Source organism: Polypterus senegalus, chromosome 4, assembly GCF_016835505.1.
Source record: "Polypterus senegalus isolate Bchr_013 chromosome 4, ASM1683550v1, whole genome shotgun sequence".
Classification (NCBI taxonomy): Eukaryota; Metazoa; Chordata; class Cladistia; order Polypteriformes; family Polypteridae; genus Polypterus; species Polypterus senegalus.
The window spans coordinates 223211214-223355392 of record NC_053157.1 but is presented as its reverse complement, the minus strand read 5'-3'; the positions used below and the strand labels follow the sequence as shown (position 1 = coordinate 223355392).

At 39.5% G+C, this 144179-nt stretch overlaps 4 protein-coding genes across 6 annotated transcripts in view; 2 read left to right on the top strand and 2 right to left on the bottom strand.

Moving 5' to 3' along the window:
• The window catches only part of LOC120528050 (gastrula zinc finger protein XlCGF57.1-like), a 9792-nt gene extending 2967 nt beyond the window's left edge, over positions 1–6825 (top strand). The window contains exon 3 of the mRNA XM_039752027.1: positions 5382–6825. Within this exon, the coding sequence (XP_039607961.1) occupies positions 5382–6763 (1382 nt within the window). The 3' untranslated portion in view covers positions 6764–6825. The remainder of the gene's footprint in view (positions 1–5381) is intronic.
• Positions 6826–35605: 28780 nt separating this feature from the next.
• On the bottom strand, positions 35606–78115 carry LOC120528857 (zinc finger protein 420-like). Its single transcript, XM_039752935.1, has 8 exons — positions 77823–78115; positions 74876–75367; positions 69150–70194; positions 63375–63400; positions 58429–58463; positions 41885–41938; positions 41325–41808; positions 35606–37411 (listed from the first exon to the last, which is right to left on the bottom strand). The coding sequence occupies exons 2-8, from the start codon at positions 75318–75320 to the stop codon at positions 36501–36503; spliced, it is 3000 nt and encodes a 999-aa protein (XP_039608869.1). The 5' UTR covers positions 75321–75367; positions 77823–78115; the 3' UTR covers positions 35606–36500.
• An 11753-nt stretch (positions 78116–89868) lies between these two features.
• On the bottom strand, positions 89869–102493 carry LOC120528051 (gastrula zinc finger protein XlCGF57.1-like). 3 transcript variants are annotated; one of them, XM_039752030.1, is made up of 4 exons: positions 102200–102493; positions 97147–97638; positions 92116–92306; positions 89869–91983 (listed from the first exon to the last, which is right to left on the bottom strand). In XM_039752030.1, the coding sequence occupies exons 2-4, from the start codon at positions 97589–97591 to the stop codon at positions 91009–91011; spliced, it is 1611 nt and encodes a 536-aa protein (XP_039607964.1). In that variant the 5' UTR covers positions 97592–97638; positions 102200–102493; the 3' UTR covers positions 89869–91008. The 3 variants fall into 3 exon arrangements, with proteins under 3 accessions (XP_039607964.1, XP_039607962.1, XP_039607963.1); XM_039752028.1 differs by having other exon boundaries at positions 89869–92306; XM_039752029.1 differs by lacking the exon at positions 102200–102493 and adding an exon at positions 101697–102193 and having other exon boundaries at positions 89869–92306.
• A 27307-nt stretch (positions 102494–129800) lies between these two features.
• Positions 129801–135024, top strand: LOC120528060. The gene is made up of 3 exons (XM_039752050.1): positions 129801–129849; positions 130357–130412; positions 133849–135024. Exon 3 carries the CDS (start codon positions 133862–133864, stop codon positions 134504–134506), a length of 645 nt encoding a protein of 214 aa, XP_039607984.1. The 5' UTR covers positions 129801–129849; positions 130357–130412; positions 133849–133861; the 3' UTR covers positions 134507–135024.
• Positions 135025–144179: the final 9155 nt, after the last annotated feature.

The window sequence follows — 144179 nt, the reverse complement described above, 5'->3', positions numbered from 1 at the left end:
TACATTCAAATACAGCATTAGAAACAAAAACATATGAGATTTGACAAATTAGAGAAGACCATTCAATAGCTATGTTATCCCAATATCTCATGCAGATTTTTCTCAAAGGTTGTCAAGGTTTCTGCTTCTCCTCCATGTCTCAGTAGTTTGTTCCAGAGTCCCACAACTGCTTGCGTAAAGATTTCGCCTTAATTTCCACTGATGTCCTCGTGTACATGATTTAACCATTAAGCTTAATGAATGTTACTGGAAGTCCAGTTTTAAATGTTTAGTACCATTCTCACTAGTGGACACACTTTTATATTGTCCGATAAAGACGCAACATTACCAGTTTTTTCCATTATAAAAAACCAAACCCAGTGATAGCCATTAAAATATGCAGCTAACAGCTATGTTACTGGTTCAATCCTAATCTTTAAAGTCCAGTACAATTCCAACCAGGGGCCACAGATTACCTTTCCAAAGTAAAGGCAGATGTCTTTTTATTTAAATTGTGATATATACGAGGGAAGTTCAAAAAGTTTCTGCAGTTTTTTTTTTTTTAAACTCTTTATTTATTAAGAATTTAAAAAACAAACGACATCACTTCTCTACATAGCTTAGTTTGTGATGCAGTTTTCCCAGTGTCGCACCAACTTTTTATGCCCAATTACTACTACTACCACCTTCACTGTTTCCAATGAAAATCTAAAAGTGTGGTTACTTTTTGAACTTCCCTCGTAGATCATCTAATTCTCCCTACCTATGAAAAATAATGGAAAACTATAAATCTGTATTATATACAGTGACTTTATATACTGTAAGAAATATTTTCCCCCTTTGGAGGTTTTCACAGTACTTGTGTGTTTATAACTCCGCCACTCAACCCAGATAGCACTTCTCAATTCACTCATGCACAGAACCACGATGACCCTTTCAATGTTATACTTAAAGACATTAGAAACTTCAGTATAGAAGTAATATTTCAAAAGTAATTAAAAATCAAATGTTACGTATTCTTGTTTTTCTTTTGTAAATTAATGTAAAAAACGATAAGTTTTTCTCTTGCCTGTGCCTGTGGCAGGGCTGTAACACACGAGTACCACTTTCATTTTTTTTAATACTATACAATGTTCAAACATGAGTAGAATTAATTTGGCTTTTTTGACACTGCTCAACGGAAAAAAGACTCTTTTTAATGTGAAAGTGAAAAAAGATCAGTGGTCTGAATCGGTTACAAAACATAGTGTAACTGATTGCATAAATATTCACCTCTCTTCAAGTCAGTATTTGACCTGTGTGCACAGGTCTCTCTATCGGTGCTGCCATTTCTCCCCATTCTTGTTTGTACAACTGCTAAAGCTCTGTCAGGTGCCATGTTGGTTGTGAGTGAACAGCGTTTTTCTGGTCAAACCACAAATTCTCCAATGGATTGACATCCAGACACCCTGACTCAGCCACATTCACAATGTTGTTTTGAAGCATCTTCTTTGTGTAGGTTAGCCCACTAATACTGACATACCGCACATTGGCTCCTCCACATACAGCTGCATTTGTATAACACTCCTTTGGAACCCCTGCCAGGTGATCTCCATTGAACTAATTCTGCGATTTCTAAAACAAACTGGCTGCCTCACTGATGATACAGGAGTGAATACTTAGTCCATCATCTATTTTGACTATTCTGCCTTCACCTTGACATTAAAGAGTCTTTTTCTGTTGCCAGAAAAGCAAAATTCAATCCACTGTGTTTCAAAGTTTCATAACCATAAAACTCCGATGCTCTGAGTACTTTTTATAAGCCTTATAAGAATCCCTTTTAGTATAGATTTAATGTTTTTCAACCATAGTTTAAAAATACTACATTGTATAGCAATTGATATAAATCACAGTTTGTTTAACACTTATGCAAAACTTGCTGATTGTCATAAAATTTACCATGTATGTTGGCTGTTGGTCCAACTTAGAATATAGTCCCTGTGGTGTATCACAGGAAAGGGGAGGCAATCCAAAATTAGCACTGATGCAGGGACTAGAGGATAGGACAAGACTGAAGCTGATGGGTTGACACCACTGTGTACAAACCAAAGCAGAATCTTACCTAAGACCCACCGGTTCAGTGTTTTCTTCTCAACTAATTTGGGTAATAGTTGTATTGCCCCAGTCAACTACAGCTTTTGTCTAAGAGTAGGTCGTTATGTTTCATCGTGGGTTGTGTTCAGCCATGATGAATTTTCAGAAGACCGTTTTTGCCTGTTTATTTTTATCTAAACTATTTTCTAAAAAAAATGTACAGGTAAAAGAGGCATGTATTGTGTTGCTAGACCCTCAAGGAGCAATGTTCAATGTTCTTTCATCCCCCCAAAAGCTGTTCAAACTCCAAAACACACTTTTTAGTTTGTTTATTGATTGCAAAATATCAGTTTTGCAAAACTGTATTTGAAAGTAAACTCTGCTGTTTTGCCGACCACTGCCTAATATTTTATAAGATTGTAAATAACCAACAAACTGAGATTGGTGTCACCAGAAATGGACAGTGGTAGCCTGGTGCGTGGTGGTCAAGCATGCAGATAGGAATTTCATTGCACTGTGTACACTTGTCATTAAGTCTGAAATGAGCTGATGACACTAAATTATCCATCACAACAAAGCCTTACATCTTTTAAACAGCCAGCACTATTGCACACCTACATATTGTTGCAAAATGTGACAGGGGTAAGCTATGATGAAATAGGCAGTGTTGTTCAGAATTTGGTAGAAAGAGGACAACTAAGGGCAAGATTAGTTAATTATACTATATTCAACCCCATTTTATTATAAATCTTCTAATTTTAGACTTTGATGCCAATGCAGCACCTTCATTTATAGTAATTTTAAATCAATGTTAAGTAAATCAACTTTCTTTACAACATACCGAATACTATCACTGGTGCTATCTCTTGTAATATGGAGACCTGCAGTGATATCTGTGAAACCCAATCCTCCCTAGATCCCCCTAGCATACAGTGATACCTCCTTGATCGCGGGGGTTGCACTCCAGAACCCCCCACGAAAGGTGAAAATCCGCGAAGTAAAAACCATACGTTTATATATTTTTTTTTTATATTGTCATGCTTGGGTCACAGATTTGCACAGAAACCCAGAAGGTTGTAGAGACAGGGACTTTAAAACACTGCAAAAAAAATTTGTCTCTTTTTCAAAAGTTTAAACTGTGCTCCATGACAAGACAGAGATGACAGTTCCGTCTCACAATTAAAAGAATGCAAACATATCTTCCTCTTCAAAGGAGGAAAGAATGTCAGAGAGAGAAAAGCAAACAATCAAAAGTCAATAGGGCTGTTTGGGCTTTTAAGTATGCGAAGCACCGCCCGACAAAGCTGCCGCTAGAAAGGGAGCAATGTGAAGGTAGTCTTTCAGCATTTTTTAGAGGAGCATCCGTATCCTCAAGGCCAGTGTGTGAACAGCCCCTCTGCACACACCCCCTCATTCAGGAGCAGAGAATGTCAGAGAGAGAGAGAGAGAGAGAGAGAGAGACAGAGAAAAGCAAACAATCAAAAATCAATTGGTGCGGTTAGAGCTTTTAAGTATGTGAATCATTGTGTGGGAAGCATATCGTATATCATTGAGGAGTTTTATTTAATACGTAATACATGCTCTGATTGGGTAGCTTCTCAGCCATCCGCCATTAGCGTCCCTTGTATGAAACCAACTGGGCAAACCAACTGAGGAAGCATGTACCATAAATTAAAAGACCCATTGTCCGCAGAAATCCGCGAACCAGCGAAAAATCCGTGATATATATTTAGATATGCTTACAAATAAAATCCGCGATAGAGTGAAGTCAAAGTGCGATATAGCGAGGGATCACTGTATATCCTTTTTGTGGTCTGGGAATTCAGCTATTCATGAAGCCATCCAGTACTTTAATGTGGGATTAAACATCTAAAATACAGTAAACCATGAATTATAAAGAAATAATGTTCATTGTCCCAATCAAGGAGTGACCACAATTGTGGAATTCAATCATACAAAGAAAGAACAAATTCTCAACTCATATGAGAGCAGAGACATGATGTTGAGGTAGTGTAGATGATGGATGGAACACTTACTTGCATTCTAGCCTGCAATGATAAAATGGTGAACATTTAAAAATGCATGAATATTTGGTTTCTTACCTTATCCTATTACAGAAATATTCCAGAGCAATGTTGGGTACTTCTGCTAGTAAAATAATTTTATTTACTGTACCTCTCTAATGTAAAAACTTGGATGTGCTAGGAACATCGTGTTTATCTACTAAGGAGTCTCTGGCCTGTGAGACAGTAACGTAATTTAATTTTTTGACATAGAAAAGCCATCTATTAGCCTATGTCAGTGTTTATGAGTCCCATTATAAACACTCTTTGAGGGAAAGAGATATTGAATTTTGCTTAAAAGAGCACTAAGACACTTTACTGCTTGCTTCCATAATGTTTTGTATCTAAATCTTGGTCCAAGAGGGTGTCCTTAATAATCTTTTAAAGAATTTGAAAAAATCCCTAGTTTAACAAGTAAAAGGAAAAATAAAAAGTTGCATTTTAAATTTATTTTTAAAAATCTGTTTAGTCTTTGCTGCCCTTAGATCCACTGGATAACATATCCAAATTTTGGTCCATAAAATCACTAAATGTTATAGGTGTTTGCACTGGTTACCATCAGATTATTTCAGAGTTCTGTATTGAGTATAAGTAAGATGTTCTGATATTCAGTTATTTGCATACAATTAAAATTAGTTCTAAAATATACAGGCAGTCGATGAAGTTGTTCGAAAACAATAATCATATGTGCTCTTCTTTTTTGTCCTCATTATTTGATAAGCAGCAGAGTTGTAAACACATTACGGATGGTTTGACATTGATGGCTTTATTAAACTGGAAGGAGGAGTGTTACAGTAGTGTAACCTGCTTGTAGTAAACTGGCTTGACATTTCCTTGGATCAAAAGGGGTGCATTTTTGCAACATTTTCAAGATGATAAAGTGCTAATATGGTGACAGTGTAAATGTGTGACTTCAAATTCAAGGCAGTGCCAATAATGACCCTGAGATTCCTTGATTGCTTTTAAAAGTCCCTGAGCCTAAATGCTGTATTAGTTATAATATATGAACCAAATATTGGTATCTTTATTTTAACTGTAGAAATATCCACAGCTTAATATTGAGAATACAATTTATCAAGGGCACTAAGAGAATACCTGCATATCTTTCTAATTACATGTCCTAGGGAGAGCATATATAGATTTTAAAGAACAAGACCCAGTATAGATCCTTGGGGAACACCACAGGTGATGTCATATTTCTTGCATGAATTTGTGCCGATTTGAACACATGATGAAAAAGTGATAAGACTTTTTGTCTTAAAACAGATTTTCAGGAAAGAGACGGATGCTTTTCTTCTTCATTTGCTCCAGTATCTCCTCAGCATAGAACTGAGAAGGATGATGAAATAAATATGAAGAGTCTGCAGTGTGGCTCACTTACTGTGGAAGAGCTGACAAGTGACAACATGGGAACCCATAACGAAATCCAAGATACAACTTCAGTGCCTTCATATTCCTGCCAAGTGTGTGGAAAATGTTTTAAAAACAAATCTCATTGCAAGGGACATGAGAGAATTCACACTGGGGAGAAGCCCCATTACTGCTGTGAATGTGGCAAATGGTTTTCAAGAAAAGACATTCTTCAGAGGCATACAAGAGTTCATAGTGGAGAGAAGCCATATGGCTGTACTGAATGTGGAAAGCGATTTTCACACAAGGGCAGTCTAAACATGCACATGAGAATTCACACTGGTGAGAAACCATATGACTGCTGTGAATGTGGGAAGCATTTCTCACAAATGAGCCACCTTCATACACATTTGCGTGGTCACTATCAAGAAAAAGCACATTGCTGTTCTGAATGTGGCAAACGATTCTCAAACAAAGGCAGCCTTCAGACACACATGCGAATTCACACTGGAGAGAAACCCCATTACTGCTGTGAATGTGGCAAAAGGTTTTCAAGAAAAGACAGTCTTCAGAGGCATACAAGAGTTCATAGTGGAGAGAAGCCATATGGCTGTACTGAATGTGGAAAGCGATTTTCACACAAGGGCAGTCTAAACATGCACATGAGAATTCACACTGGTGAGAAACCATATGACTGCTGTGAATGTGGAAAGCATTTCTCACAAATAAGCCACCTTCATACACATTTGCGTGGTCACTATCAAGAAAAAGCACATTGCTGTTCCGAGTGTGGCAAACGATTCTCAAACAAAGGCAACCTTCAGATACACATGCGAATTCACACTGGAGAGAAGCCGTACAGCTGTTCCGATTGTGGCAAATGCTTCTCACAGATAAGTACTCTTAAGATGCACACCAAAATCCACACTGGGGAAAAACCACATTGTTGCTCAGAATGTGGCAAACCATTTACAGACATGTGCAGCCTTTTGAGACACTTGAGAATTCATACTGGGGAGAGGCCACACTGCTGTCTTGTGTGTGGCAAGTGTTTTGTTGACCGAGGTAATCTACTAAGGCACACGAGAACTCACACTGGAGAAAAACCACATTGCTGTTCTGAATGTGGGAAACAATTCTCCCGAATAAGTAGTCTCCGGAGTCATTCAAAAGTCCACTCTGGAGCAAAGCCAAATTGCTATTCTGAATGTGGTAAAATATATGTACAAAGAAGGAATCCTGAGAGCCATAAGGCAAATCACTCTTACCAAGAAAATATGAAAACAAACCCCTGTTAAGTTGAATGTGTAAAAAGAAGATGCATCATACTAATATAAATATACAGTTTATGTGCACTGTGTGTGTATGTGTGTGTGTGTAAAATATATATATTTTAGTTATCTTATATATATATATATATATATATATATATAAAGATAACTAAAATAAATACACCCACACACACAAAAGACACAGTGCCCTCCATAATGTTTGGGACAAAAACATTTTTCTCGATTTACCCCTCTGCTCCATGGTTTTAAATTGCAAATCATACTATCCAGACATTGTTAAAGTGCACATTGCTCATTTTCAGTTAAGAGGATTTGCATACATTTCAGTCACACTGTGTAGATGTGACAACACTTTTTCTACATATACCCCCATTTCAGGGTACCTTAATATTTGGGACATAGCAATGACAGATATATTAAAGCAGTCATATTTAGTGGAGTATCCAATGCATCAAATGGCTTGAAGCCTGCAGTTCATAGACCTCATCAGCTGCTGAGGATCTTTTCTGGTGACGTTCCACAAAACCTCTAATGCAGACATCATCAGCTACTACATTGGTTACCTTTGTCATTTAGAATTGACTTTAAAATACTGCTTATGGTTTACAAAGCCTTAAATAATCTTACTCCATCCTATATTTCGGAATGTCTTTCACCTTACACTCCAGATCTACCTTAGATCTTCAAATGAGTGTCTGCTTAGAATTCCAAGCAACACAGGAGCGCTGCAAGGGACTGTACTTTCTCTGGTCCTGTTCAGCCTATATACATCAGACTTCCAATACGATTCAGAGTCCTGCCACGTGCAAACATTCGCTGATGACACTGCTATTGTGGGCTGCATCAGGAGTGGGCAGGAGGAGGAGTATAGAAAACTAATCAAGGGCTTTGTTAAATGGTGCGACTCAAACCACTTACACCTGAACACCAGCAAAACCAAGGAACTGGTGGTGGATTTTAGGAGGCCCAGGCCCCTCATGGACCCTGTGATCATCAGAGGAGACTGTGTGCAGAGGGTAAAGACCTATAAATAGCTGGGAGTGCAGCTGGATGACAAATTGGACTGTCAATCATGGAGAATCCACTGCATCCACTGAACAGTGTCACGTCCAGGCAGAGGAGCAGCTTCAGTGACAGACTGAGGAGATCGTTGCTCCCCCACACTATGCGTCTCTTCAATTCCACTGGGGGAGTATATGCTAACATTATTCAAAGTTATTGTCTGCTTTTACATGCATTTTTATTACTCTTTAATATTGTTTTTTATCAGTATAGTGCTGCTGGATTAAGTGAATTTCCCCTTGGGATTAATAAAGTATCTATCTATCTATCTATCTATCTATCTATCTATCTATCTATCTATCTATCTATCTATCTATCTATCTATCTATCTATCTATCTATCTATCTATCTATCTAAACTTAAAAGAAGTGGTGAGGTGGCCTTTTTCTGTTATGCCCCTAAAATCTGGAATAGCTTACCGATAGAAATTTCCCAGGCTAATACAATGGAGTACTTTAAAAAAACTGCTAAAAACACATTATTTTAGCATGGCTTTCTCATAGCTTCATGTTAGCTTAATCCTGATATTCTGTATATGTATTTAATTATCATCATTCATGATGGCTCCGAAATCCATACTAATCCCTAATTTCTCTGCTGGTCTCTTTCTGGTTTTCTGTGCCACCATCACCTAATCAGGGCACCATGCAGTCCGTACATTGATGGATTAAAGGCCAAAAGTCCACATGACCATCATCATCAAGTTCTTCCATGTGAACCCTGAATACAATGAGGACTGATTGAGGTCATTTATGTTAGGTAGAATGCCTAGAGGGAGCTGAGTGGTCTCGTGACCTTGGAACCCCTGCATATTTTATTTTTTTCTCCAGCCATCTGGAGTTTTATTTTATTTATTTTTTTGTTTTGTTTTTTGACCTTACTTTTATTTTGTGTTAATTAGTATTGCCTAATTTTGTTTTTTATATATTTTGTCTTTTTTCTCTTCTTTATCCTGTAAAGCACTTTGAGCTACATCATTTGTACGAAAATGTGCTATAGACATAAATGTTTTTTGTTGTTCTGCTTGTTTCGGGGGCTTATGTCCACATGTTATCTCTTCAGCATATGGAAGGCCAGCTCATTTGGATTTAAACCAGGCGACTGGTTTGGTCATCCAAGCGATTTTTCCATATTTTAGCTTTGACAATCTTCTGTGTTGCCTTTGCAGTGTGTTTGAAATCATTGTCTTCTTGTAGCATGAAGCACTTTCCAATGAATTTGGAGGTATTTACTGGAACTTGAGTAGATTAGATGTTTCTATATGGCCACTGCCATCAGCAGTTCCATCATCAATGAAGAGAAATATATGAGTACCTGTGACAGCCATGCATGCCCAAGCCATAACACCCTAACCACCATGTGTAACAGTTGAGGTGGTATGCTTTGGATCTGAGGAAGTTCCTTTTTGTCTCCACAGTTTTCTCTTGCCATCAATCATATGCATGTTCATCTTTGTCTCATCAGTCCACAAGACCTTTCCCCAGAATTCTGCAGGTTGAAGTCCTTTTTCCTAAACTGCAATCTGGCAATCCTGTTTTTGTGGCTAACTAGTAGTTTGCATCTTGCAGTGTTGCCTCTGTGTTTCTGTTCATGAAGTCTTCTGCTGATAGTCGTCTCTGACACTTCTATATCTGCCTCCTGAAGACTGTTTCTGATCTGTAAGACAGGCCTTTGGCATTTTCTCTTTATCATAATGAGGTTTCTTCTGTGATCGGCAGTGGAGGTCTTCCTTGGCCTACCAGTCCCTTTGCGATTACTGAGCTCACCAGTGTTCTCTTTCTTGTTGATGATATTCCAATTAGTTGATTTAGGTGATCCTAAAGTTTTATTAATGTCTCTAATGGTTTTATTCTTGTTTTTCAGCTCATAATGGCTGCTTTGACTTTCATTGGCACAGCTCTTGTCTTCATGTCGAACAATGGCAACCACGTACTCCAAAGGGTAGTCTATAGGTAGAAGGAAGCCTAGGTATCTTAAGCATGCACTAATGAAGAAGTGAAACACACCTGAGTAATCACAAACTCCTGTGACTACAATTGTCCCAAACATTATGGAGGGCGCTGTAATATATCCTTTATTATTGCGCCCAATGGGGGCAGTGCCTCTAACTGTGGTTATCAGGTTTGAGGCAGTCACCTGAGGCTCCATTTAAGAAGCTGCTGCAGCTTCAGTGCTTTGAGGTGTTGGCAGACACATATCTCACATTGTGGTGTTTTTCCTCTAAAAGTTAAGGTTTCATTTGGCCTTTTGCATTTGACAAGTCTTAGCCTTGAAACTTTCATTCTTTTAGGGGTTTGTTAGGAATGCCTGTAATAGTAGAGTTTGTTTTGTGTTTTAGCTTAAAGTTACTAGAAACGTGTTCATGTCCTTGTTAACCTTCTTTTGTTTGTCTACCTCAGGGGTCCTCAATCACGGTCCTGGAGGGCCGCAGTGGCTGCAGGTTTTTGTTCCAACGCAGTTGCTTAATAAGAAGCTCTTATTGCTCAAGTAACATTTCTGCTTCACTTTAGTTGCCTCGCTCGTTAAGATTATGAACCCTTATTGCTTATTTTAGTCTTAAACAGCTGTATTCTTGGTTTTTAATCACCCCTTATTAGCAATAAGAAGCAAATGACAAATGAGACCGCATTTCTCCATTTAGCTTTTTACCATTTATTCCTGTGTGTATTTATCATCCTCTATTGGGTTTAATTAAATACTTGGAAGGAAAGTGAAGAGAAAAACGGGAAGGACTGAGAATTACTCCTCCATTTTAGCCTTCAAATCATTTGGATGATATCCTTAGAAAGGGGAAGAAAATCTAGGATATGAGAATTACCTGACATAGCAGAGTTAAAGCACTAACAAGTGAAGAAATTAAATTATTGGCAAGAATTGCTTTCTAATTAAGCAACTGGGTTAGATCAAAAATCTGCAGCCACTGCGGCTCTCCAGGGGCCTCATGTATAAACGGTGCGTATGCACAGAAACGTTGCATAAGAACTCTTCCACGTTCAAATCGCGATATATAAAACCTACGCTTGGCGTAAATCCACGCACTTTTCCACGGTACCTCATACCTTGTCGTGCAAAGTTCTCTGCTCGGTTTTGCTGACTGGCGGCACCCAGCGTCAAAGCAGTGCTACTGTTCCTGTGTGGTTACACCTTATTTTCCTGACGCGGCTTTATAAATACACCGAAACTAACCGCATATTGTTTATTAGTGTAATGCATCTGATTGTAATTAACTTGTAACAATATAATGGTAGAGGGAACAGCCATAGTATTCCAAATACCATAACTGCTTTAGCGTTGTTACTCTCACTTCTTCTTCTTCTTCTTTTAGCTCCTCTTGTTAGGAGTTAACACAGCGGATCATCTTTTTCAATATTTCTCTCACTGCACCACTCAGAGTATTTATATCACTGTATCTGAGTGTGAATCACAGCAGCAACTGATCGGAAAGGGAATTATCGGTATACAGCTTCAAGGACACGCTGTCTCAGCCACTGCAAAATGTTTTAAAGCCTTTCCTGTACGGACCTCGCGGTTCAGAAACAGAAACGATATCATTTATAAAGTGAAATTCAGCAAAATATGTTTATTAAATTATACAGATAAAACTTTAACTTCATTTAAATAATCTATATTCTTCACTGGGAGTGTCATGTTAAGGATAGAATAATTAAACATGTACTACGAAGATATTTCAATGTTCTTTAAATGTTTTGAAGAATCGGCGCTAAGCTTACAGATGGCTTAACGTCTATTACAGAGCTGATTGTATGGCGATCGGTTACTTGGGGAAAGAAAAGCACTGACTGCAGTGACGGCTACGCCAATATATATTGAATATAAAACAGAAAGAGAAAATAACAACACAGCTAAAAACACAGCGACAAATTTCGGCAAAAGTTAAATGCTTGTGTCATGCTATGCAGCCATCCACCACGCATAAGCTACCTTACTGACGGGCGGGCGAAGGAGCCACCGATTCTTCCTCTGCCCAGTACCACCACAAGCCTAGAGCCGCCCCTGATTGTACTGCTGCAATAAATTATTTCATCGAAGTGAAACACAGGTTTAATAACGTGCTTTAACTCCTATCATCATGAAAATGATATCATGTATACTTCTCAGTATTTTAGTTATTCAGAGAACTGTAATATTACGAATGTAATTGATTCTGTGTCCAGTTGGAGGAAGAGAGCCGGTTTAAAAAGCAAGTAGTGATTCACACACATAGAGCACATAGAAGATCAAATACAAAACAAAGCATTTAATGTGCTACTTTAATTACGATGTGATTTGAGAAACTGGTTAATTAAACGATTTTAAGATGAAGTTTATGATGTTCTACTTTAATGACAAAATAAACTACGTGATTAAAGTGGAAATGTCGAGACTGAAGTTGACATTTCGTGCTTTTTCCTCACTGTGTGCCTTTTTTCTCTGTACCCTAATAAGCTTTCATATGACACTCAGACAGTGGGCTTACAACTTCGGCTTTTCACGGCGACTTTGATATGTGACTTCTTTTTATTTCCGGCACTGTGCGATTTGTGAATGTGAGCTTTCAAGTTTCTCCAACACGCTATGTCACTCGATCAACTTCCTTTTGTTGATTATACCACGGTTTATTTGAACAAATAGTATGTTTTCATTTGCCTCCACTTGGTATTAAGCTGAAATTCTTATATTTTCCCCCGTGCTTTTCCCATTGTCTTTTCACAGAAGGATGCGCTTAAGGGCGATTTATATTGATTTGCATATTCAAATAGGCATAATTCTAGGAGGATTTGGGGCATTGCATAATGCGCGTGCACGAGCGTTAGTTTTTACGCTGATCGGGATTTATGTAGCGGAAGAACGTGGAAGTTGGAGTACGCACAGATTCCTGCATCTGGATTTTTCTGTGCGTAAACACATTTCGGCTTTTGTGCTTACGCCACATTATAGTGCGAGTTCTACGCACGGCGTTATACATGAGGCCCCAGGACTGTGATTAAGGACCCCAGGTCTACCTCTATCAATATGTATTCCTTTGGGGTTAATTTCTGTTTATTTATCTCTCATTTCGTTGCCTTTGTGTTTCCTGTTTTTCTTTGTTCTGTTTTAATAGTATTCTATACCTTGTAAATTAAATTTTGATATTCCAAATATTATTTTATTATTGTAATTTTATTACTTAGTCTTGGTTAATTTTAATACTCTTTTCTACCTACTCTTCACTGTTATTTCTGTTATTAGTAATGTTCATTTTGAATTTTTAAACTTTTTAATAAAATTTCTTTAAATTATGTATCAGTTGATTAAATTAACATTTAATAAACTGGTTATTAATTTAGTTTTTGTGACACATTTAAAGAAATTACTTAAAAAATAATGGTTTAAAAGAACTACCATATATTTTATTAAGCAAGTTGGAAGGCAATGTCACTTTAAAAGAGAGCAGACATTCGTTGTTGTCTCTGAAATGGACGACGTGGTGGGTGAATTCTTTCAATGGATCCCTGAGACACGTGCCCACTGCTTGTTGGCGTCATATCTGTTCTTTTTATTGTGACCATGGGGGTTTTGTAGTGTAGTGCTGCTGAATGTTGGCTTGACAGTGATGGCAAACTCGAAACAGTGATTCGAAAGCCTTTGCGGTACTTTGATTTCAAAACACTGCTCTAAGGCCCATATCAAAAGGAAGAAGTCATGTGACTATGCTAAAAAGGGGCTTTGTTACAAAACTACTCATGTCAAAATGTTGCTGGACTACTTCTGATAGCAGCCCAGATAGCTTGGATCTTGTAGAGGTGCCTTGTTTTTGCTAGTTTTATTTCCCATTAAAGTGAAAATGGGTTTTAAGGCAGCTAGTCACTAATGTCATCAAGTCTTTAATAAACAATTTTGTTTGTGGTGTCATCCTTGAGGTTCATTTTGTCTCTGTAGCCAGTTGGATAGGTATGGACACCAAATCAAAAGGTTAACACATGCATCACCAGAAATTCTGGTCATGGCCAGTTCAGAGCTAAGACCTAAATGCCATCATTGACTTTGTCACACATGTGCGCATGGGAGGCAGCTAAACGGACCAATCAAATGTAATTCCATGCCAGGCCAGGGTGCAGTGGGGTGCACTAATCTTTCCTATGAAATTTCTGAAGATCAAAGACGGGAAATTGTCTGAGTCTGGCCCTGAAGTCGTCACTTCCTGTTCCAGCCCCAATATTGCACTTCCGGGTCCGGTCCCAAGATGACGTCACTTTCGCCAACCTACTATAAAAGCCAGACTACCTCCATGTGTGCTCAGTTCTGTTTTGGACTCAAAACTGTTCACATCTCTGCTTCTGTTTGCCCTTTTGCAGCCAGAGATTAAGTATACGGGTGGCTGCCCCTAACCTTTTTTCTTTGTGTTAAAGCTGATTATTTCACAACTCGCACTACCTTTCACTTGACACCCTGTCCTCCTCATTATTTGTCCACTGATGAAGATACCTGATAGATGTCAAAAGTTCAGGAATAAAAACTACTTTGATATATGCATCTCTTTTACAGTATCTACAATCGATGCAGACATATACATACAGATATAGATGTAGACAAATATTGGAACACAAATAGCACATCATTGCACATCAGATCAAGAAGATGATGTATCTAGCAGGGGGTGCTAGCTCCCATGTTGGAATAAGTTGTTTTTGTAATTGCGGCTTGTTACATGACCCGAAACTTTATAGATATGATATTAAAAGGCGATACCTCTCCCTTAGTGATACAGTGTTAAGAAATCACACAGGAGAAATAACTTATCTTTCTTTAATGGCGGCTTACGCTGCATAACAGATGAAGGAAGCCATGACAAGAACCCAGTTCGGGAGTGGGAGACCGATGTATAGAATCTGCCATTTTCCTCACTGCATTGGAAAGATTTTCTGGATAGGATGACGTTATCTCCCATCTGTCCATAGGCTTCAAAGGTGTGCCAATCAATGTTCCAAGGCTTTATACTCTTTTTTCCACGTGCAGGCCCCCACTTAGGTGAATAATGCAATTCCAAACAAGGCAAAGAGGATACAATTTCATGCTGAGTTTGACACTCAGAAATAGTTCATGTTGCCCATTTCACAGTTGTCCTTAACTTGTCTTAAAATTCTTTGCCTAGCAGTTCTAAATGTTGGGCCCCTGTACTAAATCTGGCTCAGCTGTGCATGTGAGTAGAAATAAAAGAAAAGCAGATCTAAAATATTTGCACAGAGCACAGTGACATATTAAATTTATATTCTGATTACAGATGGGTTGCCTTCAAAGTAATGTTTACTACTTTTTGCCTCTAGATGTCACTGTGAGGTAATGTTTTGAATGTCAGAAAATTGAATCTTTTTTTTTTAATCAATCATTTCAGTTGATTGGATCTTTCTAATATTCCATTTCTGGCTTTACTAGTGACTGGCCAATAAAAGGCGCCTACAGTAATTCAATTGGATTGGACTACAGACACTTACCGCCGCAGGGACGCTGTCACATGTGATGCACGTGTGATTCACGTAGATGAGGTCTAGATTGAGAGAGAACGGCATTAGACTCTGGTCAGATGATGTTTTGCCCTGGGATAAAAGCCAATCTATTTGCTAAAACAGGGAGCAGTTAAGTTTAGACTAAGAGGAGATCAGATCAGTCAGTTCAGGTGTATTGGAAGACCAGGGTGACGTCCATCAGTTAAACTGATAGTTCTCTTTTGTCAGGGCAAGCCAGCTTTCCCTCTTGAGTTTTAGAAAGAAGAGGAGAGGGTGAGAAGGATTTTTTTTCAGATTATAAGGACTGACTATGTACAGCCCTTCAAAAGTAGATATTTTGTTCTTGATATTTTGAATTGGTGTATGTAGCACTGATTTAATTTGCTGATGACATTGTGATCTGTAGCAATAGTAGGGAGCAGGTTGAGGAGACCCTGGAGAGGTGTAGATATGCTCTAGAGAGGAGCAAGACAGAATACATGTGTGTAAATGAGAGGGAGGTCAGTGGAATGGTGAGAATGTATAGAGTAGAGTTGGCGAAGGTGGTTGAGTTTAAATACTTGGGATCAACAGTACAGAGTAATGGGGATTGTGGAAGGGAGGTGAAGAAGAGAGTACAGGCAGGGTGGAATGGGTGGAGAATAGTGTTGGGAGTAATTTGTAACAGACCGGTATCAGCAAGAGTGAAAGGGAAAGTCTACAGGATGGTAGTGAGACCAGCTATGTTATATGTGTTGGAGACGGTGGCACTGGCCAGAAAGCAGGTGGCAGAGTTAAAGATTCTAAGATTTGCATTGGATGGATAGGATTAGAAATGAGAACATTAGAGGGTCAGTTCAAGTTGGACGGTTGGGAGATAAAGTCAGAGAGGCGAGATTGCGTTGGTTTGGACATGTGCAGAGGAGAGATACTGGGTATATTGGGAGAAGGATACTAAGGATAGAGCTGCCAGGGAAGAGGAAAAGAGGAAGGCCTAAGAGAAGCTTTATGGATGTGGTGAGAGAGGACATGCAGGTGATGGGGGTGACAGAGCCAGATGACGAGGACAAGAAGATATGGAAGAAGATGATCCACTGTGGCAACTCCTAATGAGAGCAGCCGAAAGAGGAAGAAGTATGTAATACTGATTTTGGAATTTTGTTTTAAGCTTTTAATGAACATTTGATTAATCAGTTTTATCACATATTTATTATATTAGCCTATTAAAATGCACTTTTTGGTATTATTTTTAAATGAATATCAACATTGGCATGATAAACGCACATATTTGCTTAATGCACCTGCTGTGTTTGCCTTCCTTATTACTCCACTTGACTCTTAGTCCCAATACTCCAAATGTCCCCAAGATACTTGACCTCGAGCTAAGACACTCATGTTGATCAGAGTTAACGTGCTGGTTGGCTCTTTGTGATTAAAGCTTATTGTTTGTGAGGCACAATCACAACAGCAGAAAGAAACACGATTTCACCAAGTGAAAGTCTACACAGGGTTCAGACCACACTCAATATGATTGATAAATTATACAGAAATCCAAAGTGAAAACTCTAAATTCTGACGTGAACAACAACAACAACATTTATTTATATAGCACATTTTCATACAAACAGTAGCTCGAAGTGCTTTACATAATAAAGAATAGAAAAATAAAAGACACAATAAGAAAACAAAATAAGTCAACATTAATTAACATCGAATAAGAGAAAGGTCCAATGGCCGGGGGGGACAGAAAAAACAAAAAAAAAACTCCAGACGGCTGGAGAAAAAATAAAATCTGTAGGGATTCCAGACCCGGAGACCGCCCAGTCCCCTCTGGGCATTCTACCTAACATAAATGAAACAGTCCTCTTTGGATTTAGGATTCTCACGGAAGGGCTTGATGATGATGATGGTCAAGTAGACTTCTGCCTTTTAATCCATCCATCATTGTTGGAGCATCATGAAGCTTTGAGTAGGTGAAGGTGGCGCAGGCCACCACCACAAAGAAACCGGAAAAAGAAACAGAAGAGAGAGTAGGGGTCAGTACGGATTTTAGAGTCACCATGAATAGTTATTATGATGAATTGAACATACAGAGTATCAGGATTAAGTTAAATTAAGTTAAATTAAGTTAAAGTGAAGTTATAAAAAGGCCATGTTAAAGTAATGTGTTTTCAGCAGTGTTTTAAAGTGCTCTACTGTATCAGCCTGGCGAATTCCTATTGGCAGGCTATTCCAGATTTTAGGTGCATAGCAGCAGAAGGCCGCCTCACCACTTCTTTTAAGTTTTGTTCTTGGAATTCTAAGGAGACACTCATTTGAGGATCTAAGGTTACAATTTGGAATATAAGGTGTCAGACATTCCGATATATAAGATGGAGCGAGATTATTTAAGGCTTTATAAACCATAAGCAGAATTTTAAAGTCAATCCTGAATGACACAGGTAACCAGTGTAGTGACATTAAAACTGGAGAAATGTGCTCGGATTTTCTTTTCCTAGTTAGGATTCTAGCAGCTGCATTCTGCACTAGTTGCAAACGATTTATGTCTTTCTTGGGTAGTCCAGAGAAGAGTGCGTTACAGTAATCTAGTCGACTGAAAACAAATGCGTGAACTAATTTCTCAGCATCTTTCAGTGGTATAAGAGGTCTAACTTTACTTATGTTTCTTAGGTGAAAAAATGCTGTCCTAGTGATCTGATTAATATGCGATTTAAAATTCAGATTACAGTCAACAATTACCTCTAAGCTTTTTACCTCCGTCTTGACTTTTAATCCTAATGTATCCAGTTTATTTCTAATAGCCTCATTGTATCCATTATTGCTAATCACTAAGATTTCAGTTTTCTCTTTATTTAACTTGAGAAAGTTACTATTCATCCCTTCTGAGATACAAGTCAGACATTGTGTTAGTGAATCAAGAGAATTGGGGTCATCAGGTGCTATTGATAAGTACAGCTGTGTGTCATCAGCATAGCTATGGTAGCTCACGTTGTGCCCTGAGATAATCTGACCTAACGGAAGCATGTAGATTGAGAAGAGCAGCGGACCCAGGATAGAGCCTTGTGGAACACCATATCGGATATCATGTGTCTTTGAGTTGTTATTGCCACAACTAACAAAGAATTTTCTCCCTGTCAGGTAGGATTCAAACCAATTTAAGACACTGCCAGAGAGGCCCACCCATTGACTAAGGCGATTTCTAAGAATATTATGATCAATGGTGTCAAATGCAGCACTCAGATCTAAGAGGATGAGAACAGATAAATGGCCTCTGTCTGCATTTACCGCAAGTCATTTACTACTTTAACGAGTGCAGTTTCTGTGCTGTGATTTGTTCTAAAACCCGACTGAAATTTATCAAGAATAGCATGTTTATTGAGGTGGTCATTTAACTGCATAATGACTGCCTTCTCCAGAACTTTACTTAAGAAAGGCAGGTTAGATTATAATTAAAGGCAGAAGGTGGGCCCTCACTAGTGACATCATGGAGTTCCACCCACAAAAAGAGTATAACAATGAAGCACGTGACTACAGAATAATAGAAGAAACAGACACAATACAAATACATAATAGCAACACATTAAACATAATGATTCAAAATTAGTAGAAATGAAAAGAAATCTTGATTATGTTCATCTCTTTTGCAAGTCACTTTGGACAAAAGCCACTGCTTAGCAAATAAATTTAAATGCAAATGGAATGATGATATACCTCAGCTAGAAAGCAGAGCCTGGTGGAAACATAACAGTTAGACATGGCACTTTATTGTTTCTCTTTTAGGATATGAGACATTTGAAAAGCAAGAGTGGGCCATTTAGCTCATCAAGTTCATTAAGGAAATCATTAGCCATGTTTCATTTATTTTAAGGGTGGAAGGCTCCATGACTGCTGGTGAAGTAAGGGGGCAGGTTATTTCTTTTTTTTTTTTTTATTCATTTTATTACAATCCATACAAAGCAATCAAGTTTTTACAAAAAGAAGAATTATGTTAAGAACAGATCGATCCCCACCCTGAGAGAGAGAGCAAGCCAAACGGTGTAAAATTTAAGGCTTGTAAACATACCTAAATTAATAAATTCTCTGTGCTTTATTAACTTATTTTAAAATATTACTGATTAGATCCTGCCATGTTTTGAAAAAAGTCTGCACAGATCCTCTAACTGAGTATTTGATTTTTTCCAATTTCAAATAATATAACACATCAGTTTCCCACTGACTTAAAAGAGGAGAGTTTGGGTTCTTCCAGTTTATCAGAATAAGTCTGCGTGCCAACAGTGTAGTGAATGCAATCACAATTTGTTTGTCTTTCTCCACTTTAAGACCCTCTGGAAGAACCCCAAACACAGCTGTTAATGGGTTAGGAGGGATTGTGAGTCCAAGGCTGTCTGAGAGGTAATTAAAAATTTTTGTCCAGAATAATGTTAATTTGGTGCAGGCCCAGAACATGTGACCCAGTGAGGCTGGGGCTTGGTTGCAACGTTCGCAGGTTGGATCATGCCCTGGAAACATTTTCGAGAGTTTTAGTCGAGACAGATGTGTTCGATATATAATTTTGAGTTGTATAATTGTATGCTTTGCATATGGAGCTTGAGTGAATTCTCTGCATTGCTACTTTCCACTCCTTTTCTGATATATTAATTGAGAGGTCTTTTCCCAGTGTCCTCTTGGATCTTTGAAAGGAAGGGATTGTAAAATGATTTTATATATTGTAGAGATGGAGTCTAATCCTTGAAATTGAGCAATATTTTTCCAGCGTGGATGAGGGTGCAAGATGAGGAAAATCTGGAAGGTTCTGTTTAACAAAGTTCCTGATTTGAAGATAGTGAAAGAAATGTGTAGCTGGAATGTTAAATTTGGAATGTAATTGTTCATAGGATGCAAAGACGTTGTCTATATAAAGATCTCTAAGCAAGTTAATTCCAAATTTTTCCAGATATTAAAACTGCATATGTTTGTGAAGGTTGAAAGAGGTGGTTCTCTTGCAGGGTGCCACAGAAAGAAGCTTCTCCGTCTTAAAATGCTTTCTACATTGGTTCCAGATTCTAAGTGAGTGGAGCACAATTGGGTTATTAGTGTATTGCCGATAACGTGTGTTTATTGGAGCACAGAGCAAGGAATACAAAGAAGTACTGCAGGATTTTACTTCTATTGTCCAAGCCTGTGTATGTTCTTCTATTTGTGTCCAGGTTCTTATCGCCTGTATATTTGCCCAGCCCAGTAATAAAACTGGAAGTTAGGTAGAGCCCTGCCACCTTCTGCCTTTTGTCTTTGTAGGGTCGCTCTTTTGATGCGTGGATGTTTTGAATTCCAAATAAATGAGGTTATTGTTGAATCTAATTGCTTAAAGAATGATTTATTAATGTATATTGGTATGTTTTGAAATAAAAAGGAGCTTAGGAAGAATATTCATCTTAACAGTGTTAATTCTTCCAGCTAGTGTGAGATGAAGGGTTGACCATCTATGCAAGTCTTGTTTAATTTTTTCCATGCAGAGATTTTGTGGATTAAGAGCTTTATGTTTACTTGTGATGTTTACCCCGAGGTATTTAAACTGTTCTGCAATGATAAAAGGTAGGGTGTCTAATCTAATATTATATGCTTGAGAATTCACTGGAAAGAGTACACTTTTATTCAGATTAATTCTGAGACCAGAGATCTTTTGAAATTCTGTGAGTGCTGCTAAGACTGCAGGCACAGAATTTTCTGGGTCCGATATATACAGTACCATGTCATCTGCATATAATGAGATTTTCTGTTCCAGTCCTTCTCTGCTAATCCCCTTTATCTGATCAGTATTTCGACAATGTATTGCCAGTGGTTCAATGGCAATTGCAAACAGCAGTGGTGACAAAGGGCATCCTTGTCTTGTGCCACGCTCTAGTTTAAAGTAGTCTGAGCAAATGTTATTGATGCAAACTGAAGCTTCTGGGTTAGTATACAGTAATTTAATCCATGCACAAATGTTGGGCCAAACCCAAACTTCTCCAATATAGTAAAAGGTATTTCCATTCAATCATGTCGAATGCTTTTCTGCATCCAATGATAATAATATTTCTGGGGTGTTTGATTTAGTTGGTGAGTATATTACATTAAACAGGCGTCGAAGATTTGAAGATAAGTGCGGCCCCTAATAAATCCAGTTTGGTCTTGTGATATTACGAGGGAGCACTTTCTCCATCCTTCTAGCTATGATTTTAGAGAGTATTTTAACGTCGTTATTCAGAAGTGAAATTGGTCTGTATGATGCACATTGTAATAAGTCCTTATTTTGTTTTGGAAAGACAGTGATTAGTGCTTGGCGAAAGGTTTGTGGAAGAGATTGGTTATCTCTGGCTTCTGTAAATGTTGCTAATAGGAGGGAGCTAGCTGAGCGGAGAATTTCTTGTAAAACTCTGCAGGGTAGCCATCAGGGCCTGCTGCTTTTCCACCTTGGAGTGACTTTATAGCATCTAGTAATTCTGATAATGCAGAGGTTTATCAAGTTCCTCCACACTAAAAGCGTCAATTTGTGGTATCTGTAATGTATCCAGAAATGCATTAGATTGTATATTGTCTTCTTTAAACTCAGTAGTATATAGGGATTTATAGTAGTCTCTGGAAGTGTGCATTATATTTTTGTGTTCGATGATTTTATCTCCGTTAGTGTTAGTGATTACGAGATTGCGTTGCACTTCTTGCTTGTGAATTTGTTGAGCTAAAAGCTTATTAGCTTTCTCTCCATGTTCATAATAATGATGTCTGGATTTGTAAATTAGTTGTTCAGTTTCTTTAGTTGTCAAGAGGTTTAATTCTGAATGTAGAGCCTGCCTCCTCTATGTAGAGTCTCGCTTGGTAGTCTGGCATGTTCTTCATCTATTTTAGTAATTTCGCTTTTATCTCTGCTACTTTCTTCTTGGATTTATTTCTGTGGGAAAGATATGAGATAATCTGTCCTCTTAAGAAGGCCTTAAGAGTTTCCCAGAGTATTCCTGCAGAGATCTCGGGGATGTATTTGTCTCTAGAAAGAATTTGATTTGTTTGGATATAAATTCAGTACAATTCTCGTCAGCTAATAGAAGCGGTTGAGGCCATCTGCGGGTGAGTGTATGGGGCTTAGTAATTTCAGCTCCAAGATCATAGGTGCATGGTCTGAAATAACAATAGCATCGTATTTACAAGATTTAATCTTAGGCAAGAATTTATTATCTATAAAGAAGTGATCAATCCTTGAGTAGCAATGATGTACTGGTGAGTAGAAAGAATATGTTCTTGAATTTGGGTTTAAAACCTCCAGGGATCTGATAAGTTGTGATCAGTTATAAACTTTGTAATTATCTTTGCGTGTTAGTTGCCTTCCCCTGTGGAGGAAGTCCTATCTAAAAGTGGATTTAAAACACAATTAAAGTCCCCAGCCATTATAAGTTTATGAGTGTTCAGATTGGGAATGGATGCAAATAAATTTTGTATAAATTCCTTATCATCAACATTAGGTGCATAAACATTTATCAAAATCATTTTACAGTTAGATAAGTCTCCCATGACCATTACATATCTCCCTTAAGGATCCAATACTACATCTGATGCTACAAATGAGACTGTTCTATGTATGAAAATTCCCACACCTCTAGTTTTCTTCGTAAAACTAGAATGGAACATTTGGCCAGTCCAGTCTTTTTGCAGCCGGAACTGATCCTTTCTTAGTAAGTGGGTTTCCTGTAAAAATACTATTTTAGCATTTAGACCTGTTAGGTGAGAAAGTACTTTCTTTCTCTTTAATTCGTGATTCAGGCCTTTAACATTCCAGCTTACGAAGTTAACTGTCCCATCATGGAGACACTGATTCTGAGTATTTGATGTCATTTTATAGTCTTAACTGGAAGTGAAATAGTTTAGGTCTTAATTTCCTATTTCCCCAAGAGTTGTTGCCATGCAGCTTATTATTACGTTGATAGTTATAATTATAAAGAAGGGGCAGGTTATTTCTATTGCAAGGTCTCTGCTACACTTGGTACCACAGGACAAAAGAAAAGGATGGCCACTTGTAACAAACCAGAGAATGCAAGTGAAGCTTCCAGATACAGTGCATCCGGAAAGTATTCACAGCGCATCACTTTTTCCACATTTTGTTTTTACAGCCTTATTCCAAAATGGATTAAATTCGTTTTTTTCCTCAGAATTCTGCACACAACACCCCATAATGACAACGTGAAAAAAGTTTACTTGAGGTTTTTGCAAATTTAGAAATCGCATGTACATAAGTATTCACAGCCTTTGCTCAATACTTTGTTGATGCACCTTTGGCAGCAATTACAGCCTCAAGTCTTTTTGAATATGATGCCACAAGCTTGGCACACCTATCCTTGGCCAGTTTTGCCCATTCCTCTTTGCAGCACCTCTCAAGCTCCATCAGGTTGGATGGGAAGCATCGGTGCACAGCCATTTTAAGATCTCTCCATAGATGTTCAATCGGATTCAAGTCTGGGCCACTCAAGGACATTCACAGAATTGTCCTGAAGCCACCCCTTTGATATCTTGGCTGTGTGCTTAGGGTCGTTGTCCTGCTGAAAGATGAACTGTCGCCCCAGTCTGAGGTCAAGAGCGCTCTGGAGCAGGTTTTCATCCAGGATGTCTCTGTACATTGCTGCAGTCATCTTTCCCTTTATCCTGACTAGTCTCCCAGTTCCTGCCGCTGAAAAACATCCCCACAGCATGATGTTGCCACCACCATGCTTCACTGTAGGGATGGTATTGGCCTGGTGATGAGCGGTGCCTGGTTTTCTCCAAATGTGATGCCTGGCATTCACACCAAAGACTTCAATCTTTGTCTCATCAGACCAGAGAATTTTGTTTCTCATGGTCTAAGAGTCCTTCAGGTGCCTTTTGGCAAACTCCAGGCGGGCTGCCATGTGCCTTTTACTAAGGAGTGGCTTCCGTCTGGCCACTCTACCATACAGGCCTGATTGGTGGATTGCTGCAGAGATGGTTGTCCTTTTGGAAGGTTCTCCTCTCTCCACAGAGGACCTCTGGAGCTCTGACAGAGTGACCATCGGGTTCTTGGTCACCTCCCTAACTAAGGCCCTTCTACCCCGATCGCTCAGTTTAGATGGCCAGCCAGCTCTAGGAAGAGTCCTGGTGGTTTTGAACTTCTTCCACTTACGGATGATGGAGGCCACGGTGCTCATTGGGAATTGGGACCTTCAAATCAGCAGAGATTTTTCTGTAACCTTCCCCAGATTTGTGCCTGGAGACAATCCTGTCTCAGAGGTCTACAGACAATTCCTTTGACTTCATGCTTGGTTTGTGCTCTGACATGAACTGTCAACTGTGGGACCTTCTATAGACAGGTGTGTGCCTTTCCAAATCATGTCCAATCAACTGAATTTACCACAGGTGGACTCCAATGAAGCTGCAGAAACATCTCAAGGATGATCAGAGGAAACGGGATGCACCTGACCTCAATTTTGAGGTTCATGGCTAAGGCTGTGAATACTTATGTACATGTGCTTTCTCCATTTTTTTATTTTTAATAAATTTACAAAAATCTCAAGTAAACTTTTTCCACGTTGTCATTATGGGGTGTTGTGTGTAGAATTCTGAGGAAAAAAATGAAATTAATCCATTTTGGAATAAGGCTGTAACATAACAAAATGTGGAAAAAGTGATGCGCTGTGAATACTTTCCGGATGCACTGTATGTTGTCTGTTAGGCAATTTTTCTCTGAATTCACTGTCGTAATCTTCATTTATTTATTTGGTTTGTACAATGCTATATACTGTATACCCTGCCGTTCTTTCTTATATAGTGCCATGAGCATGGGAAAGGTGCTTTATAAATAAAATGTATTATTATTGTTATTTATTATTACTTTGTGTTGCAGGTTTGACAGGGTGAGTGGCAGGAAGAAAGCCATTCCTTAAAGACAAAACTGGGCCTTGAAATACCAGCTGTGGACGACTGCAGATTGGATGAAAGTCTTATAGACTGATGATTCAAAATTTGAAACCATTAATTTATCATGCAGGGTGTTTGTACGTCGTCAGGTTGGTGATGGTTCCTCAGTGTGTGACACCAACTGTCAAACATGGAGTAGGAAGTGTGACAGTCTGGGGGTCTTTTACTGGACGTAGAATTGGTGACTTGAACAGAGGGATTGGCATTCTGAATCAAAAGGGTTACCACAGTTTGGCTGTTATAGCAGCAAAAGGGGGCTAACTTTGATGAATCAAAAAGTTGAATAAATGTTTGCACACTTAATGATTCCTTAACTTATTGTGTAAGGTTTCTAAACTCAACGGGACAACACTCTGAAGAGTGTCCCAAAGTGTGATCGCCGCGTCTATGGAAGATAGCCTATCGGTTGCCGATGTATTGTATGTTGTTATATTGTATGTATTTTTCATATTTTTGATTCTTGTTTTCTTTTTTTCACATCTTTGCGCCCTCCCTTTTTGTTACTTCGTGCCACCCTAGGGGGGCCCACCCCATAGGTTGAGAACCACTGCGCTACAATAATAATAGATAACCGTGTTGTTCTCGTTCAACCTGAGTAAAGCTGGCTTTGCTAAAGTACTGAGACTCATCCTCGTGTTTTGGGGTGTAAGACAGGGACTCACACGTCACAATTGTTTTATTTGCATTTGTTTATTTGTTTTATGCCTTGATTTCCTGAAACATTAAGATGTTAACCTGCGTGCATTTCCATAAGGACAAAAAAGTAAGGTGTTAAACACTTCTGAGCGGTAGCGTGTAAGGACATTAATATCAATTTCAGATTCGGCTCCTACTTTATCATAACCTAACGTAGACATGATGTTGCAACTGCATTCTTTTTACCTGCACTCTTCAAAATAAAAAGGACAAAGTAGTTCTAAAGAGCAATGCCATAGAGGAACCACTTTGGTTCCAAAAATGCCTATGCATGTGAAGGTTCTGGAAAGATCCTTCATTCACTTAGATCCATTGCAGATTGCACAAATAACCATGCATAGATAACAGATTTTAGGCACACAATTTTAAAAGAGTTCTTAGTTGCACCCAGCCTCACATCCTAATCTCCAGTTTTCTTGTTCTGCTACTACACATGAATTATTTTTGTTCTGTCTTCATATTGTGAACCTTTTCAAAGCCCAAAGAACCAGTTTCATAGGCAAAGAACTCTTCACACAACGAATTACAGAGCCATTATTTTTAAGATGGCTGGCACTGGCCTCATACTTGAACTCAAGTTCTTAAACATTTTGTTTTTTGTCTGGCTGTCCTGACTGACACACCTCCTCAACATCACATGGAGGTCAGGGACAGTGTCTCTGGATTGGCAAACTGTGAGAATGGCCCCTGTCTTCAATAAAGTGGATCATGGGTGTGTTCCAGCTTTCAGTGTATTAGACTCTTCAGTTTCCCTGGGAAAGCCCATGCTAGGGTTCTGCAAATGATGGACCCGGCTGTCGATTCAAATTCAGATTCAGGAGGAACAATGCAGATTTCATCTTGGTTGTGGAACACTAGACCAGCTTTTCTGGAGGGTTCAAGGGAAGTATGCTCAACCAGTCTGGATGTTTTGTGGACTTGGAAGAGGCATACAATGGCATCCCTCGGGGTGTCCTGTTGGTCGTTCTTCAGGAGTGGGGGGTACTGGGCAGGCTGTTGTAAGCGATATAGTCCCTGTACAACTGGAGTGAAAGCTTGGTTCGCAATCAGATTTGTTCCTAGTAGGGGAGGAACTCTGCAAAGGCTGCCCTCTCTCACAGATTCTTGTCATAATTTTCATGGACAAAATTCCTAGGCCCAGCCAAGGAGTGGAGTAGTGGATGTCCAGTTTGGTGACCTGTATCACTGCTTTTTGCAAACGATGAGGTCCTGCTGGCTTTAGCAGGCTACACCCACAGAGGTGCACACTGGGATAGTTTGCAGCAGAGTGTGAAGCTGTCAGGATGAGGATCATCACCTCAAGGTCTGAGGTCATGGTTCTCAGACAGAAAAGGGCGGAGTGTCCTCTCCAGATTTGGGATGAGGTGTTGCCTTAAGTGGAGGAGTTTAAGTATCTCAGGATCTTGTTCATGAGTGAGGAAAGAAGGGAGCAGACTGGTACAGCATTCACAGTCAGGCACATGCTGTACCAGTCAGTCAGGTTCATGTGCAATGGAAAAACCTAGCAACTGCCATTTGTTTTCAAAATTGAGTTTTATTTGTTTGTGGAGTTACTAGGTCTGTCTTGATGTTATGAGGTAGTGCTGATGGCCAAATATATGTTCATTCTAGTCATAGCACGATGGAAGAAGCTAGTATGTACATAAAGTATTCTACATACTGTGAGACAGGAGTGTCCAACGCCGGTTCTGGTGGGCCGCATTGGCTGCTGCTTTTCATTCTAACCCTTTTCCTAATCACTGATCAGTTTTTACTGCTAATTAACTCCTTCACCCTTCATTTTAATAGCCCTCTTTTTAAGGATTCAGTTCTCTGAATTGATTTGTTTCTTCATTAAATGGCAGCCAAACAGAAATGAGATGTGAAACAAGCCAACAGATGACCAGCTAAACTGGGGCTACAAATTCCAACCAGTTTTTTAAAGACAAGCCAATTCTTGCTGTTAATTAAAGCCGTTATTGAATATCAGGACTTGTTGCTTCTCTCATTCTTCCACAACAGACTTGACTTTCAGTTTTTTCTAAGGCCACTGTCAAGATGTTTTGGTGACCTGAGCAGACTAATATGACCAAGACCTTGACGAAATGAGACATGAAACAAGCCAACAGATAAATCACTTTCTTAATGAGAAGCCGATTCTTGCTGTTAATTAAACCCGTTATTTAATTCCAAGGCTTATTGCTGCTCACATTCTGACACAGCAGACATCTCCAAAACTGTTGATTTTCTGTTTATTCTAAGAACACCATCAAAACGTTTTGGTGACATGAGAGATCAACCTTCCTGAGACCTTCACTTTTCTTTATTTTCAGATATTGTGTGATGGACACAGGTGAGCTGGTCTTGTGGTGGTTTGTTTTATGTCTCATTATTATTTGGTTGCTAATTAAGGAAAAAGAAACAACTAAGGGGGCTGACTCAAGTTAATTAAACCTCATGTGAAAGAAGTTAATTAGCAGCAAAAACTTGTCACTAATTAAGAAGATGCCTATAATGAAAACCTGCAGCCCCCACAGACCTCTAGGACCAGAGTTGGACACCCGTGCTATAATAAAAACCCTAAAAACTCCACTGACCAATGAGGAAAGACCGCCTACCAATGTAAACCTTGGATTACAGTCACGTGATTTAAATGCTGTGACTGTGTGATTTAAACGTCAGGTGTTGTCGATTTGTGAAAAAAAAAAAGTATTGTGTATGTGATGCTCAGGAAAAATTAAATCTAGGGATCGTTAATTATAGGGGTGACTTAATTTTCTCAATTTTCAGAAAAACTGAAAGATGTGACATAATAGGTTTTTCCATAGTTGGTGAGCACGGAGTTACTTCAGGTGTGCCTCTGTCCTGGGACCTCTCCTTTTCATCATTTACCTCCTTCCCCTCAGCAATATCTTTCGTAAATCTAACATTAACTTCCACTGTTACGCTGATGACACTCAGATCTATCTCATTAGCAAACCTACTTTTTCCTTCCCACCCTCCTCGCTTGTTGACTGTATAGCAGAAACTAAATCCTGGTTTTCTTCAAATTTTTTTAAACTGTGACAAAACTGAGGTTCTCGTCATTGGTACAAAATCAACATTATCCAAAACTGATATTTTTCCTTTGTTATTGATAATTCCTCTGTCTCCTCTTCCCCACAGGTGTCATCCTTGACAGTACTTTATCCTTTCAGCCCCACATCAATAACATCTCCTGGTCTGCATATTTCCACTTGCATAACATTAATCGTATTCGCCCCTCTGTCTCTCACTCCCCACACTACTGCTATCCTTGTTCACAGCCTTGTCACTTCTCGTCTGGATAACTGTAATTCCATTTTCTTTGGTCTTTCTCGCAAATCTCTTTATAAGCTTCAACTGGTCCAGAATTCAGCTGCCCGCATCATACTATTCGCCATATCACTTCTGTCTTGCAGCAGCTTCATTGGCTTCCGTCAAGTGCTACATTGACTTCAAAATTCTCCTGTTAACATTTAAGGCTCTCCACAACCTTGCCCATCGATATCTGTCTGACCTCCCTCCATGCTGTCATTCCCTCCCACACCCTTAGATCCTCTTCTTCCATCCACTTGTCTGTCCCCTTAGTCCATCTTACCACCACCTGCTCTGGAACTCACTACCATCCGAGCTTAGAAATATTGATTCATTCTTACTTTTCAAATCTAAACTTAAAACTCATCTGTTTAAGACTGCTTTTTCTCTTTGAGTACCATCGTTATTTCTGATTTTAATATTTGTATTTTTAGTTTTGTTTATAATGTGTGTTTTATCTATTGTTTGGTGTCCTTGAGTGTTTAGAAAGGCGTCTACCAATAAATAAAATGTATTATTATTATTGTGAAGAGAGAGCTGGGCCAAAAGGCAAAGATCTCAATATGCTAGTTGGTTTACACCTCTGTGCTCACCTATGATCATGAGCTGTGGGTAGTGTCCAACAGAACAAGATGGCAAATACAAGCAGCAGAAACGACTTTCCTTCGTAGGGTGTCTGAACTGAGCCTTAGAGATTGGGCAGGGGTGTCCAAACTGCGGCCCGTGGCTCTCAGCAAATTCTAAAAATATTATGAAATATGGCCCACGCACGAAACATGTTCTTCAGTGTATTGTACGTCTTAGGTTTAACACAAGGTGGGGCTACTGTCTTGATCAAGGCAGCGTCTATACAAACAAGCGCAACCAATGAACAATTTTGCTACGGGTGACCAAAAATGGCAGAACCAAAAAAACACACAATAACTAGTGAGTGCAGAAAATTCCAGACATGGTGGTAAAAAATGAATATTTCCTCCTAGAAGACAAGGGCAAGTGTGTCTATATGATGTGCAATTAAACTATTGCAGTGATCAGAGTATAATGTGCGTAGACACTACGAAGCCAAACATCACGTCCTACACCGGTGCCGAGTGAGAACAGAAAGCTAAGCAAATGGCAGCCAGTCTGCTACCTCAACAACAGGATTTATTTTTTTTCCGTGCTAACAAAACACAAGAAAATGCCACATTAGCCAGTTTATGAAGTAGCGTAACTCAGGGCCCGTCACTGGAAACCTTCCCGGATGGTGACGTCATAAAACAGCGCCTCACTATAGTCGCAGGAATAAACTGCCCGGATGAAATGCGGGATTTCAACAACGTGCGCTTGGCCAGAAACACAGTTGTGCGGCGAACTGAAGATTTGTCAGCTAATTTAAAACATCAAGTGTCAGATAAAGCGTGTGCTTTTGATTTCTACTCGAGCACTTTGTATTACAATAAATGAAAACCCGCTAAATGGAGAGCTGTGATGCTGTTTTTTTCTTTAAGCATATTCAATTATGAAGCATAATTTACCTATATTTGATAAGGCGAGACACTATAAATCAGCTGTAGTGGGTGGCCGAGCCCTTTGTATATTCCTCTATATGTGTCCACCAGTGAAAACGTTTGGAGACCCCTGAGACTGGGCGAGGAGCTCAAAGTAGAGCCGCTGCTCCTCCTCATCGAAAGAAAGCAGTTGAGGTGGTTTGGACATCCGATTAGGAAGACTCTAAGGGCTCATTTATACTTCACGCGACGCGACGCATGCTGCAGCGGACGCTCCTGCTACGCAAGCGTTGTAGTGTTTACTTACGCGCGTTCTTTAAGTAAATCTGGAGGAATCCACCAGGTGGCAGTGCGAGATATTATCGCGGTAAGAACATGTTCGGCTTATCTGTGTTGTGAATTGCCTAAAACACCTGTTAAATTCCGATAACCGCAATATCTCTGAAAAGGATGTTTATTGATTAAATCCATAAATCCAGGGATGTATGTGTCCATTCCAGACGAATGGGCACGAGTGAGAAACAGTCCCTTGACGAGGCCTCAGCTCATCGCAAGGTGAATACAAGCACACACATACACTAGCGTCATTTTAGCGGCACCAAATCCCCAAATCTGCAAATCTTTGGAAGGAAACCGGAGCACAGTGTGGAATACCAGCAACATAACTGCTATCGCTCCGCCACCGTGACACCCCCATGTGTGTATTTATTAACAGTATTCATTATTTAAACGAAATTATATGTAAAATGTAACATACACATTTTAATGCATTTCATCATGAAAGTGATATCAAGTATAAATCTAAAGATTCTAAATGTGCAGAGAGTTGGAATATCATACATTTAATTTGTTCTGTTTGGCGATCTATTGCTGCTTTCCGCTGCTGAAGCAAAATGCCGACATACAGATGCATTCGTGGTGCTTTTATATTCAAGCGTCGCATATTCCCGATCGTAATGACACGATACATTTTAAAAGTCTCACATACCATCTTTTTGTGCCATCTATTTTTTATTGTTTTACTTTACCTGCTGTCAGGTCCAAGAAGCTCATAGCGATTAAAAACTGGGATGACGTTTGCGACCGTCTGCTTTAATGATAAAGTAAACTACGAGGTTAAAGTGGAAATTTCGAGATTAAAGCCGAAATTTCCACTTTAATCACAAAGTACACGTTTTCACCGTGTCCTTTATTTTTTTCTCAGTAGTTCAAATATAACGCTATACATTATGTTGCTGTTGTTAAGTTGCAAAATTAAAAAGTAAAAAAGACATATATAAATGACACGATACATTTTAAAAGTCTCATATACCATCTTTTGTGCCGTCTATTTTTTTTTTGCAACTTCACATCGGCTACATAATGTATAGCACTGTATTTGAGCCATTCATCAAACAGCAAAGTGCGCACATCGATCCCTGAAGGATCTCCATAGAGGCTTGCTGTCACATGTAGATAGTAAACAGAGACTCTGACGTCACGTTCCGACTTTTAGCACACTGCGCCCCCCGACTTTTTGCTGGTACTGCAACTCGCGCACGCGTCGCGTTAATTTCTGAGGACCTGCTCAGAGGACGCGTGAAATGAACGCTGGGAACGCGTGGCAGCCATGATGCGGGCGCATACGCGTTCTGAGCGTGAAGTATAAATGAGCCTAGACGCCGCCCTGGTGAGGAGTTTCAAGCACGTCCAACTGCCAGACTCAGAAAAATGCATTGAAGTCAATAGGAAGGAGAACCTGAACACGTATTTTGTGGATTATAATGGTTTTTAACGTGTCCCTGAAGGCTAGGGAAATGCCAGTCAACTTTGCTAGACTGAGTTTTGTGCCTAAAAATGTAACTTTAGCTGCAAAGAGGCCCCGCTGACTACTGTGCCTCCCGGAGATAAAATTAATAGAATTATGAGAACAGTACATATTTTTGCAAACGGTGGCAGCAGGAGAAGAAGGCATGAATTAGCTAAAGTTTAAACCCCCGTAATAGCAGGCCATTAAATCAAAAGTTAATTTGCTTTTTTCCCCACCCCTGGTGCACTTGCTTGCTCACAGCATCTGCTACAAAATAAGCACACCATCACAGCAAGTGGGTTCTTTACTTCTTCCTGTTTACTTGAACAGCACAGAACTCTGGGTAATACTATTAGAGGAGTAGGCGCACATATTACACATAGGCCACATTCAAGTGCATACAAAAAAGACGTTACCTTTAGGAGAAGACACATTCCCAGTTTCCCTCTGAGTGTGCTGTGTGTTTAAATGTATTCAAGTTTTCCACTAATTTTTAGCCCACGACTAGGATCACTTAAATTAGGGTTCGGGTTAGGCTACACTTCTTTAATGACAAAAAAAAGTAAAATAAAAAATTGCCTAAATTTTCCGAAACCATCTGCTCTTCCAGATATTTGGAAAACAAAGTCTCAAGAGTACACAGCATATTCACTGTGAAAAATGCTTTGGCAAATTTCATCGATCAACACTGATGCTCACATATTTTGTTGCCATGCATTTATTGTCACAGATATGAACACATTTACCCAATTGTGTATTTATTTTTTCTAAAATACGCCACCATAAAAGATGACCATTATCTTCCTCTCTCCCTTTTCCTAATCATTTCTTCCTGTCTGTCTTCATATTTTTGATATGTGGTGTTTAATAAAATTGTGTGGGCTACTTGGCAGACCCTCGTGCAGATTTAGTGATCACAACAAACTTTGCCTTTACAAGTTTGACAGCAGTTGTAATTTACAAAGTCCTCCGTGTAGAGATCCTATGCTGTTTGTCATCTGCAGGGATATGAGAATTTGAAGCTCTCTCCAACGTGGTGTCGAAATCCATTCACAGCTGGCTCACTGACTGACAATCCCAATGTGATTTTGTTTAAGGTCACTGTGCCAGCCTGCATACAGACTGCTGGATAGACTCTCGTCTCTAACAGATTTTGAAGAAGAGGAAGAACAATGGCAAGAGAGGTGACGACTCTAAACAGCATGTATGACAAATTGGCAAAAGAAGCAGGCTGGCTTTTAAGAACACAGGTACAAATATGCTTTCCCTGTTGAAGCTGGAAAAGGGGCAGTCCTGTTGCTATTCTATATTACACTTAGTAAAGTATACAATCATGGCCAAAATTATCAGCACCCCTGGAAATTTCCCAGAAAATGCACCATTTCTCCCAGAAAATTGTTGCAATTCCAAATGTTTTGGTATACACGTTCGTTTTCTTTATGTGCATTGGAACAACACAAAAAAAACAGAAAAAAAGCCAAATCTGACATCATGTCACACAAAACTCCAAAAATGGGCTGGACAAAATTATTGGCACCTTCTCCAAATTGTGAGCAAATCGTTTTACTTCAAGCATATGATGCTCGTTTGAACCCACCTGTGGCAAGAAACAGGTGCTGGCAATACTTGAAGCCAGTTAAAATGGAGACAAGTTGACTCAACCTTTCTGTTGTGTGTCCGAGTGGGCCACACTAAGCATGGAGAACAGAAAGAAGAGCAGAGAATTGTCTGAGGACTTGAGAACAACAATTGTGGAAAAATATCAACAATCTCAAGGCTACAAGTCCATCTCCAGAGATCTTCATGTTCCTTTGTCCACTGTGCGCAACATAATCAAGAAGTTCACAACACATGGCATTGTAGCTAATCTCCCTGGACTTGGACAGAAGAGAAAAACTGATAAAAGACTGCAATGATGGATAGTCCAAATGGTGGATAAACAGCCCCAATCAACTTCAAAACTTATTCAAGCTGTTCTGCAGACTCAGGGTGCAACAGTGTCAGCTCTAACTATCCATCGACACCTGAACAAAATGAAACGCTATGGCAGGAGAGCCAGGAGGACCCCACTGCTGACACAGAAACATAAAAAAGCCAGACTGGAGTTTGTCAAAATGTACTTGAGGAAGCCAAAAGCCTTCTGGGTGAACGTCTTGTGGACAGATAAAATCAAGGTAGTGCTTTTTGGTAAAGCTCATCATTCTACTGTTTACAGAAAACGGAATGAGGCCTACGAAGAAAAGATCACAGTACCTACAGTCAAACATGGTGGAGGTTCGAAGATGTTTTGGGGATGTTTTGCTGCCTCTGGCACTGGATGACTGTGTGCAAGGCATCATGAAATCTGAAGACTACCAAAAGATATTGGGGCGCAATGTAGGGCCCAGTGTCAGAAAGCTGGGTCTGCGTCAGCGGTCATGGGTGTTCCAGCAGGACAATGACCCCAAACATACCTCTAAAAGCACCCAGAAGTGGTGGAAGACAAAGCGCTGGAGAGTTCTGAAGTGGCCAGCAATGAGTCCGGATCTAAATCAGAATGAACACTTATGGAAAGATCTCAAAATTGCTGTTGGGAGAAGACGCCCTTCAAATCTGAGAGACCTTGAGCAGTTTGCAAAAGAAGAGTGCTCGGAAATTCCAGTTGAGAAGTTTAACAAGCTTGTTGATGGTTATTGGAAGCTCTTGATCTCAGTTATTTTTTCCAAAGGGCGTGCAACCAAATATTAAGTGGAGGGTGCCAATAATTTTGTGTGAAATGATGTCAGATTTGGCTTTTTTTTTCTCGTTTTTTTTTTTGTGTTGTTCCAATGCACATAAAGGAAATAAACATGTGTATACCAAAACATTGGTACATGGGAGAAATGGTGCATTTTCTGGGAAAATTCCAGGGGTGCCGATTATATACAGTCATAGCCGAAAATTAAGAACAAATTAAACAAAGTCCATCCTGTACAAGCCATCTATCATCAAGGCTTTCTTGTAATGTATGTTTACATGTGTTTTTTGTCAGCTGGAACAATTTAGATAGAATAAGGTAAAATAATCCAAATCCATTTGTAGAATATTACTTTAAACATGATGGTAATTTTTTTCAAGGCAAGTGAAATGTCGACATTGTATTTTATAATATTAAACCACATTTTTTCAAACACAAAAGGGATGCCAGAAACTGCAGCAATACAGTGTAGGCTTGCATATTACACAGCAATTCAGTGTCCAGACGTCCTGCATAACCTCATAACTACACAGAAGCAGGAGTAATCTTTTATAGCCAGTGAATGTACAAAAAGGAATGCTGCATTTGTGTTCAGACAGATCTGTGCTGCACCCCCAATGGCTCAGTCTGCCTCTTAACACTTCCAGTATTGTAAAATGAGCAATTGCACCTCCCTTAATGACAGCTGTTTTTCTTCTAGGCAGTCACATACAATAACATGTGAAGAACATTTTGAAAATAATCTAAATTTTACAATAGTAATTGGATTTGACCTTTGCCCACACTTGTGGATCTAGTCAGGTCAGCTTATGATGTACAGCACTCTTCACTGAGTCCAGGTTCACAGTGCTGCAGGACAGGGTTAGGCCCAGTTTTCGCTCTACTCCAACTAGCAACTTAACTTTTCTACTTTAAAAAAAAAAATCTTCCATAGCTCAGGAGTTTGCCTTGCTACAGTTCCAGCTCTTTAGAGTAGAAATATTGCAAACGGAATGGTAGACTACAAAATCTTAATAAACCCTGTCACATCAGATTCTGTATTGTAGATTAGCAGACTCGTGGACAGTGTTACTATGACTCATCTAATGAGTTTTGATCATACTGGCACCACTGAAACATGATGAAAAAGGGAAAAATAGAAAAGATTAAGTGTCAGAGGAAGAAAATATTTTACAACATTCCAACTGTGCACTAAAAATCCAGATAACGTGTAGGCTTATAATACATCATGGCTGCTAACTTCTCTCAGTTTAAATAAACCATTTTGCTGCCCTTTCCATCTTCAAGTCTTCTTCCTTAATCCACACAGTAAGCGTAACTTTTCTCTGTTGTGAATTTTTGAATGTATTTGAAGACTACTTTTACGCAAGAATCGTTTGCCACACACAAAACAGGAATGTGGCTTTTCTCCGGTGTGAATCCTCTTGTGTATCTGTAAATTGTCTACCCGCGAAAAACACTTGCCACATTCAGGACAGCAATGTGGCTTTTCCCCAGTGTGGATTATTAGGTGAATTTGAAGTTGTCTCTTTTCAGTGAAACGCTTGCCACATTCATGACAGCAATGTGGCTTCTCCCCGGTGTGAATTTTTACATGTGTCTTAAGATGACTGATCTGTGAGAATTGCTTGCCGCATTCTGAACAGGAGTGGGGCTTCTCTCCTGAGTGGATTCTTGTGTGTCTCTGAAAATTACTGATCTGTGAGAATCGCTTCCCACATTCCAAACAGCAATATGGCTTTTCTCCTGTGTGAATTCTTTTGTGGGTCTGAAGACTGCTTATTTGTGAGAATCGCTTTCCACATTCTGAACAGTAATGCGACTTTTCTCCAGTGTGAGTTCGGATGTGTCTTTGAAGACTGCCTATATGGGAAAACTGCTGACCACATTCGGAGCAACAATGCGGCTTCTCTCCAGTGTGAATCCTTTCATGGTCTTTACAATCACATTTGCGTTTGAAGCTTTTCCCACACTCTGTGCAGATAAACAGTGCCATTGGATCAGTATTCTGCATTTGCTGTTGAGTAATGGATGGATCTATGTTTGTCAATTTATTCAGAGACAGAGAATTTGAACTCTCTGACTCAGGTAAGGCTTTTTTTGTTTTTTTGTTGTGCTGTTTCCAAGGATTGCTGCAGTGGGGAGATCCGAGACCAAAAGAAGACATGAAGCAGCCACCATTCTCGTCCAAATCTGTTTTAAAGAAACAAATGCAATTAGCTTTATAAACAAGATGAAGGTTTAAGGTATTAACCAAATTAACTTCTCACACAAGAACGGTTTCAAAAACTGTGACAAAAATAACTGAAAAACACTGTTTAGTTGTTGCAGTTTTTGAGGTGACAGAAAACAAGGCAATATCTTTTGTAACAGTCACCAGTCTTAATGTTGTGAAAAAAGTTTCTAACTGCTGCAAGCAGATAAGTGAACAGGAAACATGTCCTTACTGCAAGAACAACTGTAGTAAAATTCTGTACTAATAAAACTAAAACTTAGTGCTGTAAGTTTACTTTTGCATCATAACATGCAAAGGTCTCCTTACTGCGAGGCAGCAGTGCTACCACTGCACCGCCCTATATGCTCTACTTTGGAACATAATTATGAGTTGCAAATTTATATACACCATTAATGTGAAGAATTAGCTTCAGCTTGTAAAATAGTAAATATACACTTTAATATTGAAAATGGAATAAAAAGCAGAGCCACACTTTAGAACCTTATGGAATGCTCTCATACAAGTCCTGAACTGTATGCACTGGGATGTTGCACCATCCTTCTATATAAAAGCGGTCGGGATTGTTCTTCCGTCCCGTGAGTGCTACGCAGGCGCAGAGTTTCACACACGCCCCGTCCATTTTGCAATGCACAATGGGATTTGTAGTTTCGTTTTTTGAGGTAAAAGCTGATTTTCTACTCCAGACTATGTGATATCTTCTTCTTCTTTCTTACTATATAAAAGCGGTCGGGATTGCCCTTCTATCCCGTGAGTGGAAAGCGTAGCGGTATTCTGCTTATCACAGACTTACTACTTGCAGCTTGCGGTACGAAGTGACATGATGTGAGCAGAGTTCTGGTGCTCCCATCGTTCCCTTGCTTTTGTACGCGATGTGCTGGAAAAATAGACAAAATGATGTCTCTGGAAATAATTAATGTTGATGGAGTACAAATACCTCACCGCGTAGTAAATATCAGGGGGGTTCAAAAGGGCGACCTCAATATAAAAAAAACGCTTACATTTCATCACAAAAATAACACAAACTACGAGTATTAAAGTAATACCGCTCAAATGCAATATAACCAAATTAATGAGTTTGTATAAAATATCAAATTGATCTACATATTGAATTGCCTTAAGAAGTGGTCAACTTAAAAGTCCGTCGCCTTAAAAGGCGAGTGAGCCTAGTTGTCCAAGAATCGCTGAGGGGCAGAGGAGTTGGTAAAAAAAAACTTCCTACTCTTAAGTTTTGCACTTCCAATAGGGATTCAATAACATTTACAGAGGGGGTTGAAGACACCTTGGAAGGTGTTCATTTGTCACGACTCTTGAATTATTTAACAGTGTGTATGAGGGTGGTGTTACCATTCTGGAATGGAGGGACATCATGAAGGAACAGGGTCTACACAACAGGGTGCACATTTGGCCAGCAAACTGGTCTTCTATTATTTTTCTTTTATACAACTAGGGAACTCTGACCCCTGCTCGCTTTCCTCACCAACCCCCGTGTGGGCACTATGTGCCAGCCATTGTGTCTCTGCCGCTCGTGTATGCGGATTTCACATTCACCAAACAACAAATGTTTTAATACTTGCAGATACACCTCTTAATTGGGAAGAAACACTACTTTTCCCTGATGTCAACACAAATTAGACGATCTACAAGTCTCCGAATTAAACTTTTAAGCCGAACAATATCTACATACTTCTGTCATATCACCTATGTCCATATATTCAATCTCTTTTCACTCTTCTGTTATTTCAGAGTAATAATTTCTTTTTGTTATTGCTAATGCGATCTTTCCTATCAGTTTTTTGAGACTTTCATATTTTAGTACTCCATCATTTCTAACCTGCTCTACATATGTATCGCTCCAAAGATTTTGAACCCCTTTACGATATTCTACTTTGTCTTCTACTCTTTGTCTTTTATGTCCGACCCCACTTGGAGCTGAGAACGCAGGAACTGTGTCTGACAATGGCATTTCCATAACTGAGAAGAGATTGGACCGTGGGTGTGGTTGTAAATGTTTAAGATGAGGGCGGGACTTGTCAAAATCTATGGGCAAAAAGTCTCATCTCGCGGGACCTGAAATTATCTTTGAGCAATCTTGTTCCAAGATTTCATTTTATAATAGAGAGACAAGCAAAACAACTAGTAGACAAATTTTAGCAGATAGCCATATATACTACTATAGAAACCCCCATCATTTCTCTCTGTATATATATATAAAATCCAATGTCTGTCTGTCTGTTTGTCCGCTTTTCACAAGAGAACTACTTAACGGATTTAGATTAGGTTTTTTCTATAACTTTCTTGAACATTCTGGTTGATTTTGTGACTTTGTGCTAAGAATCATAGTTAGCTTGCAGGAGCTATTTATTTGTGCCAATTCGAGACAGAGGCTGCAGGCCGAGAGGAGGGGGAAGTGTGACATCAGGAGTGGGGAGCCGGGCAGGGCCCTCCTCACTATCCTGTTACACTATTACGCAGGTGGAACCGCGGGGGATGGCTAGTATTTAATAAACGGAAAACAGACATTAGAACAATTTTGACAAGAAAAGCTCATTTAGCCCAACAAGCTTGTCTATCTTATTCACCTACATTTCTAAGACAACAGTCGAGACTTGAAGGTTCTTAAAGTCCTAATCTACATCACACTATCAGTTACTTTATATCATGTGTCTACGGTTCTTTGAGTGACATATGTGTGAAAGTTACCCTTAACAAGCTTCCAACTGTGTCCCCGTGATCTTGTTGAACTTATTTTAAAGTAACAGTCTCAATCTGCTGTACCAATTCCTTTCACAACTTTAAACACTTCAACCAAGGAACTGTTTAATCTGTTTTCTTAAATCCGAAATGGTTCAACTCATTCTGTCAATGCTCTTTGTTCATACCCTTCAGGCCTTGTTGCTTTAGCCTGTACTTTTTCTGCTTCAAAGTTCATATTCTTTGTTTATGCAAATGGTCTTGCATGTAAGGTTGTTACAGTTGCCCTCTAACCCTAGATTAGTTAATGCTGGATAGAAAATGGACTGATGTGCTATCATACTTCAAATTTCATTGTATCATCTCGGTAACACTGCCCACCTCTGTCCATTTCTGTCCTTCAATGATGCTCAAACTCTGGTTCATTGTTTCATAATGTCTCATATTGATTACTATAATTCCATCTTTATCAGGCTCCCTGCAAAATCTATACAGAAGCTCCAGTACATTCAGAATCCACACAAAGCATTTTGCTCACATCTCCCCTGTTCTTGTCCAGCTTCACTGGTTACCTGTTCCATCAAGGATTAAATTCAAGATTCTGCTTCTTACCTTCAAAGTCCTACATAACCTTGCCCCTCTTTACCTCACTCAGCTCCTAGCTTATCACACTCCTTGTCGCTCTCTCAGGTCCTCGAGCAGTAATCTCCTTACTGTCCCACGCACCAGACTCTCCACCCTGGGAGGCAGGTCCTTCAGTGTTATGGCCCTTCAACTCTGGAACTCTCGTCCTCTCTGAGATTGCTCCGCTTTCTACAGTTTTAAATCTCAACTGAAAACTTCTCTTCTACAAACGTTTGTCTTCTGTGTAAATTTTTTTTTTTTATCTGTATGTAAAGCAACCTTGGGTTTGTGAAAGGCGCCCTATAAATGCAACTTACTATTATTATTATACTTTCAAAAAAACTATGCTTTGACTTTACTGTGGAATCCATTTTAAGTTTGGTATATTGAGGCCACTGAACAGCTGCGAAGACAACTTTGTTTCAGTGCGATCATATAGCATTTGAACCAGCATTACCAGAAAGACAGAGCTAAAATTCACCTTACGTGTTCTTCAAATATGTTTAAGAATTTTTGTGCCACATCCACTACTACTAAATCTCTTCAAGTATATACCTTTTTTAGGATGTCTTGGAGATAACTGTTCTTGTTCGCTTCCACAACATTTCTCCTCTGCCATTCCACCCTGAAACTCTGATAATTCAGTCTTCACATGGACAGAATCCTGCCAGGAAGAACACTGTTCGCCTTGACTTGAATCTAAATCAGGGGACTCTTTTTTAACTACCGGATATGGCCGCAAAAATGAGTCATCATCTGAGGCTACGTCTTCTTTGAAAATGGTAGAACCATTATGGCTCTGCAATCTAAGGCTGAGAGACACCTGTTCAGAATCCTCTTCTTTAATACAGCAGGCACTCGGTCCAGGCTCCTCCTCTTTAATACAAACACGCTCCCATTCACAATCCTCCTGTTTTATGCTGAAACCTTCTTTCTTGAAGTGGACGGAGTCCCACTCACATTTCTCTTCCTTGATTTCAATCATTCTTTGCTCCATTCTATCCACTTTTTGCAAGGCCGTGCTTAATGTAATGCCATCCTATTCCCAGTGACTGCACCTCTTTAGGACTGTCTTCTGCATATTTGTGAGCTTTGTCCTGAGCACAGCCACATACACACACTCCATACTGGCAGACAGTTTTCACTGGATAGCGAGATTCCACTGCATCCTTTGAAAAACAAACAAAAAAAAAAAAAGACACAATGACTTCATCATAACATGAAAATAAATGACTACACATTCCATGTTAACTTCTAAAAACAGAAATTACTTTTACAGTTGTTTTTAATGTTTATAAAGTTTATATTTTCATCATGTTTAATGTGATGTGTTTTAGAGAGTTAATTATTGTTTTATATTTTTGGTTTGACTGTTAAGGTTTAAAGTTTTCTACAAGAATAATTTTAATTTGCCCTTTGAGCTGCACCCAAAACAGATAAAAATACAACATATAGAGATGAACAGGTTCAAAATTACAAAAACAAAAAACATGAAATATTTATATAAACTGAAAATGAATACTTTGCTAACTACTTCTAATGTTTAACAGCTAGTTTTACCAAGACAGATACATAATCCTCTGTAATAAAACCAATGTGTGTGTGTCTTCTGGTGAAGTGCGCATGCGCGGGGCCACACGGCACACGTTCAGTCTCTTCCTGTGAATTCCCTGTGTGTGCAGAGAGAGAGAGAGAGAGACAGAGACAGAGACAGAGAGACAGACAGAGAGACAGACAGACAGACAGACAGACACACACACACACAGGTGAGTACGCGCAAGAAACAGACAAGACATGAAGGTCCGCGCGAGAGGCAGGCAGGTACGCATGCCCGCCTGCGCGAGAGACAGACAGACACACACACACACACACACATGCACGCACGCACGAGAGACAGACAGACACGCACGCACGCACGCACGCACGCACGCGCACACACACTCACACACACACACAGGCCTGCGCGAGAGACAGACACGCACTCAGGCCCGCGTGAGAGACAGACATGCACACACACACGCCCACGCGAGAGACAGACACGCAAGCACGCACGCACGCACGAGAGACAGACACGCACGCACCCACCCATTGGGTGCCCGGGTGAGAGACAGACATGCCCGCATGAGAGACAGACATGCCCGCGTGAGAGAGAGAGAGAGATAGAGACAGACAGACAGACAGGCCCGTGTGAGAGACAGACACACACACGCACGCGCAAGAGACACACATGCACGCACGTGCAAAAGACAGACAGACAGACACACACGCACGCAGGCCTGCGCAAGAGACAGACATGCACGCATGCACACGCGAGAGACAAACAGACACGCACACACGCATGCAGACCCGTGCAAGAGACAGACACACGCGCACACTCCACTCACTCACTCACACACACACACACACACACACAGGCCTGCGCGAGAGACAGACACGCACTCAGGCCCACACGAGAGACAGACACGCACGCACATGCCCACGCGAGAGACAGACACGCACGCACGCACGCAGGCCTGCGCGAAAGACAGACACGCACGCACGCACGCACACACACGCACACGCACCCGCACGCACGCACACCCGCGTGAGAGACAGACATGCATGTGCGACAGACAGACAGACAGACAGACAGACACGCACCACGCACACACTCGCACGCACAGGCCCGCGTGAGAGACAGACAGACACAGTTTATACAGTCTGGAATGGATTAATTGTATTTACATACAATCCTATGCGGGAAATTACTTTGGTTCACGACCAAATCGTTTTGGAATGAATTATGGTCGTGAACTGAGTTTCCACTGTATTACTGTCAAACAAAATTACAGGCATTTTATGGAAATACAAACCAGTATTACTGAGAGAGAAAATTAAAGGCACACAATACAGTGACACATATTACAGCCACATACAAGGTCCCTTACCATTTAATATAGACTGTCTCTACTAATGTTTATGCACTACTGTTCTAGCGCCCGTTATTGTAATGGGCTTAATGTCTAGTACATATATAAAACTCTATGCTACTACAGTTTGTATTACTTTCAACATTTCTTGAGGAAAATTCATATGGCACAGGGGAGAAAAACATTCTGGAGCAATCTGTGTGGCTAAGTGAAGGCAGGTTCTTCATTTAATAGGAGTCCAACATCATCTTGTTGCATAATAATTAAGCTTAATTAACTGTGTTATCAAATAAACCTGCAGCAATCCCCATAGTGCTATTTTTCCTTTATCTTCATTTTGATGCCTGGGAAAGGCAGTTCCTATGCAATTCACACATATACTAATACTTTCTACTACAAAGGAAATGTGTAACAGTTTCATCTTTTACCATTAATGTTACATTTACATTTATTTGCTTGGGTGCTTTTATCCAAAGCAACTTACGAAAGCGGTAAACATAACCAAGTAACATTAGGCTGGGGCCTGTTTACTCAGCAACTGTGGTAGGACAGGTAACAAAAAGTTGATTGACACAAGTGAAAAAGATGCAATAACTAATATATACACAATCATGGACTACAATCAATAAAGCAATTAAACTTAGTCTAACAGCAAATTAAGCAACAATATAAAATATAACTCGACAAAGGTTTGTTTTTCTTATTAATTAGACTGATATTCACAAAACAGATGGGTCTTCAAATGCTTCTTAAATTGAGTGAGTCAGCAGTTCGGATGGAGGTGGGCAGCTCATTAAACCAACTAGGACCTACACAACAGAAGAGTCTGGATTGTGACTTGATACCACATAGAGGTGGCTTCACCAAACGCTGTTCACTAGCAGAATGAGTAGGAGCACAGCATCCCACCAGTGTCTCCATATACTCAGGTGCCGACCCACTGACTACTCTGTAGGCGTCTGAACTTGATGTGTTCTTCTACAAGGAGCCAATATAGCAATCAAAAGAGAGGAGTGACATATGCCCCATCTGGCCTGGTTAACTACAATACAGGCCACTCCATTCTGAACCATTAATTAATACAACTATATTTGCCTGCATATATGCAAATGATATAAAGTTTTACAAAATACCCAACTCAGAGGCACACTGTATGTGAAGCAAAGGAACCATAGGTAGTAGTCCCTCCTATGAGGCGAGTCATCTAAAATCTTCATGCAGACTGATCATAAAAGAAGATTGACCAAAAAAAAAAAAAATTCAAAAAAGTACTGGACTTTTCACAAACAGATGTTAACTAAAATATGATGTTCTTTTCTTACTGAGTTATAAAAGATGGAATAGGATGCCTTTAAAGATTTGGATGGCAATTAGGTTTACACCAAGAGGAGAGGCAAAGTAATTATTGCCAGAGGACCTGCATTTGAGTTGTAACTTTTTACGGACTTCTTGCTCATATTTCAGTAAAGATTACAGAGTCTTCTGCCTTCTATAAAAAGTCCATAAAAAAGTAACCCCAGGTTAAACTATTGTAGTGCGAATCAACGTCAGTAAAATTCTGTCATTTGAGTGATACAGGCGGAACTAAAATTACATTGGTCATCTGGTAATAATCACTTTTACCCACTGTCTAAACTGGAAAAATCAGAAATGCTGTTACTCCTTGTTATATGCAGGGCCGTCTTAACAGCATTTTAGGCCCCCAGGCAAAGCAGTGCACTGGGGCCCCTACTTAGTCAACCTCTCAGCAAGTCACAACACACACAGATTACCATGGGGCCCCCGGGCAACTGCCCAGCATGCCCATGCATTAAGATGGCCCTGGTTGTATGTGCTGAATTTGGTGGCGGGAGATGGTGGTGGTGGATCTCTACAGTCTGAAGGCATGCTGATATGTACAATTTATATCAAAACATGGGGAGCTGGGGCTTTCCCTTGGAGGTGTAAATGAACATAGTGCCCTTTAGGGGTTGCCATGGTGGATCATCTTTTTACATAAGTGTTGTTATACTGTAAATAACGGTTGCTAATGTGGCCCAAACCGATGGTAGGCAAAGAACGGGGAAATACTGGTATGGAGAACTGGAGAGTACCCGCAGCTTTCAAGCATTCAATTTATCCCGCCTAATGTTGTAAAACTAATCCCAGTCAAATAGGGCTTAAGAGACACTTTAAGTGAGTTAATGTTAAATTCATATTAAGTTTTTGTTTAGCTAAGACTAGGCGGCTCTGCTGCCTGCTCGCTTTGCTCGCCATCCCCCGGGTGTGTGGGGAAGCAGATGTACAATTTAAACAGATTGTTATTTTCATGGGAATTGTTACATATGCATGATAGACCTAACTATTTTACATTACAGTAAGTAATTAACCACAGTAAAAAATAGTAAAATGTAATAAATTGAAAGAAAATTGTTTTCGTAATTAATTTTCAAACTTACGCTTTTACTGTAAAACTTCAGTAAAATCTATTTTTTTTAATTAACTTTTCATCAATATCGCATTGAATTTTGATTCCATGTTTTGGACTTACATCGTGATCGCATCGTATAACTGCTCATATCATTTCTTTCTCTCTAATAAATAAACCGACTTTTTCAAATGTTTGTCCCTGTGATTTGTTAATTGTCATAGGAAAAGCTATTCTAATGGGAAATTATAAATGTTTTAATATGAATGGCATATCAAGATCTCCTTTGGTGTCTAATGTTATCCCCTGAAAATGTGCTACATTACCTTTCTTGTCACCTGCTAAAATTTTATATGTTAGTATTGTTCGACCAGTTTTGAATACGACTAATCTTGTCCTATTGCATAGCCCATCACTCAGACATAAATTACACAATAACATTACGATACATCCTTCTTTCTACAGTAATTCGTCCGGTGGATGGCCGGGCGGTGTTAACGGTTGTAGATATTCTACGGGATATTGTAAGTTGTTGTTTTTATCTTACACACGATCACCACCAACTGCTTTAGCATAGTCTATTGATACACATTCATCCAATTTGCCGTGTAACTGATCAACAATTTTCATGTTAATTCATTTGACTTCATCGTTTCTCTGTTCTAGGATTAATTTCTTCTGTTGATAATGCTTCAGAATGAAATTTTTCAATAGGATTTTGACATGAGTCTTCTTTTATTGGGGACTTAAAAGCGAGGAAAATGTAAAAATTATTAAGAGCTGAGAGCGCAGGAACTGTGTCTGACAAAAGCATTCACACGAACGACGTGAGAGGACCGTGGGAGTGGGCCGTTAACCGGAAATGGTTGAGAGGAGGGCCGACTTCAAAAAATCTCTTGGCAAAAGTCTTGTCTCAAGATTTTCTTTTATAATAGAGAGATAAAATATATGGCTTGGCATTGACACATACTGGGACAAATGGTCAATATGGGTTATTTCTGTTATATTCTCATAAAATCTGCATTCTAGGTGAAATGATGAATAGGAGACTAAAGAACAAAATGTCAGCTTTTATTTCCAGAGCAGGGCTTGTTGTGTTTATTCCCCCAGAAGTATTAGGACAAATGACTGACGGGTGACTCTTAATGACTCAGTCGGTCCCTTAATTCTCAACACTTCAAAGAACACAGAGTGTGAAGAGCTGGTTGTTGTCACTGGATTTTGCATTTGGAATCTACCGTTGATATCAGAGAGAGAGAGAATTGACCATGACAGAAATGTAAGCCATTTGCAAAATGAGATTAAAACAAACACTAATCTCATGCTGTTGTTTTTGGAAGGCCCAGTTCTGATCATTGTGAACAAGAAAGAAACCAGGCGAGGCGTAAGAGACCTGTAATGAGCGGGTCATCCCAGTCTGACGACAACCAAAGAAGTAAAAGAATACAGGTCTACAGGGTGAAGCTCAGTATTCAGCATTCACTGAAGAATTACAGAGAAGAAATATAGAAGCCAAACTAAATGGATGCAAACCAAGAACAGAAAGGCCAACTGAAATTACAAAGATGACACTGATAAATTCTGGAGCTAAGTTTTATGAACAGACGAGTTAAAGATGAACCTTTGCCAGAGCAATGGTAAGAGAAAATTGTGTCAAAGGGGCGGACTGCCAATGATCCTATGCATGTCTGAAGGAGGAAGCGTCATGGCTTGGGCAGCATGGCAGCTTCCGGAACTGGCTTACTATTGCTGATGATGTAAATGATAAATTTTGAAGTGTACAGAAACATCTTGTCTTCTTAAATCCAAACAGATGACTCCATGTTCACTGAACAGTAATACATCAAGACAATGACCCAAAACATACTGCCCACATAACCAAGCAGTTTATCAGAAAGAAAAAGTGGAAATGTTATCAATCTCCTGATTTAAACCCAATTGAGAATGCTTGTCACCTATTGAAGAAGAACCTAAAGTCAGAAAAGCCCTGAAATAAGTACAAACTGAAGAAGACTGCCATAAAGCCCTGGCAGACACCAGACTAAACAAAGTAATCAGGCATCTGCTGATGGCAATGGGTCACAGACTTGGGGCAGTTATTGTGTGTAAAGGGGTATGCAGCCAAATACTGAGTTGAACCAACTTTATTTGGCTTCAGATTAATTTGTCCCAATACTTCCGAGGGATTAAAAACCAATGTCAACAACCCAAACACGAGAAACATTATCTAGAAATAAAAGCCGACATCCTGTACTTTAGTCTCCTATTCATCTTTTCACCTAAAATACACATTTTAAGAATATTATCACAAGGACAGCCCATATTATCTTATTGCCTCAGTACTTCAACTTCCCACTGAAGAATATATAAATACAGTAGATAATAAACAGTTCTGCCTTATCCCCAATAAGCTGACACAGCAATACTTTATTTATATAGCACTTTTTCCATGATATGGACTATCCCTAAAACTTTTCTATAACTACAAGAAAATAGTAAAATAAGCTCAAATTGACTACTTGAAAATGGAAATATATACTGGTGCATCTCAATAGATTAGAATATCATCGAAAAGTTAATTTATTTCAGTAATTCAGTTCAAAAACTGAAAATCCTATATTATGTAGATTCATTACACATGGAGTGCTGTATTTCAAGCTTTTATTTCTTTTGATTTTGCCGATTATGACTTACAGGTAATCTTCTTCTTCCGGCTACTCCCGTTAGGGGTTGCCCCAGCTGATCATCTTGTTCCATATCTTCCTGTCCTCATCTTCTTCTTCTGTTACACCCATCACCTTCATTTCCACTCTCACCACATCCATAAACCTTCTCTTAGGCCTTTCTCTTTTCCTTTTCCCTGGCAGCTCTATCCTTAGCATCCTTCTCCCAATATACCCAGCATCTCTCTACTGCACATGTCCAAACCAGCACAATTTTGCCTCTCTGACTTTGTCTCCTAACCTGAGCTGACCCTCTAATGTCCTCATTTCTAATCCTGTACATCCTCGTCACACCCGGTGCAAGTCATAACATCTTTACCTCTGCCACCTCCACCTCTGTCTCCTGCTTTCTGGTCAGTGCCACCGTCTCCAACCGATATAACATAGCTGGTCTCACTACCGTCCTGTAGACCTTCCCTTTCACTCTTGCTGATACCCATCTGTCACAAATTACTCCTGACACTCTTCTCCACCCTGCCTGCACTCCCCTCTTCCACAATCCCCATGAAAACTCAAAATTTATTATCTCAGAAAATTTGAATATTACATAAGACCAATCCAAAAAAAATAGATTTTTAATACAGAAATGTTGGCCTACTGAAAAGTCTATCCGTGTAGGCATTCAATATTTGGTCAGGGCTCCTTTTGCATCAATGCAGCGCGGCATGAAGGCGATCAGTCTGTGGTACTGCTGAGGTGTTATGGAAGCCCAGGATGCTTTGATCGTGGCGGCCTTCAGCTCGTCTGCAATGTTCGGTTTGCAAATTAACTTTTCGATGATGTTCTAATTTACTGAGATGCACCTGTAAGGGCCTTTTTATGGTTTTTTTTTTTTTTTTTACATATTTTATTAAAAAAAAAACAATCAGTGCATTAAAATGGTATTCTACTCAATCAAACATACTGTATAACAACAACTGTTACAGTTTCTTTCAAAATAAATGCAAAGAAAACAAGATTTAAACCACAACCAAAACAGAATAAAAGGAGTAAGACAGAGGTTTAAAAAATTACTTTCATAATGTGATAGAACAATAAATAACAGACAACCAATCACAGGCTCAGCATGCTTCTTCTAAAATTTTACTAATGGATTATTGCCAAGTTTTAAAAAAAAGTGATGGACATATCCTCCAAGAGAGATTTCCATTTGTTTCTAATATGAGACAATCAATGTTGTTTACCCACTGAGTAACAGAAGGTGGGCCAGGAGTCCTTGAGTTGATCAAGATAAGAGTGCATGACAGCAGTGTGGTGTAGGCGATTACAATCAACTTATCTTATGCACTTCTCAAGAGTGCACCATATGTCGCCATTAATGGATTGGGAGTGATTATGATGCCACAGCTGTCCAAAGATGTTTGACTTTTGCCCAAAATGATGTGAATTTAGTGCACTCTTTAAACAAATGACCCAGTGAAGCTGGAACTAGATGGCAGCACTTGGGTAATTCCATCTCAAATCACCCAACTTTTGGACCTTGTCGGCACAGATTGTTGACTTGGTCATAGGACTAACCCATGGAACTGAAACTGCATGTGTCTTGGAATCAATTTTAAGCAAGATTTAAGCTAACAAAGTTTGAACTTGGAGGATTATGACACTGACTGGCTATAGCTCTCTAAATATAAGTTGCACAGAAATGGTTCCCATATTGTTTTAAAGATCTTTTCCAGCTTTATATCTTGTGTAAATATTATGCTATCCCAAAAATGCAAAAAAGAAAAATGACCATGTTATGATGATTAGAATATTAAAAATTGAACAGCAAAAAAAAAAATCTATATTTTAAAATTGGTGTTTTTTTTAACTAAATGTAGCTTGTAAAGCCATGAACATCTCCAGAAAATTTGGTCTTTTTGAGTTGTTGCTGAGATATTATAACTTAAGCTGAAGTGTGCACCAAAACCAAAATTCCTGACAATGTTGTTGAATTTGCCCAGTAATGCCATACTGGGAGAATTTTATTGCAAATACTAGGGGGCTTACTCTGCTCACTTTGCTCACCAACCCCTCCCCCCTCGGCCTGCGCTACATGCCAGCCACTTTGCATCTCTGCCACTTGTGTTGTGAAGAGGGGGGCTGAACACACCCCAAGGAGATGTGGTCACTCCTCCAAAACCTCTCTTAAAGGGTGATACAATGGGAAACAAATACTTTTTTTTTTTTTTTAACCTCCTCTTTGCTTGATCAGCTGCTGCCGCTTTGTCATCTACTCTTTGTCTTTTATTTACGGCCCCGAGAGTGGTTAAATCTCTTGGCACAAAGTCTTGTCTTGTGGGATATGAGCTCTTGATATTTCTTTTAGTTCATAATTTAAAAATGGAATAAGAATCCGAAAATCTAACAACATCACATTAAAGTTCAATACATTCTGAAAAGAATGATACCAAACATATATATGGAGGTTTTAAAATAAGCCCGACTTAAAGCATGACAAAAAAGTGACATAAAAACGTTGCACTTTTAGACTTAGGATTTTGTGTGTGTGTATATATATATATATATATATATATATATATACTGTATATAGTAGAAAGTATGAAAGATACAACTCAAATATCTAATTACAAACCAAGTTTGAGAAAATGGTTTTTAGCTACTCCACAGGTATCATCCTACCAAACACCACATAATCAAATTAAAAATAAATAAATAAATTGATCCAAATCACTCCTTTTGTAATGCTTGTGCAGAAATGGCTTACATTTATTTTAGATCTGTTCCAACACTCAAATATTCTGGAAATATTTTTTTAGGTTTGTCAAAAGAACGGTTACTGAAGATGTCTCTTTACTTTTAAGATTAACCAAGTAAAGCTTTAAGTTTAAAAGAGGTAGATAAAATATCATTTAATTAATATTATTAAATTAGTAAAATATACAGTAATCCCTCGCTATTTTGTGCTTCGACTTTCGCGGCTTCACTCTATCACAGATTTTAAATGTAAGCATATCTAAATATATATCACGGATTTTTCGCTGGTTCGCGGATTTCTGCAGACAATGGGTCTTTTAATTTATGGTACATGCTTCCTCAGTCTGTTTGCCCTGTTGATTTCATACAAGGGACGCTATTGGTGGATGGCTTAGAAGTTAACCAATCAGAGCATGTATTACATATTAACTAAAACTCCTCGATATAAGATATGCTTCCCGCGCGCTGCTTGATTGTTTGCTTTTTTCTCTCTCTCACCCTCTCCGACATTCTCTGCGCCTGACGGAGGGGTGTGAGCAGAGGGACTGTTTGCACAGAGGACACGGACACTCCTCTAAAAATGCTGCTTTATTGCCGGTGCTTTGGCATACTTAAAAGCACGTATTGATTTTTTGCTTTTATCTCGCTCTCTCTCTCTCTCTGACATTCTCTGCTCCTGACGGCGCTCCTTTGAAGAAAATATATGTTTGCATTTTTTTTAATTGTGAGAAAGAAATGTCATCTGTCTTGTCATGGAGCACAGTTTAAACTTTTGAAAAAAGGGTGTTATTTCCTATCTAAGGGGCTTTAATAATGTTAACAGTGTGGGAGAGTTTCTAAGGGCTTAAAATATATAAAAATAACCATACAAACATATGGTTTCTACTTCGCGGATTTTCAGCAATTGGGGGTCTAGAACGCAACCCCCGCGATTGAGGATGGATTACTGTATGAGCATTATTAGTCAGAAATATTTTGTTTCTTATATTCAATTGTATGTTAAGACTATTTTAACCTCAAATAAGTGTAAAGTTTTAAAATCTATTAATATTTGTACATTGTAATGATTTTCTGCATTGTCCTCTAATGTGCTCCTGGCCATTTATCGATTTGTTGTTTATTCTCTATGATTGTAATTTTTACATCATCACTAGCTGTGTTACCCGGTTTTGTTTGGGAAGTTTCTTAAGACAGTTCCTCCCAAACTCGGTGCTGGAGATTTTTGTTCCAACCAACATCTGTTCTTAATTGGACTCCAAGCCTAAATAGGTGAGTTGTTACTTCCCAGTTTGTGTTTTGGGGTCAATGAAGAAATTACAAAAGCAATTGTGTTAATATAGGGTGGTCCAGATCTAATTATGCAATTTTCATTACACTATAACTTATTAACTTTATTACATAGAAAATCACCCGAAAAATCCCGGACCATCGAGAAGTGTGCGAACTGACGACATAAAGAATCGTTTTCGTGCTGAACTGGAATTGTCCCCACATAAACGACGATCTGGATCTGCAGAATTACATCTGGACCACCCTGGTACATTGTAATAAAAATTAAGCAGTTATATTTGTATAAAGTTTTTATAATTTTTTTACTTTTTATTTATGTTCATCCTGATTTTTATTCTGCCATTCCAATATGGCTAATTAGAAGGTCTGACACTGAAGCAGTTGCAGCCTTTCACTATTTAATGTTGTACACCCAGGTGTCTGCTTTGCTCGTTTCTAACTGTTGCAAAAATCATACTGTTGTGCTTTCTGAACACAGAATAATTAAAAAGCTAACTAAATTAGATCAATTATTATCTGGCTGGAACAAAAACCAGCAGCCAGGGGGTCCCCAGGACCAAGATTGGGAACCACTGTCATAAGACAAAGGGACTCAAGGGCCATTGGGTTAATCGGATGTATCAGAAGTACTATGCAAGTAATTGAACTCTTCTCTGTACACAATATTATTTTGTGTTTTTTTTTTTTTTACACTAAAGGGGCCAATATTGTGGTTAAGGCTTTGAACTTCAAACCCCAGGTATCGTGGGTTCAAATCCTGCTAGTGATAAAATGTGCTAGATACAATTGCACAAGAGTAAAATATTCCTGATGTAGATCAGTTCTCACAGGCCTCGACCGAAACGTATGCAATTATGGAAGTCTGCAATGTGCACTTTACTTTCATTTGAATTGTAAACTGTGCAGTTGTGGCTGAAATTAAAGGAAAAACGTAACTTTGTCCCAAACATTATTGAGGGCACCGTATACCGATTACTCGTATGTCATTTTGTTTAAAAAATAATATTAAAAAAAAAAAAGTTCCGAAAACTATGTAAAGTGTCAGTCACAATGTGTGTTAAATGTCACTTTCGTACGTTTAGATTCGAAGAGCTGAAGTTCAGGTTTAGGTTTGAAATAGCCGACGTATCTAGAGAGCAGTGGCGTGCAGAAGGAGTTTCGATTCATATTTAATTTCGTATTACACACTGCATTATCTTTTATCCCTAGTTTGTGAGTATTTATGTTTTACAAAGAATCTTTTATCAACATTGCATATTTTTTTTTTCTTTATTGCCTAACTTTCAGGGCATGGTTTCGCGAAGCCACTACAGCAATATGTATTTTGAGAAAAGCCAAGCATGACACCTTGAAAATGAAATGAATGACACCTTTCCTTGGTTATCCAATAAAACTAATAAAAAGGTGTCATTTTGCTTGGCTTTTCTCTACATTCATAATGGCTAACACGGTACAACACCTTAGTACTACAGCAATATGTATTTTAAGTGAATTTATTGCATCTTCTCATTCCTCGTAAGGATATATGGGATTGGGGTGAATGGGTAGCAAAAACTGTACCTTGCCTCGGACGACATTATTTAACGTGTCAGCCCTGCTGTCACGTATGATCCATGGTGGACTTTATCACACTATGCCATCCGCCCCTTACCATTCTGGTCTGGAGCCGGGAATTGCAGCCCATACCGACGGCGCTAATCAAAGGTAAAAGGCACCAGGCGCAGGGTTAGTGCTCATTTAATTGCACATTGACGACAACGTATTTTACCGAACCATTTCATATTCAAACAATGGAAGAGCGCTTTGTTTTTTCTATCAGACGCTCCAGTACCCGCTCGCACCTAGCAGCACACATTACCCACTCGTACAAACTGTGAACGCATACCTCTGCAATGCGACGCTCCTCATTAACTACGTACACTCAGTTTAGACAATCAATCGGGCAGGTAAAGCACACTGGCCAAAAAAACAACAAAGCCGTTATTAACGAACCCCGCCTCACCCGAAAATTCCCAGGAATATATCCGCTTCCGCCGTTTACATGACGTCTTTGTCTGGCTTACTGTTTGCGCATGCGGCTGTCTTGGAGCGTGCTGGGATTTTTGCGCATGTGCGCAGCAGGTACGCCAGATGTAACTTGATATTTCTCGTATGAAGATAATATAACATATACATGCAAAGATTGATCACGTTAGCGTGATGATTTGGCACTTATCTGTTTTTTTGTCCGGTTTAGCAGGGGTAGCGTGGTATTTCGTTTCTCCCATTACCTTACCGACCACCGACCAGGGTAACTTTAAAGCAAAGGTGTCAAACTCGGATCTGGGACAACTCTAGTGGCTTCAGTCACGTTTTTCAATAGCAGACAGTTCCTGATGCTAAGGGAACAGACTTTGCTGGCTTACTTTTTAAGATTCTACCCATCTATTTTACTAATCCAATTATCAGGTGCATGGTGACAGAACAGGGGCAGGTGCAAAGATGGAATCATCCCTGGACAGGACGTCAGCACCTCACAGGGCAAAAACACCCGCATACAAACACACCCTTCTAGGGTCAATTTAGCATTGCCAATCCACTTGACTTACATGTCTTTGGACTGTGGGAAGAAGCCCACGAGGACAACATGCAAATTCACATAGGAAGGACATGAAGCACAGTATCCTTAGTACAAGGCAACACATTTTTAAGATTCCATAACCCAAACTGCTTTTTTTTTTTTTTTTTGTCTCCATAATACAAACTACGGTTTCAGGTTTTCACTGCAAACAGTTTTATAATTAGCAGCCAATTCTTTCTGTTACTTATACACGATGGTGCAATTATATACAGCTTGTCAATGCAAATTCTGCTTCTTTAGAGTACCAATAATTTTGCAACTTATTAATAAAATGGCAGAAATAGAAGCCTGCAGCACCTGCAGCCCTTCACGGTCTGTGTTTGAGACCCCTGCCCTAAACTAATAGTTGTCAGATTCACTCTGGGGGACTTACTGTCAATCACAAAAAGTGGAGTATTATTAAAGACTAGCTGTGTAAGCCTGTGCTGTAAAAAGCCCGGGGTCCTAGAAGCTATTGAGATTGTCAGAAAAAAAAAACTGAAATGTGGAGATGTCAGGCAATTGAAAGGAACGCCTCTGGGCATCTCTCTCCTGGGATTCGTTCTGTTGACATGCTCACATGGCTTGTATATTAGCAGTAGAAGGAAAAATAAAAGGGATACCGTTTTGCTGATGTTAGCGGCTAAGCAACTTTGTCCTTCTTCTGAGGTTTCAGTTTGCTGATGTGCTGGCGTCACTTGTGTTATTAGTGGCTAAGTGAGTTTTCTGTTTCCTCAGAAGGCGGAGCCCTTACCCCGACTCCGCCTCTCACTTCCAGGCTGGACAGACAGACACACACACTACCATGTGTAGACGTTTATATATAAGAAATACATTTTTTAAATGTTATAAGTAAATTACAAAACATTAGTCACACCCAGAAAACAACCAACACATTTGAATTATACGGCTTCTTATTGTGGTTTCATGCACAGTGGCATGCAAATGTTTAGGCCCCATGCTTGAAATGTCTATTCCTGTGAATTGTTTAGTGAGCAGAAGATGAACTGATCACCAAAAGGCATCAAGTTAAAGATGCCACATTTCTTTAATATTTTAAGCAACATTACATTTTTATATCCATCATTCACAGGTATAGAATACAGAAAATATGAAAAAGGCCTGAAGCAAAAGTTTGGGCACCCGAAATGGTCAGTACTTAGTAAGACCCCCTTTGTCTAGTATCACAGCTGCAAATGCTTGTTGTGGCCGGCTAAGAGTCTTTCAGTTCTTACTTGGGGTATTTTCACCTATTCCTCCTTGCAAAAGGCTTCTAATTCTGCAAGATTCTTGGGGCATCTTGAATTCCCTGCTCTCTTTTTTGGGATCTGTCCATAGATTTCCAATGACGTTTAGGTCAGGGGACTGTAAGGGCCATGGTAAAACCAATGAGCTTACGCCTCTTGAGGTCTTCCATTGTAGATTTTGAGGTGTGTTTCAGATCAGTTTGTTGTAGGACCCATCTTCTTTTTAACTTTTATTAATTTTTTTTTTACAAATGGTTTGATGTTGGCTTACAGAATTTGCTAGTATTTATTTGAATCTATTCTTCCCTCTACTAATGACATGTTCCCTGTGCCATTGGCTGTAACACAAGCCCAAAGCCTGATCGATCCACCTCCATGCTTAATAGTCGGAGACATGTTCTTCTCTTGAATTTAGATCCTTTTTTCTCTAAACATACCTCTCCACATTGTTTCCAAAAAATTCTATTTTGACTTGATTAGTCCACAGGATGTGTTTCCAAAATGCATCAGGCTTGTTTAGATGTTCATTTGCAAACATCAGGCACTGAGTTGTGTGGCTAGGACACAGGAAAGATTTTCTTCTGCTGACTCTATCATGAAGGTTTGATTTGTTGAGGTGTTGCTGCACTGTAGAACAGTGGACCACCACCTTCCTGAAGGTCTTTTGCAGTCAAACAAGAGGTTTTTATTTGTCTGTCTAGAAATCCAATGAGCAACGTTTTCAGAAAGCTTTCTTGGTCTTCCAGACCTCAACTTGACCTCCACCATTCTTGTTCATTGCCATTTCTTAATAACATTAGGAACTGAGGAAACAGCCACCTGGAAATGCTTTGATATCTTCTTGTAGCTGCATCCTGCTTTGTGGGCAACGGCTATTTTAGGCAGCTGCTTAGAGAAGCCCATGGCTGCTCATTGTTGGGGCAAGGTTTGAGGAATTTGAGAATTTATACAGCTTTGGACTTTGCACCACCTGGGACTTCCTAACAATGGCTGTGAACAAGCCATAGTCCTGACGAGCTAATAAAGGTCTGAGACCACCTTGGGAAACGTTATCTGAGACCTTGAATATCTTGGGGCACCCAAACTTTGTCATGGTCCTACTTTCCTTTTTTCACTGTACAATTGCACAAAACAAACACAATACACTAATATTATATAAAATGCTGAAAAGAGATGTCAGTCAGTCGTTATCCAACCCGCTATATCCTAACGCAGGGTCACGGGGGTCTGCTGGAGCCAATCCCAGCCAACACAGGACGCAAGGCAGGAACAAATCCCCGGGCAGGGAACACACACACACACAACCACACACCAAGGACAATTTAGTATCGCCAATGCACCTAACCTGTATGTCTTTGGACTGTGGGAGGAAACCGGAGCACCCAGAGAAAACCCAGTCCAAAGACATGCAGGTAAGGTGCATTGGCGATCCTAAATTGTCCTTGGTGTGTGCTGTGTGTGTGTGTGTGCCCTGCGGTGGTCTGGTGCCCTGCCCGGATTTGTTCCTGCCTTGCACCCTGTGTTGGCTGGGATTGGCTCCAGCAGACCCCCGTGACCCTGTGTTAGGATATAGCAGGTTGGACACACACTGACTGACTGGCTGTTCTAAAGTGATCAAGTGAACTCAGTGCAGCAGAGAATAAATAACACCTTATGCCACAACTCTGATTAGGTAGTTTTATTCCGAAAATGGCATGTTGATACTTGTGCTGAATTTTCATCTTGCTATTGTGAATAACCCAGATGAGGATTTACTGTCTGTATATTAGTGTTATCAACTTGCTTACCTTATCGTCTTTAAAGGATGACAGCACATCTGGCCCTGAAGAATGAAAGCGTATTACAAAATGTGTCAGCAGCAGGAGTCTGTTTTACATGTTATTGTATGGATACTCCAAGAATAATTAAAATAAAAAGATTTATAATGCCATTCACTCCAACAATTTGGTACAAAGAAAAATTCTTCCTTTCCACCAAAGGGAAGTTCTCAGCATGCAAAACAAAGTCTGCCTCAGAATATGCAGTGGAGGTCATGAAGATGAAGTTACAGCACAGATTGATAGCATAACATGAATTACAATAATGGGGTGTACATCATACAAGATGGCACTGCAGTGGTGTCACCAGCAGAATGACAAACATTCATAAACATAAAAATATTTATGAAAAATATTGTGGCCACCAGCTGGCACACCATCTCCCCAATCCTGACGCAGACAAGACGTAGACACAAGTTCAGCACAACACACACTTATTATTTTGCTGTGGGAAAAACTTTCTTTCATTCCCCACACAGCAAACACAGTTCCAAGTACAATAAACAGTGCAATACCGCACTTTCTTTTCTTGTTTCTCTCACTCTCTTTCTCAGTCTGCCTCCACTCCTCCTCCAGCAAGCTTCATCTCTCCTCCTTGTGACTCTGGCTCTCTGAATGAAGGCAGGCAGCTCCTTTTATGCTGCATCTTGGAGTACTCCAGTGGGCTCTTTACCAAGGTCTGGAAACCTGACAAAGTAGGGATCAGCAGCTCCCCTGGCAGTACTCATGGAATCCAACTGGGTTGTGCCAAACTCCAATCCCATGGAGCTCCATGCGGAATTTTGAGGCACCACTGCAAACCAGGGGGGCTGCCATCTAGCGAACCGGGGAAGATAACTGACCTGAGCACACTCTCTCCTCTGGTCCTTCCATTATGGAGGTGTCCTGGCTGGTTAAGGTCCCTGGCCGTGCCTCACAGTGTCCATAAATGAGATTGGCAGAACCTGTAAATTCTATTCATGTGAATTCATGTAATATCTTTCCCCATATTAAACTTTATACATTAAAAGGATAAGTCCCTTTTAGGGGATGACACAAAGGGGTAGGTTTGTTGACTGAAGCTCTTGCCCCTTACTATCTTGGCTCAAGGGCCCTTTTCTCCTTTTAGCACCTAAGTGCACACCACCTTTTCCTTGTAAGAAATATTCATCAAGTGTGTCCATAAATGTTCTTTAATTTCTTTAGTACTAAAGTGTGCATCTACTTTTCATTGTATGAAGCCATTTAACATGCAGGGTGAGTCAAAATTATGTTTACATTTAAATGGTGAAAACAATTTATTCACAAAACATACTTTATATGTGCAAGAAGACTTACTTGAATGTCTGAACCAGTTCGCCATCATGTTCAACACAAGTACCATATGTTGCACATAAATTATATAGAAGGATATACATAGCACTACCATTAGTGTTAACATAATTTTGACTCACCCTGTACTTAGTAATCACAGGCAAATACTTTTTTGCCTAAGGTTGTAAATATTATAATGCCACTCATGCCATGAAACTATAAAAATAAAAAAAAAGTGGGCACTAATTTGTGTTCAGGATTTAAATGTAACGAATTCTGCCCAATAAAGTACCCCTTCTCCCGTTTTGAACCACTGCTCACCAATGAGTCTGTGCACTTTGCAGCTCTTACCATCTAAACCAAAGTGTCTCAACGTTTTTGGTGTTGTGAACCACTTTTTCCCATATTAGTGTTCACCATCAAGGTGGTGGTGTCCCCCTGGAAAATCAGAGCAGAAAGGGGATCGACCCACTTCAAGACCCTCTACCAACATAAACGCCAGCAACTTGCAAACCACAGGTGACCCAGTGGTTGAGAGACACCAGTCTAGAAGAAGGTCAACTTCATTGTTAGTGTCCATGACCTCCCTTTCATTCTTTGTAAAAACTTTTTTTTTTTTTTGGATTTTGTGCTTATTTATATGCTTTGCTATATTTGGCTCTTAAATTATCATATAATCCATCTATTATCCAACCCGCTATATCCTAACTACAGGGTCATGGGGGTCTGCCGGACCCAATCCCAGCCAACACAGGGCACAAGGCAGGAAACAAACCCTGGGCAGGGCACCAGCTCACCGCAGGGCACACACCCACACACACATTAGGGACAATTTAGGACTGCCAATCCACCTAACCTCCTAACTGTGAGGCAGCAGCACTACCCACTGTGCCACCCTATGATACAATATTTATCTTATATTTCTTTCACAATTTTAATTCATTCCAGTGAATGACTAAAAAAAAAAATCAGTATTCATTCAAATGTTTGGAACTGATTGTTTTTCAATCGACTTGTGATGCATTTTTTGTCTGTGACTTCACAGACAGGGTTAACAAAGTAGTATTTTGTCCTTATTTGTAAAGCGACGAGATTAAAATGGGTTTTGGGAAAATACGCACACAAAAGTATCTCGTATGTTGCAAACCTGCATTTTATAATTGCTCATTAATCTCTAAGTGTCATCAGTTTTGGGAAATACACCCAGTAGAGAAAAAGCAGTGAGAAATAATATGTCTTGTTAAATCTACGTAGGCTACTGTTTACTATCCCATATGCAAATAAAGAATGGTCAGTGAGAACTACTGAGAGTAATTACACACAGAATGTAAATTAAATACTTGTGTGCTGGTCTTGTCGATTTGTATGACTTTATGACATGGAAAGCAGCTGTAATGTCTTTGCACAAGATGCACAGATTCACGTTGCTTATACTGCAGCTTGTCCAGCTGGTTTGTTACAGTTATCAGTCACTCCTCTCCCTCAAAACTTATTAGTGATTTACAAAGTGTTTTGCTTAACACACTAAATTTTTAGCCTACAACATAACAAACAATATGTCTGTGTGTCTGCTTGAGTGAGGAAGAGAGACAGAACTACAGAGTGGATCAAGACACTCGCAAACTCCAACCAAACTCTTAGTCTTCCCATTGGCGTGTCCTGGTCAGTGTTTATGGTGATTTCTGACATTATGCTGCATCTCCATGTTATCAGTGTATCTGGAGCTCCAGGTTGTGATGTTTCACCTTCCTAATTCAGTGTGTTTAGTGATTTTCTTTGGTTAGGTTAGGGAAATGCAAGGTAGCTAAAGATGAATAGTATATTTTACATTAAGATAAAGAGCAGATTGAACATATTCTGAAAGAAGTGAGTGTGTCTTGCTCTATCACTGGTCAAGTGGAGGACTGTGATGGTTGAGTGCATTTTAAGAAGCCGTGGGCATGGAGGTGGGGCTTGGTGACATCACAGCTCCTCTGATTGATTCGACATCTTTAATTTCTGGTGGTGGAAGTGAAGGACTGTTGGGCTGCTGTTTAACCCTCAATCTGTCACCCTGCTATACCAGTTTGGTCAGACTCCAGAAGACTCATGGATGTGAAGACATGCTTATACGTTAAGTAAATGTTGCTTGGTGTTTCAAATGCCAATTGAAATCTATTTTGTGTGCTATAGAAAACCACAACAATTTGAAGTTGGTTTACTGTAGTATAAAAGTACAGACTGTAGAGTCTGTGGCTTGATGTTCTCCTTATTGTGGTCCATGCCTGCAGTTTTACCATCAAAAACTTCAATGCCAACCCCAAATTAGTTCAGCTCTTTTTATTATGATAATAAATATAACTTGGTATGTTTTTATAATTTTCTAATATAATACAGTAATATACATTTTAAAATGCATTTTTATAAAGTAACACACATACAATTTTGAACAAATAATGCAGGACAGTTAGTGAAGGGTTGCATCAGTGTGCGACTGTCTTTTCTGGCTCACGTGTCTTTTTGTTTAATTTTTTTTTGTTGTCTTTAAATATCTTTTAAATGTGCTCTTGAATATGTTAGATGAATTAGTAAATATTATTTTCTTTGTTAATTATTGTATTTCTTAATAATATATTTATTGGTTCTTTAGAAAATGTGCTTTGTTTTCTTTATGCAGACCTGTAGGGGCGGTGCCTGGTGATGTTGCAGCTGTAGCCCCTCCCTCGTCTTTTAAAAGCCTCAATACACTGCGGTGCTTCAGTTGGGTATTTTGTTGTGATTCTGACTTGTTACAAAACCCAGGACAGGACTTGACTGCTGAATGCTGAATGCTGAACTGAAGCACGTCTTCTTATTTATGGAGTTCCACATCCCACTTGACAGTGCCTTACTGCTGTCTTCTTTACTGGAGTGTGGGGTGAGTATGGCAAAATCAGATTCTCCCACCCAGGCCTGTTTGAACTAAAAATTTAATTACCACACCACATTTCTTACTTGACCAAATTTTAACTCTTAAAATTCATCTCTCCAAATCCACTTGTATGCTGCATTATTTTCTTAAATATTCTTACTTGTTCGATACTGCATTTGGGAAACAATTATCGCATGTTTTATGCGTTATGCACATACATACTTCACATGCCCCATTATCATGTTTTGCCATGACTACAAATGTTGAATTCAATCCAATATGTCCAAGTCTCATACTTAACAGCCACACATCTCCCTGTTCTACTTCTACAAATTGTAGGTTTTTCTTGCACTGATGCATATTATCCATGATATCACCCATCCCTCATACCTTCATCTCATGTCTTCTGCAAACTGAAGCACTTATTAAAACCCTTGATGTTGATGCTGTGGCTCTGCTCTGCGCCCCTCAGGCTTAGCATAAATAAAACAAAGGCACATATTCTCAAAAACCAATTAATAAATTATTAAAAATGCAAAATAATATTCAATAACACATCAAACAGACAGAAAACATTTAACAAAAAATGGGTTAAAATATTCAAAACGCAACAACAAAACACTTGAGCCAGGGAGGAAACTGTAACAACACTATACTGTGTAGCACATCTAGCACGACGGATGAAAGCTACTCAGGTGTCACTAAGCTCTTTCTTTTCTAAGTTGTAAATCACCTTTGTTTTTTTTCCCATCTAATGAACTGTGAATAGAGAGTTAGATTAAATTAGATAAAGTTTACCAACCCCTCCAAGGGGAGGGTGGTCCAGATCTAATTATGCCTTTTTTTTTCATTACGCTATAACTTATTAAGTTTATTACATCGAAAATCACCCGAAAAATCCCAGACCATCGAGAAGTGTGCGAACTGACGACATGAAGCATCGTCTTTGCACCAAACTGGAATCATTCCCACATAAATCAAAGTCATCCAGACGATCTGGATCTGCAGAATTAGATCTGGACCCCCTGTATATATAAATACAAGAACAGTATTTGTGTTTTGAAACATCCAGAGTGAGTATTTGCAAATAGAAGTTATGGGAAAAACATTTAATGTTATGAATTCTGTGTTCTTTAAAAAAAAAAAAAAAAAAACTGTGTGCTTTTTTAAACTTTTTTTTGGTTCAGTCTCGTTTGGGTTTTCTGTAGTGCTGCCTCAAATTTTGCTCTAATTTTTATTAGTATTATAATTATGTTAAGTTTCAGTAGACCTTCAATTTAATGGGCTCTGATATAATAGACTTTGGATTTAAGAAACAAATAACAGGGTGAGCTTGATGACTGGTATAGACAAGTTATTGTATATTCTAATAATATATTATTCATCCTTACACATTACAATAACATTTTCATACATCTTGTACATTGTAATTTCTTCACTACTATATGTTTAACACATTTGATATACTGGACTTTCAGCAATAAAGGACACCCTTTTCACTAAGTGGTCAGTTAAATTGAAGGTCTGCTGTGTCATTTTGTCGGCATTTTGTTTAACTGCTGCTGATATAACATGTCGTCAGTTTCTACGGAGAAAATCTTCAGTAATGGCATAATTAACATCATCCACATGACAATACAAAAAAGAGCATTAGACACATTATCCAATTTTAGAGATATCTCCAAAATGAAAAAACAAACAACCTTTTGTGTTTGTGTGTTTATTTCACAAGCTTTACTGTTCCTGCATCTTGACTCTTTGCTGTTGTTTCTTCACACTGATTCTTTGATTTGTGTTTTGGTAGAAATGATCTCGCAAACATCACCAGATCACAGTCAGCCTTTCCTTGTACAAGAAATAATATTAAATTCTTGTCTCTTTACTCTTTTCAATTTAATGCAGGCTAAAGAGTATTTAAAGATAGCAGATTTCTGTTTTGATTACCATTTTATATTCTGCCACAACTTTTTGTTTGTTGAAATTGAGGTTTAAGCATACCTGATTTAGGTTCGAGAAATTCTAAGCATTTATTGTAGTTTGATCTCACTTGATTTAAGGAAATTCATATTTATTACCATTTATATTTCATTGATGACAGCGCAGTGCCCACCTTATCTAACGTCGAGCTACGTCTCAAACTTGTCTGATCTTTGTTTACAAATAAAGCGATTCTTCACTTGAAAGACAGAGAAATAAAATTCGTTGGCAGCTTCCGGTTTTGACTGAGTTTTGTCATGTATGTCACCCAATTGAAATGAACTACACACTCCCATCAGATTGTGTCTCCCCTATTCACCCTTAACAAACTTTCTTCCACTTTTTATGCACTTTACTATATAAAAAACATATCAAAAATAAAAATGGCTCAGGATAAATTTTCAGAAATTGCAGGGTGCAAATTGCTCCTAAGAATTTAAAAGGCTAAAAGAAAATAAACAGCTTGGGCTAATAAACAATTATGAAAGACTGCCAAAGGAATCTAGTTTTAAAACACTTTATGTTTCAGGAATTACTATACTCAGCAAAAAAAGAAACGTCCCTTTTTCAGGACTGTGTATTTCAACAATAATGTTTTAAAAATCCAAATAACTTTACAGATCTTCATTGTAAAGGGTTTAAACAATGTTTTCCATGCATGTTCAATTAACCATAATCAATTAATTAACATGCACCTGTGGAATGGTCGTTAAGACCTTAACAGCTTACAGAAAGTAGGCATTTAAGGTCACAGTTCTAAAAACACAGGACACTAAAGAGACTTGTCTACTGACTGTGAAAAACACCCAAAGAAAGATGCCCAGGGTCCCTGCTCATCTGCGTGAACGTGCATTAGGCATGCTGCAGGGAGGCATGAGGACTGCTGATGTGGCTAGGGCAATAAATTGCCATGTCCGCACTGTGAGACGCCTAAGACAGCGCTACAGGGAGACAGGAAGGACAGCTGATCATCCTCGCAGTGGAAGAGCCTGGATCTCAATCCCATTGAGCACGTCTGGGACCTGTTGGATCACAGGGTGAGGGCTAGGGCCATTCCCCCCAGAAATGTCCAGGAACTTGCAGGTGCCTTGGTGGAAGAGTGGGGTAACATCTCACAGCAAGAACTGACAAATCTGGTCCAGTCCATGAGGAGGAGATGCACTGCAGAACTTCAAGCAGCTGGTGGCCACACCAGATACTGACTGGTACTTTTGATTTTGAGCCTCCCTTCATTCAGGGACACATTGTGAAACATTTTTAGTTTATGTCTTATGGTGTTGACTCTTTTAGTGTTCATACAAATATTTACACATTAAGTTTACTGAAAGTAAAAACAGTTGAAAGTCAGAGGACGTTTCTTTTTTTGCTGAGTATATTAGTGAGATTAGAAAAGCATTGGCTACGTACTCTCTGCAATGTACCAATACTCCAGAATTGGATGAAGACATTCAACTGATGTTTAGTTGATCAATTTTTCTTCAGGACAAAAGCTTCAATGACCTGATTACTAATGCTTACTTTCAAAATCATTTCAATTTCACAGAAATTTACTACAATAAATACTTGACTATATTTCCTACATTTTGCACCACTACGAGATCACAAGGTTATAATTATAAGCATGAAGTGCTGCTGTGTCCCAGCAAACAGAAGCGACAGAAGAACTATAAGGTGCTCTGGCACAACAGCAAGTGGCCGATATTTCCAGAAAGGCATCCATCTAACATGTATATTTCTATCATTCATGTAACGGACATGTATGTCAAGGTGGTATTGGGCTTTCAATGATTTCTACAACTTTTGAATTATTGTACAGCCTTTATAATAAAAAAAAAAGGTTTATTTTATTGTGGATTTTCTGGAACCATCACATGGTTAAAAATATTCAGGCACCTTCTTAAATTATGAATGAGGTGGCACTGAATATTCCCAAATATGTTTGACCTTGGTGCCTCATAACTGCCTGTTAGTGATCATGCAGCATTGGATTCTAGCTGGTAGCTTCTCGTGTTGCTTGTTTGACAGCATTCATTGCACAGTGCACTGGCAAAGTTTAAAGAACTCAGTGCAGGCATGAAAAAGAGCGTTGGAGATTAACAGTGATCCCCTGCTATATCGCGTTCAGCTATCGCCCTGCTATATCGTGGATTTATTTTTATTATTATTATGTTACTCATAACATTAGCCTGACATCCACATACCATATGTGTTTATAAAGTGTGTTTTAATAAGCTTACATGTGCTTAAAGTGTATGGGAGGGGTATTTTAAGGCTTAAACTATAAAAAGAAAATGTTTATTTATATGGTCTTTCTATATCGCGGATTTTCAGCTATCGCTGATGGGACTGGAACATAACGTGATAGGCAGGGGATCACTGTCCACAAGCCAGTATTGTCTCTTGGAGAAATTTCTAAATACATTCAGATCCCAAGATCATCAGTTCAAACAATTGTTAATAACAAGTTATTTTGAGCTGTAGACAATTTGCCAAAGTCTGGAAGAAGACCCAAACTCAGCTGAAAAGGAAATTGGGCCATGTGGTCAGATGCAATCCAAGAACCACCAAGAAACAAGTCATCCATGAATTGGAAACTGTTGGAATACCAAAGTCACTGTACACTGCCATGAGCTATGAGGCTGCTGCCCCTGCTCCAAAATTAACACTTTCAAGCTCAACTAAAGTGTGTGGTTAATCACATGGACAAAGAACAAGCCTTCTGGAGGAATGAAGATTATTCATCCACAATGACCAAAGGTATGTTTGGAGGAGAACAGGTAAGCTAACTGTTAAGTATGACAGTGGTAGCATCATAATCTGGGACTGTTTTGCTGCCAGTGGAACTGCTGCATTGCACAATGTGGTCAGAGTAATGAAATAGGGGGATTACCTCAGAACTCTCCTGCATAACTTCAAACCATCAGCTAGAACAGGGGTCCTCAATTACAGTCCTGGAGGGCCGCAGTGGCTGCAGGGTTTTGCTCCAATCCAATTTTTTAATAAGAAGTACTTACTGCTCAAGTAACACTTCTGCTTCACTTTAGTTGTCTCGCTCGTTATGATTTTGAACCCTTATTGCTTATTTTAGTCATAAACAGCTGTAGCCTTGGTTTTTAATTGATCCTTATTAGCCATTAGATGCAAATGACAAAAGAGACCAGCATTTCTCCATTTAGCTAATTACCATTGACACCTGTGTGTATTTATCATGTACTATTGGGTTTAATTAAATACTTGGAAGAAAAGTGAAGAGAAAAAAGTGAAGGACTGAGAATTACTCATCCATTTTAGCCTTCAAATCATTTGGATGATATCCTTAGAAAGGGGGAAATATCTAGGATATGAGAATGACCCGACATAGCAGAGTTAAAGCACTAACAAGCTATAAAATTAAATTATTGGCAAGAATTTCTTTCTAATTAAACAACTGGGTTAGAACAAAAACCTTCAGGCACTGCAGCCCTCCAGGATTGCGATTGAGGACCCCTGAGCTATAAGGTTGAAACCTGGAGACAATTCGGTAGTTCCAACAGGACAATGACCCTAATCATACATCAAAGCTAGATTTAGAAAGGATAAACCACGCTAAAATTAAGCATTTGGAATGGCTTTCCCAAAATATCAGCACTATTGAAAATATGTGGACTGTGCTTAAAATTCAGGTCCATGCAAGGAAACCAACAAATCTGGTTGCTCTCTACCAATTCTGCCAAGAAGAATGGTCAGATATCTAACAAGAATTCTGGCAGAAGCTGGTTGGGGACTACCAGTAGCGTTTCACTAAGCTTAAATATGCTAAGGTTCAATCAACCAAACATTAAGTGTGCTGTATGGATAGTTTTGACCCTGTATGTAAAGTTATGACCTTGTAATGGTTTCAGAAAACCCACACAAAAGTAAAACATGTGCACTAAATTTCTAAAAAAAAGATTTGTTTTGTACAATAATTCTGCCAAGAAAAAGAACAGTTGTAGAAACTATTGAAAGCCCAATACCTTCCTGACACACGTTTGTTAGATTACTAGATGCCACAACTGAACTTACTGAAAATGTTTTGATAAGCCTGAGTGTATCCAATAAAACGTAGCACTGATCACAATACCACAGGATTACAATTGTCATTTTTTTGGTAGCAGAAGACTATGTTTTTGAAAGTCTCTCTTAACAAATTCAGTGTTACAACTTTTCTCAGGATTAATTTCTCAACAATGGTTTACTTTGCTTACTTTTCAGGGCAGGAATGAACCTCACTCTTAAAGAGTCCTGAAGTGTGCTTGTTTTCCTGGAGTGATTTTTGCGCTGCTACCGTTGTTACTCTCTTGGATTTGCTGCCATGGCTCGATGTAGTACTTGCACTGTTCCTAATAGTGTTTCCTTCTGTAATTCATATGGAGAAACGTTGATTGGTAAGGCATCCAAGATGGGCCTGGAAAAATTCATTAGGAATACTGACTAATCACTTGAGACCGAAACCTCAATCATTCATGCTTTATTACTGTTTTTCTTTGACAGCACAGTGAACTTTGACAACTATGTCTTTTCTCCAGTATGAGTCAACTGGTGTTTCTGAAGTTGCCGTTTTTCTGTGTATTGCTTATCACAGTCAGTACAGGAATAGGGCTTCTGTCCAGTGTGAAGCGTATGGTGTTTCTGAAGTTGTCTTTTCTCTGTGAACCTCTTGCCACATTCAGGACAGCAGTAGGGTTTCTCTCCAGTGTGAATTCGAATGTGTTTCTGAAAATTGCTTATGCAAGAGAATTGTTTTCCACATTCAGAACAGGAGTGGGGCTTCTCTCCAGTGTGAATTCTGTTATGAACATGAAGATTGCCTATGTGTGAGAATCGCTTCCCACATTCAGCACAGGAATGTGGCTTTTCTCCTGTGTGAATTCGTGTATGTCTCTGAAGATTCTTCCTCTGTGAGAATCGTTTACCACATTCAGCACAGCCATAGGGTTTCTCTCCCGTGTGAATTATCATGTGCCTCTGCAGATTGCGTGTGAGTGAGAATCTCATGCCACATTCAGAACAGCAATGTGGCTTCTCTCCCGTGTGGACTCTTATGTGTGCTTTAAGGTTGCTGATTTGTGTGAACCTCTTGCCGCATTCAGAACAACCATGTGGCTTCTCTCCGGTGTGAATTCTTATGTGTCGCTGAAGATGACCAATTTGAGTGAACCGTTTTCCACATTCAGGACAGCAGTGTGGCTTCTCTCCAGTATGTATTCTGGTATGTCTCTGCAGACTGCCTGGCTGAGAGAATTGTTTACCACAGTGAGTACAGCAATAGAACTTTTGCACAGTGTGAACTTTGGGATGATCCTTAAAATGAGATTTGCATTTAAAGGTTTCCCCACACTCTTTGCAGACATACAAACCAGCTACCTTTTTACCAGGCTTCTGTTGTAGATTCTTGATGCCATCAGTAATTCTCAGCTTGACGATTTCCGGTTTCATACTCTGTGTCTCAGTGTTCTGCTTAATTGTATTTTCATGAAGATCATTTTGTTGCCTTTTGTCCTGAACAGAGTCTGCACCAAATGACGACAAGCTGCAATCTCCATTCTCTTTTAAATCTGTTTAAGATAGAATTATAGTTAGAAGACAAACATAAATATCCTAATCAGAATGAAACTTTGAATGTTTGATGTTCATAGCAAAGTGTAATCAGCCATTTTTTAACCTGCTTATTAAAACACAGAGTGAACGCTGGGTGCCTGTGCTTACCTTAGCAACACCAAGTAAGACAAAAAATCAGAAGGCACCAGCCTGGCATGACTGTTTTGTTTTTATCTTATTTTGCGTTATGCTTTTAATCTTTTCTAATACTGTTGTCATTTAGGGATTGTGTATTACATTTAACTCATTTAGTTCTTTTTAATTTTTGCTCATGACACTTTTTTGGATATAGCAGACATACAGGGAAGAACAGGAGAAAAGAGATCTACACAGTTAAGTGCCTTTTGAAAGCCATGTGAAACTCACAATTTTAGCACAAACAACCTTCACAGAAAACTACGTGCTGAGGAGGTCTGCAGCTTGACTCCCTGTGGTCTACTGTCACCCAGTAGGGTTAGCCTTTAACCCTTGTAAATTTTAACTCAAAAACAGAAAGTCATCCACCATTATCCATTTGCATATATTCATCTAGTACTCAGTGGCTGGTGATGGGGTGCAGATGTTGACACCACATTTTCAGTGACAGTGCAAGCTGAATACGGACACATAAAGCATGTGAAGAAGAAAGTGATTTACTGTGTAATAATAATGACAGTTCTTTGGGAGTGGATAGTGACAGCATGATAGATTCTGGTTTAGGTAATTTTGCTTTGAACGTGCTCGACAACTTTGAAAGCTGTCGTTCACTGGATCTCTGATTAAGTATTAGATACAGATAATCTCTTACAGAATTTCAGTCTATTCATAAATGACGGTATGTTAGCTGTAATTCTGAGTGAGCCCAAGATGCAGTATGTACACAGCAACTATTAAACAGCAGCACACACTAAGCCAAATCTCAGGCTGCATATGAGACTGATGTTCATTATTATAAGCTGCCGCATTTCTTTGCTCTTCTTGTATATCAAGATGTAATTCAAACACCTGAAGTCGGAATATGCTTGTCAACAAAACATTTCAGTTTATTTCTCAGGCGTCTGTGTTTTGTTGATAATAATTCACCTTCCACTTTGCACAGAAGAAATCCTTTTTGAAAATAAAATGGCACTGATCGAAAGACTTACTAGGTCAACCTGTAAGATCAGCATCTTGTTGCTCACCAATCAGTTTTTTCTTTAAAAAGGTAGTTTAACAACAAAGTGATACAAACCTTGTAGAATTCCTGAGATTGGAAATGTCTCTACTGAACTACAGGTAGGTAGGTGAAGAGAGTCTGCCAACTGGGGAAAAACTTAACCTGCTAATGTCTTTTTTGTATTTATTCTGCATTTTTTAATTTATCTTTTTTTTTTACTTTTACATCCACTGCCCAAAATACCTGAAACTGTGAAAATAATCTGGTGGCAGAATAATGTTTTAAAACATTTGTCTCCCTCATTTTAAATCTTTCTCTGTCTCTCAAAACAGACAGTTGAAATATCATACTCTTTTTTTTTGTTCTTAATGTCCACCAAGTCATACAATATATAGTATTGTTGCAATAGGCTGGCACACTGTCCAGGGATTTTTCCTGCCTTGCATCCAAAGCTGCTGGGATGGGCTCCAGGTTTCCTGAAATCCTGCTCTTTATAAGCAGGTTTAGGAAGTGTATATATTATTCCTAATCTCGGATGTTGTTTCTGTCGTTCGTTGGCCATCTGTACCCCTGTTACTTGTCCTCCTGTACTCCTTGTCACTGCCCCTAACCTTGATACTACATGCTTGTTTTTCTTTGTTTCCCTCAAAACAGCTAGGTGGGGTCTGCATACTGATTCAAACCTAAGAGCCCTGTTCTTCCTACGCCCCCATGATTTTCATGATCCCACTTGTCAGGACACAGTAGAATCTACTTTCTGTTTGTTTTATATCTTTTCAGGCCTGCACGTGGCAAAATAATGTCTATAAATTGTATGTGCCCGAGATGGAATCAGAGATCAACATGACTGGTAGAAAATAAAGCCCAGTATGAGAGATTGAATAATAATAATATTTGAATGCAATATTAAAGGCATTCATTGTAAGCACATTGTCTTTGAGCAGGATATGTCATGTGCTGTAGACATTTAGTGTAAAAACCCTCACCTAAATTTTATCACAAAGAAGAAAAGAGCAAGGAAAGGAAAAGTGCCAACAGTCAGTGGCCATTTGTTCAGTAAACATGATGCAGAAAATATTTTTAAAATTATAAAATAGTATAAAATTGTTCATATGCAGTATCTGGTTTTGATTCTGCTTGTTTTTATCTGACAAAAACAGATAGTAAACCATGTAGTGTAGTAAGCGTTCACTAACATTAAATTCATATCCAAATCCATTAAGTCCACAGTTCTGTCTGATTGTGATACAAAACTAAACTCCACAGTATCTCGTTAACTGTACCATAATTAATAAAACTAATATATCTATAAAAATAAAATAGAAATGTATTTGTGAAATAAAAACTAAATTAAAACTAAAAATACACAATGAGGGAAAACTAAAACTAAACTGAATTTCCAAGTAAGATCAGAAATCATATAGAAATAAAAACTAATATAAAGATACCGGTGCTTGTAGTAAACCATAATATGCAAACAACTACTCAAAGAGTCTGACAGTGTGTCTGTGACTGCAATAGCTAATAAGTAAATGTAACACACATATTATTGGTGTCTTTAAATATTCACAGATGGGTCAAAATTTTGGATTCTGGATGTACTGAACCTTCAGTATATACATCATTATTTCAAATTTACATTAAGAAAATGTCTGATAGTATGTCCATTTTTACATTAAGTTTAGCTTGGGTTGAAGATGTATGCTCAGATTTGGTGTTAATATGTTCTGATTTGTTATCAGTTTTGAATAGTTTAAAGTTTGGCAGATCAGAAGGAAGGCCAGATATTTTATTAGACATTGGACATCAGTTGTGATAGTTCCAGGGTCATGTATTTCTTATGGGTTCCAACTCATGAGGAGGTGGAGTGAAATGAGATAGCTCATCTTTTTGCAAAACCGTCTCTGAGGTGTAAAGCAATTGATATAGGGGTACCTTTACAAAAAAGGGGAGGCAAAAATCTGTGATTAGGAAATTCAAATCTGTCAGACTTATTGGAACGAAGGGAAAAAGGAGCACACCTGCTTAACATCCAAAAGGAGGTTGGAAATCAGTGCCTGGGTAGGAATAATAGGAGAGAGGAAGAAATGGTGACAAGGCTTAGAATTGAATACTCTGGATGAAATAACACATTACTTTAAATTAAAAAACAGGAATTGAGTTACTGCAGAAATTGTAATGAGCCAGAGACTGTATAACATTTTATTTGACTGTAGATTATATGATGTCCAAAAAAGAAACAGTATTAATAAGGTGAAGGAGTTGGAAGTTACACAGGTGTCTCATGAGAGTTTCAAAAAGGAACACATGCGTCTCTATTTGATGTTTTTAAAACATAATGTGCTTTACAATATAATGTTTATCTTGCTCCATACTCAAGCTCAGCAGGTTGCAGTAATACACCTTATGTTGGTCTGCTAACCTCCATAAAACAGTACAAGAAGAAGAAGAAGAACTGCAAAACACAAACTTTATTGTGGGTGTAACAGGAGTGAACTAAGACCAAAAAGAAGACTTCTTCACTTAAATATTAAAGCCCTATTCATTTTGAAGGTAGCCACTTCAAAGAATTACCTGGCCAACATACATCAAGAAACAAATGGCACAGTTTGGTGGATCAAGATTGAGTGAGCTGTTTAAACTCTTTTCACTCTGGGATAGCCGATCTGAAGACCGCTAAACAGACTATCACTTCACTTAAGAAATCTCAAGCTTTGTTGACACTCTGTGTTCTCTGTTGTCATGTCTTTTTTCCATGTGTTATTTGTAAACTGTACATGTTTGGGTGTGGGTTTACATATCTGCTTGGGTCTATTTAATCTTTATGACTAGTATACACTTTTTATTAATTTTTTTCACCACTCTGCCTGTCTCAGTAGATCATTTTCTTTAACATAATTATTTATTTGTGTAGGTCCTGACATTGTGTTGATATTTGTTTATGGTCACCACTACATTACAATGAATGGAGGACCAGAGATAAACAGCTTGTGACATAACCACTGCAACAGTTTAAAGTTCATGCCATGCAATTCCTCATTGTCTGAGATATACGAATATTGGTTCGTTCAGAATACAATACAAAAACATTTGGGTGAATTTCATAATAAATACGCATTCCTGGCTCTCAGTCTCTCGAGTTTTGACTAATGACACCAAATTAGTTTTGTGGTTAAACTTGGACTTTTCAATTTATCGATTTCCTGGTAATAAACTTTATTCTTTTTTTTGTCTAATTCATAATCCCATCATATTTCTACTCTCTTTCCACACTGTCTGAGTAACATAGGTTGGGGCTATTTAAATTAAAATGGTGTGATGATGGATGGAACCACTGCTTTTTTCTGCTTTAGTTTAAATCCCAGCAAAAATGCTTTGCATCCTTAAACTTACATTCCTTGAGATGCTAATAGCTTTTATTTTGTTCTAAGAAGCTTGAATTACTCTAATTTTTAGGTCAATGCATGTTCCTCTTATTTTCTCATTACTATTTTTCTACTTACATTTTTCCGAATGTGCTGTTGGAAATGGCTGTTCTTGCTCTACTCTCCAGTAATAAATTTCCCCTGAAATGGCTTCCTCACACTCTGGTGGCTCTGTCTTTATATGTATCCTTGAGCATGATGTCCTCTGAATAGACTCCAAAGCAGTTTTCTCTTGTTGGACAGCTGTGGACACTCTTAACTTGGGTTCATTCTCAGGAGACACATCTTCTTTGAATTGTTTAACAGTTTTATTATTATGCACTGAGAGCCCATGCGACTCACGCTCACAGTCCTCTTCTTTAATGTCAGTAATCTCCAACTCACAACCTTCCTTCTTTATGCTGACACCCTCCTGGGTATGCTGGGTAGACGCCCAATCATAATCTTCTTCCTTGACGCAGATGACGTCAATTTCATGAAATTCCATGGCAGTTGCATTGGCAGTCACTTTCCCTGCCAACATATTCGCACACTGGACGTTTCCTTGGAAAGCCAACTGTTGTGATTTCCCTGCAGAAAGAACACACACAAAGCATTTCAAAGGGCTTGAGACACAAATATAACATAAAGTCACACTCAGGGTCCTTACTTTTGCTTCCTGTGTTGAACTCAAAAAAACACAGGAAACCAATGACTCCTAATGGAAAAAGATTAACATATAAACTTTAAATTACAGAGGAATGGACAGCATACAGGATTGGGCAGATTTGGGGAAGATGAAATTTAATGTCAGTAAATGTAAAGTATTACACATAGGAAGTAAAAATGTTAGGTTTGAATACACAATGGGCAGTTGGAAAATCGAGAGTCCACCTTATGAGATGGATTTACGAGTCTTCGTGGACACGACACTGCCAGACAGTGTTCAGAAGGCTAACAGAATGTCATGTTATATAGCGCCTTGATGTGTGGAGTACAAGTCCATGGAGGTTCTGCTCAAGCTTTATAACACACTGGTGAGGCCTCATCTGGAGTCCTGGGTGCAGTTTTGGCCTCCAGGATACAAAAAGGACATATCAGCACAAGAAAAGGTCCAGAGAAGAGTGACTAGGATCTCAGAGAAGAATGACTAGGCTGATTCCAGGGCTACAAAGGGATGAGTTATGAGGAAAGACTAAAAGAGCTGAGCCTTTACAGTTTAAGCAAAAGAAGATTAAGAGGAGATTTCAGTGTTTAAAATTATGAAAGGAATTAGTCCAGTGGATCAAGACAGTTATTTTAAAATGAATTCATTAAGAACAGTGGAACACAGTTGGAAACTTGTTAAGGGTAAAGTTTGCACAAACAATAGGACACATTTACACAGAGAACCACAGACACTTGGAATAATCAACCAAGTAGTGTGGTAGACAGTAGGACTTTAGAGACTTTCAGACAGACATCATGTTATTTTGGAAGAATTAAGTGGATAGGACTGGCGAGCTTTGTTGAGCTAAGTGGCCTGTTCTTGTCTTGACTGTTCAAATGTTCAATGACTGTAAAACTTTTAAGAACATGCAAAAACGTTTCTCTTTCATAACTTTTATTTTCACTTACCGTATATACTTGTGGATAACTTCTCCCGTGGATAAGTCGGGACTTGATTTTACAGTATAATTTCTGGTATTTTATGTCGGTCATATAAGTTGATATCCTTCCTTGTTTTAAATATTTTTATTTCTTGTTGCTCTATAGCAGATCTTTAGAGAGCTTTAGCCTCAGAAAGGATTAATGTATGTGTGCTTTATATCAATTTAGAACAACTGAAATTTCTATTATCTTTAATTTCAAGACACTGAAATGCAAAATTAGATTTTAAGCTCTTATCTTTATGCGTACAGAGGGATTCTTACTTGTATGTGCTTATCAACATACAAACACATAGTCTACAAAATTGTGATCAGTGAGTAGAAGTACCCGATATTGAGATCTTAGCCTTCCTTACCTGCAAAATCTCAGAAGACAAATTGCCATTAACTCAGTAAGGAAATTTAAATTAAACACCTTAGGCTGCACTTCTATTATAGTCCCACATTGTCATGGTAAGCACATTCACCAGGTTTTAACAGCAGATTTGTTTTAGGTCAGAAAAAAAAGAGGAATCTGCAGTTTGTCTAAGCAGATTCCAATATTCTGTAGATCCACTTTTTCCAGCAATAGCAGCTTTAAGTCTTTTCAGGCAGTTTTCAAGTTAGTCCAATGGCACGTGTGCACCTTGATTTTCAAATAGTGCTACAGGGTTTCAAGCAGAACAGTCTATTGAATGACATTCACCCTTTTGAGCATTTCCAAATGCTGTTTAATTCCCTTTTTCAGCTTTCACATTCACAATGACCCCTTAACTTGGTGTTATTTCTATCCGCAATATGTCAGTCGTTTTAATAACCCACTGATGGATGCCAATTGGGCAGCATCTGCGTTCTTGCCAATCAATTGTTTATAAAGTCACAGCTTCGGCGGCACAGTGAATACTTACGCTTTTTTTGGGTCTTCTTTAGAAGCAATAAAACAAAGCTGTGTTATAAATAATATCCGAGTTTCACTTCTTTTGAATAAAAATCACTTCAGGTTTGTTGTTGAAGTTTGAGGATCGAACATTTTTGCAAAGCACTCGAGCTGCATGCCACACACATGCCCTGATGTTCACCATCCGACCCAAATCTCGACCAATGACTGCGACCACACATGTATTTATAACTGAAAAACGATCTGTACCGACCGGACTGTCTGCGTCGTTTTACCTGGGAGATGACCATCTACGAGTTCGCAGTGCTTTATTTCCGGATTACTGCAATCTGGAACGTACGAGCTTTCACTTGGTGATTGGTGGGGTGGGGGGCTGCTTTCCGCCATCGCAACTAAACACCTGCACGAATCCGTGCGCTCTTACCTACCCCTCTGGGCTGCGTGGGGTCCACATCTCTGTAAGAACCTGTGTGCCCCCTTCTCCGCGACTCCCGCCAGCTTAACCTCTCTACTGTCTCACCGGGACTGCTGCTCCCGTGCGCCGCTCTCTTCAGGACGTCCACCCCTTCTTGTCCTTTACCAGAAGGAAAGCTTCCGTGCGCCTCTCACATACTTCGAATTATTTGCTGCTCTGATGCTTTTCATTGTTTTCTTTTCAGCCGTCGTCTTCTTCCTCTTCTGGTACCGCTATCAAATATTTTAGCGCTTGTTTCTCAAATCCAGACAAGCTCCCATTTAAACCTGCACTCACACTAAAACGGAACTGACCGATCACATGTGTCACACAATCACGTAACAGTTCTTCCTGTCCAGAGAAATACAAAAAAAGTACAAGAGGCGTATATTGTGTAATACTGCCACCTCGTGGGCAGAGAGAATGACGCTGTTAAATAAGACACTCGGGTCTTGTTGAGCAAAAATCCTGGAAGACTGGAAAAATGTAAAGGGGCAGGCACCACTTCTTTCTTTCTTTCTTTCTTAATTCGAAATCTTGACTTTGTCTATTGAGGGCTTTAGATATGTTCTGTGTTAGGTTTGCTTCTTTATGTTCTCTTTATTGTTGTTGCTTTTTTATTGTTAAAGTTTTATTATGGATTATATTGATGTCTTGTGTCTGCAACTGTTTGTCGGTCAACTAACTTATTAATCAGAGGCTTTGTACTTTGGAGTTATCTGGTGTTGGCCTTCATGTTTGTGCAAATTCACAACACTTATAATGCGTATGAACTTCTAAACAAAAACTGTTTCATATCTCTCTCTCTCTCTCTCTCTCTCGCAATATATTTATATATATACTAGTTGTGTAAGCCCATGCTGTAAAAAGCCCGGGGTCCTAGAAACTATTGAAATCATAAGAAAAAAAATTGAAGTGTAGAAATGTCAGGTAATTTAAAGGAACTACTCTGGGCACTCCTCCTTGAACCGTCACCTTATCGTGGTGGAGGGGTTTACGTGTCCCAATGATCCTAGGAGCTATGTTGTCCGGGGCTTTATGCCCCTGGTAGGGCCACCCAAGGCAAACTGGTCCTGGGTGAGGGATGAGACAAAGAGCGGTTCAATAAACCTCCAATGAAGAATAAAACTTGGATGCGCTTTCCCTTGCCCGACGCTGGTCACCGGGCCCCCTCTGGAGCCAGGCCTGGAGGTGGGGCTCGATGGCAGCGCCTGGTGGCCGGGCCTGCACCCATGGGGCTCGGCCGGGCACAGCCCAAGAGGTAACGTGGGTCCTCCTCCCCATGGGCTCACCACCTATGGGAGGGGCCAAGGAGGTTGGGTGCAGTGTGAGTTGGGTGGTGGCCGAAGGCGGGGACCTTGGCGGTCTGATCCTCGGCTACAGAAACTGGCTCTTGGGACGTGGAATGTCACCTCTCTGAAGGGGAAGGAGCCTGAGCTAGTGCGCGAGGTCGAGAGGTTCCGGCTAGATATAGTCGGACTCACCTCGACGCACAGCTTGGACTCTGGAACCAATCTCCTTGAGAGGGGCTGGACTCTCTACCACTCTGGAGCAGGTATGGGCATACTTATTGCCCCCCGACTCGGAGCCTGTGCATTGGGGTTTACCCCGGTGTGCGAGAGGGTGGCCTCCCTCCGCCGGGTGGGGAAGGGTCCTGACTGTTGTTTGTGCTATGCGCCAACAGCAGTTTGGAGTATCCACCCTTTTGGAGTCTCTGGAGGGGTTGCTAGAGGGCATACCTTCTGGGGATTCCCTGTTTTGCTGGGAGACTTCAATGCTCACGTGGGCAATGACAGTGAGACCTGGAAGGGCGTGATTGGGAGGAATGGCCCCCCCGATCTGAACCCGAGCGGTGTTTTGTTATTGGACTTCTGTGCTCGTCATGGATTGTCCATAACGAACACCATGTTCAAGCATAAGGGTGTTCATATGTGCACTTGGCACCAGGACACCCTAGGCCTCAGGTCGATGATCAACTTTGTGGTCGTGTCGCCGGACTTGCGCCATATGTCTTGGACACTCGGGTGAAGAGAGGGGCGGAGCTGTCAACTGATCACCACCTGGTGGTGAGTTGGCTTCATGGTGGGGAAGATGCGGTCAGACCTGGTAGGCCCAAGCGTGTTGTGAGGGTCTGCTGGGAACGGCTGGCAGAGTCCCCTGTCAGAAGTAGCTTCAACTCCCACCTCCGGCAGAACTTCAACCCGTCCCGAGGGAGGTGGGGACATTGAGTCGAATGGGCCATGTTCCGTGCCTCTATTGTTGAGGCGGCTGACCGGAGCTGTGGCCGCAAGGTGGTGGTGCCTGTCGTGGCGGCAATCCCGAACCCGTTGGTGGACACGGCGTGAGGGATGCCGTCAAGCTGAAGAAGGAGTCCTATAGGACTTTTTGTCCTGTGGGTCTCTGGAGGCAGCTGATAGGTACCGGCAGGCCAAGCGAACGCGGCTTCGTTGTTGCTGAGGCAAAACTCGGGCATGGGAGGAGTTTGGAGAGCCATGGAGAACGACTTTGGACGGCTTCGAGGAGATTCTGGTCCACCGTCCGGCGTCTCAGGAGGGGAAGCAGTGCAGTGTCAACACCGTATATGGTGGGGATGGTGCCTGCTGACCTCGACTGACGTTAGGGTCGGTGGGAGGAGTACTTGAAGACCTCCTCAATCCCACTAACATGCCTTCCAATGAGGAAGCAGAGCCTGGGGACTCTGAGGTGGGCTCTCCCATCTCTGGGACTGAAGTCACCGAGGTGGTCAAAAACTCCTTGGTGGCAGGGCCCGGGGTGGATGAGATCGCCGGAGTTCCTTAAGGCTCTGGATGTTGTAGGACTGTCTTGGTTGACACGTCTCTGCAACATCGCATGGACATCGGGACAGTGCCTCTGGATTGGCAGACCGGGGTGGTGGTCCCCTCTTTAAAAGGGGACCGGAGGGTGTGTTCCAACTATAGAGGGATCACACTCCTCAGCCTCCCTGGAAAAGTCTATTCGGGGTTCTGGAGAGGAGGGTCCGTCGGATAGTCGAACCTCGGATTCAGGAGGAACAGTGTGGTTTTCGTCCTGGTCGCGAACAGTGGACCAGCTCTTCACCCTTAGCAGAGTCCTGGAGGGTGCATGGGAGTTTGCCCGACCGGTCTACATGTGTTTTGTGGACTTGGAAAAGGCATTCGACCGTGTCCCTCGGGAATCCTGTGGGGGTGCTCGGGAGTATGGGGTACCGGACCCCTGATAAGAGCTGTTCGGTCTCTGTACAACCGGTGTCAGAGCTTGGTCCGCATTGCCGCAGTAAGTCGAGCCCGTTTCCAGTGAGAGTTGGACTCCGCCAGGGCTGCCCTTTGTCACCGATTCTGTTCATAACTTTTATGGACAGAATTTCTAGGGCAGCCAGGGTGTTGAAGGGGTCCGGTTTGGTGGACTCAGGATTGGGTCACTGCTCTTTGCAGATGATGTTGTCCTGTTTGCTTCATCAGGCCGTGATCTTCAGCTCTCTCTGGATCGGTTCGCAGCTGAGTGTGAAGCGGCTGGGATGAGAATCAGCACCTCCAAATCCGAGAGCATGGTCCTCAGCCGAAAAGGGTGGAGTGCCCTCTCAGGGTTCGGGGAGAGATCCTGCCCCAAGTGGAGGAGTTCAAGTATCTCGGGGTCTTGTTCACGAGTGAGGGAAGAATGGAGCGTGAGATCGACAGGCGGATCGGTGCGGCATCCGCAGTGATGCAGGCTCTGCATCGGTCTGTCATGGTGAAAAAGGAGCTGAGCCGTAAGGCAAAGCTCTCAATTTACCAGTCGATCTACGCTCCTACCCTCACCTATGGTCATGAGCTATGGGTAGTGACCGAAAGAACGAGATCGCGAATACAAGCGGCTGAAATGAGTTTCCTCCGCAGGGTGTCTGGGCTTTCCCTTAAAGATAGGGTGAGAAGCTCAGTCATCCGGGAGGGGCTCAGAGTAGAGCTGCTGCTCCTCCGCATCGATAGGAGTCAGATGAGGTGGCTCGGGCATCTGATCAGGATGCCTCCTGGACGCCTCCCTGGTGAGGTGTTCCGGCACGCCCAACCGGGAGGAGGCCCGGGGAAGACCCAGGACACGCTGGAGGGACTATGTCTCCGGCTGGCCTGGGAACGCATTGGGATTCTCCCGAAGAGCTGGAAGAAGTGGCCGGGGAGAGGGAAGTCTGGGCCTCTCTGCTTAAGCTGCTACCCCCGCGACCCGACCTCGGATAAGTGGAAGAGGATGGATGGATGGATGGATGTTTCCCCATATTAAACTTTATACATTAAAAGGATAAGTCCCTTTTAGGGGATGACACAAAGGGGTAGTTTTGTTGACTGAAGCTCTTGCCCCTTACTATCTTGGCTCAAGGGCCCTTTTCTCCTTTTAGCACCTAAGTGCACACCACCTTTTCCTTGTAAGAAATATTCATCAAGTGTGTCCATAAATGTTCTTTATTTTCTTTAGTACTAAAGTGTGCATCTACTTTTCATTGTATGAAGCCATTTAACATACAGGGCGAGTCAAAATTATGTTAACATTTGAATAGCGGAAACAATTTATTCACAAAACATACTTTATATGTGCAAGAAGACTTACTTGAATGTCTGAACCAGTTCGCCATCATGTTCAACACAAGTACCATATGTTGCACATAAATTATATAGAAGGATATACATAGCACTACCATTAGTGTTAACATAATTTTGACTCACCCTGTACTTAGTAATCACAGGCAAATACTTTTTTGCCTAAGGTTGTAAATATTATAATGCCACTCATGCCATGAAACTATAAAAATAAAAAAAAGTGGGCACTAATTTGTGTTCAGGATTAAAATGTAACAAATTCTGCCCCATAAAGTACCCCTTCTCTCCTTTTGAACCACTGCTCACCAATGAGTCTGTGCACTTTGCAGCTCTTACCGTCTAAACCAAGGTGTCTCAACGTTTTTGGTGTTATGAACCACTTTTTCCCATATTAGTGTTCACCATCAAGATGCATTTTTTGTCTGAGACTTCACAGACAGGGTTAACAAAGTAGTATTTTGTCCTTATTTGTAAAGCGACGAGATTAAAATGGGTTTTGGGAAAATACGCACACAAAAGTATCTCGTATGTTGCAAACCTGCATTTTATAATTGCTCATTAATCTCTAAGTGTCATCAGTTTTGGGAAATACACCCAGTAGAGAAAAAGCAGTGAGAAATAATATGTCTTGTTAAATCTACGTAGGCTACTGTTTACTATCCCATATGCAAATAAAGAATGGTCAGTGAGAACTACTGAGAGTAATTACACACAGAATGTAAATTAAATACTTGTGTGCTGGTCTTGTCGATTTGTATGACTTTATGACATGGAAAGCAGCTGTAATGTCTTTGCACAAGATGCACAGATTCACGTTGCTTATACTGCAGCTTGTCCAGCTGGTTTGTTACAGTTATCAGTCACTCCTCTCCCTCAAAACTTATTAGTGATTTACAAAGTGTTTTGCTTAACACACTAAATTTTTAGCCTACAACATAACAAACAATATGTCTGTGTGTCTGCTTGAGTGAGGAAGAGAGACAGAACTACAGAGTGGATCAAGACACTCGCAAACTCCAACCAAACTCTTAGTCTTCCCATTGGCGTGTCCTGGTCAGTGTTTATGGTGATTTCTGACATTATGCTGCATCTCCATGTTATCAGTGTATCTGGAGCTCCAGGTTGTGATGTTTCACCTTCCTAATTCAGTGATTTTCTTTGGTTAGGTTATTGAGGGAAATGCAAGGTAGCTAAAGATGAATAGTATATTTTACATTAAGATAAAGAGCAGATTGAACATATTCTGAAAGAAGTGAGTGTGTCTTGCTCTATCACTGGTCAAGTGGAGGACTGTGATGGTTGAGTGCATTTTTAAGAAGCCGTGGGCATGGAGGTGGGGCTTGGTGACATCACAGCTCCTCTGATTGATTCGACATCTTTAATTTCTGGTGGTGGAAGTGAAGGACTGTTGGGCTGCTGTTTAACCCTCAATCTGTCACCCTGCTATACCAGTTTGGTCAGACTCCAGAAGACTCATGGATGTGAAGACATGCTTATACGTTAAGTAAATGTTGCTTGGTGTTTCAAATGCCAGTTGAAATCTATTTTGTGTGCTATAGAAAACCACAACAATTTGAAGTTGGTTTACTGTAGTATAAAAGTACAGACTGTAGAGTCTGTGGCTTGATGTTCTCCTTGCCTTGCCAGTTTTACCATCAAAAAACTTCAATGCCAACCCCAAATGAGTTCAGCTCTTTTTATTATGATAATAAATATAACTTGGTATGTTTTTATAATTTTCTAATATAATACAGTAATATACATTTTTAAAATGCACAGTTTGTACAATTCTATCATTTTTTTTTATAAAGTAACACACATACAATTTTGAACAAATAATGCAGGACAGTTAGTGAAGGGTTGCATCAGTGTGCGACTGTCTTTTTCTGGCTTACGTGTCTTTTTGTTTAATTTTTTTTTGTTGTCTTTAAATATCTTTTAAATGTGCTCTTGAATATGTTAGATGAATTAGTAAATATTATTTTCTTTGTTAATTATTGTATTTCTTACTAATATATTTATTGGTTCTTTAGAAAATGTGCTTTATTTTCTTTATACAGAGCCTTAGGGGGCGGTGCCTGGTGATGTTGCAGCCGTAGCCCCTCCCCTCGTCTTTTAAAAGCCTCAATACACTGCGGTGCTTCAGTTGGGTATTTTGTTGTGATTCTGACTTGTTACAAAACCCAGGACAGGACTTGACTGCTGAATGCTGAATGCTGAACTGAAGCACGTCTTCTTATTTATGGAGTTCCACATCCCACTTGACAGTGCCTTACTGCTGTCTTCTTTACTGGAGTGTGGGGTGAGTATGGCAAAATCAGATTCTCCCACCCAGGCCTGTTTGAACTAAAAATTTAATTACCACACCACATTTCTTACTTGACCAAATTTTAACTCCTAAAATTTCTCTCGCTCCAAATCCACTTGTATGCTGCATTATTTTCTTAAATATTCTTACTTGTTCGATACTGCATTTAGGAAACAATTATCGCATGTTTTATGCGTTATGCACATACATACTTCACATGCCCCATTATCATGTTTTGCCATGAATACAAATGTTGAATTCAATCCAATATGTCCAAGTCTCATACGTAACAGCCACACATCTCCCTGTTCTACTTCTACAAATTGTAGGTTTTTCTTGCACTGATGCATATTATCCATGATATCACCCATCCCTCATACCTTCATCTCATGTCTTCTGCAAACTGAAGCACTTATTAAAACCCTTGATGTTGATGCTGTGGCTCTGCTCTGCGCCCCTCAGGCTTAGCATAAATAAAACAAAGGCACATATTCTCAAAAACCAATTAATAAATTATTAAAAATGCAAAATAATATTCAATAACACATCCTACAGACAGAAAACATTTAACAAAAAATGGGTTAAAATATTCAAAACGCAACAACAAAACACTTGAGCCAGGGAGGAAACTGTAACAACACTTTAGCTGTGTAGCACATCTAGCACGACGGATGAAAGCTACTCAGGTGTCACTAAGCTCTTTCTTTTCTAAGTTGTAAATCACCTTTGTTTTTTTCCCATCTAATGAACTGTGAATAGAGAGTTAGATTAAATTAGATAAAGTTTATCAACAACCCAAGGTGAAATTACGTTTCTGTTTATATATTATATTATATATATATTGTGGAACTGGACCCGGACACAGACAGACGGACATCGTTTTTGCACCCAACACACGTTTATTTACAAATTATATGTACAACAAAGTCAGTGCATGTCCCAGTGTCTCCAGCACCGATCCCCCAAAGTCCAGGCCTCACAGTTATAAAATGCCTTTCCTTCTGGCCGCCTCCACTCCTCTCTCGAGCTCCGTCCTCTTCCACCCAACTCTTGCCGTCGACAGAAGGGAGGCGGCCCCTTAAATAGCAACCCAGATGGGCTCCAGCTGCTTTCCCGGCAATCCCCCGCGGACACACCCCGTGTGGCGGAAGTGCCGGCTGCGCATCCGGAAGTCCTCTTCTTCCCCCCAGCACTTCCTGGTGTGGCGGAAGTGCTGGGCTCCAAGTTTCTTCAGGCACCGGGGCGCCGCCTGGCGGTGGCCACAGGCCCCTACAGGGTTGGGCTTCCAAGCCCTCTACCCGTGGACCCCAACACAACCAGGGTGATCGCCCCCTCGCGGTCTGCAGGAGGCAGAAGCCCTCCTCCGGTCCTCCTGGGCGTCCCGGATATACTGTATATTATATATATATATATATATACATATATATACATATATACACATACACACACATATATATATATATATATATATATATATATATATATATATATATAGATAGGGTGGTCCAGATCTAATTATGCCTTTTTTTATTACGCTATAACTTATTAAGTTTATTACATAGAAAATCACCTGAAAAATCCCGGACCATCGAGAAGTGTGTGAACTGACGACATGAAGAATCATCTTTGCACCGAACTGGAATCATTCCCACATAAATCAAAGTCATCCAGACGATCTGGATCTGCAGAATTAGATCTGGACCACCCTGTATATATAAATACAAGAACATTATTTGTGTTTTGAAACATCCAGAGTGAGTATTTGCAAATAAAAATTATGGGAAAAACATTTAATGTTATGATTCTGTGTTCTTTAAAAAAAAAACTGTGTGCTTTTTTAAACTTTTTTTTGGTTCAGTCTCGTTTTGGGTTTTCTGTAGTGCTGCCTCAAATTTTGCTCTAATTTTTATTAGTATTATAATTATGTTAAGTTTCAGTAGACCTTCAGTTTAATGGGCTCTGATATAACAGACTTTGGATTTAAGAAACAATTAAATAACAGGGTGAGCTTGATGACTGGTATAGACAAGTTATTGTATATTCTAGTAATATGTTATTCATCCTTACACATTACAATAACATTTTCATACATCTTGTACATTGTAATTTCTTCACTACTATATGTTTAACACATTTGATATACTGGACTTTCAGCAATAAAGGACACCCATTTCACTAAGTGGTCAGTTAAATTGAAGGTCTGCGGTGTCATTTTGTCGGCATTTTGTTTAACTGCTGCTGATATAACATGTCGTCAGTTTCTACGGAGAAAATCTTCAGTAATGGCATAATTAACATCATCCACAGGACAATACAAAAAAGAGCATTAGACACATTATCCAATTTTAGAGATATCTCGAAAAGAAAAAAAACAACCTTTTGTGTTTGTGTGTTTATTTCACAAACTTTACTGTTCCTGCATCTTGACTCTTTGCTGTTGTTTCTTCACACTGATTCTTTGATTAGTGTTTTGGTAGAAATGATCTCGCAAACATCACCAGATCACAGTCAGCCTTTCCTTGTACAAGAAATAATATTAAATTCTTGTCTCTTTACTCTTTTTAATTTAATACAGGCTAAAGAGTATTTAAAGATAGCAGATTTCTGTTTTGATTACCATTTTATATTCTGCTCCAACTTTTTTTTTTTTTTTATTGAGGTTTAAGCATACCTGATTCAGGTTTGAGAAATTCTAAGCATTTATTGTAGTTTGATCTCACTTGATTTAAGGAAATTCATATTTATTACCATTTATATTTCATTGATAAGAGCGCAGTGCCCACCTTATCTAACGTCGAGCTACGTCTCAAACTTGTCTGATCTTTGTTTACAAATAAAGCGATTCTTCACTTGAAAGACAGAGAAATAAAATTCGTTGGCAGCTTCCGGTTTTGACTGAGTTTTGTCATGTATGTCACCCAATTGAAATGAACTACACACTCCCATCAGATTGTGTCTCCCCTATTCACCCTTAACAAACTTTCTTCCACTTTTTATGCACTTTACTATATAAAAAACATATCAAAAATAAAAATGGCTCAGGATAAATTTTCAGAAATTGCAGGGTGCAAATTGCTCCTAAGAATTTAAAAGGCTAAAAGAAAATAAACAGCTTGGGCTAATAAACAATTATGAAAGACTGCCAAAGGAATCTAGTTTTAAAACACTTTATGTTTCAGGAATTACTATTAGTGAGATTAGAAAAGCATTGGCTACGTACTCTCTACAATGTACCAATACTCCAGAATTGGATGAAGACATTCAACTGATGTTTAGTTGATCGATTTTTCTTCAGGACAAAAGCTTCAATGACCTGATTACTAATGCTTACTTTCAAAATCATTTCAATTTCACAGAAATTTACTACAATAAATACTTGACTATATTTCCTACATTTCCTACATTTCCTACATCACAAGGTTATAATTATAAGCATGAAGTGCTTCTGTGTCCCAGCAAACAGAAGCGACAGAAGAACTATAAGGTGCCCTGGCACAACAGCAAGTGGCCGATATTTCCAGAAAGGCATCCATCTAACATGTATATTTCTATCATTCATGTAACGGACATGTATGTCAAGGTGGTATTGGGCTTTCAATGATTTCTACAACTTTTGAATTATTGTACAGCCTTTATAAAAAAAAAAAAGGTTTATTTTATTGTGGATTTTCTGGAACCATCACATGGTTAAAAATATTCAGACACCTTCTTAAATTATGAATGAGGTGGCACTGAATGTTCCCAAATATGTTTGACTTGGTGCCTCATAACTGCCTGTTAGTGATCATGCAGCATTGGATTCTAGCTGGTAGCTTCTCGTGTTGCTTGTTTGACAGCATTCATTGCACAGTGCACTGGCAAAGTTTAAAGAACTCAGTGCAGGCATGAAAAAGAGCGTTGGAGATTAACAGTGATCCCCTGCTATATCGCGGTTCAGCTATCGCGCCCCTGCTATATCGTGGATTTATTATTATTATTATTATGTTACTCATAACATTAGCCTGACATCCACATATCATATGTGTTTACAAAGTGTGTTTTAATAAGTTTACATGTGCTTAAAGCGTATGGGAGGGGTATTTTAAGGCTTAAACTATAAAAAAAAAATGTTTATTTATATGGTCTTTCTATATCGGATTTTCAGCTATTGCTGATGGGACTGGAATGTAAGGTGATAGGCAGGGGATCACTGTACACAAGCCAGTATTGTCTCTTGGAGAAATTTCTAAATACATTCAGATCCCAAGATCATCAGTTCAAACAATTGTTAATAACAAGTTATTTGAGCTGTAGACAATTTGCCAAGGTCTGGAAGAAGACCCAAACTGTCACCCTCAGCTGAAAAGGAAATTGGGCCATGTGGTCAGATGCAATCCAAGAACCACCAAGAAACAAGTCATCCATGAATTGGAAACTGTTGGAATACCAAAGTCACTGTACACTGCCATGAGCTGTGAGGCTGCTGCCCCTGCTCCAAAATTAACACTTTCAAGCTCAACTAAAGTGTGTGGTTAATCACATGGACAAAGAACAAGCCTACTGGAGGAATGAAGATTATTCATCCACAATGACCAAAGGTATGTTTGGAGGAGAACAGGTAAGCTAACTGTTAAGTATGACAGTGGTAGCATCATAATCTGGGACTGTTTTGCTGCCAGTGGAACTGCTGCATTGCACAATGTGGTCAGAGTAATGAAATAGGGGGATTACCTCAGAACTCTCCTGCATAACTTCAAACCATCAGCTAGAACAGGGGTCCTCAATCACAGTCCTGGAGAGCCACAGTGGCTGCAGGGTTTTGCTCCAATCCAGTTTTTTAATAAGAAGTACTTACTGCTCACTTTAGTTGTCTTGCTCGTTATAATTTTGAACCCTTATTGCTTATTTTAGTCATAAACAGCTGTAGCCTTGGTTTTTAATTGCTCTTAATAGCAATAAGATGCAAATGACAAAAGAGACCAGCATTTCTCCATTTAGCTAATTACCATTGACACCTGTGTGTATTTATCATGTACTATTGGGTTTAATTAAATACTTGGAAGGAAAGTGAAGAGAAAAAAGTGAAGGACTGAGAATTACTCATCCATTTTCGCCTTCAAATCATTTGGATGATATCCTTAGAAAGGGGAAGAAAATCTAGGATATGAGAATGAGCTGACATAGCAGAGTTAAAGCACTAACAAGCTATAAAATTAAATTATTGGCAAGAATTTCTTTCTAATTAAGCAACTGGGTTAGAACAAAGACCTCCAGCCACTGCAGCCCTCCAGGACTGTGATTGAGGACCCCTGAGCTATAAGGTTGAAACCTGGAGACAATTCGGTAGTTCCAACAGGACAATGACCCTAATCATACATCAAAACTAGATTTAGAAAGGATAAACCACGCTAAAATTAAGCTTTTGGAATGACTTTCCCAAAATATCAGCACTATTGAAAATATGTGGACTGTGCTTAAAATTCAGGTCCATGCAAGGAAACCAACAAATCTGGTTGCTCTCTACCAATTCTGCCAAGAAGAATGGTCAGATATCTAACAAGAATTCTGGCAGTAGCTTGTTGAGGACTACCAGTAGCGTTTCACTAAGCTTAAATATGATAAGGTTCAATCAACCAAATATTAAGTGTGCTGTATGGATAGTTTTGACCCTGTATGTAAAGCTATGACCTTGTAAAACTTGTGCGCTAAATTTCTAAAAAAAAGATTTGTTTTGTACAATAATTCTACCAAGAAAAAGAACAGTCATAGAAATTATTGAAAGCCCAATACCTTCCTGGCACACGTTTGTTAAATTACTGGATGCCACAACTGAACTTACTGAAAATGTTTTGATAAGCCTGAGTGTATCCAATAAAACGTAGCACCGATCACAATACCACAGGATTGCAATTGTCATTTTTTTAGTAGCAGAAGACTATGTTTTTGAAAGTCTCTCTTAACAAATTCAGTGTTACAACTTTTCTCAGGATTAATTTCTCAACAATGGTTTAGTTTGCTTACTTTTCAGGACAGTAATGAACCTCACTCTTAAAGAGTCCTGAAGTGTGCTTGTTTTCCTGGAGTGATTTTAGTGCTGCTACTGTTGTTACTCTCTTGGGTTTGCTGCCATGGCTCGATGTAGTACTTGCACTGTTCCTAATAGTGCTTCCTTCTGTAATTCATATAGAGAAACGTTGATTGCTAAGGCAACCAAGATAGGCCTGGAAAAAAATTTTGATCAGGCCTATTGATCCCAGCACCACTGACTCATCTCAGATTGCATTTCTTGATATTTGTTTTGTCTTTCCATTAGGAATACCGACTAATCACTTGAGACCGAAACTTCAATCATTCATGTTTTATTACTGTTTTTCTTTGACAGCACAGTGAACTTTAACAACTATGTATTTTCTCCAGTCTGAGTCAACTGGTGTTTCTGAAGTTGCCGTTTTTCTGTGTATTGCTTATCACAGTCAGTACAGGAATAGGGCTTCTGTCCAGTGTGAAGCGTATGGTGTTTCTGAAGTTGTCTTTTCTCTGTGAACCTCTTGCCATATTCAGGAGAGCAGTAGGGTTTCCCTCCAGTGTGAATTCGAATGTGTTTCTGAAAATTGCTTATGCAAGAGAATTGTTTTCCACATTCAGAACAGGAGTGGGGCTTCTCACCAGTGTGAATTCTGTTATGAACATGAAGATTACCTATGTGTGAGAATCGCTTCCCACATTCAGCACAGGAATGTGGCTTTTCTCCTGTGTGAATTCGTGTATGTCTCTGAAGATTCTTCCTCTGTGAGAATTGTTTGCCACATTCAGCACAGCCATAGGGTTTCTCTCCAGTGTGAATTTGAATGTGTTTCTGAAAATTGCTTATGCAAGAAAATTGTTTTCCACATTCAGAACAGGAGTGGGGCTTCACACCAGTATGAATTCTGTTATGAACATGAAGATTGCCTATGTGTGAGAATCGCTTCCCACATTCAGCACAGGAATGTGGCTTTTCTCCTGTGTGAATTCGTGTATGTCTCTGAAGATTCTTCCTCTGTGAGAATCGTTTGCCACATTCAGCACAGCTATAGGGTTTCTCTCCCGTATGAATTATCATGTGCCTCTGCAGACTGCGCGTGACTGAGAATCTCATGCCACATTCAGAACAGCAATGTGGCTTCTCTCCCGTGTGGACTCTTATGTGTGCTTTAAGGTTGCTGATTTGTGTGAACCTCTTGCCGCATTCAGAACAACCATGTGGCTTCTCTCCAGTGTGAATTCTTATGTGTCGCTGAAGATGACCAATTTGTGTGAACCGCTTGCCACATTCAGGACAGCAGTGTGGCTTCTCTCCAGTGTGTATTCTGGTATGTCTCTGCAGACTGCCTGGCTGAGAGAATTGTTTACCACAGTGAGTACAGCAATAGAACTTTTGCACAGTGTGAACTTTGGGATGATCCTTAAAATGAGATTTACATTTAAAGGTTTCCCCACACTCTTTGCAGACATACAAACCAGCTACCTTTTTACCAGGCTTCTGTTGTAGATTCTTGATGCCATCAGTAATTATCAGCTTGACGATTTCCTGTTTCATACTCTGTGTCTCAGTGTTCTGCTTACTTGTATTTTCATGAAGATCATTTTGTTGCCTTTTGTCCTGAACAGAGTCTGCACCAAATGATGACAAGCTGCAATCTCCATTGTCTTTTAAATCTGTTTTAAGACAGAATCATAGTTAGAAGACAAACATAAATATCCTAATCAGAATGAAACTTTGAATGTTTGATGTTCACAGCAAAGTGTAATCAGCCATTTTTTAACCTGCTTATTAAAACACAGAGTGAACGCTGGGTGCCTGTGCTTACCTTAGCAACACCGAGTAAGACAAAAAAAAAATCAGAAGACACCAGCCTGGCATGACTGTTTTGTTTTTATCTTATTTTGTGTTATGCTTTTTATCTTTCCTAATACTGTTGTTATTTAGGGATTGTGTATTACAGTTAACTCATTTAGTTCTTTTTAATTTTTGCCCACAACACTTTTTTTGGATATAGCAGACATACAGGGAAGAACAGGAGAAAAGAGATCTACACAGTTAAGTGCCTTTTGAAAGCCATGTGAAACTCACAATTTTAGCACAAACAACCTTCACAGAAAACTACGTGCTGAGTAGGTCTGCAGCTTGACTTCCTGTGGTCTACTGTCACCCAGTAGGGTTAGCCTTTAACCCTTGTAAATTTTAACTCAAAAACAGAAAGTCATCCACCATTATCCATTTGCATATATTCATCTAGTACTCAGTGGCTGGTGATGGGGTGCAGATGTTGACACCACATTTTCAGTGACAGTGCAAGCTGAATACAGACACATAAAGCATGTGAAGAAGAAAGTGATTTACTGTGTAATAATAATGACAGTTCTTTGGGAATGGATAGTGACAGCATGATAGATTCTGGTTTAGGTGATTTTGCTTTGAACGTGCTCGACAACTTTGAAAGCTGTCGTTCACTGGATCTCTGATGAAGTATTAGATACAGATAATCTCTTACAGAATTTCAGTCTATTCATAAATGACGGTATGTTAGCTGTAATTCTGAGTGAGCCCAAGATGCAGTATGTACACAGCAACTATTAAAACAGCAGCACACACTAAGCCAAATCTCAGGCTGCATATGAGACTGATGTTCATTATTATAAGCTGCCGCATTTCTTTGCTCTTCTTACATATCAAGATGTAATTCAAACACCTGAAGTCGGAATATGCTTGTCAACAAAACATTTCAGTTTATTTCTCAGGTGTCTGTGTTTTGTTGATAATAATTCACCTTCCACTTTGCACAGAAGAAATCCTTTTTGAAAATAAAATGGCACTGATCGAGAGACTTACTAGGTCAGCATGTAAGATCAGCATCTTGTTGCTCACCAATCAGTTTTTCTTTAAAAAGGTAGTTTAACAACAAAGTGATACAAACCTTGTAGAACTCCTGAGATTGGAAATGTTTCTACTGAGCTACAGGTAGGTAGGTGAAGAGAGTCTGCCAACTGGGGAAAAATGTAACCTGCTAATGTCTTTATTGTATTTATTCTGCATTTTTTATTTTATCTTTTTTTACTTTTACATCCACTGCACAAGATACCTGAAACTGTGAAAATAATCTGGTGTCAGAATTATGTTTTAAAATATTTGTCCCCCTCTCTTCAATCTTTCTCTGTCTCTCAAAACAGAAAGTTGAAATAGCACACTCTTTTTTTTTGTTCTTAATGTCCGCCAAGTCATACAATATATAGTATTGTTGCAATAGGCTGGCACACTGTCCAGGGATTTTTCCTGCCTTGCATCTAAAACTGATGGGATAGGCTCCAGGTTTCCTGAAATCCTGCTCTTTATAAGCAGGTTTAGGAAGTGTATATATTATTCCTAATCTCAGATGTTGTTTCCGCCGTTTGTTGGCCATCTGTACTCCTATTGCCTGCTCTTACTCTGCTCATTAACGGTTTACTGTTCTTATGCATGGTCTATTCAAGACTCACTGCCCCTAACCTTGATACTACATGCTTGTTTTTCTTTGTTTCCCTCAATACAGCTAGGTGGGGTCTGCATACTGATTCAAACCTAAAAGCCCTGTTCTTCCTACGCCCCCATGATTTTCATGATCACACCTGATCACACCTGTCAGGACACAGTAGAATCTATTTTTTTTTTTTATATATATCTTTTCAGGCCTGCAGGTGGCAAAATTATGTCTATAAATTGTATGTGCACAAGATGGAATCAGAGATCAACATGACTGGTAGAAAATAAAACCCAGTATGAGAGATATTTGAATGCAATATTAAAGGCATTAATTGTAAGCACATTGTCTTGGAGCAGGATATGTCATGTGCTGTAGACATTTAGTGTAAAAACCCTCATCTAAATTTTATCACAAAGAAGAAAAGAGCAAGAAAAGGAAAACATGAAAAGTGCCAACAGTCAGCGCGCCATTTGTTCAGCATACATGATGCAGAAAATATTTTTAAAATTATAAAACAGTATAAAATTGTTCATATTCAGTATCTGGTTTTGATTCTGCTTGTTTTTATCTGACAAAAACAAAACCAGATAGTAAACCATGTAGTGTAGTAAGCGTTCACTAACATTAAATTCATATCCAAGTCCACAGTTCTGTCTGATTGTGATACAAAACTAAAGTCCACAGCAGCTCGTTAACCGTACCATAATTAATAAAACTAAAATATATACAAATAAAATAGAAATGTATTTGTGAAATAAAAACTACATTAAAACTAAAAATACACAATGAGGGAAAACTAAAACTAAAATGAATTTCCAAGTAAGATCAGAAATAATATAGAAATAAAAACTAATATAAAAAGGCAAAACTAGAATAACCTTGGTTGGCTGATACCGGTGCTTATAGTAAACCATAATATGCAAACAACTTCTTAAAGAGTCTGACAGTATGTTTGTGACTGCAGTAGCTAATAAGTAAATGCAACACACATATTATTGGTGTCTTTAAATATTCACGGATGGGTCAAAACTTCGGATTCTGGATATACTGAATCTTCAGTATATACATCATTATTTCAGATTTACATTAAGAAAAACTCTGATAGTATGTCCGTTTTTACATTAGAACTAATTGCTATTGTTTTAAGTTTAGCTTGGGTTGAAGATGTATGCTCAGATTTGGTGTTAACATGTTCTAGTTGATTATCAGCTTTGAGCAGTTTAAAGTTTGGCAGATCAGAAGGAAGGCCAGATATTTTATTAGACATTGGGCAGTAGTTGTGAGGGTTCCAAGGTCATGTATTTCCATGGTCATGGGTTCCACTCATGAGGAGGTGCAGCGAAATGAGGTAGCTGATCTTGTTGCAAAACAGTCTCTGAGATGTAAAGTCATTGATAGAGGGGTGCCTTTACAAAAGAGGGAAGGCAAAAATCTGTGATTAGGAAATGAAAATCTGTCCTACTTATTGGATCGAAGGGAAAAAGGAGCACACCTGCTTAACATCCAAAAGGAGGTTGGAAATCAGTGCCTGGGTAGGAATAATAGGAGAGAGGAAAAAATGGTGACAAGGCTTAGAATTGAATACTCTGGATTAAATAACACATTACTTTAAATTAAAAAACAGGAGTTGGGTTACTGCAGAAACTGTAATGAGCCAGAGATTGCATAATATTTTATTTGACTGTAGATTATATGATGTCCAAAAAAGAAACGGTATTGATAAGGTGAAGGAGTTGGAAGTTACACAGGTGTCTCATAAGAGTTTCAAAAAGGAACACATGCGTGTCTATTTGACTTTTTAAAACATAATGTGCTTTACAATATAATTTTGTTTTTCTTGCTCCGTACTCCAGCTCAGTAGGTTGCAGTAATGGACCTTACGTTGGTCTGATAACTTCCAGAAGAAAGGAGGAGGAGGAGGCGGCGGCAACCAGCAGCAGCAGAAGAAGCAGAAGCAGAAGAAGAAGAAGAAAGGAGGAATGCAAAACACAAAATTTATTGTGGGTGTAATAGGAGTGAACTATCTAAGACCAAAGAAGACTTCTTAACTTAAATATTAAGGCCCTATTCATTTTGAAGTTAGCCACTTCAAAAAATTACCTGGCCCAACAGTCCTTGGGCTGACATACAACAAGAAACAAATGACACAGTTTGGTGGAACAAGATTGAGTGAGCAGCTTAAACTCTTTTCACTCTGGGATAGCCGATCTGAAGACCGCTAAAAAGACTACCACTTCATATAAGAAATGTCAAGCTTTGTTGACACAGTGTGTTCTCTGTTGTCATGTCTTTTTTCCATGTGTTATTTGTAAACTGTACATGTTCGGGTGTGGATTTACATATCTTCTTGGTGCTATTTAATCTTTATGACTAGTATAAACTTTATTACATTTTTTTCACCGCTTTCTCAGTAGATCATTTTCTTTAACATAATTATTTTTTTGCGTAGGTCCTGACATTGTGTTAATTTTTGTTTATGGTCACCACTACATTACAATGAATGGAGGACCAGAGATAAACAGCTTGTGACATAACCACTGCAACAGTTTAAAGTTCATGCCATGCAATTCCTCATTGTCTGAGAGATACGAATATTGGTTCGTCCAGAATACAATACAAAAACATTTGGGTGAATTTCATAATAAATACGCATTCCTGGCTCTCAGTCTCTCGAGTTTTGACTAATGACACCAAATTAGTTTTGTGGTTAAACTTGGACTTTTCAATTTATCGATTTCCTGGTAATAAACTTTATTCTTATTTTTGTCTAATTCATAATCCCATCATATTTCTACTCTTTCTACACTGTCTGAGTAACATAGGTTGGGGCTATTTAAATTAAAATGATGTGATAATGGATGGAACCACTACTTTTTTCAGCTGAAGTTTAAATCCCAGCAAAAATGCTTTGCATCCTTAAACTTACATTCCTTGAGATGCTAACAGCTTGTATTTTTTTTTCTAAGAAGCTTGAATTACTCTAATTTTTAGGTCAATGCATGTTCCTCTTATTTTCTCATTACTATTTTTCTACTTACATTTTTCCGAATGTGCTGTTGGAAATGGCTGTTCTTGCTCTACTCTCCAGTAATAAATTTCCCCTGAAATGGCTTCCTCACACTCTGGTGGCTCTGTCTTTATATGTATCCTTGAGCATGATGTCCTCTGAATAGACTCCAAAGCAGTTTTCTCTTTTTGGACAGCTGTGGACACTCTTAACTTGGGTTCATTCTCAGGAGACACATCTTCTTTGAATTGTTTAACAGTTTTATTATTATGCACTGAGAGCCCATGCGACTCACGCTCACAGTCCTCTTCTTTAATGTCAGTAATCTCCAACTCACAACCTTCCTTCTTTATGCTGACACCCTCCTGGGTATGCTGGGTAGACGCCCAATCATAATCTTCTTCCTTGACGCAGATGACGTCAATTTCATGAAATTCCATGGCAGTTGCTTTGGCAGTCACTTTCCCTGCCAACATATTCGCACACTGGACTTTTCCCAGGAAAGCCAACTGTTGTGATTTCCCTGCAGAAAGAACATACACAAAGCATTTAAAAGGGCTTGAGACACAAATATAACAAAGTCACACCCAGGGTCCTTACTTTTGCTTCCAGCTTTGAAATAAAAAAACACAGGAAACCAATGACTCCTAATAGAAAAAGATTAACATATAAACTTTTAATTACAGAGGAATGGACAGCATACAGGATTGGGCAGATTTGGGGCAGATTAAATTTAATGCCAGTAAATGTAAAGTACAGGGTGACACAGAAAAACGGGAACTTTTGAAAAACCCAATAAAAATAGAAGTAATCCAACAAAGAAATTTTATTGACAGCAATTGAACCACTACAACTTGCCTTTTAAGAGATAGTAATCCAAATTATCAATGTCTGAAAATTACGTCCTGTAGATGGCGTCCTTCTGTACGTATGCATTCTTCCAATCTGCTGTTGATGTTCCCCATTGATCGCTGCAACATCTCAGCTGGTATACCAAAAATTTCGTCTTGAATTCTTTGTTTCAATTCATTCAGTGTCCTTGGCCGAGTCATGTAGACCCGACTCTTAAGGTAGCCCCACAAGAAAATAATCACTAACGGACAAATCCGGTGATCTTGAGGGCCAGGGAATGTCACCGAATCTTGAGATGCCACGGTCACCAAGCAATTCTCGCACAGCTGCCATTGTTTGCCTTGCAATTGATTAGTAAATTACGAGATTGTTTACAGCTCGAGGTCCTCGTTCAGCAGTGCTGCCAACTGTACATGGCTGCCACTACGCATTTCAAAAATTCCTGTTTTTCTGTGTCACCCTGTATTACACATAGGAAGTAAAAATGTTAGGTTTGAATACACAATGGGCTGTTGGAAAAATCGAGAGTCCACCTTATGAGAAGGATTTACGAGTCTTTGTGGACACGACACTGCCAGACAGTGTTCAGAAGGCTAAGAGAATGTCAGGTTATATAGCGCCTTGATGTGTGGAGTACAAGTCACAGGAGGTTCTGCTCAAGCTTTATACCACACTGGTGAGGCCTCATCTGGAGTCCTGGGTGCAGTTTTGGCCTCCAGGATACAAAAAGGACATAGCTGCACAAGAAAAGGTCCAGAGAAGAGTGACTAGGATCTCAGAGAAGAATGACTAGGCTGATTCCAGGGCTACAGGGGATGAGTTATGAGGAAAGACTAAAAGAGCTGAGCCTTTACAGTTTAAGCAAAAGAATATTAAGAGGAGATTTCACTGTTTAAAATTATGTAAGGAATTAGTCCAGTGGATCAAGACAGTTATTTTTAAATGAATTCATCAAGAACAGTGGAACACAGTTGGAAACTTGTTAAGAGTAAATTTTGCACAAACAATAGGACACATTTACACAGAGAACCACAGACACTTGGAATAAGCAACCAAGTAGTGTGGTAGACAGTAGGACTTTAGAGACTTTCTGAGAGACATCATTTTGGAAGAATTAAGTGGATAGGACTGGCGAGCTTTGTTGAGCTAAGTGGCCTGTTCTTGTCTTGACTGTTCGAATGTTCAATGACTGTAAAACTTCTAAGAACATGCAAAAACGTTTTTCCTTCATAACTTTTATTTTCACTTACCGTATATACTTGCGGATAACTTCTGCCACGGAAAAGTCGGGACTTGATTTTACAGTATAATTTCTGGTGTTTTATAATGTCGGTTATATAAGTCGAATGCAGAAAACTCATGCTATTGGTTCAAGAGATTACGATATGCTAATGCCCACCTGAGAGAGTAACCACAGAGCGCACTGCCTTTTATTTCTATGTGGGTGTGGCAATGCACCGTCTTAGCGTGTGCTCCTAGCCTCTCTCTCTCTCTATTGTACCTATATGACCACATGGTAATACCTGAACTATTCCGAAGAGACATTTGCACTATTTTGTATCTTACACCCTCATACACCTTTATTGAAAGAGCAACCCTTATCTACGATGGCGCATTCGATGAGAAGAAAATATGAAGCTGGTTTTAAATTAAAAGTTGTTGAAGTGGTGAAAGAAATTGGTTACTGTGCTGCTGCAACAAAATCTGATGCGACTGAGAATGGAGGAGGGAAGATGTATATATATATATATATATATATATATATATTAAAAAAAAAAGGTCGCATTTTTGAACAGGCATATAAGTCGGGGTCTGATTTTATAGGTTTCAAGACCCGACTTATACGCAAGTATATACGGTAACTGTTGTGGCCAGTAGGAGCGGCTTTAGAGGCATCTCCATAACCTTAATAGATGCCACAGAGACCAAATAACTAAAAATATTGGGTGCTTTTAAACCTATCATTAACATATTGAAAGGTAACATGAGGAAGAACACCATGAAGAGAGACAAAACAGTAAACCTGCTAGCTTTCCAAGCCTTGACTAACAGGAATGGATCTTCTAGCTCCTTTTCACCTTAAAACAAATCAAAACACTCCCATTCTTCTCACTTTCAGCACCTGGTCTTTGTACCATCCAACACTTGAACCCTTATCCAGCTCACCTGCCAATTCAAAATGTATTCAGTTTCTTGCCAAGAGTTCCTTTGAAGCAACAACATGTAAGATGTTCCAGAGTCACTTCAGGAATTCTTAGAAAAAACTAGGGGCTACACTACAGTGAAGACAGAATACTCACCAATTGTGACTTTGGGGATTGATGACATGTTGCATATTCATTAGCACATGCAAATAAGAATTTCACTGTACTCTGTACATGGGATAATGAGGACGCTGTAAATAATGCCTTGAAAAGGGGCATTAAATGACAGGTACACCAAATCTCTGCCAGGTCGAATACACCTCACAATTAAGATACTTGACCACACTACTTAGAGATGCCATCACCAACCTCATTGGTGACAGGCCAATGACTTTTACATTATACTTCAAATCTTTTTCTTATTTACTTGTTTAGGTTTTAATTCTCCCTTGAAAATGATAAAAGATAGATAATAATATGAAAATAAATTAAACAAATTGTAAAAAAAAAGAATCTTCATTTCATAAGAAAACCAATGCATAGTAAAGGTGGTGCAGAGCACATGTGTAAAAACTAAACTTTGCCTCCATTTCACTGTTCTCTACTTAAGGGTTATAACACATAATATTCTTAGATGTGCTTAGTCCAGTTTAGGGTTGTGGAGGAGTTGAAACTTAACTCAGTAAGATCGAGGACAAGGAAGGAATAACATCTGGATAAGATACAAGCCTTTTGTGTCTCAAATTGGGCCACCCTGTTGATATCCTTCCTCGTTTTAAATATGTTTTATTTCTTGTTGCTCTATAGCAGATCTTTAGAGAGCTTTAGCCTCAGAAAGGATTAATGTATGTGTGCTTTATATCAATGTAATTTAGAACAACTGGGATTTCTATTATCTTTAATTTCAAGACACTGAAATGCAAAATTAGATTTTAAGCTCCTTATCTTTATGCGTACAGAGGGATTCTTACTTGTATGTGCTTATCAACACACAAACACATAGTCTACAAAATTGTGATCAGTGAGTAGAAGTACCCGCTATTGAGATCTTAGCCTTCCTTACCTGCAAAATCTCAGAAGACAATTTGCCATTAACTCAATAAGGAAATGTAAATTAAACACCTTAGGCTGCACTTCTATTATAGTCCCACATTGTCATGGTAAGCACATTCACCAGGTTTTAACAGAAGATTTGTTTTAGGTCAGAAAAAAAGAGGAATCTGCAGTTTGTCTAAGCAGATTCCAATATTCTGTAGATCCACTTTTTCCAGCAATAGCAGCTTTAAGTCTTTTCAGGCAGTTTTCAAGTTAGTCCAATGGCACGTGTGCACCTTGATTTTCAAATAGTGCTACAGGGTTTCAAGCAGAACAGTCTATTGAATGACATTCACCTTTTTGAGCATTTCCAAATGCTGTTTATTCCCTTTTTCAGCTTTCACATTCACAATGACCCCTTAACTTGGTGTTATTTCTATCCGAAATATGTTTTAATAACCCACTGATGGAGGCCAATTGGGCAGCATCTGCGTTCTTGCCAATCAATTGTTTATAAAGTCACAGCTTCGGCGGCACAGTGAATACTTACGCTTTTTTTGGTTCTTCTTTAGATAAAACAAAGTTGTGTTATAAAAAAATCCAAGTTTCAGTTCTTTTGAATAAAAATCACTTCAGGTTTGTTGTTGAAGTTTGAGGATCGAACATTTTTGCAAAGCACTCGAGCTGCATGCCACACACATGCCCTGATGTTCACCATCCGACCCAAATCTCGACCAATGACTGCGACCACACGTGTATTTATAACTGAAAAACGATCTGTACCGACCGGACTGTCTGCGTCGTTTTACCTGGGAGATGATCATCTACGAGTTCGCAGTGCTTTATTTCCGGATTACTGCAATCTGGAATTTACGAGCTTTCACTTGGTGATTGGTGGGGTGGGGGGCTGCTTTCCGCTATCGCAACTAAACACCTGCACGAATCCGTGCGCTCTTACCACCCCTCTGGGCTGCGTGGGGTCCTCATCTCTGTAAGAACCTGTGTGCCCCCTTCCCTGCGACTCCCGCCAGCTTAACCTCTCCACTGTCTCACCGGGACTGCTGCTCCCGTGCGCCGCTCTCTTCAGGACGTCCACCCCTTCTTGTCCTTTACCAGAAGGAAAGCTTCCGTGCGCCTCTCACATACTTCGAATTATTTGCTGCTCTGATGCTTTTCATTGTTTTCTTTTCAGCCGTCGTCTTCTTCCTCTTCTGGTACCGCTATCAAATATTTTAGCGCTTGTTTCTCAAATCCAGACAAGCTCCCATTTAAACCTGCACTCACACTAAAACGGAACTGACCGATCACATGTGTCACACAATCACGTAACAGTTCTTCCTGTCCAGAGAAATACAAAAAAAGTACAAGAGGCGTATATTGTGTAATACTGCCACCTCGTGGGCAGAGAGAATGACGCTGTTAAATAAGACAGACTTTTTTCAAAACATGGCAGGATCTAATCAGTAATATTTTAAAATAAGTTCATAAAGCACAGAGAATTTATTAATTCAGGTATGTTTACAAGCCTTAAATTTTACGCTTATTTGCTCTCTCTCTCAAGGGCGGGGATCGATCTGTTCTTAACTCAATTTTTCTTTTTGTAAAAACTTGATTGCTTTGTATGGATTGTAATAAAATTAATAATAAAAAAGAAATGCCAAAATGAAAAGAAGTGGTGAGATACAAAGATGTAATAATTTTCAGGGTGTTACAGAGGGTGAGTGAATAGACTGGAATACAGTATGTGATATTGAAATATGCTATGCTAAGTTTCTGAATAACTTGGTTTCAGTAACAATGGACAACTGGTTGGTGTTTCCTGTTACAACATACTTTGAGTCTAATTCTGCAACAGAAGTTCAAAGAAGATATTGCATTAAGTTTAACATGCTTTGGGTTAGCAAGATTTTCTTCTTGTAAAAAATTTCAACCTACTGGTAGAGTTAAGGATGTGTTTGGTCCACCGACAACTGTAAGAATATTAGAAAATATAATTAGGTTAAATAAGCTGTAGACATTCAGCACAATGTTAGTCAATGGCATTAAATTTCCAACTGGACCATTCACTGAATTTTTCATCAAGGCTAATCCTATCACTTATGTAAACAAATGGTACATGTATGTTTTTAGGAATTATACAGAAACTTTTAATTGCATTATTAATTGAACACCAAGATATTTAGAAATATTTGTGAATCTATTTGGAAAAATATACTGTTATATTAATGGTGGAGCTCATTTGAAAAAACATTTTAAAAAGTTATTTAAGACAAGATAAATAAACTGCATTAATTAAAAAAATATATATAAATAAGTAAATAAATAAGACACTCGGGTCTTGTTGAGCAAAAATCCTGGAAGACTGGAAAAATGTAAAGGGGCAGGCACCACTTCTTTCTTTCTTTCTTTCTTTCTTTCTTTCTTTCTTTCTTTCTTTCTTTCTTTCTTTCTTTCTTTCTTAATTCGAAATCTTGACTTTGACTATTGAGGGCTTTAGATATGTTCTGTGTTAGGTTTGCTTCTTTATGTTCTCTTTATTGTTGTTGCTTTTTTATTGTTAAAGTTTTATTATGGATTATTTTGATGTCTTGTGTCTGCAACTGTTTGTCGGTCAACTAACTTATTAATCAGAGGCTTTGTACTTTGGAGTTATCTGGTGTTGGTCTTCATGTTTGTGCAAATTCACAACACTTATAATGCGTATGAACTTCTAAACAAAAACTGTTTCATATCTCTCTCTCTCTCTCAATATATTTATATATATACTAGTTGTGTAAGCACATGCTGTCAAAAGCCCGGGGTCCTAGAAACTATTGAAATCATCAGAAAAAAAATTGAAGTGTAGAAATGTCAGGTAATTTAAAGGAACTACTCTGGGCATCTCTCTCTCCTAGGAGGTTTTGTTTTGCCGACGTGCTCGCATCGCTTGTGTATTAGCAGCTTATTGTAATCCTTCACATGGACACCTCCATCATCAGATGAAATTTAAATAAAACTTTGCCCCTTGCTCACTTCGCTTGTCATGCTGCCCCCCCTAACCCTCAGCCTGCACTATGAGCCAGCCACTTCACGTCTCTGCCACTCGCGTATGTGGATTTCACTTTCACCAAACAACAGATTTTTTAATTCTCACGGATGCACCTCTTTATTGGGAAGAAACACTACTTTTCCCTGATGGCAACATGAATTAGATGATCTACAAGTCTCCGACTTAAAGTTTAAATATGAACAATATATATTTGATCTCTTTTCACTGTTCCATTAATTTACAGAGTAATAATTTCCATTTGTTTGTGCTAATGCGATCTTTACTATTGTTTTTTTGAGACATTTGAAGTTTAGCACTTTCATTATCTCTAACCTGCTCCGCATGTGTATCATGCCAACGTTTTTGAATTCTTTTATGATGTTTTACTTTATAATAGAGAGATTATTTTGGCAGGTACTATATTTCATGCTTAATATCTGTTTCTTGCAACTGAGATGGCGTAGTGGATGTTTGCCGACTGGCTGACAAACCACAAGTGTTACCTGGTTGGTGGCCACCCAAATAATCAGATTGGGATCAGATCATATATATATATATAGTGACTGTCCCCACAGTGCTCCGTCCCCTTGTGCAGCTTCAGCCATTTCCGCTACAAGGAATATACTCTGTTGACTGTGTTCATTTACAAAAAGAAACACACTATCAAGATGGCAGTTGTTGGTTTAGCAGCTTCTAGCCATGTAGAGCACTCATCACACACATCAACCCTCTGGTAGCACCCATGGTTTGCATGTTAGTAACTGGAAATCCACAAAGCGAGAAAATGGATCATCTATCTTAAAATAGTTTTTTATTCCTAAGCTTTCAACTCCTACCAGGAGTCATTATCAGAGAAAAATGTTTAGTCTTACAGGAATCCAAGGCAATATAGCAAATAAGAAGGTGAGGGGGATTAATAAAATGGGGTTGGGAGGTGGTTGGCCATAAACTCTTATTAATTATTTGCATTTTCTTCTTTTAAGCCTGCATATGTTGGGTTCATGTCCAAATGGCTGTTAATGGCTTTTTTATTGGATAGCCATGATTCAGCCAGCTCTCTGGCTCTTTTAGTATTAGCCTTGAATTTTACTTGCACTGTGTCCCGATTAAATGTGTGTCCAGCTGAACTTGTATGTGCATACATCAGAGACTGTGGGCCCTTGTTTCAGAAAACATTTCGATGTTCCTGTATATAATAAATAAATGAATAAATAAATAAGTGTGTGTGTTTATATATGTATATGTATATATGTACAGTATATACAGTACAGGCCAAAAGTTTGGACACACCTCCTCATTCAATGTGTTTTCTTTATTTTCATGACCATTTACAGCACTCCATCACTCTCCTTCTTGGTCAAATAGCCCTTACACAGCCTGGAGGTGTGTTTGGGGTCATTGTCCTGTTGAAAAATAAATGATCGTCCAACTAACCTGACTTCTGCACAACACAACTGCTGGTCACAACCCCATTGATAAAGAAAGAAATTCCACTAAATAACCCTGATAAGGCACACCAGTGAAGTGAAAACCATTTCAGGTGACTACCTGTTGAAGTTCATCGAGAGAATGCCAAGAGTGTGCAAAGCAGTAATCAGAGCAAAGGGTGGCTATTCTGAAGAAACTAGAATATAAAACACGTTTTCAGTTATTTCACCTTTTTTTGTTAAGTACATAACTCCACATGTGTTCATTTATAGTTTTGATGCCTTCAGTGAGAATCTACCAATGTAAATGGTCATGAAAATAAAGAAAACACATTGAATGAGGAGGTGTGTCCAAACTTTTGGCCTGTACTGTATATATATATATATGTGTGTGTTTATATACTGTACACTAAACCCTTTAGAATATTTATTTTTTAAATTTTCTTGAATTTATTAAAATCAAATAACATTCCAGACACATATCTCAAGTTTTACAAAAAGAAAAAAAAAAGTAAAATGTTTGAAACAAATCAACCCCCACCCCTGAGAAAGAGAGCTAGGCCAGCAGTGTAAAACGTTATGCTAGTAAATACAAATTAATAGATAAAGTAATACATGGATAGAGATCAATGGAGTAAAAGAGGGGAGAGAACCTGCTTCCTCAATTTAAATGTTTATTCTAAAATGTTCTTGATCAAATCCTACCAGGATTTAAAAAAAAAGTTCTGCACAGATCCTCTAAATGAGAATTAGATTTTTTCCAATTTCAAATAATATATAACATCAGTTACCCACTGGCTTAGAATAGGAGAGTTAGGATTCTTCCAGTTGAGCAAGACAAGTCTCCATGCCAATAGTGTAGTAAAGGCAATTCCAGTTTGTTTGTCCTTCTCCACTTTAAGCCCCTCTGTGAGCCCACCAAACACAGCTGTTAATGGATTAGGAGGGATTGGGACACCAAGGCTGTCTGAAAGGAATTTAAAGATTTTGGTCCAAAATTATGTTAATTTGGTGCAGGCCCAAATGATGTGACCCAGTGAGGCCGGAGCGTGATTGCAACCTTCTCAGGTTGGCTCTTGCCCTGGAAACATTTTGGACACTTTTAAACGAGAGAGATACGCTAAATATATAATTTTAAGTTGAATATGCTCATATGGAGCTTGGGTGAATTCTGTGCATTGCTACTTTCCACTCCTTTTCTGATATATTGATTAAGAGATCCTTTTCCCACTGTCTTCTTGGATCTTTGAAAGGGAGGGACTGTAAAATAGTTTTATATATTACAGAAATGCTGTCCGAGTCCTTGAGACTGATCAATATTTTTTCCAGTATAGAGGTAGGTGAGGACAATTGGACAGGTTCTGTTTAACAAAGTTTCGAATTTGAAGGTAGTGAAAAAAATGTGTTGCTGGTAAGTTAAATTTGTAATGTATTTGTTTGTAGGATGCACAGATGTTGTCTATGTACAGATCTCTAAGTGATTTAATCCTGAATCCTGCCAGCTACTATAAGAGATGCCCCTTCGGTCTCAGCTTTTAAATCCCCACTGAAGACTCACGACTTCAGTTTAGCACACCCTGACTAGAGCTGCTGATTAACTGTACAGACTGCATCTCTGTCGTTAGTCATTAGCACTAAAACATAAGTAACATGATAGTTAGAATTTGTTACTAACCCTCACCTCTTCTGTTTCTCTTCTAGGTACTCAGATATGTCACTTGGTGCCACGGCCCACCTGCCAAGTTGCTTTGCCTTCCTAAGGTAAAGTCGTCCCTGATGGAGGTTTACAGGAATTGTGGGGTTGAGGGGTCCTTTCATCGGATTGGCTGGCCCAGTGCTGACTCAGCTGTGGAATGGCCAAATGGGGGAGGCCGCTTGATGGTTGAGATCTACTGGACTCTAAACAAATCCAAATCATATTATGTGATATCATCTACTGTTAAATTCTGCTCTATACTTGTACATTTTTTATTTTTTTATACTATATTGAGTATTTGTTCTGATCTTGTATTGTATTGTATTGACCCCTTCTTTTTGACACCCACTGCACGCCCAACCTACCTGAAATGGGGTCTCTCTTTGAACTGCCTTTCTTAAGGTTTCTTCCATTTTTTCCCTACAAGGTTTTTTTTTGGGAGTTTTTCCTTGTCTTCTTAGACAGTCAATGCGGGGACTGTTAAAGCCCTTTGCAGTACTTCTTGTGTGATTATGGGATATACAAAAATAAATTGTATTGTTTTGTATGAATGTTTTCCAGACATTAAAAACTGCATATGTTTGAGACGGTGGAAAAAGGTGGCTCTCATGCAGAGTTGCCAAAGATAAAAGTTTCTCTATCTTAAAATGCTTCCTACATTGGTTTCATATTCTGATTGAGTGAAGCACAATTGAGTTGTTAGTATATTGGTGATAACTTGTATTTATTGGGGTACAAAGCAGGAATATAAAGAAGTACTGCAGGATTTATTTAAAAGAAAGAAATTTTGCTGATCACACACTTAAACATTATCATAAAATTATGACAGGGTTCTCTTTGCTCAAGTGGTGCTCCCTTCACAGTGTGTCTTCACTCGGCACCTGCCATATATGGAAAGCTTCTGAATGCCATGATTTAAGTTTCTTTTTAATTTTTTCTTAATGGTTCCAGGTGCTCTAAGTACAAATTATATGTTATTTTGACTTTTACTGAGACCTAGGAATTGAATGGTTAATTTATCTCATGACACCATTTTGTTTGTATGAAACAGCTATTTTGGGACTTTAGTGTTGGCGGTTGCTGTGTGGTTGTTATGAATGACATCAGGGGTCACAGATAGCATGACATGGCAGGTCAAACAGTATAAAGCTCAATTTCTTGGACTGACTGGTTGTCCAAATATGGATTCACTAAAACATTTGTTTGTTCATTTGAAAGCCTCTTTAGTTTCAAAATCTCTTTTATCCCTGTGTTTAAATTAGGTTTATCATTTTGGCCCAGTTGTTATTTATTATTCTGACTTTTGAGTTTCACTTCTTTTGTGTTACATTGTCGGTTACGTTTATTAGATTTTTGTTTTTGTGGTTATGACTTTAGTTTGTTCTTTCTGCTGATTCCACAATTTAAAACCACTGCTTCCAACCATACACCGATGTCTTCTGAGGGTGACCTCCATATAAAGTACATGTCATTAAACCATTAAAGTGCTATTTTTCCTTTAAAGTATTCATGAAAGTTTAATATCTTCAATAATGTTACCTAAGCAAAGCTTGCACAACTCTGCCTTGTTCTTAAATATGAATAGACATTGTTGAGAAGCCAAATTAACCTTTAGAGATACATTAAAATTAGTTTGAGATATCTTAAACAGCAGTTTGTCTTTTATAATGACTGAACTCTTTCCCAGTTTTCTCAAAGTAAGCTCCTTTATATTTTAAGATATCTAAAAAATACATTTTGAGATATCTCAGATGTATTTCTGGATATTTCAGATACATTTGGGTATATACCAAACTGACCCAGCATTCATATTATGATATCTGAAATGCAAAATCGCTTCTTGTACAATTTCCTATTGTTTCAGTGAAGCCTCCGGTCTAGTTTAAGTTATCTTATCATGCATTGAGACAGCACAAAATGAGCAGGAAGTTATTTTGAGATAATATAAAATATATTTCAGATACCTGAAAATGGGCACACACAGGATTCCCCGAGGGACACGGTCGAATGCCCTTTCCAAGTCCACAAAACACATGTAGACTGGTTGGGCCAAACTCCCATGCACCCTCCAGGACCCTGCTAAGGGTGTAGAGCTGGTCCACTGTTCTGCGACCAGGACGAAAACCACACTGTTCCTCCTGAAACCGAGGTTCGACTAGTCGACGGAAACTCCTCTGCAGAAACCCCGAATAGACTTTTCCAAGGAGGCTGAGGAGTGTGATCTCTCTGTAGTTGGAACACACCCTCCGGTTCCCCTTCTTAAAGAGGGGGACCACCACCCCGGTCTGCCAATCCAGAGGCACTGTCCCCGATGTCCATGCAATGTTGCAGAGACGTGTCAACCAAGACAGTCCTACCCTGCCACCAAGGAGTTTTTTGACCACCTCGGTGACCTCAGTCCCTGAGATGGGGAAGCCCACCTCCGAGTCCCCAGACTCTGCTTCCTCATTGGAAGGCATGTTAGTGGGATTGAGGAGGTCTTCGAAGTACTCCCCCCACTGACCCACAACATCCCGAGTCGAGGTCAGCAGTGCACCATTCCCACCATATACAGTGTTGACACTGCACTGCTTCCCCCTCCTGAGACGCCGGATGGTGGACCAGAATCTCTTTGAAGCCGTCCGAAAGTCGCTCTCCATGGTCTCTCCAAATTCCTCCCATTCCCGAGTTTTTGCCTCAGCAACCACCGAAGCCACATTCCGCCTGGCCTGCCGGTACCTATTAGCTGCCTCCAGAGTCCCACAGAACAAAAAGGTCCTATAGGACTCCTTCTTCACCTTGACGGCATCCCTCACCACCGGTGTCCACCAATGGATTCAGGGATTGCCGTCATGATAGGCACCAACCACATTATGGCCACAGCTCCGGTCAGCTACCTCAACAATAGAGGCACGGAACATGGCCCATTCGGACTCAATGTCCCCCACCTCCCTTGGGACGTGGACAAAGTTCTACCAGGTCTGACTGGCATCCTCCCCCACCACTGAAGCCTACTCACCATCAGGTGGTGATCAGTTGACAGCTCTACCCCTCTGTTCACCCGAGTGTTCAAGACATGTGGCTGCAGGTCCGACGACACGACCATGAAGTCGATTATCGAACTGAGGCCTAGGGTGTCCTGGTGCCAAGTGCACATATGAACACCCCTATGCTTGAACATGGTGTTCGTTATGGACAATCCGTGACGAGCACAGAAGTCCAATAAAAAAACACCACTTGGTTTCAAATCAGGGGGGCCATTCTTCCAAATCATGCTCTTCCAGGTCTCACTGTCATTGCCCACGTGAGCATTGAAGTCTCCTAGCAGTACGAAGGAGTTCCCAGAAAGTATGCCCTCTAGCACCCCCTCCAGGGACTCCAAAAAGTGTGGGTACTCCAAACTGCCGTTTGGTGCATACGCATTGGGAGTTTACACAACCAGTCTACATGTGTTTTGTGGACTTGGAAAAGGCGTTTGACCGTGTCCCTCAGGGAATCCTGTGGGGGTTGCTCCGGGAGTATGGCGTACCGGACCCCCTGATAAAGGCTGTTCGGTCCCTGTGCAACCGGTGTCAGAGCTTGGTCCGCATTGCCGGCAGTAAGTCGAACCCGTTTGCAGTGAGAGATGGATTCTGCCAGGGCTGCCCTTTATCACTGATTCTGTTTATAACTTTTATGAACAGAATTTCTAGGCTCAGCCAGGGTGTTGAGGAGTTCCGGTTTGGTGGACTCAGGATTGGGTCACTGCTTTTTGCAGATGATGTTGTCCTGTTTGCTTCATCAGGCCGTGATCTTCAGCTCTCTCTGAATCGGTTCACAGCTGAATGTTAAGCGGCTGGGATGGGAATCAGCACGTCCAAATCTGAGACCTCAGCCGGAAAAGGGTGGAGTGCCCTCTCAGGTTTGAAGGTGAGATAATGCCCCAAGTGGAGGAGTTCAAGTATCTTGGGGTCTTGTTCACGAGTGAGGGAAGAATGGAGCGTGAGATCGACAGGCAGATTGGTGCGGCATCTGCAGTGATGCGGGCTCTGCATCGGTCTGTCGTGGTGAAAAAGGAGCTGAGCCGTAAGGCAAAGCTCTCAGTTTACCAGTCGATCTACGTTCCTACCCTCACCTATGGTCATGAGCTGTGGGTAGTGACCGAAAGAACGAGATCGCGAATACAAGAGGCTGAAATGAGTTTCCTCCGCAGGGTGTCTGGGCTTTCCCTTAAAGATAGGGTGAGAAGCTCAGTCATCCGGGAGGGGCTCAGAGTAGAACCGCTACTCTGTCTTCCGGCTGGCCTGGGAATGCCTCGGGATTCCCCCGGAAGAGCTAGAAGAAGTGGCCGGGGAGAGGGAAGTCTGGGCATCTTTGCTCAAGCTGCTGCCCCTGCGACCCGACCTTGGATAAGCAGAAGAGGATGGATGTGATGGATGGATGAAAATGGGCAGTAAGCTATTTGGAGATTTCTGGAAATGTTTTTGAGATTGTATTGTAGATATCTGAAAATGATACTCTGATATTTTGAAATAAATCTACATTCTTTTAAAGATATCTTAAATGTATCTGAAATATCTTGAAATAAAATTAGGGGAGCATGGTGGCACAGTGGTAGCACTGCTGCCTCACAGTAAGGAGACCTGAGTTCGCTTCCCGGGTCCTCCCTGCGTGGAGTTTGCATGTTCTCCCCATGTCTGTGTGGGTTTCCTCCAAAGACATGCAGGTTAGGTGGATTGGCGATCCTAAATTGTCCCTGGTGTGTGTGCCCTGCCTGGGGATTTTTTCCTGCCTTGTGCCCTGTGTTGGCTGGGATTGCCTCCAGCAGACCCCTGTGTTAGGATATAGCGGGTTGGATGATGACTGACTGAAATAAAATTTGAGATATTGTAAGACACGTGAGCATCGGGAGATTTTCATGGGCTCTACTGAGGAGAAACACAAGAGGATGAATAATGATGTTGCACAGTCATTATTATTTTTAATTATAATAATTAATAATAATAATTATAATAATTGTTATTCGTTTCCTTTCTTGGAGTCTAGGAGAAGCTCAAAGATGACACATGGTGTCACATTCACCTTTAACACTACAAGTCCTGCCCTTTCCCCCGTCCAATAATAATTAAAACTTCTGTACACCAGAAGTCAGCATATTTTCTTGGATTGGCTTCAAAGGAGGACAAAGCTCCATGACCAGACATCTTTACTGCAGGACCAGAGCACTCTTTACCATTTTTTAAATTTTTCATTCACAATATTTTGAAAGACATTTTAAGATATTAGAAAATGAGCAGAGACTCATTTTGCACTATCATGAATGAATTTGAAATATCACAAAATGCATTTTAGATATCTGAAATGTGAGTAAATATGAATATAACTGAAACACACTTTAAGATTTCTCAAATACATTTCCAGATACCTTAAAATAGTTTCCTGTCTGTTTTCAGGTAACTAAAATGCATTTAAAGATATCTCAAGATGTCTTTAAGATTTCTCAAAATAATTTTAAGTTATCTTAAAATAGTCAGGAATTCCCATTTAGAACACAAACAATTTAACAGGAAATCATTTTGAGAATTATATTGAAATTAATTTCTGATATCCCAGAATGACTAATGACTTATTTGATACATACCTAGAAAAGTAATCAATTTCAAGATATCTTAAGTGCATTTCCAGATATCTTAAAGTGCATTTTGAGATACAGTATATTAAAAGGATGATTTGGCTTGCTATAAAAATTAGCTGTCAATGAACTTTTCAGGGTAAAAAACATCTGGCAACGCTACTCTGCCCTTTTCTTTTTACTTTTCTTTAAGTAGTTTTTTTTTTAAAGCTGTTATTTGACTGTTAAGTCAAATTCACACTCTGTCTGACCAAGACAGGGCTGGACAAAGCAGACATAGGGTGTGTGTGTGAGGATGACAGCTCTTCATAAAATGTGACAAGCAATTTCTACTGGAATTTCTTTTACACAAAAGTCTCGATGGCTCACTGAGGGGAATCAGAAATGCCAGACGGCTTCCAGAAGTGGGCAGAGATAATAAAAAACCTCTCTCACCCCAAACTGGATAAGTAGGTTAGACAATTGATGGACTGATAAGAATGCAAAAGAGAAGAAGACAGACGAGGAAAAACGCAAGAGAAAAATACAAATTAGTGAAAAGCAAATGTGTGAAACAACACAATATTATATTATCACAACATAGTAATCCCTCGCTACTTTGCGGTTCAATTTTCGCGGATTCACGACTTCGCGGGTTTTTAAATATAGTAGTAGTATTTCCTAGTCTAAGAACAACAAAACAACTTCGGTGACTAAGTGTGTTGTAACAAGGGCTGTGATTTGTACATGGGAGGGAGACGACAAATCACAGCTTCCGCTTTCTAATCGGGCCCGTGATTGGTGTTTTGACTGATGCCCAGATCCCACAGCACCTCCCCTTGTCTCTCTGTCACGGCCATTTCGCTTCAAGCTTTCTCGCCGAGCGGTTTACTTTACACTGTACTGTGTGTGATTTTTTTGTGGTTTCTTTGTGTTGAACTTCGCTGCAATTTTCACCCCCTGCAATGGCTCCCAAAAGTGCTTCTTCTTCCAAGGCTGGTGTTGAGCCTAAATGCTAATGAAGAATGATGACGATCACTGAGAAGGTGAAACTTCTGGATATGTTGAAGGAAGGATCTGCAAGGGCGGTCACAGGAATGGGATGACGATATGGTTCGATCGGTCCAATTTTGCAACAAGGTCGACGACGTCATGACCGCCTACAAGCTGCTCTTCGACCGGAAAAAGAAGCAGCGGCAGCAACTGCCGATCACAATGTTTTTGCAGCCTTGCAAAAAAGAGGCAGTTCCTACTACTACTACGGATACACCTTCGGAAACCGTGGAAGAGGTGCCCCAGAAAATGGCACCGCTGTCTGAAGAAACGTAAAATACAGTCGTCAGCTATGCAGTAAAAGTCACCATCACCTTCATCGTCATCATTTTTACTGCACAGCATATTCATCATGTCATATATAGGTACGTGTACTTGGCTATACAATAACTGTAAACTTATCTACCGATTTCATATTGCTTAACAGTTGTCCCTGTTATTAACAGAGTAAAGGGTGGGTTGTAAACAGTACAGGGAGGGTTTAAAAACATCCAAATACACATTAAATAATTAAAAAAATATGGTGTCCCTACTTCGCGGAAATTCAGTTATTGCGGCCGGCCTTGGAACCTATCTCCCGCGATAAATGAGGGATTACTGTATTTGTTTCATGATACAATAAAAATTATTTTTTAAATGTTTTGCAATTTATTAAGAACTGTTATTTAATTGTGTTTATATGACTAACTGACTTTGACCCCTGCTCAAAAAAATCTTAACTCTTCTGTCCCTAACAGCTTTATAACATTATGATGCAGCATACAATGACAAAATATAAACATAAAGAGATAATAGGATTAAAATATCCAGGCAGTCCATCTATTTCTAGTCTGCCTTTTTTAAGTAAAATTCTAGAAAAAGAAGTTTTTCAGTAATTACTGTTTAAATTAACACTGTATTCTTTTTTAAGTTTCAGTCAGGTAATAGACCAAATCACAGTACAGAAACGGCACTTCTTAAAGTAGTAAAACATTAATGAGGACACAGAGCACAGAGAAGTTCTTGTTTTGTTAGACCAGAGCACAGCTTTTGACTCTGTAAACCACAGTATTCTTATAAATTGCCTTAGTCAATGGGTGAGTCTCTCCGGTGATGTTTTAAATTGGGATCAGTCTTATTTAATAGGTAAAAAATTGCTTGTTAGTTGTGGTGATTATAGTTTTGGAATAGTTTTTTTTTGCATATTGCAATATATTTTCCAAAATATAAAATATATGGCTCAATATTTGAAAATAGTGGGAATAATATATTGTAAAGCACAAATATTGTAATATCTTTTTAAAAATACTGTAAATTCTAGTTGTAATATGCAATATATTTCAAAGGACATAGATATTTTAATATATATTTGTAATTTTTGCATATTTAAATTTCCATGAATAAAATATTTGTTTCAGAACAGGTGCTCTAATATTCTAGACTGACAGTCTCATGAAACTAATTTTGAAAAAATACACAATTAACTAAATGGTAGAACTATCACTTTCTTTTTAACAATTTTTAATAAAATTACAGAAAAATAGAGCTTACAGTCCGTGTTTAACAGTGGAAAACACTGGACTCATTGGAAAACCTGTGTTTATCCTTTTCCAGGTTGAAACATACACTATAAATGATCGTTCACAAACTTGGGGTTGGACACACAGAATATTACATGTCTTATGCACAACGTATTTGAAAATATTTTTGTTTCAATATGTTAAGAGAAATGTATGCTTTAATACATGTCAGATAGAATCTTAAAAATATACATTGGAGCCACAAATATTTTACATTATACTGCAGGGTATGTTCACGCATTTTTTAGGTATATTTTAATACTTAGTTAAATAGTAATTTGTAATGTTTCTAATTCCATTAACCTGTGAACCTGTTACAGCACTCTGAACCTGCAGTCATGAAGAGTGCTAGACAAAATTAGAGTCAGAGTCAGAATTCACTTTATTGGCCAGGTAGACTAATGTGTACTAGAAATTTGTCTAGAGAGGATTGAGGCAACATACAAGGACAACACAGGATGCAAAAGATAGGTATAAGAAGATAAAATATAAAATGATCAATTATGATGCATCATACAAGACCAATACAAAAACATAAAGAGATGATGCAATTAAAATATCCAGGGAGTCCAGTGTTCAGGCATACATAGATACTGAACAGAAGCTCAGACCTGATTAGTAAGAAAAGCTGCATATGGCAAAAATACTGTTTAGGTGACGAGTTCTTTTAACGTTCACTGCAAGAAGATGTTTAGTGGAGGAAAGCCTTTGGAACCGGTGATGCCCTGGGTGAGTGGGATTAGCAATGATCTTTGTGGCCCTCTTCCTTACCCTGGACTCTAATATGACTTCAGTGTGGGGTAGGTTACAACCTATGATCCTTTCACATGCTTTGATGATGCGTTCAAGTCTGGCCTCAGCCTGAACAGAGGCAGCACCAAACCAGGCAGTTATAGATGAGGTCAGGATGAACTCCATGATGGCTCTGTAGAATTGGACCAGTATTGCTTGAGGGAGACTGAGTTTCCTCATCTGAGGCAAAAAGAACCATCTCTGATGGGCTTTATTAGTATTGCACATGATGCTATTGTCCCACTTAAGGTTTTGTGACTACACAGTGCCCAGAAACTTAAATGATTCTGTTAATCCAACGGCTGAATCATTTATAGCTGGTGATAGGTGAGCAGGTGACTCTTTCCTGAAATCTATGATCATCTCCAGATTATTAAGGCTGCATCACAATGTCAGATTTTCCACCTCTTTTCTGCATATGGACTCATCATTGTTTGAAATGGGACCTATTAATGTGATGTCATCTGCAAATTCAAGAAGTCTGACAGATGAATTAGCCAAGGTATCATTTGTATAAAGTGAGAAGAGTAGTGGGGAAAGGAGACATCCCTGTGGTGCACCAGTACAGGGTTAATGGGTCAGACATGTTGGTGACCATCTGCACTCCTATCTGTAATAACGTCTGAGATCCAATGACAGGTTGAACTTAGTGAGTTTCTTATCTAGGAGCTGTGGAAGAAGAAAGCTCCCAAGGGAAGACAGGATGAGTTCAATCAATTAAATTTTTATTCAGTCACAGATGAGTATCTGGATTCTACATTGCAAGGCAGAAAAGCAATTCTATTGACTTTTTATAATTTCTTCTTCCTCCCCCTTCCTCTTATTTCTTAAAAATAAAAATAATATCATTTACTTAAGCATTTTATTTTAGTATGCTAATGGGCCATCTGTTCTTATTTTTTTCACTTGTCAGATAGACCCTAAAGAAGGAAAGGTCATCTTTCCTGTGTCAAATAGATGCGTTCCTAAAGAAACTGGAAATTGTCCTTGGTCAGCTTACTGCACCCTGTCTTATGACAGACGCTTGTATGAATAACCTGCCATTAGAGCAACACGGCTTTGTCAGCTATTAACCCTGAGTAGCTTGCAATCAGTTTATTTTTCTTTCACAAAGCTCTAGGATGATTGTATTGAAAGCAGAGCTGATGTCCACAAGCAAGATCGTTACCTCTGCCCCTGGCTTATCAAGGTGTTGGTAAATAAAGCTCCAGACCTAAATTCAATGCATCATCCACAGAATGGTGGGCCCTGTATGCAAACTGAAATGGGTCCAGGAAGTCTTTTGTAGCATTCTTGACTTAATTCATATTATGGCGATCAAAGGTCTTCATTACCACAGAGGTTAAAGCTACTGGTCTGTAGTCATTTAGGCCTGTGACCTTTGATTTTGTTGCTACTGGAAGGATGGCGGAGGTCTTGAATCATGCAGGAGCAGTGCACAGATCTAGAGATTGGTTAAAAATGTCTGCAAATACTGTTGTGGCGAGTGGCTGGGGGTGGTACCCAGCCGGGACGCCCAGATGGACTGGAGGAGGGCTTATGCCTCCTCCAGACCACGAGGGGGTGACCGCCCTGGTGGCTTTGGGGACCACGGGCACAGAGCTTAGAAGCTCAACCCTATAGGGGCCCGTGGTCACTGCCAGGGGGCGCCCTGATGCCTGTGGAGACCTGGCCCTCAGCACTTCCACCACACCTGGAAGTGCTGGTGGGAAGAAGACCAGGGACACCCGGAGTGCTCCCGAGTTCACAGCCGGCACTTCCGCCACACCTGGGTGGGCTGGCAGAAGGTTATCGGGAGGCACCTGGAGCTTGTCCGGGTGAGCATAAGAGGGGCCGCCTCCCTCCATTCGATGGCTGGAGTCGGGTGGAAGAGGACAGAGCTCGGAGGAGAGGAGTGGACCAGAAGAGAGGCATTGTGTGAGAGGCCTGGACTTTAGGGTGATTGGTACGGTGTACTGGGTGGTGTGTGTGTTCACTGTAAATAATATTGTAAATAAATGTGTTATGCATTTAAACAATGTCTACCTGTCTGTGTCCGGGCTGTTCCCCACACTGTAGACAACTGGTCTGCACAGTGCCTGGACGTAGAATGGGAAATAAGGTGCAGGCAGGCAGCCTTTTTAATATTTTGCTTTTTTAATAAGCTGTAGATGAATTGAACTGAATTGAATGTTAGTCAAATGGTACATTTTTGTCAGAAATAACACATAGGGTCCATGCTAATGTGAACTCCCTCAGGACCATTGTAAATTTGGCTGTCACCTAATTTGAGACAACTTACTAAATCTCCATATATTAATCGCATTTACATCCTTTTTTTTAACAAATAGTGCTAAGATGAGAACTTGCTCACGATGAAGCAATGAGTCAGAGACAGGGACTGAGCCAAAAAAGTTTGGTTGGTATAATGAAAAAATAAAGGACGGATTTAGTTCTCACATTTGATTTTTGAGAAGCCAAACAGAGGAATATTTAGCATGAAATGGAAGCTGAACTGGAGAGTTTCTGTGGATACGTGAGGAGTCAGCCAATGTGAATTTATTTTTTAATTTAAAAAAATGTTTTACATTATATTAGTGGAGGTAAGACAGAGTTCCCAGTTTCCAGCTGGCCCAAGAAAAACTGAGGCATTGGTCTTTAGATTGTATGTCTGCCAGGTTGCATATGAGTGGCAAAGGAGAGGCTGGCTTAACAGGACTAGAAGAAAAAACTGGCGATACAATTCAGATGTACAATGTATGACTTTTTTCTTTTTTGCTTTAATTTTTTTAAATATCTGTTGGTCTGTTGATTGGTTGTCACACAATAATGACAGAGTCATCATGTAGCTATCTTAAATTTCAGTTGCAAAGCTGCAATGCATTGCAATGGCCACAGTTACAATCGAGTGCGGCAGGGAGTGTAATATCTTTCGAGGCTCTAGCATTGTTTTAATAAGATGCGCTTCTTTCTTTGGCAAGTTCTTGTCAGGGCCTTGAAACTTTGTGTATCACTTGTGCTTGTTTCTGGCTCTTCTGACTCATTTTGCTCCATTGTTTTGGCTGTCAGGCTTTGCAGTTCTTCTACTCAGCCCTGACTGCTCTACTTCTTGGCCCTCATCAACCTGCAGCCTTCATCTTTTATAAAGGAATAATAATAATAATAATAATAATAATAATAATAATAATAATAATAATAATAATAATAATAATAATGTTTTATTCTTCTAAAAAACTCAAGTAATTTACAACAGCTGGGTAAAGCATGAATAGTTACAGTCGTGGTGAGCATAACAGGTAAGTTTTGATTTGCAGTTTCAGGAAAATTACACTTAAATTTAATTCACAGGGAATTTCAGAATTGTCAACCATGAAACTCATTGAAGAGTTTTTCAGAGATTTAAAAGGTTTTTTTGGTTGAACACAAGGACTACTGTTTGCTAAAGCTTTTGTAAGAGCAAATCTTAGAAAGATAAAGCTTTGAGTTAGTGTTTGCTTAATTTGAATAGAATATAAATTTCTTTCAGACAATGGTTAGTCTTTTCCCCTGTAAATTAGTAAGAGAGAACTTTCTTGCTATATCTAATGAGAAGTCAAGAAAAATGACACCTTTTATTGGATAACTAAATAGATTACAATTTGCAAGCTTTTGAGGCAACTCGAGCCCTTCTTCAGGCAACTTGCATATTGTAATGTTTTTAGTTAGTCAATAAAAAGTGTCATTCTGCTTGATTTCTCACTACTTTCATAATGGCTAACACGGTACAACACCCTAGTACTATTGCTATATATAAGATACAGTGTGATAATTGAGTCAGTTGATGTTTAGTATAGGTTCCAGTACACAGGATCAGTGCACAGATCTAGAGATTGGTTAAAAATGTCTGCAAATACTGTTGTGGCGAGTGGCTGGGGTGGTACCCAGCCGGGACGCCCAGATGGACTGGAGGAGGGCTTACGCCTCCTCCAGACCACGAGGGGGTGACCAACCTGGTGGCTTTGGGGACCACGGGCAAAGAGCTTAGAAGCTCAACCCTATAGGGGCCCGTGTGATAATTGAGTCAGTTGATGTTTAGTATAGGTTCCAGTACACAGGGACTTAAAAGACCCATTTTCAGCATAGAAATGGGATAGGCATACAGTTTTCTGACTGTTCTTAAATGGTTCAGAAATGTTTAGAAGTGGTTTTGTAACGATTAGAAATGAAACAAGATTTATAAGCTTTGAACATAACTTCTCTTAAACAAGAATATTTTCAAATTTTTGCTATTTTAATTTTCGCTGTTTTGTGTGAACTGTTTTACCTTGAATATTTACTAACGTTTTTAAAAATGGAGATATTTTGTCTGTGGAATCATTCCCACTCGTCAGGCTTTTGCTGAATCCAATTTATAAGTTGGAGCTGTTGAACTTTGGCAGTTTTGGATAAACACAGCTACAGCTTTGTTTGCATATTAGTGTTTGCCTGCCTGTGTTCTTTTCTGTAGCTGCCTAAATCACCTGCACATCTATAAAATCATTTGAACTTAAGCTAGTGTGGAAGAAAATTTAGACTTAGGGGTCACATAGTCATTTAGGATAAAGTGTTTTGAAATTGTGATGGACGGCCGGGATACCCCTGTGATGGAAAGACCAAGGGAGAAGGCATATTGAGGGCAATATCTCCCCTGGAACATGAGAGGGCAAGTGCCTGGACAGTTTCAGAGCCCTGGGTTTCAGCACACCCCAGAAGAGGATTTGGGAGCACCTGCAACACTTCTGGGTACCCCCTAAAAGGGGCCACCTCACTCCAGTCAAGGAGCCAAAGTTGGGAGGAGGTGGATGAAGCTTTTCTGGGGAGGAGTGGAAGCAGAAGGACAAGGAGAAGAAGCAGCAGTAGAAGGAAAGGCTCCTGGGCTGGACTGCATATTTGTACTTTTGTGCTTTGGCATGTGTGCTAGGAGCTCTGCCCCACTTAAATAAACTGTGTCCTGCTTGTCTGTGTCAGGTTAGGGCAGCTGTACGTGCCCTGGTGTTTCATAATATGCTTTCCACATTAAAATATAACATTAATCTTAAAGAAATTGCTTAAAAGGTTAATAAATGTCACAAACCTGCTCAGACATATCAGGAAACTAGATCAAGGTCATGTAAACAACAAAATGTAATACACAAAATGTACTGAAAGACGTATAAGAGATCAGATGTCCTGCATTCAATAAAATTGGACAGTTCTTATACACACAGAAATTTCAATGGTGGAGGATCAACCCATAAAAACAATAATAATATAATAAAAAATGTACACTTGGATGTAAAGCAATGAACCAACCAGTGAAAATGTATGCATTGATTGACACTGTTATGTAAATTCAGTTGCTTATAAAATAGACCTACACATTTAATATTGAATCAAACTCATTGTGCTGCAACAGACTGCTGTGAGAGATGCTAACTCCTCAGTATGATGTTGCAGGAGTAATAAACAACACAGATGGACATGCTTTGCTCCTGCCTGATTACTGACTCAGGCGTTTTGTCAGATTTGTCCTGCTAGAGGATAAGTTTCTTTCTATAATTAAGATGTCGATTTTTACCACATCTCTTGCAGAGGATCACTGCAGAGGAGTTCAGTTTCTTTTTTTTAATTAAACACATCCATATGTTTTATTGAAACATACCATGCACAAAACTGTGTTTTCTCCACATCAAACGACAGTGCAAGGACATTGCTGCTGCCCCGTAAGCCCCACACACCATAGTGTTTGAAAAAATGCATTTGGAGTTAATAAATGAAAATGTGTTCAGTCATGAACTAAACATTTTTTTTTCTTGTTTGGAGTCACAAATGTTACTGGAAGAAAAGGGCAATTTATTTAGCAAATTTTCTGTGTGGTACAACACTGAGTTTCTCTGCAAATTCAAATTTGTGTAAATTAGAACTTCACCGATGTCGCTTAGCTTGACAAGAAGAAATGCATAAACAAAAAAAAAACAAAAAAAACAAAAGGTCCTAGCACTTAGTTTTCTTGTTGCTCCCACTCAGTTCAGAATACCAAGACCCTCACTTTGGAAAACAAAAACAGACAAAAGTGGTGATTATGTTTTGAAGCAGAAAAGGTGTATTCTAGTCATATCTTCTGTATGACTACAATGATGTACTATAGTCAGTGTTCACATTTAGAGGTCAGGCACATAAAACGGGTCACACAGGAAGTCAGAGGCAGGTACTGAAGTGAGTCAGGGAGTTTAAAATCCTGCATCTTACATACAACACCACACTCCCCAAAACAATAAGAAGCAAACAAAATTATTTTGTCCTAAAAACGTGTTCTTTTTCTGTTTGTTTAACAAAAAATCTGACAGGTTTTCTTTAAAAAAAAGCACCAGAAAATGTAGGCATTTTGCTTACAAAGAAAAAAAGAACTGAACACATTAAAACTCCTCAAACACACCAAAAACAGGTGAACAGGACATAAATGTGTCCCAAATTTGACAGATTCTGAGTGGGACCTGAATCATAAGTGCATAGAGACCTGAGGAGGTATTCAGGCTTGTGAAGCCAATGACCTGTGATGTGTTAAACTCAGTCAGGCCACAGTCTATTTGAACTTCTCCCATCCGGCAAATGCTTCAGAGCCTTTCCTGTACAGACCTCGCAGTTCAGAAACAGTTCATCCCAAAGAACTATAAACACACTCAATCAGTCCATCATATACTCATGGTAGAACTGTTTATATTTAGAATAACAGTTACCTAACTGTAAACCTGGACTACAGTTGTAATATTGCACAACCTGAGCCACTTTATGCTTATGTATATTGTACTTATGCTTTCATATTGTATATTTTTCATTGTTTTTATCATATTATTATTATTATTATTTTAAAGGAAAATAAGTTTATGGGGGAGTTGTGTATTGAATCTCATTATACCATACAATGACAATAAAGCAAGGAACATTCAGAAAAGTGGAAGATGAAGATAAATGCATTTCAGGAAATACATTGTTACCAAACTGGGCAATCAGACTGGCGAAGGTCTGCACAGGGTACGTGTCATCATGACACATAGTCACATTTTGTGGAGATGTGCTTCACACTATGCCACAGGCCAAGTGGGCTATGGCAGAAGTATAAATAAGTTTAAAAGCTCTGACTGGTCAAGCATCCTATGTCTTCAGCCTCATGCACTGTAATTTATAAGGCCTTCAGAATTCTCAAAGGTCTCTTGGTGGCCTCTCTCTCACATCTATTCCAAATTCTTGGACAGTTTGCTCTGTGAAAAAAGACACATATATCAGGATGCTATTCATAGACTTTAGCTCCGCCTTCAACACAATCATCTCTCAAAAGCTGGTTGTAAAACTTAGCAGATTGGGCCAGAACATCACTCTCTGCAATTGGATCCTGGACATCTTGACAGAGAGGCCCCAGTCAGTTCGGATGGGCTGCAACACTTCCAGCATCATCACACTGAGCACTGGAGCGTCGCAGGGCTGCGTGCTTAGTCCACTGCCCTTCACCCTGCTGACACACGACTGCATAGCCACGCACAACACCAACCACATCATCAAGTTTGCGGATGATATGACGGTGCTGGGACTGATAAGCAGGGATGATGAAACAGCATACAGAGATGAGGTGGAACGGCTCTCCGCATGGTGTGAAGACAACAATCTATCTCTCAATGTCGACAAGACAAAAGAGATAATCGTGGACTTCAGAAAATCACATCCTGCCCACATTGAACTCAGCATCAACGGTTTAGATGTGGAGACTGTTAGGAGTACCAAGTTCTCCTTTTGAAGAATCGTAATTCTAAGCTTACAGCTGGTTTTACATTTATTACAGACACTTTTTGTGTGATTATTGGTTGCAAGAATAAAGAAAATGGAAGAACAGGAATTGGAGGTTGGTACGTTTGACAGACACAGTACTGCTGCAAAAAATTATTCTATCCAGGGTTGCACCCATCTCAGCAAGCATCTTGCTAAAGACAGGAACAGTCAATAGACAGGGTGCCAGCTCATCGCTACCACTACTCCACTGTGCCCCCATGTTTAATACATGCTTTAATTCATTTAATCATGAAAATGATATCAAGTATACAATACTTAGCATTCTAACATATTCAGCGAGCTGTGATATCATAAATATAATGTATTCTGTGTGGTGATCACTGCCTGCACAGTCTTGTCTGTGTAAGAGAAAGCCTGTTTAAGAAGCATGTAGTGATTAACAACTGTGTTGGGGAACACTTAGGATATGAAGCATTTAACATGCTACTTGAGTTATGATTCAATTTCAGAAACTTAATTAAAAACTGATTTTAAGATGACATTTATGATGTGCTACTTTAATGACAAAATAAACTACAGGATTAAAGTGGAAAATTCAAGATTAAAATTGGCATTTCAACTTTAATCGTGACATAGACGTATTCTTTCTTCACTGTGCTTCTATTTTTCTTTCTCTGTGGCCCTAATGCACTTCTGTATGACACTTAGACACTTGACTTTTCATGTCAACTTTGACATCTGGCTATTTTTTTTTTTAATACTTCTTTTTTATATGTGCTTTTACCATAGTCTTTTAACAAAACACTGAATGGAAGGGGTTATTTTGTATTGATTTGCACATTGAAATGGGAATAATTCTGGGAGGAATCAGGATGGAGCTGTAGGCGCATGCATTTACGTTAAAATTCACATCGATTGGGATTTATAAAGGGGAAGTACTTGGAACTTTGCTTATGCACAGAGTTATGCATCTGAATTGTTTTCTGCATATGCGCATTTCTGTTTTTGTCTGTACACCATATTTTAGTGTTGTACATGAGAACCCTGCTCTTCTGTCATGTCCACAGGTTTCAACATATAGATGTGGCAGTGGTAACTTAAAATAACAGCTATGATTTCATATTTTCTCTATAAAGTGTTACATGATTACTAGCGCTTGATATATTCAAAAAGTATTAAAAACGTAAATGAAAAAATCTCATGTTACTTTGTCACATAATCCATGTCAAGTCACCCAGTGAAATGTTAACTATATCTCAGACACATTTAGTTTTATAAAAATATTGTACTGCTTGTGGAAAATGAAAATGGAATATGCACCATTTTAGTCTTGTCAGAGCACAGAACCTTTTTCTGTCTGATTTCAGTGTCTCCTATGTCCGTTCTGCTGAGATATTCTGTGTGCATTTTACCTTTGCCATTTTCCGTGCAGGCTATGCCATCAAAACTGGTTTATACCTCTGCATCGCAATGCGCTGCAGACACATGCCTGAATGCTAGTTGCCGGTGTTTTAACATGCCAGAAATGTAAATGAGCCATTCAAATACAGCCACTTTTTACAGGAACACTAATCCTTTTGTTACATTTTTTCTTACACAGATGAACGTATTTGTCCCTCAGAATTTTTCACTTTTTCAAACGTTTGCTGACTTCTAAACTTATATTAGCTGATATTTCTCATCACAAATTGGTCACCATCCGATTGCCTTTGTAGTTTTGTGGTGATATTTTGTCTTTTCTCAATGTACTCCATGTTCACTTCAGAAAAGTGGAAGATGAAGATAAATGCATTTCAGGAAATACATTGTTACCAAACTGGGCAATCAGACTGGTGGAGGTCTGCACAGGGTATGTCTCATCATGACACATAGACACATTTTGAGGAGATGTGCTTCACACTATGCCACAGGCCAAGTGGGCTATGGCAGAAGTATAAATAAGTTTAAAAGCTCTGACTGGTCAAGCATCCTGTGTCTTCAGCCTCATGCACTGTAATTTAGAAGGCCTTCAGAGTTCTCAAAGGTCTCTTGGTGGCCTCTCTCTCACATCTATTCCAAATTTTTGGACAGCTAGCTCTGTGAAAAAAAGACACATATGTCAGGATGCTATTCATAGACTTTAGCTCCACCTTCAACGCAATCATCTCTCAAAAGCTGGTTGTAAAACTGAGCAGATTGGGCCTGAACACCACCTTCTGCAATTGGATTCTGGAGTTCTTGACAGAGAGGCCCCAGTCAGTTTGGATGGGCTGCAACACTTCCAGCATCATCACACTGAGCACGCACTGCAGGGCTGTGTGCTTAGTCCACTGCTCTTCACCCTGTTGAGTCATGACTGCATAGCCACGCACAACACCAGCCACGTAATCAAGTCTGTGGATGATGCAACGGTGCTGGGACTGATAAGCAGGGATGATGAAACAGCATACAGAGATGAGGAGGAACGGCTATCTGCATGGTGTGAAGACAACAATCTATCTCTCAATGTCGACAAGACAAAAGAGAAAATCACATCCTGCCCACATCCCACTCAGCATCAACGGTTTAGATGTGGAGACTGTTAGGAGTACCAAGTTCCTCGGTGTGCACATAACTGAGAAACTTACGTGGGTGCATAACACCTCATCACTAATCAAGAAAGCCCAGCAGAGACTACACTTCCTGAGATGGCTGAAGCGAGCAAGTCTTCCCCCTTCCATCCTCACCATGTTCTACAGAGGCACCATTGAGAGTGTTCTGACCAACTGCAATACCGTCTGGTATGGCAACTGCAACATATCCGACCACAAGCGCCTGCAAAGGATAGTGAAGACAGCAGAGAACATTATTGGGGTGCCTCTCCCTTCACTACAGGACATATTTTACCAACACAGTGTCCGCAAAACCTGCAGCATTGTGCAGGACCCCTTACACCCCTCACATGGACTTTTCATACTTCTTCAATCCAAGAGAAGATACTGCAGCATCAGAGTCAGATCTGTCAAGCTGCAAGATAGTTTTTACCCCCAAGACTCCTTAACACCAGGCTGCCCACTGGGATCTTCCACACGGCCTCAATCACCTCTAAAAACAGAACTTTTATACATGTGAGCCACTTTCCTGTAAAGATGAGTGTGCAGGTAGAAAAAGAACTGAAAATCTCATACTGGCCTTTAAGGATTTTGACACTCTTGATATCCTTCTGCTGTGAAACATTCTGACCTGTCATTGTTTACACATCTTAAACTACTATCATCATACACTGATAATTTCTGTGTTATCTATATCTATTATTTATTTATTATATTACATATTTATTGACTATATTCATGTATCTAGATTGCAAATACCATACATTGCATCAATGTTCATATTGTTTATTACACGTCAATATTGCTGCTACTCCTTTGTCTTGTCTTGTTTGTGTTTTAATTTTAAATTTACATTTTAATTCTATTTTTAATTTAATTTTAATGTATTATTTGCACTTCATGTTGTTACTCTGTGGACCCTAAGCTTTGCAATTTCGTCTGCCTATATACTTGTATATGGTTGACATGACAATAAAGTTTGCTTTGACTTTGACTTTTTGAAGATTTACAGCTGTACCATACTCTTTCCATTTCTTCATGGTTGACTTAACTAGATATTCTGGGACTTGGATATTTTAGTGGCTTATACTTTTCAATTACTTTTGCACTGTGTTGCTTGAAGTGGTCTTCATTGTGTAGGTCAGGCCACCGTACTGACTCACTATAAGATGACCCTTTCACAGTTGGGTGTATTCAGGTGACAATCAACTGAAACACCAAACAGGTGATCTCTGGGACTTCTAAAACCAATTAGCGGCACCAGTGATGATTTAGGTGTGTCATATTGGAGGTGACTACTTATTTTGTATTTTACTTTTAATATCTGATCGTGTTCAGGTCTGACAGGAGAGCATCACCCACGTGGGGAGAAAAGCACGTGGCCATGATATCTCTGGCAATCAGCAGCTACCAACACACGGAACTCTGATCTCTCTCTCAAAAATTTCAAACGTTACTGCTTAACAATCTGTAAATGATAATGTCTGCTGAACAAACAGGTATCGTTAGCTAAGCGGAGGCAAGGTATGCTCCAACACGTGGCGAGAGGTAGAGAGACTTGAACAGAGGCTGACACTTGATTGAGGAAGGTCCCGCTGGCCTCCCCCTCCCCTTGGCCCGCAAGCGAACTGTGATACTTAGCATGATGAGAGAAGTTGCAAAATCAGCCTGAATATTCAAGCAAATTATAGAAAAAAAGTAGTTCTCTCGTGAAAAGTGGACAGACATACAAGCAGACAGACAGACAGACAGACATTGGATTATAATAGCTGTGTAAGCCCATGCTGTATAAAGCCCGGGGTCCTAGAAACTATTGAAATCGTCAGTAAAAAACTGAAATATAGAAATGTCAGGTATTTGAAAGGAACTATTCTGGGCATCTCTCTCCTAGGAGGATTTGTTTTGCCGACGTGCTGGCATTGCTTGTGCATTAGCAGCGGGAGGAAAACTAAAAGGGATACTGTTTTGCCAATGTTAGCGGGTAAGCGACTTTGTCTTTCTTCGGGGGTTTCATTTTGCCACCATGCTTTCCTCGCTTGTGTATTAGCAGTGGGAGGAAAAGTAAAAGCAATATCGTTTTGTCGATGTTAGCGGCTAAGTGACTTTGTCTTTCTTCTAATGTTTTGTTTTGCTGATGGCTAAGCGAGTTTTCTGTTTCCTCTGAGGTGGAGCCCTTACCTTGGCTCAACCTCTCATTTCCGGGCCAGACAGACACACACCTCCACGTGTAGATGTTTATACTGTATATAAGATATATATATATTGCAGTGATCTATTTCATATTGACATTAAAGAGTCTTTTTCTGTCAATCTGCATCAAAAATGCCAAATTCAATCCACTATGATTCAATGTTGTATAATTGCAAGATGTGAAAACTTCCAAGGGTGTGTGAATACATTTTATAGTCACAGTGTGTAGTAAACGCTATGAAAGCTACTTAGCCCCTAAGTCATTAATTTAAAGTACATGCTAATTAAGTAGCACTTAACATCTGATGATACATTTGAAAACGCAACAATTGGCCATTACTGGGTTGTTTTCAGTCTAGTCTATAACTTTAAGCACTGTAAATGATAGTAAGTCAAGCTAACTCCAATACTACAATATCTTATAACAAATTCTTCTCATAAAGACAAAAGTAGCCTTTTAGAGTAAAGGAAGTCCTTTGGCATCATGTTAATGGGTCCACATTACTATTCCATTGTTGTTTAGGAGATGTGAGGCTGTAGTAAAGATGGTTGCATATAGTGAGGTAAAGTCCTATCCAGCTGAAATGCCTATAATGGTTGTGATTTTGTTTGGTGCTTAGGTACTTGACCCCTATAACTCAAAAGTTACATCGTAATAAAAAGAAATTCATTTCTTTTTAATTGGATCAACTGTATAGTGATAGATGATTGATTTTTGTTGTTTTTGTTTGTTTTTCTTTTGCTTTTATATTTATTTGAAATAGTTCCTCTAAATGTATAAGCTGTATGTTTAAGAAAATAAACTTGGAGTTTAAGGTTTCATTCAGGCGATGCGTGTTTAAGTATATACAAATATCTGCTATTGACATCATTCTGTTTTAAAGAAAATTTTTACATTCTTGTATGTAACTAAAGTGCAAACAAATAATAATTTGAATGAGGGCAGCATTATGTCACACTCATCACTACTTAAACCCATGGCAAACAGTCTCTAAATTGATGTGAAACTCATTGAAAATCGGAAAACACTTGGTGTTGAATACCAAGAGAAGAACACACTGGTAAGTGAGCAATATTTCACATAATATATAGCTTGGGCCTCCCTTTTTAAAATATCGAATAATACTGAGAATAATGAAAAATAAAAATAGCAATTATAGAGCCACATGATTTTTCTTTCTCTTGATCTCTTTTATTTCATCAACATTTCTCTGAAAATGTGGAAACATTTTCTGTAAAAAAGGTTTAGGGATTGTCTCATTATAGATTTTGTAAAAATTGATTTATAACAATATGGAAATGCTTTACATGCACACATAGATAAGTACAGTAGAAGTATCTTCATCTTTAAAGAGATTTTGGTTATTATTCTTTTTAATGAAGACACATCATGGCACACCTTTTTTAGTCTTTAACAGGATCTTGTAAGCAGCAATATTTTGCATGAAACGGGCATTCTTTTTAGGAGAAAAAATAAGAAATAATTATTAACAAAACATCTATTCTACTTAGTCTGTACTTCATTACTACATCTGGAATTTTCATTTTTATCTCACTATTTTTTGCAGAAGAGTTCAAGCTCAGTCAATTGTCAAGGACCTCCTGCTCACAGCATCATCTTCACGTGAGTCCCCAGATTTTCTATGATACTGAGCAGAGAGCTCATTCCAGGATGTTAGTGTTGTAAAATAATAAAGTAGTAGGGTTTAGTTTAGATTATCTCTTTATAAAACATATTTAAAACAACCTATGCTGACCAAAATGCTGCACACTAAAATAAATAAAGGTAAAAGAACCACATTCTAAGACAGGATGAAGTTAAACAAAACACATAAAATGTGAAACACAATTAAGGTATTAAGGGGAATAAAAAAGAAAAAAGATTTTATTTTAGGCTAGATCTGAAAATTCTCACTATTGCTGCAGAGCTGACATAAGCAGATTGATTGTTCCAAATCTTAGGGGCAGCTGTTACAAAAGCACACTCTCCTTTAAGCTTTAGTTGAGCCCACAGCACCATTAACTGTGTTTGATCGGAGGACCTAAGTTGGTGAGATGGAATGTAAAGGTGTGAATGGATGGAAAGATATCTATTTAGGTATTGAAAAACAAATAACAGTGCCGTAAATCCAACCTTGCAAATGGACTGGCAGCCAATGAAGGGAGGCTAATATAGGGAAAGCATGTTCACATATACGTGTCCCCATCAAAAGTCTAGCAGCAACATTTTGGACTAGTAGTAGACAAGAAAACAATTTCTGGGTAACTCCAGTGTGTAATGGGTTACAGTAGTCCAGTATTTTATTGTAATCAGCAAAGCTGAAAAATCAGGCCTTAATAACAGCACTTATAGATTTCAATACCACACCAAAGGAGACTGGACTCCTTCAGTACTGTGTCTCTTTGGAGAATCCTTGGGTACCGCTCGTTGGACTTTGTGTTGGATGAACGATTGCTCACCTAGTCTCAAATGAAGCACATTACCTGCATTGTGAGGGAGTGTCAGTTATGGCTCTATGGCCATGTGGCACGATTTCCCGAGGGTGATCCAGCTCACAGGACCCTCATTGCTGAGGACCTGAGTGGCTGGACCAGGCCAAGAGGATGCCCACGTAACACCTGGGTGCAGCAGATAGATGTCCATTTGCTGAGGGTGGGACTAGACCGCACATCTGCCTGGGAGGCTGCCAACCAGGATCCTGAGGTGTTTTGTTGTGTGGTACGTGCGGCAACATGCTGCACCAGTGCATGCTCCCCAACCTGACCTGACAGTGTGAGTTCAGTGTGATTTAAACAAAAACGGGGATTGTTTTCAAAGCCAAGGAATGCTTAAGATGTTACCATTTGATTTGGTTGTAATTTGGAATTTGCAATACAATAATTCACTGTAATGGGCGGCACGGTGGCACAGTGGGTAGCGCTTCTGCCTCGGACCCAGGTTCGCTTCCCGGGTCTTCCCTGTGTGGAGTTTGCATGTTCTACACGTGTCTGCGTGGGTTTCCTCTGGGCGCTCCAGTTTCCTCCCACAGTCCAAAGACATGAAGGTTCGGTGCATTGGTGATTTTAAATTGTCTCTATTGTGTGCTTGGTGTGTGGGTGTGCACCATGTGATGGGCTGACACCCTGCCCAGGGCTTGTTTCCTGCCTTGCGCCCTGTGTTGGCTGGGATTGGCTCCAGCAGACTCCCGTGACCCTGTAGTTAGGATATAGCAGGTTAGATAATAGATGGATAATTCACTGTAGAAAGAATTTTTTGGGCACAGATTTGTGTGCTCTTAAAGCCGAGAAAGTCCATATGCCTCTCTTATTAGTGCCTAATCTACTGAATTAACATATAACCATTAAAAAATCCACTCACACTCAACGGCACTGCCTTGAATTACTGATGTCTATGTGTGTTGCCTGTTTTGCTACCAAAACAGGGGCCCCAGTGCACTGCTTTGCACAGGGGCCTATGAGAATTGACAATCAGCCCTATCTTCTTCAGAAGATGAGCTGCATTACCTTTATACCAAAAACATGTACCTTTTGGAGCAAAAACTCAACAATTCTACCTTGATCTGATCAGACCCCAAGATATTACACACATGATTCTGAGATTAAGAGTATCTTCTTGGTAAATTTACTTTCACCTCAGTAAGAAATGGCTTCCACCCTGCCATCATACCCCATAACTTCCAATTGGGCATTATCTCCCCTGGAACGCTAGGTGACAGTCCCCCTGGGTACTTACAGCACCCCAGATTCCCACTTGATACCCTGGGACTTGGAATTTGGTGGCTCAACCCTGCTGGGTTCTGTGGGTGCCACCAGGGGGTGTGCAGGGACTACAGAGCCCTGGTTCACTTGGTTTCCACCTTACCCAGAAGTGCTTTCGGACCAAGCCTACGGGACAATGAAAGTACTCCTGGATCTATACTAATAAAAGGCAAAGCCCTCACTGACTGACTGACTGACTGACTGACTGACTCACTCACTCACTCACTCACTCACTCATCACTAATTCTCCACATTCCCGTGTAGGTAGAAGGCTGAAATTTGGCAGGCTCATTCCTTACAGGTTACTTACAAAAGTTAAGCAGGTTTCATTTCGAAATTCTACGCGTAACGGTCATAACTGAATCCTACTTACATACATATATACGGCCATAGCCTGCAGCTCGGTCGCTGTGTGAGGCGGAGTTGCTTTACCCATCACCACGCCTCCCACGTAGTTGCCTGCCTGCCTATATTGCGTCCCCCATCCCCACGCCTCCCACGTAATTGAGTGCCTGCCCATATGAGACCATCCGTCACCAGCAATCCAATAGACACGCTGCCGCTACGAGGCATTTGTCTTGCCTAAGACGAATACGATTTTCGCGAGATACAAGTTTAATGATAAGACGCAGGGTATAAATGAGACTTTTGATCACTTTGTAATGGAGTTAAAATTGCTGGTGAAGGACTGTGCTTATGCAAACAGAGATGAGATGGTCAGGGATAGAATAGTGTGAGGGATAATATAGTGCGAGAGAAACTTTTAAGTGCCGGGTCTGAGCTAACATTAAATAAAGCCGTGGGCATTGCAACACAAACAGGACAAGAAATTGCAAACTCCTGGGATAAACTTGTCCTGCATTATATCTAAAGCACATTTAATCCTGCACTTTCTCCCCTTAATTGTCTCTGCACTTATCCCAATCTATCTCACTTAAGCTTTGCCACTTCTGCTTAAAATTTGCCCAACTAAAATTAAATATAACTGTTTCAGCTTTTGAATATGCACTCTGCCAACACACCATAAACACAACGCTAATTGTTCAATTACCTCTATCTGCTGACTCCTATTCTGAATTTTTCAGAATAATAAATCTTGTTGATGCTTTAACATACTGTGTCAAAAACTGTCACTGTTTAGATCTAAAGCTTGCTCTTGTGCTCCTTTATTTGTAGGGATAGCCCAAACTTGTTGTACTAATTTGCTCAGTCTTGATTTTCAGCTCTCCAGTGTTACATATGAACGGACCCAGACTGTCTCAGTGAGATTTTCACACTTGCTGCTTGTTGTCTCCTTTCAGGGACATTCAACCCATGAGTGAAATGAAGATGCTGGTGGCACTGCAGTTGCTCCTTTACTTTGTCATCTGCTCGTGTGACACGAAATGTGCAACTTATTACACTGAAAGCAATAACAATGGAAAAACACTTCTTGTCACAAAAAACATGGTGGCTAAGGACAACGTGAAGGGTGGTGATAAAGTCTTCAAAGTAAACGTTGAGAGTCGATGCTTGTTTTTCACAGACAAGTCTGTCTATGATGGAGGAGATTACACTGTGAATGACACAACCTCGATTGTGCAGTGCTGTTGTGAGTTCTACAGTAGCGATTATGAGAGATTCCTAAACCGTCACCAGCTCAACAGCATTAACCAATCCTTGAAAGAAGAAGTTAAAAGAAGATGTATCCCGATTAGAAACAGAAAAGTAAATACTTTTGTAACTGCTACAGAAGTCCAGCTAAAAGAAATTTGTGGGAGTAAAAATATTATCGATTGTAAGAGCAAAAATTCATTCACATTACACAACATTCAGATGCTGAACAACAGTAATTACATTGATGAGACCATAAACATAACCAATAGTCCAATTGTGGTGACCTGTAATAGTAAATTACCAGTTCACTTTGTATGTTTCAATCAAACAGATCAAAACTTCAACAATTATACGACATGCTAATAAAGGAAATATTGGGATGGTGGCTTGGCTTCTTCTCCCTCAAAAAAGTAAACAGCCACCCTTACCTGTAATATTTGCTTCAGTTCAATTCTATTTGCTTCATTTCATTTCAATTCTATTCAATTATATTTGTTTCAATTCAATGCTACATTTTTATATAGCACACTTCTCCCTGGTAAGCTCTCATTTTCTTGTTAACAGGGATGCCTTAATTTCACACAGAAAGTGCATTCACAGGAATACCAATGACATACAATTCCAAGAATACCTTTAGGACCTTTAGGGTAATTATAATACAGTAGATCAAGATTGAGCCTAAGGGAGAATGTTAGGCTGACTAACAATTTCAAATCTGCCTCGTGTACACAAGTTGTCCTGTAATGGACTGCCATCCCATCCAGCACTATTTTCTACAAAACTGAAAACTCATTTTCTAAAAAGATTTACAACATATTGGTTGAAAGAAGATGACTGCTGTAAAGATAAAGAGTTTGTTTTGAAATTAAAAGGCTTTGCTTGGCATGACAAAACATGTGTGTGTACATTTTTTCTGTATAGTCGATTTTCTGTGTGAATTTGTCCACAGTATCCATTTATATTCTGGTAACAGTTCTTTTTACTCAAATGAATTATGTGAGAGAAAACTTCCTACAATAGGTCAGGTTCATTGCTAGCTTTAAATTGGCTCTTCATGAACGCGAGTGTGGGTGTGAGTGTACCTGTGATGGACTGGCACCGTGTCGGCAGTTGATTCACTACTTGCATCTGCTTGACTTGAACTTCCTGCTACTGGATAAGGCAGATTTAAAAACTAAAGAATGAATGGATGGATGGATGACAGAGAGACAACTAGACTCCAAAGATCAAATCAGAAGCTAAACGCTCCTTCAAATGTATTGCATTTCAAGTCTTTATGTACATCACCAGCCACTTTATTAGGTACATCTATTCAATTGCTTGTTAACGAAAAAACCTAATTGGCTAATCACATGGTAGCACCTCAATATATTTAGGCATGTAGCTATTGTCAAGATGACCTTCTGAAGTTCAAACCAAGCATCACAATGGGTAAGAAAGGAGATTTAAGTGACTTTGAACATGACATGGTTGTTGGTGCCAAACGGACTGGTATAAGTATTTCAGAAAGTGCTGATCTACTGGGATTTTCATGCACAGCCATCTTTAGAGTTTACAGAGAATGGTATGAAAAAGGGAAAATATCGAGTGAGTGGCAGTTCTCTGGGTGAGGTCAGAGGAGAATGGCCAGACTGGTCTGAGCTGACAGAAAGGAAACAGTAACTCCAATAATCACTCGTTACAACCGAGGTATGCAATAGAGCATGTCTGAATGCACAACACATGGAACATTGAAGTAGACGGGTTACAGCAGAAGGAGACCACACCGAGTGCCACTCCTATCAGCTAAGAACAGGCAACTGAGGCTACAGTTCACATGGGCTCACCAAAATTGGAAAAATGTTGCCTGGTCTAATGAGTCTCAATTTCTACTGTGACATTCAGATGGTAGGAATAGAATTTGGTGTCAACAACATGAAAGCATGGCTCCATCCTGCCTTGTATCAGCAGTTCAGGCTGCTGCTGGTGGTGTAATGGTGAGGGTGATATCTTCTTGGCACACTTTGGACCCATAAGTACCAATTGAGAATCATTTTAAATGCCACAACCTACCTGAGTATTGTTGCTAACCATGTCCATCCCTTTATGACTGCAGTGTACCCATCCAACACTGCAGGTAGTCCAACCCAGTACTAGCATGGTACACCTAATAAAGTGTCTGGTGAGTATATATCCATCCATCCATTTTCCAACCCGCTGAATCCGAATACAGGGTCACGGGGGTCTGCTGGAGCCAATCCCAGCCAACACAGGGCACAACGCAGGAATCCAATCCCGGGCAGGGTGCCAACCCACCACCGCAGGACACACACAGACACATCCACACACCAAGCACACACTAGGGCCAATTTAGAATCGCCAATCCACCTAACCTGCATGTCTTTGGACTGTGGGAGGAAACCGCAGTGCCCGGAGGAAACCCATGCAGGGACCCGGGAGAACATGCAAACTCTATGCAGGGAGGACCGGGAAGCGAACCCAGGTCTCCTATAGCAATGAAATATATATATATATATATATATACGGGCGGCACGGTGGCGCAGTGGTAGCGCTGCTGCCTCGCAGTTAGGAGACCTGGGTTCGCTTCCCGGGTATATATATATACACTAGGGGGTTCACCCGCGTTGTGAAGAGGGGGGCTGAATGCACACCAAGGAGATGCGGTTGCTCCTCTGAAACCCCCCCAGTGATACAATGGGAAACAAATGCAGCTTTGTTTTACCTCCTCTTTGCTCGATCAGCTGCTGGCTTGCTGCCGTGCTGCATGATCTGCATCTTGTGCGTCACTTCGAACATTTAAAAGCCTGTACAGCAGCTGTCCTGCTCTTTCTCTTTTATTTCCAGCCCCGGGCTTGGTTAAATCTTTTGGCACAAATCCTATCTTGCTGGACAGGAACTCTTGATATTTTTTAGTTTATAATTTAAAAATGGAATAAGAATCATAAAATGTAACAACATCACATTTAAGTTCGATAAATTCTGAAAAGAATGATAACAAACATATATATGTAGGTTTTAAAATAAGACCTATTTAAAGTGTGACAAAAAACGTGACATAAAAATATCACCGTTGCACTTTTAGGCTTAGGATTTTATATATGTAGAGTAGATATACATGAACCTGTAATATGCTGGTAAACGAGTAAGGGATAAATAAATGAAGAAATCAGTTTAGTTCAAAATAAACAGAATTTAGATGAACATTGCTCTGATTGGCCTGACTATATGGCAGTTTTATTCTTATTCATCAAGTGGAGCTCACTTACTTTCCCACAGCAAGGCCCAGTCTAATAAAGCCCACAATCACCTTCTGTACTTCATTCATTGTGTCATAGTCTGATGGGGTGCCCTGTAACCCATCTCAAAGAAAGAAACTTAAATCTTTATTAAAAATAGTTATTTATTAAATAAAACGCTCAAATTATTAAAGGGGCAGTGCAAATCATCAAACAAATAAGCAGAAAACAAGCCCTCGGTGCTGTAATAGGTTAGATCCATGTTTTCCAGGTGGGGTGGTTTCCCCTTTTCCCTTTGACCTTAGCGGTAATGATATGTGGCTTTAATGTGTACAGAATCATTTAGTTTTTATATCTGGTATCTCTACATTTTCTCATTTTTAATAATGTGACAGTCTAACTATGGTGTCAGCTCAGCGTTATTTTCTCATTCATGGACATTTTGTAATATTTTCACATGGTACTATTGACGGAGAATGTTTCACATTAACAAAGTTTGACTTTAAGCTAACCTGTAGACTCTTCAGTACAAAAAGTCATATTCTCGAAATTAGCAACTTTAGCAGAATGATTTGCCCAGGGCAGACTAAAATAACAAAAGATGCAAGCCTTAGCCAACAGTTATATACTAAAGAACCTGAGTGCCACATGGTGTCTAAAAATTATAAATACTCAAGCATTTCAGTACTGTGTCATTTCAGCCTGAAACCTTCTTAAGGTAACTGCCCTGGCCTTCCTTGGTACCTTGGCATAAATTAAGGAAACTTTGAATTATCCAGAGCTTTGATGAAATATTTGATAAAGAGAAAGCTCCTGACAGTAGCCATGCTGCTTATTATTTGACTGCTGGTTTAAGGACTAGACCTATTATACACTATATGGCCAAGGTTTTGATGACACTTGACCATCACAACTATATGAAACTGTTGCACATCTCATTCTAAAACCAGAAGCATCAATATGGAGTAATTTTGTAGCTTTACCGGGCCTACACTCTGGAAGGATTTCCACAAATTTGAAATGAGTCTGTGGGAATTTGTGTTCATATAGCAAAAAGAGAATTTTTTTTGGTCAGGTGCAGATGTTGGAATCTCTGAGAAGACCTGGCTCTTAATTGGCATTCCAATTTATTTCAAAAAGGTGTTCAGAGGAGTTCCTCCATGTTTTTATGGAACAGGAAAGGACCTTTACAAACTGTTCACCACCTACTTGTCTAAAATGACTTTGTATGCTGCAGCATTATTAGTTACCTTCACTGGAACCAGAGGGACTAGCCCAAAAACCTTGAAAGACAGCCAATGACAATTATCCATCCATAGATGATCCGCTGTGGCAACTCCTAACGGGAGCAGCCGAAAGAAGAAGAAGAAGATTATGATTGGTCCTGAAGCTAGCAGCTAGTAAAGCATAATTCATCACTCCAGAGAACATGTTTACACTGCTCAAGAGTCTAATGGTGGTGTAGTTTATAGCACTCCAGCCAACATTTGGCATTGCACATCTTAGACTTGTGTACAACGTAGACTTGTGTACCACGGAAACACATTTCATGAAACACTCAATGCACCGTCCTTGTGATGATGTTGCTTTGAGAGGCAGGTTGGAACTCTATTGGGAGTTATGACACAGAGGATGGGTGATTTTTATGTGCTATGTACTTCAGCACTCTTCATCCTTGCTCTGTCAGTTTGTGTGGTCTACCAATTTGTGGCTGAGTTGATGTTAGTCCTTGATGTTTCCTTTTCACAATAGTAGCACTTAACAGTTGACCAGGGCAGATCTAGCAGAGCAGAAACGAACTTGTGGCAAAAGTGTCATACTATGACAATGCCATGTTTGAAGTCACTGAACTCTTTAGTATGACCCATTTTAATGCCAGTGTCTGTCAATGGAGATTACTTGATTTTATACATCTGTTAAAAATGAAAAATGTATACATAACACTGTTCCCTTATCACAATTTTTATTAATAAAAGGGGAATCTGCCTATGATAGCAGGAAGGATGTAAAGATGGGATTTAGTACTACACATACAATCTAGTCTGACATCCCCACTAATCCCATAATAGTACTCTACATCTCGCCACCACAAAATCAAGCAGGTGCCACTTTGTAGCCAGCTGTACACATGGGCTCCTGTGTGTGAAGGTTGACAGCAAATGCCAAAAGTGTAATGTATACAGTGCCGAGAAATAGAGAAGAACAGAGAAGAGCAATGGCCACCTCAAAAAATGAAGGAAGACGGTTGAACAATTCTCATCTTCTTCTGTTGTGGTCTGCTGTTTATCATCTGTGTGGTAAGCTGAGTATCTTATTGTTTGTTAACAGTGACGCCCCAGTAAGTAGTAATGTGCTGGTACATATTACCCACACTTTTAAAAGAAAGGATAATTTTTTTCAACTTAGCAAAATATAGTTGAAAACATTGCAATAAATTACATCAAAATGGCTGTCAACACCAGGCATACTGTAGGATTATTTTAAGTACTTTCCACTTCAGGGTAAATGAAAAGGAATTAAAATTCTCATATTAGTACTCTTGACTGTAAAATATCACTAGGAAATTATCGAATAAGAACTTTAACATTGTATTAGTACAATCACGCCTTACGATGACCAGCATTAACTAATAGAATAAACAACTAAATTTTGATTTGTTGTAAGGCACTACCAGGAGATCTTGAGGAGTTACAATAGACAAAAGGGAAAATGCAGAGAGTAATAACTTGATGTGAATTTTAGTAGTTAGTTACATGTTCCTAGACTAACTAATTAGGAATCATTGCTTCCTTTGTTTTACTCTTTTTCCAATTTTTAACTTAGTACAGGACAGCTGGTGAGATAGGAGTTGCCAAATCAGTGATAATTTAGATAATTGTCAGCTGTTAAGCAACCAGCTTATTTCCATAATGTTAAAAATGTTGCCCAAAGCCATACAGTATCTCATCAGGTGTTGGGCATCAAAACTGAGACTCCTTCTTTCAGGAGCCATCTGGGGTGGGACTTGCTCTGGGCATTATGGGTGGGGTTAGGTGCCCTCATTGGGCTTTTTCTCTGAGCTGCAGGTTAAAGAGAAGAAACAATTGGTATTAGCACCCCCTTTTGCTATGGATGTGGACCGTACCCTGTCTAAACTTTTACAAGTGCATGATTGAAAACCAGATGTTAACTTGGGATTTGGACAACTTGTGAGAACACGGCTTCTGAAAAGGGATATAGTTGGTCACAAGAATGAACTTCTATCACAATAGATAATACTTGAGGTAGGTAATGGCAAGTTCTTTCACTAAATTGCTGTGTATCTTGCCTTGCAGTCCACTAGTTTCTGGCTGAGGTACATAACAACATGTTAAACTCCATAGACTACTTTGTTTAACATGGCTCCAAGGCTGGTGTCTGAGGCATCAGTCTGGAGAAGAAAAGGCAAGGCAAAGATAGGGGTGATCAATAAAGGGGCCAACATTACGTAAGACAGTTTTCCAATCACAGAATCATGCTTTTGTCTTTGAACTCCATGCCACTGGGTTATTGGCCCGCTTCCGCTTTAAGTCTACCAAAGGCATATCCATCTCTGATGATACTCAGTGAGACCCAGGAAGCCTTTTGGTTTGCAGCCGGGGACAGTCTTGAATAGCTGCAACTTTGTAACACTGTGGCTTGTCTCGCCCTCTTCCCACCACATGTTCCAAATACTTATCCTTGATCACTTCAAAATAACATCTCTTGGGGTTGATTTGCAGACGAGCATCACAGATGATGCAGAGGATGGCCATAATGTGTTGTGCATGCTCCTCCCAGGTGATGGAATAGATGACTATGTAGATATTGTGGAGTCAGAACAGTCTGTCCATGCACATTTTTTGTACCCATAACATTCTGGATAACGCATGACAGTTTTCAGCTTATAACATTTATCACTATCGACTAGATCTTCTCATGAGGTGCTTCAAGTTAGTAAGTAGCTTTGTTTATCTTTTACTTTACTTTACTTTTTCTTATTATTTCAACTTGAGCAATAGTTTCATCATCTGCCTCTAAGATACTTTTAAATGAGTCTTCAAAATTATGCATGTTTTGAATAGGGTTGTTCAAACAGTATTTTATTTTCTTAATTTTTGACTGAGCAACCAAATTCTCTGATTTTACTGGGTGGGGTGAAGTTCACTTGTGGCAGTTTATGGCAGGATGTCCAGACCCTGGTTTAAAGTGAATATACTTACTAAAAGGCTGAAATCATAACATACATACACTTTTGCAAATAGTTACTATGATTTAAACTGCATAGGAAAATACGCAGAAATGGACTTGACTGTAATTACTTGTCTAGGAAAATTTAGCTTCATGCTTTGGTACTGCAGGCCCATTTCTTGAAGAAGGATTGGATTAATTGGCCCTGCAGTGTTCACTATAATCTTGTCTGTGTGTGTAAATGTCCATCCTGAATAGCTCATGCTTTTTATTTGCACTAAGGGGCTCTGCCTCCCTGCTCGCTTCTTTCTCCAACCCCCGTTCGAGCACTATGCACTAGCCGCTTCGTGATGATGATGGTTTGACACAGTATTTAATGACTCCTAATTATTTTTCCATAAGTCAGAGAAAGAATTTTCAGGGAGACCATGACATCAATTCTGCACCTCAGTGTATAACTTTGTACCTTCCTGTCCGGCCCCTACATATGCCGACATCTTGGACAGGTAGGTAAGTCAGCATTTTGAGTACTATGGTCATAATACATTCAGATAGATAGTGTGACAGATAGGGGGTGCTCTATCGCTCCCTTGAATCCCTGTCCAAGACTCCAGACACCAGGAAAAAGTCCAAATGTTGACTTTATTTAAATGCCACAGTGCACAAAGCACCCTCTCCTCCACTATACTCATATACAAATCAATAATCACTAATAAACAATCCTCCACACTCCCAGACGCGTTGCCACCCTTCCACCTAGCTCAGCTCGCCATCTGGGAGCTCCCACAGTCCTTTTATACTCCCTGACCCGGAAGTGTTCCCAATCCCCAGTCCATGTGATTCTTTATCACTTCCGGGTCAGGTACCAGTCCTTTTCTTCACCCCGGAAGTACGTCACTTCTGTCGTCGCTCTTCCTATGACGCACTTCCGGGTTATAGGGCACATATGACTCTTTGCTCCCCCCTGCAGCTCCCTCTTGCGGCCCCTGTGGTATCCAGCAGGGCTGCAGATGAAAACTACATTGTCCATGATGCCCTGCTGGTCTTCGGGGCACCTCCACATTGCAGGGAGGCTCCATCTGGTGGCCTGGGGGTATTGGCTGGGATGACAAGCTGGCCAAAGACCACAATAGATAGATAGATAGATAGATCTAGATCTGTATCTGTATCTGTATTTGTATCTGTATTCCATGCTTGCATGACACAATACAATACAATACAGTTTATTTTTGTATAGCGCAAAATCACACAGGAAGTGCCGCAATGGGCTTTAACAGGCCCTGCCTCTTGACAGCCCCCCAGCCTTGACTCTCTGAGAAGACAAGGAAAAACTCCCAAAAAACCTTGTAGGGAAAATGGAAGAAACCTTGGGAAAGGCAGTTCAAAGAGAGACCCCTTTCCAGGTAGGTTGGGCGTGCAGTGGGTGTCAAAAGTAGGGGGTCAATACAACACAATACACAGAACAGAACAAATCCTTAATACAGCATAATAATACAAATTTTAGAAGTACGGAGCAGAATTTAACAGTAGATGATATCACATAATATCATTTGGATATTTTTAGAGTCCTGGAGACCTCATCCATCAGCTGCCTCCCCATTTGGCCATTCCACGGCTGAAACGTTGCTCCGATGAAAGGACCCTCTTTCCCATGATTCCTGTGATCCTCCATCAGGGATGACTTTACCATAGGCAGGCAAACAACTTGGCAGGTGGGCGTGGCACCAATTGCCACATTTGGGTACCGAGAACAGAAACAGAATAGGTGAGGGTTAGTATTCAAATATAATTATCATGTTACTTATGTTTTAGTGCTAATGACTAACAACAGAGATGCAGTCTGTACAGTTAATCAGCAGCTCTAGTCAGGATATGCTAAACTGAAGTAGTGAGTCTTCAGCCGGGATTTAAAGGCTGAGACTGAAGGGGCATCTCTTATGGAAGCAGGAAGACCATTCCACAGTTTAGGGGCCCTGTAACTAAAAGCTCGACCTCCCACTGTTATTTTATTAATCCTTGGAATCCTAAGCAGACCGGCATCTTGAGATCTTAATGTGCGCTCAGGTTTGTAAGTCATGATAAGTTCAGACAAGTAAGCGGACCTTGGCCATTTAATGCTTTATATGTTAAAAGGAGGATTTTGAAATCTGCCCTAAACTTAACTGGGAGCCAGTGTAAGATTTAAGAACTGGAGTTATGTGTTCATATTTTCTTGTTCTTGTAATAATTCTTGCAGCGCATTTTGGATTAACTGGAGGCTGTATAAGAACAGTTTGAACAGCCAGTGAACACCGCATTGCAGTAGTCAATCCTACTAGAGATAAATGCATGAATTAATTTCTCACAATCCTGTTTATTTAGAAAGCGCCTTAATTTCCTAACATTTTTAAGATGGAAAAAACATGTTTTGGACGACTTTGTAATATGTGCTTTAAATGACATGCTAGAGTCAAAGATAACTCCTAGATTGCGGGCTGATTCAGTAAAATTAATTGGGATTCCAACTGAGTTAAATGACACAAAATATTGCTGTGATCAGCGTCATTCCCTCAACAATTAACATCTCTGTTTTATCTGTATTTAAAGACAAGTAGTTCTCATTCATCCATTCC

Coding starts and splice junctions, on each gene's coding strand:
- LOC120528857 (XM_039752935.1), bottom strand. CDS start 75,320: ATGTTGGCAGGGAAAGTGACTGCCAATGCAACTGCCATGGAATTTCAT. Junction 63,401..69,149: donor CATACTGGAGAAAAGACATA/GTTGTCAAAGTT, acceptor CTCTATTCACAG/TTCATTAGATGGGAAAAAAA. Junction 58,464..63,374: donor AGATGGGAAAAAAAACAAAG/GTGATTTACAAC, acceptor TTCATTCTTCAG/GGCCAGATGTGCTGTCATCC.
- LOC120528051 (XM_039752028.1), bottom strand. CDS start 97,591: ATGTTGGCAGGGAAAGTGACTGCCAAAGCAACTGCCATGGAATTTCAT. Junction 92,307..97,146: donor AACAGCACATTCGGAAAAAT/GTAAGTAGAAAA, acceptor GTCTTAAAACAG/ATTTAAAAGACAATGGAGAT.
- LOC120528060 (XM_039752050.1), top strand. CDS start 133,862: ATGAGTGAAATGAAGATGCTGGTGGCACTGCAGTTGCTCCTTTACTTT.